Raw genomic sequence first — 144,179 nt, forward strand, 5'->3', positions numbered from 1 at the left:
GGGCCTACTTGGTTTGGGGCTGGACCTGATAATTTTTAAAGCTACCCGGCTAATTCTCATAGCTCTGGAAAATACATGTTCTGTCCTAAGGCAGGTGCTTCTGAAAAGAGGTGTCTCCACAAAGAAAGAGTTTTCTTACATATTATCTGTCTTCAGACAATTTGGTTCCAAAGATTACACTTAAGGTCTGTTTGTTCTTAAAGAGCAGGTTTCTAGGGAGAAAAATTAGAAAGAAGTTATTTTTGAAGGAAATCTTGGTACTTAGTTTTTTCCCTCACATCCTTATAATACCCTCGGCATATATCATCCCTTTATTTACGTCCTTCCATCTCTCCGAGAGCTAATTCCCAACTCCTACTCTGTTAACCCTCATCCAGCAACGAGCTTATGTCTGCCATTCTGAGTGGGCTTTAACATCCTTGCATATGTTCAATTCTTCAAAACCTGTTGGAATTCAATGAAAGACCAGGAAACATAGGAATCGTGCCAGGAGACAGTGTGGTGAGTGGGGGAGGATCTTTCCCCCAAGGGATTGAAGGTATTTTAGGATCAGACTATGTATATACATATGTACCCATTTAAGCACGTAATACATATATGTGCTCTGGATGTGTATTTATGTGTATAGTAGCTTCTCTTTTGTGTTACAAGAGTGTGGAAAAGGACAGTGAGACAGTGTGCCTCTCTCTTTCCCTGTCCTGTGTATTGCTTAGGGTCAGACAGGGATCTTGAATTATTTTGTAGCCTTAGCCTTGCCCAGTGGCTTGCACACTAGAGCTCAGCGAAGGTGTATGAAATGAATGCATGTTAAAAGGAGGAAAGAGAGAAAGGAGAAAGAGAGGGATAAAGATGCACTTAAGATGGTATTCATATGACATGGCAAAGAATAAATAGTTTTGATGTTTTCAGTTGTGTATGGGTAGGTCACGACGGTGAGGAAACAGAGACCGGCCCTTGGGGTTGCATGATAAAGACTATCTCTGGAAGACTATGACCTGGGATCCTTCATATCTCCTAAGAAGCCTGATCTTTTCACATGGGAGGTGCAGAAGGGGTGGATAATGGGTGGAGAATAGAAATCTAGATCCAAAATAGTTTCACTGGTTGAAGAAATAGCTTTTTGGTCTCCCCCGATTGGGGAATCTGTATTTCTAGATGTCTTCTTTCTAAGATTGCCTAGAAACAGGGTGGAATCTGCTGGTTTGTAGGGAAAAAAAAAAAGCCTCATGAGCAGTGGGATTTCAAGGGATCCTTCGATTCTTGCTTCTAAGAATTAAGAAACATTTGGGGCCTGCATTGTGGGGAGAGAAAAGGAAAATGAGAAGAACCACAATTCAATTAATTTTTCCCTTGGTTATCTGTCCTTTTTAAAAAAAGATTTCATTTATTTGAGAGAGAGGGGAAGAGAGAGAGAGAGAATCTGAAGCAGACTCCATGCTGAGCACAGAGCTTCATGCGGGGCTTGATCACATGACCATGAGATCAAGACCTGAGCTGAAACCAATTCAGTCGCTTAACTGATTGAGCCACCCACGCACCTGTTATCTGTCTTTTCATATTTTACTTTTTCTTTTTCTCATTCTCTTGCTGTCCCTCATGTGTTACATTAACTGGATAGATTATATTTCTTAATGAAACACTGAGGCTGGTTGCAGAGTTAAAGTTATCTGCAATTTTATATCTTCTTATGTTTTATTATCATAATTTTATGTTTTTTATATTTGTTTTCTAATTTGACTTCTTTCTTCTTTGAACCATAATTAATATATGTGCATGTGGGTGGGTGAGAGTATATGGATAGATATATATATATGTGTGTGTGTGTGTGTATATTTTTTACATGTATATTTTTTATCCCAGAGTATTGCAAATATTCTTTCTGAAAAAGGCACCATGTTTTCCTTCCGTGAGGTCATGAATGAACATTTTGTATTCATGTTAAGAAATGCTTCTTCCTCACAATTAAATATTAAAAGTCACCTGTGCTGGTTATCCTATGACTGCCTTTCCAGGCCATTCTCTCCCGGTGGGGGGCGGGGGGGCTGGTTGCAAGCACTGCTCTCTGCTTCCTTGTTGGTCTCTATCAGAATTTCTTAACAGTGGTGGAGCAGAGGACAGTGGGGTCTGTATGTTTCTTTGCCCGGCTCCCTCCTGGGGAGCGGTTGCAGGTTGGCTGTGGCCCTCTAGCAAAGCTGAGGGCTCTATGTGGTGAGTGGTTCTTTGCATTCACCTCTCTCTGGATGCTGGTAACCATTCCTTCCTCTCGCCTCCCTGGGCTCACAGTGTAACCAGCTCTCTGCTGTTATTACTGGCCCTGGTGCTCGCCATTGCTGAGCAATTTCCCAACCCATATTTTTGTAAAGTGTCCTTTAATGAAACTCTTCTGAGCCTTCAAGCTTGAGTGCATCATCTGCTTGGTTTGTGACCCTGCCTGATACTTTACCTTATGATATTTATCCCAGGCCCACACTAAGAGGTCAAGGTAGAGAGGACGAAGTGCCCTTTTTCATTCTTGGTATGTTTGGGGAGAAATCTGTTTCTTGCCTTTGGTCTTTCCTCTTCCTTTTTCTCCAGGGAGGATTTTATATTTTTAGTTCCTCTTAAACTTGTCCCAACTGAGAGTGTTTAAATATCAACAGATTTCCAAGGACACAGAGAATATCAGGGAATGTGTGTATTCTCAGACCTATCCTGGTGTGAGCTTCATGATATTATAGGAGGATGGATTGAGATCTGAGGGTCCTGGCTTTATCTGGAAAGTAGACGTAGGTAAGTTATTCCTGCTCTGCTGTGTTTTCTCTGAGACTATAAAGGTATCTGGAATTCCAGGGGGGGGGGTAGAAAAAACTTTTCCATTTGATTAGGTTACTGAAAGCAATTTCTTATCATTTATTATAAATGGGCTCAAAATAATGATTTTGCTAATTCTTTCTTTTAATTTGTATATGTCTTTCATTTGCTTTCCATCCCTTACTTAGAATAAATTGCATGCCTGCATATCATCCTAGTAAAGAAGTTCAGTTTTTTTTCTTTCTGTGAGCCCTGTTACATTGCCTTTATCCACCTTTAAGGAAAAAAAAAAATAGAATAAAATCATTAAGTACAAATTTTAAGATTTTTCTTTAATGGAATTCAAATACTTTATTCATACATTGTATCATCATTTTATTTGAACACTTAAAATTATCTATAGAGAAAGCATAGGAATAAATGCTACTTTTTAATCTACTGTGAGAGATCTGTTACACGTCGACAGATTAAAAAAAATAGGGACTATTCTATAAACCTCCCGTCATCAAATAAGTGACACATTTGAGTCAATCATTTTAAGAGGTTACCGGTCCACTGATGAAACCATTTGAAGAAAATGTGCTGTTTGATGTTACAGAAGCCAAAAGCTGAATAAATGTGTCATCTGTTTTTCATTTTAATTCACTATTTCAGAAGTATTTACTGTGTATTAAAAAATCTTTTTACCCTTTCAAATCTTTTGGACAACCTGGAAAAATTCAGAACAGTTTCACATATATCTATAAAAGCACACTCTCAGCTAAGTTATCTTGTTCATATGTGATATTAATAACATATATACGAACTTTTTAACTTGTGTAAGAAAACCATCATCTCATTGTGTAGATGTGGCTTTTTAAACACAACCCACAAAACAATAGAAAAGATAAGGAATTTTAAGTTCAGAACAAAAATTAATTTGAAGTTTTTTTTTTCCTTTTTTAAACTGTACCTTATAAATCAAACTGAGAAGTATTTCTAGGTTGGAATGAGAATGTCGGGAAGTCTGTTACCTCTAAAAAATAAAAATATTTTGAAAGGAGAAGCTCTGCTTCAAGAAACTGGATTACATTGTACTGCTGCGGCCCATGAGAAAATGTTGCTCAATTAAGAGATGCTCCTAATTCCGTTCTCTCCCCAACCCCTATCCTTCCCTTGCAATTAACACCCAATTACTATTTTTCTTTCCCTCATTTTTTTTTAAACCTCTCTCTTGACCACAGTTGCTTTTAAAAAAAGATCCCTCTCTTGTCTCCAGATGCTCTTCTCTCTCCTCTGCTGTGTGGCCTCTCACCCCGGGCCACTCCCTTGAGCCCCGGTCCATCCTGCCCCACCTCTTGACAATGCTAATTTCCTCTCCTCGTTTGGCTACTAAATCTTAACCTCTGCCATAAACAGGCTACTTGTGATGCCTCTGGGTATCCATAATGCATAGCCGAAAACACTCTAAATGCCACCATCCCTTAATTCACTGATTCTAGCCAGGAGTTGGGGGGGGGGGGTTGTGTGTGTGTGGGGAAATATCAATGGTTTCCTTTAAAGCTATTGTCTTCTACTGGTTTTCATTAAAGGGACAGGAGAGTTCAACGTAAAAGCAATAATAATCCTCAGGTTTTCCTGACTTGGTCTCTGGCAGTGAGTGTTTTTACCCAGCCACGTCCTGGCAGTGAGGATGCTACGTGGTGAGGGAAAGGAAGTGGCGGGGGGGGGTGTTGGGAGTCCCTACATGGGATCCTGTAATTTCTAGAAAAGCAATAGTCCTGCAAACAGGAGATGTGATTACATGGGCCCAATGAACAGTTCAAAGTATTGGGGAGAACTTATGGTAGGCTGCATGTTTCTCATTCTTTAATGAGTAAATGACCCATCTGAGCGCAGGAGCGCATATCAGAAGCACATGGCGAGGAAGAAGCTCCGTGGTGGTGGATCTGATCAAAGTTTTTCCAAACTGCCTCCAAGTATTTGATGAAGAAGATTAACATGGAGACAATTTACCAAACAAATACAGCATAAAGAGCCAAGAGACCTTCTAAGGGACTTCAAGGCTCCAGCTTGCCCACATAAAGAATATCATTAAACAGAAAGAAAACAAAGGCAAGAGTAAATATCTAGAGTGCCGGGGCCCTAGAGTAACCGAGCGGCCGCTGGATGATTTTTCTGCACTATTTTTAATATCTGCACCAGAAGATGTTTTCAGGTTTTGCAAGCAAACAAAGCCATGCGTTTGACCTGAGTTCTAACTGTGCGCCTCTCTTAAGTGTCCTGAAAGATGTCTGGACCAGAATTGGTTAATTAGCGCTTTGTGTTGCACTGTGTTACATATGACCTAACCAGAGATAAAAAGGTTTAAAGGTCTCTTGTAACCCTGCAATGCCATTTGTAACACAAAAATAACCCCCTTTCATTACTAGCATGCCACTGTAGCACGCAGGTTATTTTTTCCCTTCGCTGCAATAAGGGCAGCTTTCGCATCAGAAGAATTCTTGGCAAATTAATGCGCTACCTCTTGGGCTAATTAAATTAGAAAGGATCAAAAATACAGAGCGGCTTTTGTGGTGGACACAATGTCGTGCTTCATGCATCTTGCTCAGACAGGAATTTCTGCCATTTAGCCCCCTTTTGCCTCTAGCAGTGTTCTGGACTCTCGAACACAGTCAAGTTCCTAATTTGCCTCAATGAGAGAGAATTATTAACTGATAATAAGAAAAGGAGCATTCACAGCTCCAGGCTGGGCTGTGTGGAAAAGGGTGATCTACCCAGCACCTGAAGCGCATGCAATTTTTATTAATTCCTGCCTAAAACAATGCATTCAGGAGTAAAATTGCTGTGCAGATGACAAAAACAATTACGCCTTTGATTCATTCATTCTAAAAATGTGAACTACTTTAGCTCAAATATAACCAGATTAAACAACTAAAGCGGCTGCTCACCTCCCTTTAAATCCAGTTTGGATTGCAGCGAGTGTGTTTTATGTCGAGAAGTTGCCACCGCCACTTAAACTGATTGTTCCTATTGAAATCGCTGAGTGCACAAGTGATTTTGACAATAATTAATATTGTTCTCTCTATATTGTGGTTCTTTGTTTGGAAGATGACACTGATGATGGTGTTGCTATCTTTACGGGCATTAATCCCAGAAAGAGAGATGTAGGCTCCTGCCATCAATCCTCGCATGACTATGTGCTTCTGTAGACTTTCGTCATTTGCGGCTGCTTAGAGAGTCTTTTGTTTGCAGGTCTGGCTCTCTGGCTCTGAGGTATCATGGAGCTTTGATCAAAACAAGATACCTCCGTTTCTACTTGCTGCAGCATCACTAATGGCCCATGGCTTCCCAGATATTATTTCGCAACGGCGAGAGTTTCTTCTGCTGTGCTTTTGTGGGTGACTCTACAACCGTGAACTTTGTTGCCTTGCAGCTTCCACATGCCCACTGTTGACAGAGCGTGGCCTCACCTACATACGTAACAAAGTCAAATTGAGTGCATTTCTTTGTAGATGAGTAACGAATGTAGGTGTGTTTGTAAAAAAAAAAAAGAAGAAGAAGAAGAAGAAGAAGAAGAAGAAGAAGAAGAAGAAGAAGAAGAAGAAGAAGAAGATGATGATTGGTAAAAGGTGTTGGCCAGTGGTGCCATGATCATACTTATTTTTAGATAGATCATTGACTTGGTCATGATTTTTGTTGGTTAAAACAGTTTGTCAAAATGAAAAACAATCTCGTGATGCTGCTGTTTTGTATGTGTGTTTATTCAGTTTTTAGTTTCCTTCCAACGTAATAGAAATTAGTGATTGCATTTGGATATTCTGTTAGGATCTTTGACTTTTTAAGAGATTTTCATAGTCTGTGCAAATGCATGACTTCAGTCTGCTTCAGTACTTCCATGGCGAATTACTGTCTTTATGATAAAAAAAAGTCCCTTTCCTGTGTGTAGCCTGGACTAGTCCCCAGTTAGCTGGTGAGACATTCAAGGGCCATGAGTAATATATGCAATGTGTTAAACCAATGATTTCTCTGAAAGCCAGAGAACATTCTAATGGCATTTTCAAAATTTCTTGTTTGAATCCTAAAATACAGTAGACATCCAATTTGTTCTATTTGAATCTGTCACCTTCCCTGTTTTGTTTTGCTTTCATCATTCTTTGGGTTCTACGAAATTGTTTTGAGCTAGAATTATCTATTTTGATCTCATCAGTCATTTAACCATGTAGCAGTAACCTTAGAAAAGTGAACTGCATTCACTCTATGTAATCTATACTTCCCCTTTCAATACTTACCTCATGCACTACCTACAGAATTTTTCTTGGATTATTCCATACCACACTCATAGCATAATCTCTTTAGCCTTCCTAGAATGTAATTCATGGATAGTGAGATTTGTGATTGTTAGGTGCTAAAGAGTCTTGGTCTGGCCTCTGCAATTTTCATACACAATCTTTTTAATTACTTGAGGATTGATATCACATAGTACGTTTTCTTTTATTGCTCATAGCATATACGTTGGCATACTGTAAGTACTCAATAGATTTTTTGTTTTGCCAGTTGATTTCTTTGATGGCTACCAGGGACCAGTTCTACTAGGAATGTTAAATGTTTGTGTGGAAAGAAAAAAAAAAAAGATGTGTAGAGAGTCTTACCTGATATAGCTATGAACAAGTTTCTAAAGTCAGTATGTAAGAGTAAAATTGTATTGGACAGAATTTTACCTTCAGAATCTTTCCTTAGGAGGCTGTTATTTCGGAGACCAATAGAATAGATCGTTGTGTTTTTGTTTTGGTTTGGTTTCTTGCTTGAACATAAATAAAGTAGCTGACTTGTATTTAGGAGCTACGTTGTAGAAAATAATGGTTATCTGAGTTACCCTCAGTGCTAGAAGCGGTTTAATATATAAAAGGCACATGACAAGCAGAATTGACTAGAGGAAGAGTGGCTTTATGTGTCTTATTTCATGCTCATTCTATGGAAATAGTTGGCAGAAATGCCTTGATGCAGAAATAGATTTTTTCTCTGCTTATTTATCTCTTCAGCCAATTTACGTTCAATTGTGATCACATAGCTAAATATACATTATAATGTGGCCCCACTGTGTAATTTTTCTCTTACTCCAGAAAAATGCTCCCTGCCAGATTTTGAAGATGTGTTCAGTGCATGGGCCTGGCTTATAGATGTAGTCTTGGGGCTCTTCTTTTAATGTCGCGTTTACTGTACACTCTTTGGTCTTCATCACCACTAATGTCCTATGGTCAGGCTACATTTGATGTGTGATTCTTCATATGAAAAGTCTGTCACTCCCCTAAATCCCAGTGTTGTCAAGGAAAGTACAGTTTAGGAAGATAAGTATCTGACACATCAGAAAAATGACGACAACAGCAACAACAACAAAACATCATTGAACTTTCTCACCATCTTCAAGGAGAACTGTAGGGTTTGCTCATTGTTCTCAAAGATTAATGAAGAAAACAAAACAAAAAACCTAAAACAGGTATGAACTCAACTTCTTTGCTTCATGTTGGACTTTCAAACTTGGCTGTTAATATTTGTTTTAAGTCTCACAAGAAGCTGGCATCCTAAAAGTTTAAAAAAATGCAGGGAGGGAGGGGTCAAACCTCCTTCCCAGCAGGTCCCTTATATTCAGAAAAGAGACTTTGTCAGGTGTTGAATCTGCAGCATTTTTATGGCAGTCTTTACCTTGAAGATTATTTCCCCAAATTCAGGGCTGGCTAATGCATACAATGACACTGAAGTTGACAAATAATCTCTGGACAAACTATTGAGGTTTTTTTTTTTTTTTAATAAAGGGATTTTTCTAATCAAACATGTCTTAAGATGGTTGAAACGTATCAACAACTTCTCATCTTCACATAGTGATTGCATGTGAAACACATAACACTTTTATATGTACACACTTCTAACAATGGAATGTACATTCTTTCATAAACTTTAACATGAGGTAGGTGGACTGGGTGAAAGATGCCATTTCTCCCCCTAAATGACAGTTGTAACATTTTAAAGTACTTCTGTGATCTATTCTTGATCTTCCCTACTTTTAAGCTCTTACTTTCCCTGAATGTATATATTGGACCCAGAGAAACAGAACATGCCTATTTTCTTCCCAGTATATGAGAGTGCCGTGTTTGAAAATATCATCTGTATGTGCTTTATTTTTATTTCAACCATACGTGCTTTTATAAGTATTTGAAAAGAAAATATTTTAAAGATTTGAAATAGGAAGAAGGGAATATATGTGAGTTACAGCAGCCCCAGGGTAACAGTATCTTACACACTAATGATTCATATGGAGTTTATGTGTCTATTTATGCTATCATTTATTTGGGGGAGGGGTGGCTAGAAAAAGAAAGCTGTGTATAGTGTATTCCTAAATACCAGTGGTTTCTGGAAAAAAAAAAAAAAAAACAACCCAACCTGAACATTATCCTTATTTAATTAGGAGCAATCATTACATAATTATTCACATTAATTCCATTTCTTAAAACAGTCTTACACTTATCGGCACTTCCTCTTTCCCCCCTCTTTGTTCTAAAAGAAAGGAGGAGTGTTCTTTATTATTTGAAAGGTAAAAGGGAAAAGGTTTATTTTCTGATGAAACATATACAAAAATAACCACATCTGATGTGGCTCCTGGGGTCACACGGTGTCTGGTTATATGCTCGATCCTGGACTTTTCTGTAATTATTCCACACTCAAGTAGGTAAAGGTAACTTTAAAGAAGCCAGAATACTTGAACTCAGATATTTCTCATAAATATAGAATTTAAACCATCAGAATCTAGTTTCCGACATGGAGAGAATGAGCATCTAAGAGAGCTGTATGTGATGATATAAAAGTAAAATTACGAAGGGAGCACTGGTAGTGAAGCCTAAACTGTTATAAATGTGTGAGGAGTGGCATGAGTGGATGAAAACTACTAAATATTTTTATCTAGATTATTTATTCACATAGTTTACTCAGCAAAATAGTCTCTGAGAGATGCTATGCAAAATAAGGCAGTCGTCTTTACCTCTGTATATCTTAGCAAAGCCCAGAAAATGATTAGATTAGCAGGTACATAGATTAATTTTCACCATTATCACAAATATGAAAGAAAGGACAGATGAGTTTGTACAAATTTTCAGAGGTCACCCTTTTTTGGGGTGTGTGAATGTGAACTACCTAAAGGACCAAAAGGAGCAAAAGTTGGGGGAAATTAATTGAAAAATTATTAGTTCTTACAGTGCAGGGGCAAGAATAAATTAAAGCAGATGCACATTGGAAAGTTTCCTTTCCACTTTTACCCACATATCCATTTCTTTGCCTTTTACAATTAAATAAAAAAGAAGGAGAAAACTATTTCCAGGTGTCTTCACTCAGTCTCTCAGTTTCAGAAATATCAGTCTATGACTTTACTACTGACAGGGGACAGAGGAGGAGAATATCATCTCTTCTGATCCTCTGTTACAAATATAGTTACAAAATGGTGTAAAATAGTTCCTTTGAGTTCCAGATTTGCAACTACAAAAAATTGGGTATTTCTTTCTTTTTCTCTTTGCTTGAAAATCAAGTCCACCCTGTCTCAACCACATAAATAGAACAATTTTCCTCTGTGAACTGCTTGATGAGGCTGTGGCCAGATTCATATAAATGTCATAAAAACAGAGTACAGAATGGATTATTTTATGATTAAGATCTGTATGGATCTTTGTATGAATGCAACGTGCTTTGGCAGGGCTCTGCTGCACGCACACTAGTTTTAGTGTGTGTGGTGGAAAAAATGGCCTGCCATACTGTCACTTTAATGTCTTTCTGAAAAGGAACAAAAATCACTGGGCTCCACCAAAGGTTACAGCAATCATACAAAGGTTTGGTCTGCTAACCAGTACAGCGTGTGTTCTATTTCTCATTGTGATAATAAGGAGAGTACGATTCAATAAAATGCCACAATATTTCTCAACACTTTGTCTTTAAATGACATATTGACATCTCATTGTAATAGCAAGGTGAAGCTTTCCTGTTCTCTAATTTATGTAATAAGATCCAATTTTCTTTCCATATTCTGATTGTGTCAATGAGCTGAATTCTTTCTTTTTGTGTGTGTGTCTTTCTCTCTTCAGTTTGGATATTTGGGAGAGAGAGAGGCTTCATTCAGCTTTATTTATTTATTTATTTATTTATTTATTTTGAGACATCAGACAAGCTGCTATCAGCACATGGATGCCAAGATGGTCTGTTAATGAAGAATTGTGGTTTAAGAATTTCAACCAAAGGATTAATGTATTAAAGTGAATAATAGCATCAAGGCAGTAGCAAAGATGATGATCAGAGTTGGTGAAAGAAAGATTATTGATCATCTGGCTCTATCAGTCACAAACAGGGAGGAGGAAAACAAAAGAGAGGAAAAGGAGATTAAAGAAACGAAATATAGTTTAGTAATGCCAGTTGATTCTGTTACTAATTATAAATCTTTGGCAAGAAGCCTTTGGTTAGACAGTGACACTCCACTTATCTGGTGGTCAGATTTCCAACAATCTTTACCACCCAGAACACAGTGGAGTTCCTGGAATTGTACCTCTCAAAGCTTTGACTACGTAAGAGCAACTTTAATTTGCTGGAGATGTTCTGCTATCTCCTGGAAAGTTTATTGAATTAATTTTGTGCATAAATTCAAGATTGATTATTTACTATACTTGGATGTCTGGATTTTTTTTAAGCCACTGTAAGTTTTCCCCAGGTTATCTAGAAAGGTGGCATTCGGGCCAGAGGGTGGGGTGGTAGAAAACCATTGGGAAGGAGGAAGGATGCGCAGTTGAGCAGGCTATAACAGAAATATACATGAATAACCATTGTTTCATAGAAAACAAGTACTATAAAAGAGGAACTACTAAATTTTCTTGACTATTTGGAAGAAAAAAAGAGAGCTGTTAACTGTGGAGCCTAAGGAAGTCTTCATGAAGAAAGGAATTGGTATTGTGCCTATTGAGATATATAATATTGGAAAAAGGCTGGAAGATGGGCATTGAGGAAAGCATAGGGTAATAAGGGGAAAGCAGGGTTATCTGGAATCACTAGTGAAGTGCTGAGACTAGCTCAATTTGGTTGAAGTATAAGGTGATCTATGAGAGTTGTAGAAAATGAGTTGAAATGACAGATAAGCACCAGGCTATGGAGAGTTTTGAATACCAAACTAAGGCATTGGTATTGATAACCTCCAGGCAGTAGCAAGGATGGTGATCAGAGTCGGTTAAAGGGAGGTTATTGATCATCTGGCTCTATCAGTCATAAACAGGAAGGAGGAAAACGAGTTGTCATTGTCGGCAGTTGGGGCTAATTAATGTGTTTGGTCAGGGATGATGCATCAGAGTTAGGCTGTAGGAAGGGGGATGTCCAGGAAGGTACCGAGACTTTTGGCTTGTTTGACTCTGTAAAGTGGTGGTCTCGTTACTGAAATGGAAAACACGAGAGGATAAGCATATTGGGAGACTGGAGGCATTGGCATATTTTGTGTGGAAATGTATGCTTTTGCTCATGAGCATCCATCAGATGGCTAGCCTGCTGTGGAGGAGCAAAAGAGGAGGAGGCTGAAGAGAGATGTGAAGTCAGGAAGCAAAAGAAAATGCAATTCAAAGGTAGATATTATAGTTCAAAGATTGGATGGAGGTTTTAAGAGATCCAAGGTAAAGAACGAAAGAATGAGGAATAAGGACAGATGCTTAGAATCCATAGTAGTGGGAGAACAGTAGTGGAAGAGTCCTAGAAGTTGCAGTACATGACCATAAGAAAGGAGGACTGTCGTAGACTCTGGTATCGTGGGAAATGGATGGGGTGGTAGAGGAAGGGGAAAGAACCAACAGACACAGAGTATTAACAATATGTCAGATCTGGATATACCCCATATCATTTAATTTTTTCTGGCATCTATTAGAGATCTACCCTTACACGTGTGTTACCAAGGAAGAAATTAAGGTTGGGTAACTTGCCCAGGGGGCAAACAGCTGTGCTCAGTCCTGTTCAACTCCAAAGTCTGTACTTTTGCCCTGTTCAATGCTGCAACAGGTTAACGCATTAGAAGAGGAGAAAAGAGTGTTTTATTTGTGACCTTCAGTAGAGCTGTGAGTGTGAAGACAAATTTTTAAAGGGTTAGAAGTGGGCGAGGGATTCAATTTAGTTCATGTACCGTCTACTAGGCACCTGCTGCATAATGAGGAACTGTTCTAGCTACTGAAGATAGAGAGATATAGGACCTAGTCCTTACTCTCAGGGAACTTAGTGTCTGGAAGAGGCAAAAACAGCCATCTAGATTATCTTTATATCATGTGGCATCTGCTCTGAGAACAGTTTATCCTTTCAAAACTCAAGATGAAAGCTTGATTTAAAAAGTAAAATGAGAAAAAAAAAGAAAAGTGAAATAAAGTTTTCTTTTTCTTTTTAAGATAATGTACATGTGCAGATGTTTGTAGACTGACTGAAAGACCTAGTGGTGAAGAGGTTATTGAAGATATTAAAGCAAGAGTAGATCAGAGAGGAATGGGGACTGAGGACATAAGAAGTGGGGTTAGTGGCTATAGTTGTCTTGAGAAACAAAAGGGATGGTCCAATGTTATCCAGGGACATATTAAACAGATGCCCATTACTATCTTATACCTATAATGGGGAAAGAACTAGGCTTGAGAACATTAACTTAAAAAATTCTGTATGTGATTAATGTTTGTTAGGCAGGCTACCCTGCCACCTTTGACTGCCTTTGGCTCTCCATTTGCAGAGGGCATAACCTCTGGGCAGTGAAGATCAAGGTAGAGAAAGGCTTTTTCATATATTTTGCACCCAGAAAGTAGAAAACAAACACTTGTATCCAGGGCAGATAGAAGAGTCTGAAAATCATTAGGTCAGTGGCAAATTGTGGCTTATTTTCAAACAAAAGGCTGACACACAGATCCACAAATTGTATGGAAAAAAAAAATCCATGTTGTTTAGTCATCATTGTTCTAATTTTAAGAAGTAAATGATTTCAGTACGTTACAGTCCGGTGATTAGAGGGTATAAAAGCTGTGTCCAGAACAAGTACTTGTCTTCCTCATCAGAGACTTCTCAGAGGAAAAAACAAATTTTGTGTTCCTGTACTAGAGCAACTTTGGTAGATTGATATGCCATCTCATTGTTTAAGGGCTGTGGGCAATAATCAGAAGTCTTGTCTGCATAGTGTTCTCTTTTAGCTCTTTTCCTTTCTAAATGGCATTGTGCTTTCCCCATTCACTTATGTATCTACAGTTTTTCTTTAGGATTGAGGCCCTGGCAATAACGATGTAACTTCCCCCTCTCTCTCTTGTCTTTATTATTATTTTTGATATATTACCATTTCTTATGAGCATCTCTACTTTTGAAAAAAGTTTTAATGAAGTGTTTTGCCAGAACAATAAATGCTATTAGACGCTTAGAGAGATAGGTGTGAGACTCGGTTGTACCCCAGTATTACTAAAAAGAGAGAAAGAGTGATTTGCATTTGCTAATTTTTGACACATCAAGTCTTCAGTAACTTCTGCTTCCCATTGGCACACATTTTTATTAGTTCAAATCTAGTAACAATGTAAAGATGTGTAAACAGTTTATTGTTAATCATATAATAATAGTCATGTGCTCTGCAATACCAGTAATCACAGGATTGTCAATTTACTGGAAACAATAATAACTTGGCATTATTTAGAGCTATATTAAAGGGAGTAAGCTCTTGACTTGGTGAGCCTAGTTTAGTTGTTAACTCATACTGATACTCAGTGACTAAAGATTCATGCCTGGAATTGAGATTAAGAGCAGCCATAAATCAGGTGTCGAGCAAAATGTCCTCTATTTTGTAGGCAACATAACAGTTTCTTTGTCAACCCAATATTTTATGACAAGTGTAATGTTTAGTCATTAATGTCATCATCTCTCTTTACCACCAGTAGCATTTTAGCAAAATCGACCAATGCTATTAGGATTTGCTTCTGGACATATGGAGAAAAGAGATTAAGAGGCCAACACTGATTTTTAAAAGCAATAATAATCTAACAGTGAAATCCAAAAATAGCAGTGGCATTTTATGTTTTGAAAATGTAAGCTTTATAACCTCTGCTGTTTCCATCTCTGATAGGGTGAGACACTCTCCCCTGCCCCAGAGTGACCCACAACCCACATGTTATATCCTATGTCTTGAAACTCACATAATGATTTTGGCCTTTTTTACTGAATCACACAACTGTGGTCCATTCACATTTTATCCTGGTATTATAATGTTGTAATTCAATTCAACAGAGTGCTATAATAATCTATAATCTTTTACCATGTATGATAGTTTTCTTCATCTCTTTATCCTTGATTTCAGTGCTATTTATCTAAATTGGGGGATTTTTCTCTCTCCATTTTTTTCCACACAGTCTTCTCAAATTACTCCCTTTTTTCTGTTTTATTATTTCCCTCACCCCTGCTTGCTTACTTGCATTATGTTCTTTAATGCAATTTTATTTTATAACACCAAATATAATAATGCCATGTATTCTCACCAAGTGAGTCAACTCTCAAGGTATGGATTCAAGAGAATACTCATTAAAAAAAAAATCACATGCCTACTATTATGTTGGTTGCTGGTACTAATTTTTCTTACTCCCATTGTTCATAAGTACCAGTTGCTACATGAAGGCAAGTATCTTTAAGTAATGTATTTCTTTCCATAGGTTTTTTAGGTTGGAATTCTAAGAAATATTTCAGGTCCCTACGAAGAGGCTCTAGCCATGGGCTGTGGTGGATATGTCAGATTGAAGCCCAAGGGCATAGCCACATCGTTATGACAATAGTTTAAGTAGTTAAGAAGCTCAAGGACCAACAAGTGAGAATGTAATTCTCCATCAAGATTGCCAGCTGTTTTTAAGTGTTTGGAGACCAAGATGAAGACCACAAGAATCAGTGGCAGATTGTCAAAGCAATGATGCAGAAGCCTACCATTACCATTACGAGCCACAAGAGGTACAATTGTGTTTCCTGCGATGATGAAATCCTAGTTGAGCTCATTGAAAGCTGTGGTATAATTAGTTTGTGAACATTTCTAGGATCCAAAACTTTTTTTTTTTTTTAAGGAAAAGAATTATCTGAATATATAGCAAATGAAATAGTGTCTATATTTGTGAGTGAAAATGGGGATAGAAAATAATTTGCACAGTTCTCTTGCTGGCTCAAACATTCTTAATTAGATTTGTGAGTTATATAGTGGAATTGGTAACGGGGCATACTGTGAAAAAGAAATGTAGGAGACAGAAACCTTTGCTCCAAAATGTTTTACTTTAGAGCTAAATGTAGATATGTGTTTTTCTACTGGCAAAATTTAACAAGGCAGAAACATTTATCAGAATTCTTATTTTTAAATCTACCTCCATTCAAGGCAATTTTAAAGATTATGACAGTAATCTGAAACTTGAATTTTATGCAAATCTGTCTAAGCTTGGAATAGTTATGCTAATTCTGGAAGAAAGATATTATCACTTTTATTCATATTACTTTTAGTATCTTTTAGTGAATTAGATCTTTTTTATTAAATAACAAAAGTCTTACTTTCAAAATGACAAATAGAATCCTGGCTTAGGGTGGATGACTATTAAAATAACCCTTGCCTAAGCAACAAAATTATACATATTTTACTCTACCTTATACAATAATTTTTCTCCTAAAAAAGTCTTTCTGGACTCTACTAGAAGATTCAATGTATGGTTCCAACAGGAAGATTATATATAAGGCAGTAGATAGGGGTAAAGGTTTTGAAGTTGGAAAGAATAGTAGCTGGGCTCAAATACTAGCTCTTACATATACTAATAATACAACCATAGATAACAACTCTAGAGTCTTTTTGTCCCAGTAAAATATCTAATATCTTGGGTTATAGAGAATTATGTATGATAATACCTACAAATTTCTTAACGTACCATCTGACATTTAGTAAGGATTCAAGAAATAATGACTATCACAATTGGAATTATGGTGAATCTTGAGTTATTCTGTTTCCCTGTGACTCACACAAAGTCACTCCTGCCTCTTTTTAAAGATAGATTTACCATCGACTGAGGTCGAGGCAGTCTGGGATACCTCTATTGGAAGTGGTTGGTTCAATTTACTGCGAACGCTAAGATCTAAGATGGCTCTCATTGCACAGTGTTAGGTAATTATCTGCTAATTTCTATTGTGTAATTTTGTTTTCTCTAAGATATAGTCCTGTTTTATCTTTTTAAAAAAGCCTTCCTGAAGTTAGAGTTTACTATACTTTGGTGGCCAATGTTTACTGTACTGTGGAAAGCATTTTGTACATGGGGGAGGGACGTACTAGTCTACGTCTTTGAATATAAGTAAGGGGTTTGATATTTTCACCTGAGATACACAAGACCATCCTGTATAAACTTCTTATCTAGTAGATGATATAACTGGGGAGTAGTGGAGTGATATGATGTGATCAAATGACTAGAGCTATAATCGGAATCCAGGACTCTTGACTTTTGGTTCTGTAGCATATGGCTCCTCTCTACAATTCTTATTTTCTTAAGGATTATAGGAAACATCCATTTAAATGTGCCCATATAAAAATTTCTTACATTGAATGCTATTTCTAAATTGTAAATGGTATGTTTATTAGGCTATGTGAGATATTTCAGATACTATTCAGTTATTAGAAATAAGTATTTGACTCTGTAAATTCCTGTCAAAGAGAAGTCTAATGCTTAGTAATGAAAGTCTTCTTCACAACCTTGATGGTACTATCCGGGTTATTCCTGACTTCTCTTTCTCTTTTCACATCTTGTGATTTAAGTGATTCTTGGTTACTCAGTACTTAGGAAATGCTAAATGCCTTGCCATCAAGCATGGTTCCATCAGTATATTTGGAGGTGGCCCAAAACCCCAGCTCACTGTGAAAATTGCCATGACATCACTGCCCAGGCTCTATCTCCCTGGGATAAATAGTGAACTTCAGTTTCCATTGCTGCCTGTTTAGTGCCTGAAATGAATGGACACACATTTCTTATTCCTAGAGTTGAAAACCAATGGAAAAAAATACTTAAGTAGTCCACTGCTGAAAACAAGAGGTTTATACTTAGGGTGGATACACATTTCTTGGATTTTATTAGAGGTTATGCAACCATTTTTGGCTTCAGTTGTATCATTTGCTTTCATGTTAACATGAAATAAAAAAGATAGGGTGGAAGAAGTGGAAGATATAAATCAGTGTACCTGGCTATTTACATTGTGAGAATAGAACCGTGATTAATGTACTGAATGGTGTTATGTAAAACTAAACTATTGAAATCGCACAGATGATTTAAGTTGGATTAATATCCTGAAGCTGTATGTTTAGTGACTTATTAAGGGCATGAATTATTTTGACCATCTTAATGATTTACAAGGTTAGTAGCAGCTATGACAATAGAATGGGAAATTTTCTTAAGATGATAGAATATGAGATAAATGGTTTTAGTTCTAGCAAATTTGTATCAATAATTTTTTACTGTATTTCATGGGTGGGGGGAGAATTGTTTTGTATTAGTTGTGTTATTTAGACTATGTAGTCAGTGCCATGCAGGTTTCATATGGCACATGGCATTCTATAATCATGTGTCTCCCATTTCACCACCAACAAATCCACATAAAAGCCCCATAAATCACACAGAAAACTGTTCTGGGCAGTCTCACGGTGGCTGGGGTGTTATTCGTAATACTAAATGTTATGACTTGAAGCCCTTCAAAACCTTTTCTCTTCCAGGAAAAGGCATTGTCATACCTGTGATCGTCACATCAAATGCTAACAATATAATCTTCATAATCTATCAAGGTAAGCCTCCTGCATGTTTTATAGAAAAAGGAAATTGGGGCATGGAAAGCTTAAGCAAATCAGAAACTATCCTAGGCCAATCTGATGCCAAAACCTGTTCTTAGTCAATGCTCTAGATTCTCTGTGTTACAGGTGTCAAGCCTTCGCTCCCTTTGCATTTCAAAATCCTCCTATTTTATTGGTTCCCTTTATTCTCACTTCTAATTAGACCTCTGCGTAAGCTCCCATTCTTCATTCAGCTATCTGGTATTAGCTGGCCAATTTCTTACTTTTGAGCCTAGCTCTGACCTTATTGCTCTAAGGAGACCCAGAAACCTTATATTAGGGGTACCTTCTACTTGTGGGGTTGTTCCTGCTGTTTTGTTGATTTGGAGAGGGATATTGATCACTTTCCTAATCAATTTACACTTGGGAAGTCAGAATGACAAAGTAGCAAGAGCCAAGATACAGAGTAAGATCAAAGTAGATTCAAATCCTGGGCCCAGTGTTTGCTGCTTAATCACTTCAGGCAAATTTTTGTGCCTCACTGAGCCTTCCTTTCCTAGAAGATATGATTTCTAAAAAGATTTAGTGAAGGAATATATAACAAAATAATCTGGAAAATTAGTTTCTTTTCTACCTAATTGGTTCAAAGCAGTGGTATAATTCTATTCTTATTACTGCTTCAAATATCACCATCATTTATTATTTAATACTCATTCTACCTCTACATGCATGATCTGCGTTGTGGTGTGCTAGAACCGGGACTTTGTCAGAGCTTCTGAGGATATGAGAAATGTAAGTGCCACTAGGACCATGTCCAATATGATGGAAAAGTTTACTGTCCCCAGAAAATTCAATTATTTTCCTACATTCACCTCCCTCCATAAGTCAGGCAGGTTCATTTGACTATTTCTGGCCAATGGGTTGTGAGGGGGAAATAATGTGATTCTCTTCCAGATAAAATACATTTATGAGCAGGTATGTGGTCTTCATCTCTCTGGGAAGTAGATTGTTCTTTTTGACATCATTAAAGATAAAAGTAGCCCAAATCTCTGTGACATTGATTAGAAGCTACAGAACCCATAAAGGATCTACTATGAACAACACCAAACCCTTTTACTTATGTGGAGATTCTGTGGTGTGTTTGTTATTGCAGCTAACTTTACTAGTACTTTGGAGAAGTCTGTTTTTTTTTTCTTTTTTTAATACAGTAGGGTTATAGGTAGCTAGAAAATATTAAGAAGAATTGCAATGGATTACCCAAGTGATATAAGTAAACACTAATAGGAAAAGTCACTATTACCAGTAATAATGTGGTTCCATATAAAGAGAAAAAAAATTTTCTAACATTTTTTAAATGAAAATATAAACATATATTTTTTTCTTTTTTTCCCTAACATTTTTAAAGCCACTGTTTTATCGTACTGAATATTTTCTTATAGGATTTCCTATGGGATTGATTCAGTCCAGCCATGTTTGGTATTAAATTCTCCAATAAAAAGAAAACAAAATGAAACTAATTATATCATAGCAGGTCAAGTTAATACTTTGTCTAATCTAGGATTCACATCTCTTATATTGTCAAAAATAAATATTGTGAAACAAGAGTGGGAACTCTAGAACTGTTCACTACTGAATATCATCTATAACAACAATTGAATTTACAAAAAAAAATGATGTACCAAAGTTTCACAATTCAATCATTTCGCTTTTTGTAATGACAAAGTTAGAGTAATGACACAGCTACCCAATCAACATCACAGCGATTTCCCTATAACTGGTTGGATAGCTTATACAGATACTATGTCCAGCAGGACAGTTGAACTGGAATGCTTTAATATCTCAGACTTTCCTAAGTTATCTGCCCAAATATTGTATTTGATAGTGTGGAGACACAGATTAAGTTTTTATTTCATATTCTGTATGATTTGCTTTCGATTTTGTGGTTGATGAGTGGATGACATTTAAACTATAGATGAGATGTCTTATAGTTGATGAAGTTTTGGATTTAATTGGAAAGGTCAAAAAGATATTTCACATTATTCTTTAATTTTACATTTCTACGCCAAAAATTTTAATTATTGTTGTTTTGTTAATGATGGTATAATGAATGAGCAGGATAATGGCAGAATGGAGTATACCAGAATTACAGTTGAGCTGGAAGTCAGGAGTCCTGTGGTTTCCTCCTGGCTTTCTTACAAATGGATTTGGTTACCCGAGTGACCTTGGGCTGGTCACATAACTGTTCTGGGCTTTATTTTCTTTACCTGTAGACTGAAGATATTGATACTCTCTACGGTTAGACTCATAGGATCAATGTGCACACCAGATTAGCTAACTCTTGTGAAAAAGCTTAATGATATACACATGTTATATTTACATTTTTTAATAAAACTTGTGGACAAATAGATAAATAGGGAATCATTTATTTGGTGAGTCCATTCTCCTGGTCCTTTGTCTTCCAACTTCCACTAAATCTGTTCCAGTCTCCTCTTGCAGACGTTTCCTGACCTTTCACCCCATCCCCAAATCTTGACCAAATGCTCCTTATCTATGCTCCAGAGAACCCTCTGCGTAACTACATTATAGCACTTACTGCATTACATCGACAGGATATATGTCTGCTTGTCTCTTCTTCTAGACAGTGGAATTCTTGAGAGCTGTTGCAATGTAGTTTGTATTTTTGTATCTCTCAGTCCCAGGATAATGCTTGGCAACGTTGTCAATGCTCCTAAATGTTTACCAAACTGATCATAAAGCCTAGAGACACTATGATGACTACTATATTTTTAAACAAATATTCTCATTTAAAAATATCATTCTACTTGCCTCGTTGACAATTTATAATACATAGGATGTTGCAATTTCTAGTTGGAAACCTTTTAATTTCTTAATTAGCTTCCTACAATTTATGTTACACCTAGTAGAGAGCATTAAGAGGGTAATTATTTTTTTCTACTTCTAATATTACTAGGACTATTTTTTGCAAAACATGAAAATTCTTTGCAACTTTTTCCTTTTAAAGTTCTACCAAGCAGTTTATGGAATGGCAACCTGCCAAATGGTGATCCATTTTCTCAAAAACATCGTTTGAGACCATGCCAACCAGGCACACTGAGCTTATCTACTGCATCATAGTACAGTCACATAATTCGTGCAAAATTATGTTTGACATTAAATTATAAACCCTTAGTGTAATAATAAAAAAATAAATAACCCTAAAAGCAAATTAAAAATATGTTTTCACTGGAGCAGGTTATTAGCCCACTGGAAACTTGATCTGTAGTAGTCAATCCATGGGCATGCTTCCATTTCTGGAGGGGTTTGAAGTTTCTCTCTGTGCAGAGAAAAATCCCTAATTCATGAAAGGAAAATTAGCTAATAAAATAATTTTTTCCTCCTGAACTGCTCTGTTGATGAAAACATGTCCACTGCAATTTTAGAAATGAGTGACTTTTCAAATAAAGTAGTTTGTGTTGCCATAAACAGAAGGATGGTAAGGCCATTGACGTTCTTTGCCAAAGGAAAGAGTAGCCAGCTGTGTCCAGCTTTTTTTTTTTTTCTCTCTCTCTACTGCAGTATTCACATAAATAGTCTCTTCTTTGGGCTGTAGTAGGCCAAATGAAAGCCCATCAAAGAGAATCTGGATTCTCTCTGAATTTGTGCATTCTGAAGCTTCACTCAGAAAAGAAAAAAAAAAAAAAAAACACGTGCACACAAGAAGACCCATAAAAAATCTTAATATGTTGAAAAATACTTCTATTTTATGACACCTACCATTTCAACCTTTGTAATTTTGTCTGTCCCAGTTGTTTTTTTTCAGAGGTAGATGGGCTGAAAATTATAGATTAAGATTTTAGCGGTATGTAAATGGTGATTCCTAGCTTCTGATATATAAATCCAGGAGTTTGTGTTCTGGTTAAAGCACAGCTCTCTGCAGTGTGGGCTGCCCTTAAACTGGAATTAAATTGTTATGTAGGTACCTCCCATGATAAACCACAATAACAACTATGCAGTCACAACCAAGTGTATCTCCAACTTATTTATTTATGAGGTTTAATTTTAATTGGTTTTCATATAAGTATAATACTTACCCTTGCTTAGCTGTAGTTAAAAATTAGTATTGTTTTTCTTGTAGTTAAAATATATTTTCTCATCTGTATAAATGTTTATGAAAGATAACGTGTATTCCTTTATGAAAACATCAAAACGGGGTATGTTTTCTTTAATGTAATGAGAAGTAAAGCCCACAAATCAGACAGACTGCATCTGTAGGGAAGATACAAGACTGCATTTTACCCAAGATAACATTTCAAAATGATTGCCAGGTAACCCACAAAATTGAAATGTGTTCTGCTGCCAAATTCATTTTAGCATCGGGAATTAATTTTTCAATGTGTTTTTGGAAGTAAGAGGTGAATTAATTATTGCAGGCGCTATGATACCATTGGAAGTCTGATGCTAGAGTGTGATTCAGATGAACACGGAACCGATAATATAATTGAACTTAGCTCCTTTCTCTTTCAAGGGCTCTTTTACATGACAACACAATATTCACACTGCTCCTAGGGATACCTTTGGCACTTCTACAATTCTAATTTCTTTCCACGCTTGCACAGTTCATTGTTGATTCTTGGAACCCAAGCAGGATGGAGGGGAATGGAGCAGAGCTCGGTGTCCAACGGCCTTTCTCGAGTAAGCCCTGGGTCCCTGGTTAGTTCAGGGAGCATTTGCAAGTTTTCCAGAGAGAGCAACTTCTCTTCTTAGTGAGGAATCAAAGCTTTGCTAGCAATGTCAATGGGATTCATGAGTCTAGAGAGGTTGAAGGTGAATTCACCCATCAAGGCACTAGGATTGATCGTGCAGTCTCCTGGGAAAGCTGTACATTTAGGCCCATGATGGGTATGCACAATCACCTTGCAGGAGCAGAAGACAGATCAGGTGGTTTAAATTTTCCCAACAGACAGGTGTGGAATGCTGTCAAGTAATACATGTTTGCCCTTGATATTAGAGATCCAGAAGACTTTCAGCAGTTAAAAATAAGTCCCAGGCCTACAGATGGGAATGGAATGACAGTGGCTGAACAGGCAGCATCATCTGTCTCTACTGGCAGTTACTTTTCCTCTGTTTCTCCTTTCCCTCAGTCTTCTGGTGTATAATGTGTTTGTCTTTCTCTTTGTTTGTTTGTTTGTTTGTTTGTTTCTTTTTCTTTCTTTCTTTGTCAGTATATCATCTTTTGGAAGAGATCAGTCAGCATAGCATATTAACATTTTTCTGATAGTATTGGTTAAGAGGCTCCCATTTTTTTTCTTTCAAGAATAATGTGTATTAAAAAAACTTTAGATGGCAACGCAAAGATTGTTTGAAAAAAAAAAAAAAAGCAGTGGCTTAAGTACTGCAGATGGTTTTCTGGGACAACCGGCTTCGTCAGCTCCATCTACTCGGTCAAAGGCTCATTGGTTATGAGTTAGTGGCACTTATATTTGGCCTTTGAGTTTCAGATTGAACATCTCTTCTCTGACTAAATTTTATTACTATGTAATAAAATAAAATCCAAGGTACTTAAACTCTTTTTAATGAGGACTACCAAAACATTTTTAAAGTTATTCTGTGGCTCTCCCCTTCTCCTCTCCATATTTTAATGAGTTTTGCAGGGGGGAAAAAAAAAGAACATTTAGACCTTGTCTGTATAACATTAATATAGTGATGGAGGCATAAAAAATTTAGATCAGCAGTCATGTCAAATATGAAAGAAAACAACCAAGGTTTTCTCTTCTTTTTCCTGCTGAATCAATCAGATTAACTAGGTGTTTGTTCAGAATGAAGGCCATTAAAGCTGTTTTCACGTACACACTATTTCTCTTAGTTGTCCTTTTGTTTTTCTATCTTGACCATTTGTTTATTTTAGCCTTGGGTTTGGACCTCCATGTTCCCTTAAAGAAAACAACAAACAAACAAACCACAAACTGCCAATTCTAGTATTTTCTGAAGACTTTTTTCTTTTTTAAACTGGGGAATTGACATTTTAAACTATGAGACTCAGTTTATTAGCTAGAACACAAAGTTTGGGTTCTTTGCTGATACACCCAGTCAACTATTATATACATACATGGACATGCATCTACTCTGTTAAAGAGGACTGGAAGCAGCCAGTCTCTTGTTATTTCTGTTAAATATCATATTGACTACTTGACTACATGGTCATTCTGTTGTAGGCTTCCTCTCCACTATAAAAATAAAGTGGACAATTAAGGCAATATCATAGCTAAATCAGGTAAAATTACCTTAGCCGAGTTATTGAATCGAAAGGAAAAATTTTTTTAAATGATTCACTCTTAACGTTTCAGTAAGAAGCACTATGGGCTCTTCTTCAGGCATTCTGCATGCAGTTATTTGAAATTGCACTAATTTTGTATCAGATAAAGAAAATTACACATATCTTCCCAAACCAACACACACAGCAGAGCACACTGGCTATGTCTCCTGCTAGCATATGGTATTCATCATTAGCAGTAGCGGCAGCAGCCACCTCTTTTAGTTGACTGGTAGAAAATAGAGCTCCAACTCAAATCTCTGTCTGTTCACCATAGCTTTTTCCAGTTAAATTGGTACCACAATCTGTATGGTTTCATCACTCCATTGGCAGTTTAATATAAACATCTGTTTCCAGTCTTTTATATCCTATCTGAGATTTATTCAGTCCCTCTGACTTATCTGTCCTTCTCTCCTCCTCCATTTATTTCCCTTGACTTCCAAATGATGTTATATTTTCCAATATTTCCTTGATCTTTTGCTCAGATGTGTGCATCACTAAATGTATTTAATTAACCTGTTTTTTGTTGTTTTTTTTTTCTTGTGGAGCCAGGACTATTTGTTTATAATCTGTTCTCTCCCTGGGCATCCTGAAGCTGTTTACTCTCACGGCGCAATTTTCCTTGGAAATAAAATAACATGACTTCGGGTTTCAATGGTGGAGGAGATTATTTCATTGTGATCGGTGTCAAGATCAAACTGTGAAGAATTTCATTCAAGTTAAATGATTTTGTCTCTTCTCCTCCCATATTTGCATTTACTACTGTATCATGCAAAGATTTGAAAGTCCTACTGCTCAGGATTCATATTATTTTGCTTTCTCTTCTATTAAATTTCTAATGTCGGAAAGTAAGGGCATTTCCTGCGAGGTAATAATCTAGGGTAGAAGCAGAGACCCTGAATCAAAGACAGTAGAGTCTTTTAATTCAGCTATTGGTTAAATGTCAGGAAATGTCCGGCCCAGAGGTCATTATTGTTAAGTCAAATAGAAAGCTTTTATTTTCCTATCGCCTTTTGATTTTGGGAGCTGTTCATAAAGACTGATGCTGGGTAAGTCACTAACTACATGGTAATGGTGGAATTCTGTAAACAATTGGCAAGCAGAACTTTGTTCTTGTTGTCCCATTAAGCTGAATATGAGGTGTTAAATATAATGAAATGTGGTGAGTGAAGTGTTATTTTCCTATTGGTTACTGTAACAGTCATTAACAAGTAGGACACGACTAGTACGAAAATAGAATACTGTATCCATGACAACACAGAGTTCAGCTTTTCCATTTTCAGCAAATGGGGCAGCAATTACTTAATATTTTCTTGATTTATTAATTTCCTTATAAGTGGGAGTAACAAGGAGACTCTTGAACTGGGCAGTTAATAGCCCAAATTAGCTACAATTTTTAGTTACATCATTTATATAACCATTTACTCATTCATTCTTGCTAACATTTGTTGAGATTCTACTACATGGTAGACACTATGCAAACAGAAGTGAGTGAGCATAATTTCTGTCCACAAGGTATTCATGGCCTAATTAATGCAGTGGTTCTCAAAGTAAGGTCTCCGAATGAGCAGCATCAGCACCACTGGGAACTTGTGAGAAATGCAGGTTTTCTAGGCCTTTCCAAGACCTACTGAATTGCACATGCTGGAGTGAGGCCCAGTGATCTATGGTTTAACAAGCCCTCCAGGTGCTTCTGGTGTTCCCTAGCATTTGAGAACCACCAGGTGCATGGGGATATTGAAAACTTTTCAACTAATAATGTCTTACTTTATATCCAAAATGATTATAAAATAAGAAGATACTTCCATGTTAGAGAGTTATAATTGTATAGAAAGTCGAGGTTCTACAAATATTTACCCTTTTAGTTTATGGCCAAGAAGTACAGGCCATTGATTAGCTTCATGTGAGTGAGTCAAATCACAATGAAAATTTAAGATCTGACTGAAAATCTTATAAATTCCATGGGTCTTGCTACATCTCTTTTGTGAGCATATTGTTTCATGAATATTAAAAGACTATCTTTTAAGATAGAATTATATATTAATAGATGCTTGAAGGAAGTATTACCATTGTATATATAGTAAAATCCAGAGTCTACCACAATGCTCGACAGATAAATGTTCAACAAATGTCCAGCCCGTTCATGGATTTAAATCTTGAAAAAAATCACATCAGATTTCCACTTATTTCTTCTTTTGCAAAATGAAGGTGGAAGTAGGCATTATAGAATGCTCTCTCTCAGATCTTTCAATCTGAGTGTTTTGTTATTCTGTCATTGGAAGCCTATATTTATTAATACAAGCTTCCCCCATCCCTCTTGTATAAATGTATATATATAGACACACACGCAAAACATATATGTGCACATAGAATCAATTTTCCTGTCTATATTTCTCTATTACTTATTAAACCTTGATTCTTAGTATAATTACATCTGAGTTTTTCTCTATAATCACGGCCTTGAATCTTCGCCCACTCAGAGCTGCATGTGTGTTCTTCCAAGCCATTACTCTATACCCGGAACTGCCTTCTCTTGAACACGCCACAGGATACTTCACCCTTTTACTCTTAGGAGCCCATCTGTTCTGTGAAGCATTCCAATGACAATAACCACCTACCACTTTGTGCTGTTATACACTTATCTTTTCCCTTCCTTCCTCCTGTTGATCTTGAGTGTATTACTTAAGATGTGTACTTTTGTTCTTCCTTTGCTTTTAAATTATAACTGGTGACATGTGCTGTAAACTCACAAAAAAATGATATTTCACAGAGGGACATCCAACATTTCAGGTAGAAGAATTTATAACAATAGGACAGCCATACGAAGCAAGAGTTGCATGCAGGTGGGGTAATAGATCAGCCCAATGGTTTAGCATAGTGTCAAGTTATTTATAGTTCAGGTGTGAGCCCTGTGGGACCACTTACCTATCATCTGCTAGAGTTGAAAACTGTAGCTCTGTCATACACAGACATTTTGAAATGAGGATGATGGTATGGGCAGTGTGGTGGTGGTGGTGGGGATTGTACGGTGTGCAAACAGTGTACAAGCCATAGGACCTGGGTTTGGATTCCCTCACCACTATTCCGTTGCTCTGTAATCCTAAAGAAATGAAAGGATCTTTCTGCATCTATTTCCCCAAATTTAAAGTTATGAAAATAATCCTCACATTTTAGTATTGCTATGAGGTTGAAGTGAAATAACGCATATTTGGAAGAATGCATCACAGGGCCTGACATAAGCCAGTTCAACATATGTCTATATCTGTAATCCAAACTTCTATCAAGAAACAAAAACCTGCCTACCTCTCTCTCCATATGAATTGTACCTCAAGTCCTTGGTATCAACATGCGGAAGAATAAAGGCATCCCACCCTTTCCCTGTAGTCTACTGCTGAGTTCTATCACTGGGTGAATGGTGTTGCTATTCAGATAATATCCTAAGTCAGAATGTCTCTCATCTCTCACTTTGTATAGTTAACAAAGACTAAAAACAGATGGCTTTTACCTTCCGTCTTTACTCCTGCAATTAACTCCTTAAATACTCAAAGTAACTTGCTTGTATCGCAGTATAGTCTCTAAGGCAGCCTTTCAATTCCCAGTTTAGGATGTTCAATTCATTCTCCTTATGAACGGAGATCATACCAGGGAGATATTTTTTTTTTATTTTTGATTTATTTTAAAGATTTTATTTATTCATGAGAGACACACAGAGAGAGGCAGAGACACAGGCAGAGGGAGAAGCAGGATCCATTCCTCCATGCCCGATGCAGGACTTGATTCCAGGTCTCCAAGATCCCACCCTGGGTTTAAGGAGGCCCTAAACTGCTGAGCCACCCAGGCTGCTCTCAGGGAGATCTTTAAAACAAAACACTTGATCATGTTACTCTATTTCAAGTCAGTTAATGATTTCCTACAATCTTTTAGATAAAATTCAAATGTTTTAATGATGTAGCACTCTAAGCACTCTCTATTTTCAAGAATAAGTCTCCTTCTCCATTCACCCTGACCTCTCTCGTCACTACTCACATTTCTCTACAGTGACCTTGAATACATCACTTTTTGTCTCTCTTTAGGTTCTACCAAGAGCAGAGCTGCCTGAGGCAAGGGCTTGGTGGCAAAGAGTTTATTTGTGTGGTTAAATAAGGGAGCAGGAATAGAGAGGTAAGGTGTTTTTGTCAGGGTATGTCATTGAAGTGCCTATGTGGGCCACAGGGCTTCATTCCTTGAAACCTCTGAGAAGCCTATAATACTCCCAGAATTTTCAGGTGGACAAGAGGCTGAGTCATTCATCCACTGGTTGGGTGTGATACCCCAACACTTCAGCTGCATTTATGCAGAGGCTAAGTGACTTCTAGAAGTTTAGAAAGTCCCTGAATTGGGGAATGCTTGGGTGGGATGCTTACTGAATTTGTGCAGAACTGTGTATCATAGCTGCTGCTGGAATCACAGATGGGCCAGAGGAACATGACATAGGTCAACAAAGAGATAGCTTCCCTGTGGTCTGTTCTTATGTCTTTGCATGACTTATTACCATGTGCCTAAAATGTGTTCATTGCCTCTTCTTCTCCAAGTTCATATTGTTAACTCATACTGATGTATCAAGTTGCAGTTCCAGAGTCGGCCCTACCGGGGGCTTTCCCCTGGTCACAGATATTGTCCGAAAGTCTTTCTTTTTGATATCCACAGCATTCAGGGTCATGCTGCACTGTGCCCCATGGCACAAGAAATGGCACATATTGCTTTATTTCTGCCTCTAGAATAAAAGCACTTTGAAGGTGGGAAATGTATCTTGCTTGTCTTTGTTTCTATTTGAAGTACAGTGCCTGGATACTCTAGATTTTGCATCAGTATTTGTTGAATAAACAAAAGCATGAATGAACTGAAGAAATTGAATCCCCTAGACTAATCTTTATAAGTCATCATTTCTTATGTCATCTCATCAATAATCATCACTAACTGTACCCCACTGACACATTATGACTATATTCTTTTACTTGACTTTCCAGAGTTTCTATAATGTAATCCCAAGTTGCTTTTATCATCTGATTTCCCATTGCCCCCATTTATTAGTTTTTTACTCCAGACACACTGCTCGCTCACTGTCTTTTATACAGCCTGCTAGATCTCCACCCTCATGCCCTTGGGCATCCTAGTCTGTTTTTTAAATGCATGCCTGACTCTTACACATGTTTAGAGGCTGTGTTTAAACCTGTTTTCCTAAAAAGAAAAACTCTTCTTGACAATTAGTGCATGGTGGTCATTTTCTCTCCTTTGGATCTTTGCATTTTTTTGTGGTCTAATAATTACTAACAATGATACCTCACATATGTCATCTGCATGTACTGTATCTCCTCAATTAGATTTGATGTTTCTTGAGGTCAGATTCTCATCTTATATATACTTTGGGATGTGATTCTATTTCTTAGTATCTAATTCAGTGCCTGGAATGGGATATTGCATATAGTGCAAGCTCAATGCTATTTCTTAATTGGTAGGCAGACTATTCAGAGATTTACTTACATATCAGTCATTTCAAACACACTTGTGACTCTAGATAATCAGAATAGAATGGCATGCTACAAAAACAACAACAACAACAACAACAACAACAACAACAAAAACAGTAGCCTTGACCTGACTGATGGAGAAAAGCAGGTAGACATTTGCTCAAAACTTTGATGATAGAAAAAAAAAAACTTTGATGATAGGAAAGGAAAATATTATTTAGAAGTGTTCAGTAAAAGAGAACATAAAGAGGGATTACTTAACAAAGCAATCTGAGAATCTTTCCTAGAACAATGACACTTTACTGAATATAAAAATAACCAGAGAATGTAAGTTTATTTTTGAAAAAATTTAAAGCAGTTCTAAATTCCTCTTCTGAAATTTGCTTAACACATTTATTTGATTTTATAGGGTTTTAATGAGGGGAAGTGAGATGTGGTTAAATGGCCTCAAAACATGCTAGTTATTGATTATGGCTATTGCATTTTACAAATTATTAATATTTAAAACTTGGCATTTTAGTTTTGGAAGAACTAAAAACAAGTAGAGGGATTTTGTTTTGTTTTTTTTGTAAAGAACTGGGAGGGTAGGGGTTACAGGTGGGTAGGTATAGATTGCAAAGTAATACCTCTGTATACTCTCGATAAAAAAATATCACTACTATGTAGTATTTAATAAAAAAAATACTCAAATACTGAAAAACATCTTATTTGATTTGCATCCCTTTAAGGAGTAGAAGTGCAAATATGGATATAATATTGGCAATCTAACTTTTGACTCTTAGTATCATTAATATTAGACCAATTACAAACTATGGAAATTATACATGTTTAAATAGACAATGGTTAAATTAATCAATGAAGCCAAACTAAGAGACCATATTGAATGATAGGAAAATCATTTGTTAATATTTAATGAATTGACCAGACAGATCTTCATTTAAATTATATCTCATAAGCTTTAATTATAATTGAATTCTGACTTTTTCAGCACAATATGGTGTTCAGGTTAATTCTGTGGTTTTACCTGTTTTTCTTTTTTTTTTAAATAAGATAAACCCAAACAAAAGATTTGCTTATCATATGTTAGAAAAAGAAAAAAAGAAAGGATTAAAAAGAATCTCTCCCACCCTCACTTGGCTACCTTCCCTTTAATTCTTCCAACATTAATACAATGTTGCTGACTATGTTATGTTGTTACTAGGTTGTGTCAAATCAAGAGAATAATTGGACATTAAGATTCATCTCTGAATACATTAATTAGATGATTTCTTTATTTCTGTCTTAAGTTACTAACGATTTCCTCTCCATAACTAGGGAAGCTCTGTAAGAACTCATTATCCTTTTGGGACTCTATAGCTACTTTAAGATGATTTTTGGTGAATGTGGTCGTTCTGGTTACAGTAGACTCTACATTAAGTTCCAAAAACTAAAATTGTAAAAAGAAAGGGTACGGTTTACATTTAAAAGGTTTGCCCCTCAGGAGGTTATTTCTTTTCAGAGGGAATTTGTTCCACAACAATGGTACCTATAGAGAGTCATGAGGACCCCATGAATACTAATATGCTCATCAGGATAATCTTTGAAAAGTTGTATTTTCTCTGAGTGCTGAAATTCTACAAATCATGTGGAAGACATGGGCCATAATTCTCTTCAGCTCCGAGGTTGTGTGCCTTGTCACACTGGGAACTCATTATGAGCAGGTTCTTGGGCAGATTTGTCTCTGTGTTCCAAGTGCCTTGCCCAGTGCCCAGTGCAATAGCTACTGAATAAATGATTCCTTATTAGCTAATTCATAAAGTCATTTAACCTTCTCCAGTCTATGGATGCTAAACCAGAAATTATCTGAAGGCCTATCCAGTTGTAACATTCTATGAACTTCAAGCAGGCATCTTTCTATGGACAGTGACAATTTTTCAAAAAAGAAAAATTCAATAAAATGTCTCAAGGAATTTATTCCATCATAATAGATCAAATTGCTGTAATTTAATGGCATTTCCTGTGAGTCAAATTTGACTTTATTTTCTAAAAAGGTTTTATGTATTTATTTGGCAGAGAGAAAAAGAGAGCACAAGCAGGGGGAGTGGGAGAAGGAGAAGCAGGCTCCCCACTGAGCAGGGAGCCTGATGCAGGGCTTGACCCTAGGACTCCTGGATCATGACCTGAGTCCAATGCAGATGCTGAACTGACTGAGCCACCCAGGTGTCTCTCAAGTTTGACTTTAAAGTGATAAAAAAAAATTAATCAGATGTTTAACATTTCTTAGTAATCAATACATACAGTTGAAATTTATCAAATCTTAATCCCAGAGAAGGCTAGGCTGATGAGCTAACGGAGTTCAGAGCTGATAATGTGGGAGAGGAACTCTAAAGACAAATCCAGATCCCCTCACCATTTAGCCTAAGTGAGCCAGTTCTTTCGTAACTACTTTTTTTTTTCCTGCCACCTTTGGGTCACGTGCGCTGATGGCATCTCCCTCTTGACACAGTGGATGTAGTTGCACAAGTCTTTGCTATAAATTGAACTTGTGTAAATCAGATCACAGGATTCAATAAAGGATTCTTGAACTGCAGAACAGACTGTGTTCCAGATTATATGGGTAGAGCCAGATCTTGACCTCACACGTTTTATAATTTGGTGAGAGAAACATAGAAGCACATGGATGATGACAACATGAGACATGGTATCAAAGAGAGGAGGAAAAGATACATTCCTCCTAGGACTCGTTTGTAATGATGTGGGAAACCATGCCCTTTGAAATGCCCTGGAGTTCAACAATAAAAGGAAGCAGGTTATGAATACTCTTCAAAGTTCGTATGTTTTCAAATAACATACACTGACATTTTACCTGTCATAAGTTTGAGTTTGCTATATGCATACTTTTTTTCCCCTGTATAGTGGGTTTTGCCAAAGAGCTAAAAATCCAATGACTTAAATTTTTAATAAAATGGAAACTTGTACTGCTTGCACTTACTGTTGCCCATATAGAATTGTCCATGTTTGAAAGCTGCCAAATATGTTTTCAATTTTTATGTATTTATTATAGGTAAGGACAGAATAATGGATGTCTTTCAGTATCTCCTTGTAATTGATAAGTAAGGTCACTTTGTGTTGAGGGGATGTAACTGCTGCTTTTCTGTTAAAAGTAAGTTGCAATCTTATAGGTGTTGCAGTGAGTGGTTAGCAAGCAGAGACAGTTCCATTCACTTGATGATAATATTCCTCCACTGTTTTATTTTACCTTTTCAGTTCAGGTAATGAAAAAAAAAAAGAAAAAGAAAAAAACCTCAAGAGAGTAACTCCAACTCAAAAACCAACTGAAAGCAAGTTTAAATCTGGCCAGTGGATGGATTGTCTTGGCAAATACTATTGTCCACATGCCCTATTCTGGGCACTATGTAGGTGGAGGCAAGGAGCAAAATAAAGTCTCTGCGCTAAGAATGAATTTTCAGGTCTGTTAGGAAAGATATACATTAATCAAAAAAATCACACAATAAATATGTAATGATATATTTAGAAATTAGTAATAGCCCCAAAGCCATGAAATGGACTTGAGTTTTAGGGATACATGTGTGTATGCGGCTGGGTGTTGCCGCGTGGTCGTATTTGCATTGATAAAGTACTTTGCACTGTAACTGGTATTGCCCAACAGCAGATGTGAAAAGATCAGTCAGGAAGTCCAGAAAAGACAGCAATGCTAGTTTAAACTAACGTAATGGCAGTGATGACGAGAGATGTAGGCAGATGACCCAAGTATTACTTTAGGAAAGAATTCGAAAGAATTTAAGCATTAATATTTATCAAGTGACTACAATGTGCCAAATGCTCTTCTAGGTGCTAGGGACACGAAAATGAATATATTAAACAATGACAAAAAAAAGTCCCTTTCCTCAATAAGCTCTCTGTTTTGATATTTCTAAGTACGGTCAACTATGCATTCACATAAGAAAAGAATAATATAGAACAGCTAATGTCAGGTGATTTATAGTCACTATCATTTGACTTTGGTGCATATTAGAAAACTTTTACTCTTGGGGATTCTTTGAGATGCAATAGTAATAATGCATCTAGAAACCCTTTCACAGTATAAATATAACTATAAGGCATTATTAATTTTCTCTTCATAACTTCCTAGTTATATCTAGCTTAGGCTCATAAATGATTTTTGTTTCCTGAGTACACACAAGGTAGGGAGGTACCTTAGTTTCCATGGGCTGATAAAACACCATGGACTGGTGGCTAGGTGGTGTAAACAAATGACATTTATTCTTCACAATCCTGGAGCCTAAGAAGTCTGAAATCAAGATACTCCTAGATTCTGTTTGCAGGGGGGAAGTGGGCTCTTCTTGGTTTGCAAGGTGTCTCGGGTCTTCCCCTGGCAGAGAGTGCTCTGTCTCCTTTTCTCTTCCTATCATACACTAATCCCATCATGGTGGTTCTCTTGACTTCACCTGAAACCGAATTCCAAAGACCTCCATCTCTATCACATCAGGTGTTAGGGTTTCAATATACAAGTTTTGGGGAAACACAAACATTCCACCTATAACAGGAAGACTCCAGAGTGCTAACCAGTGACAAAATAATTTACACTGGAATTTGCTCCTGGTAACAAAGAAAGTGCCAAACAAACATTTGGATTGGAGACTAGCTTTTAGTGGTAGCACCACTGTGGTCCTCCCCCCCCCCCTCACAATTAGAATCAAACTGAAATTGATAGATTAGATTAGTTGATTGAGTCAACTCAATTAGAAGTAAATTAGAGAGATGCTATTTAATGCATTTGAATTCCCTGTTTTTCAAGCCATTAAATCTTTCTTTCTTAACTTTTAGTTATATACAAATTTAAACAAACAAACGTAGAGAGAATAGTGGTGGTAATGATTCCCCTATTTCTATTAGCACCTTCAACAATTATCAACATTTTAAAAAATATTTTATTTATTTGAGAGAGAGAGAGAGAGAGAGAGAGAGAGAAGCAGACTCCCCACTGAGCAGGAATCCTGCCCAAGGGCTCGATCCTGGAATCTGGAGATCATGACCTGAGCCCAAGGCAGACACTTAACGGACTGAGTCACTTGGGCGCCCCAATTATCAACATTTTAACAATTTGATTTCATCTATTCCTTGCTTTAAATTTTTTTTTTTTATTCAATGGGTTATTTGTAAGCAATTTTAAGCAACGTAAGTTTGAACAGTCGTGTCAGCTTTTTAAAATTCCCTAACAACTTTTCTTTTGTAAAGGTTTTATTTATTTATTTGACAACACAGGGGGAGTGATAGGCAGAGGGAGAAGCTGACTCTCTCTCCTCTGAGCAGGGAGCCCAATGCAGGCTCTCTCCATCCCGGGACCTTGGGATCATGACCTGAGCCCAAGGCAGATGGTTCACCCACAGCGTCACCCAAGCACCCGCTCCCCGCAGCAACTTTTCAATAATGATTTTACATTCATTGGTGATCACTGCCTCTGTTCATCATTTCTTCCAGGGTTGCAAACTTGTGATTTTTCAAATTCCATCATTCTTTCTGTATTTACTGTTGGAATTTTTCTAAAAGAAAAGCTTTCGTTAATTCTTTTGTTACCTTAAAGTTACGAACGGATAAATTCCTGATATTTTTCTCTACTATTCCTTTTAAAAAATAAATTTATGGTGTAAGAAGTTGGTGCTCTGACAGCCTCCAGGGTGATCCATTGAATCTTCTTTCTTTCCTTGAACAGTAGGGGAGCATCTCTGCACTATCAAGAAAAAAGTAGTGGGATAGAGTTGTGTTTTTTTCTTTCTATTATTTCACATTGCTAACAGATTATCAGGCGTTCATGCTTATTAAAGGAAAGTAGATGCATGTTGGGGTGAATGGAGAACCCAGCAACAGGCAGGACACAAGGAAGGCAAAAATCACCTGTGATTGTAGCACAAGACGAGAACAGGAGGAAGGGCAAGCAATGTTCCCTGTATCAGCAAAATCACAGAGCTGCATGTATGAATTCAGAAGTTTGAAAGCCGAGATTTCTGTTACTCAGGTGCACTTGGGAGCTCTTGATTCTCAAAATGGAAACCCAGAGCCTTTTCAGTATTGTTTTTCCTAAGATGTTTTATAAGGAAATGTCTGAGGCTGTGAGGAGTGATGCCAACTTAAAGTGCAAACCAACTTACCTCACAGCTGAGTGGGTGACCACCTCCCTCCAGTGAGTTCTCCCAATTGGTTCACCCAGTTTTAGAACATGAGTTTCCTCATCTCAAAAGCCCTCTCAAGCCCTGTGCAAACTGAAATGGTTGGTCACTCCAACTAAACGGAATCTTTTTACTTACAAAATATGTGCACCCTATGTTCAGTTTTATAATTGAGGGGGATAAATGTAATTTCCTTGGTTTGCTGGCCCGTCCTATTACTGTTCCCTTTCTTCTCCTTTGTGGCCAGTGGCATGTGCTTAGACAGGACTATGAAGGAAGGACTCTTCCATATTCAGAGACAGAGAGCAGGAGGTCACCAGGCCACATGGGGATCAAAACACTGCTGTTAGCGTTGCTAACACCTGCTTTCGGTTCATCTGAACAGAAGGCTTGGGAATAATGATGTCCACATAATTGTTTTTATATTAGTATTAGCTATATCTTGCTGGGAAAAATAACTGACAAATCCTTTTCTTTTAGCCTTGAAACTGAGTTGCCTGTGTTGCTAAAAGATACGCTAGTCAGTTCTCATTCCACTTGGCATATCCGTGGACTCTATGGTCCTGCACATATCTTTATCTTGGTAAATATTTCATTTTAGAATATTTTCGTACAATCGAGGGGTCCCAATTGACTAGAGGCAATGATTCTGACATATAAGAGGCTTTCTTTCCCTGTCTGTATACCTACCTATGGGATCAAAGTATCCTTCTCCAATCTCCCTCTACGTATTATCTAGTTACCATTTTCCTGGGTGCCTTTGTCCTATCTTGATGTGGTATAGCTGAACGGATATATTCTTCCATCCGTTGCAAGTAGCCAAGCACTGGATTTTATTCCCTTCAGATCAAACATATTCACAGATAGTATGAAGAGCATGATGTAGCTGCTTTTCAGAATTCCCACTTCATTGGCAAAGATTTTCAACAGTGGCTCTGATTAGGGACATTTTAGCAAAAGCCATGTGGGAAATATAGGAAATCTTTAGTGCCTTAAATGCAGATGATAGGAATTCAAGGTACAAAAAAATAAAAATAAAAATAAAAATAAAAATAAAAATAAGGAATTCAAGGTACAATCTAGAAAGGAAGATAATTAATGGCCACATGGGTAACTTTGGTTAGTATTTTACAAATAACTTTGGGGATGCAGACTCACAAAACGAAGCCTAAGTAAGACACAAATGATGATTTTTGAACATCAGCCAACAGGTAGGTCAGTAATTTGTCCAAGAGAATGAAGAGCTATTGCTGCTTTAGTTTGAGTCTTTGCGCTCATTTGCATTTCCTTTTTGACAGTACACGTGCAAACAGTGCCTTAAAAAAAAAAAAAAAAGTTAAGTCTCAAATTTGGACCAAGTAGATTTTAGATTCTTTTCCTCAAGAGCCATGCATGGGCAAGCAGCACAGCTCTGTGAACCTGGGTTTCCTCATCTTTAAATAGATAATGGGGATCACTGCTCAGTCTGTCTCACAGGCTCTTTATCAGAATCAAATGAGATCATGTAGGAAAAAGGTATTTTCAAGTAATACATCAACTAAGTATTAGTTATAATTATAGAACTATGACCTTCTAAGATTGGAGGGAAACTTTTTATTTGTTGATGTAGTTTTCATAAAAACCATGACAAATTAAAAAAAGTACTCAAGAGCCTATTACACAATGACTGGCACATGATAGACATCAACAAATCTATTATTTCTAATTTGATGGATTCCATCTTCATGTGTATTTCCTTCCAGGAGGAAAATAATCCAGAATTGTCTCATTCTTTCCCTTATTTGGACTTCAATTCTGGCTAGGGTTCTCAATGCTCTATCTACAGATATTCTCTTCCTTTGCACTGAACTATTTTGGGAGAGGAAACAGACCTTGTTTATTTCTAATAATATAAATTTTACAGCATAAAATATAATGAAGCTACTGTTTTTACTGTTTTAAACATTTTCCCAAGGAAAAATTTTTATCCTGGATTAAAGTAGATGTCTAAATTGATTGACTCTTACCCTAAAGTCACTGAAATAACATTTTAATGCCACTTTCAAAATATAAATTTTGATGTGGTTTTTGAAAGGTGAAATAATAAAAGTTTGAAGCTAAAAACAAATGAAAGAATATAATGTGTTACCACCAAAAATACAGATACACACGTTCCATTCTTTTTTAAATTTAAATAATGGCTGTTGAAGTGCATCAACAGTATATTTTTGTCAGGTTTTACTATGTACAGATGATAATTACCCGGTATTTCAAAACGGCCATTTAGGGCTTTCAGATCTGGATCTTTAAATGTGCTATAGGAGCTTCCAGTCACATTTGTTTTATTTAGGTCTTATGGCATCAGAGGGAAGCAGACCACTTTCTCTTGTGACAAAGAGAGAACCCAGGAAGGGATAGTTTTTTTTTTTTTTTTTTTTTTTTTGCACTCACAGGTGATCGGGTTTGTATAAAGAACACAGTGGATAATGGCTGGCTTGTCTTCTGAACAGATGGTGATGGTCCTGTTGCTAGGATAAGGCCTCAAGAATTTAGTTTTTAATTCCATATTATGTGCTTCAGAGCCATGACCGTCCCTAGGTTTCCTGAGGCAAAAATACAAAGAAAACAAAACAAAACAAAAAACAACCCACAAAAAAAATGCACACAGAAAGAGCAGCAGAGAAAAAGAGAGAGGGGGGAGAGGGTATCAGAGGAGAGAGCAAAGACTGGATCCAGGTCAATATAGGCTTTGGGGAAAATGTCTGCTCAGCTGTCTGCAATCACCTGGGTTTGAAAGGCAGGCAGGAAGGAAGATTGGTTTGGCGGAAGAACTGGGCCTTTGATGTCTTCAATACCACAGAGAAAAATACCCATTTCTTCCCATTAGAAGTCTGTTGACTTTCCTAATTAAGATAAACATGTTTCTGAAGGAGTTAGCTCTTACAGCATGGCATTTATAAAACAGCTATATATACACACAAGAATGTTTGCCAAGAATTTTGGCTGATGGTGGTCTTATGAAGCATTTTATAGAAATATTTTAAAATAGTTGTCGCATGTAAAAGTGAGCGACTTTCATTCCCTCCAGTCAATTAAATATCTAATTTCAACTCCAGGAGATAATAACTGAAGTATTTTTTTTTTTTTTATAAATGAATGAACAGTTAGAAAACTGTTAAACACATAGCCCCGAAGCATGAAAAATACATTCGTTTAACAGCTTTATTCTTTTATCGTTAATTTACTTCAGAGAATTTCCACTAGTGTAATTTTCAATGAAATACTGTTATTTTGAAGTCTCTTTTATTGAATATAAGAGCGATGTATGTGATTATAGGCCAACAGTCTCAAGGCCTTTTGGGATGTGGCTCTGTGTTGGCACAGGGTTACCTGCCCGGGCTGTCAGGTCTTCTGTCCAAATTAATCACTTCAATCCATCATCCACTATGTTGTATGTCCTCCCTCCCTGCACCCCTCCCAGGAGCTGATGTTAATTACTTGCCTCAGAACTATCGGATGCAGCTTTAATAATCCAATCATTGAATTTCTATGGTTCCTAGGAATAATGTGACTGATGGCTTTGTATCCAAGGCTTCCATGTCTCTTGTGTCTCACTGTCAAATGTTAGCTTATGTTTGCTGAGTCCCTTACCCTTTGGTTTCAACTAAGATCAAGTACCTGCTAGTGCTGGGACATCTATTCCTCACTCAAAATTGTTATGGGAATGCACCATGGAAAGCAGCCACTGAAGCCTGGATTAGTCAGGCTGGGAGCATAAATCACGAACTGTTATTGTGTTTTAACAGCTGTCAATCACACTCAGGTTTTAATTGGTTGGTTTGGAGGCAAATGATACTATAGGCTTTTTCCCTTCCGCGCCTTCTCTAACCTATGCATTCATGACCCTGTCATGCTGCCTCTCCTGTCACACCACCCAGTGTTTTAGAGGCTCTTCATATAAAATGGCCTAATATTTGTGTTTTTTAGATCCCTGTTCTCATCAAGATTACCTGTTTGGTATTATATATACTCCCGCCGGGCCTTTAAGTAAGGGCCTATCTGTATGGTCTGATTGATTTAATTCAAGGTAAGGTGTTAATGACTTATTAATGGCTTTTTAGATAATACCCTTGCTTTCTGGTAAAGATTTTTAATGATGCGCAAAAATAATGACGAGTGATTAGAATTCTAAAGGCTACAGGAGAAATGGTAATAAGACACGGGGAATGGGACAGATATTTTTGGCAGATATGCTCTTTAGTATTTCTCAACGCATGTCATGTAGACTGCTGCCTTTTCGACCAGAAGTCTGACCAGCCCTGTTTTAGGGAATTTTTGCCATATTCAACTAACTGCGTGTGTCTGGAGATGTGATAGACACTATAATCTGGCTCTTTATTTCTACTGGCTAAGACATGCTATAAAGTCTATCCTCCAAAAAAGCAGACTTCATTTAAATAACCGATTGTTTTGGAAGTGCCCAATTACTGAACTATTCATTTGGCCAAAATTTCCTTTAAAAAATTATTTCCAAACTTATTTGCATGCCGATGCAGGAATATTTTAGCTCAGACTAATTTATTTCAAGATTTGTACTACAGGCGTTGGATCTTTCCAGAACACATGTCCTTATATATTTTGCATTCATTAAGGAAATGCATGAATCAGTTTCACCTGATTGTTCAAGTCACAAGTGAATTGGATATATACCTCTGCTGTTTGTTATGGTTTCTGATTTTAATATTACAGAAACAAAGACACTGATATCTAATTTTATATATAGAAAAAAAAACCACATAAGTATTTTCAAATAAAATCCTGTACTTAAGTGTCCTTTAAATTTAAATGTTTTTTTTTTTTTTATTTTGGGATATTTTGCCCCTTAAGTATTTCACTTTGTTATTTCCCATACTTCATGGGTGTTTGTTTATATCTGTATATGCTTTAATGCAGACAGCTAGATTTTGAAAAAAAAACTTCATATTTCAGAGTTCCCAGATCACCAGAAAGCTGACTTTTAACAACTGTGAAGTCTTGTTGAGTATGACCTCCAATCTCCCCCTACCCTTTAAAATATAGAGAGTTCACGCTGGCAGCAGACTTTAAAATGCTGATTTATGACTACTCCCACTTAACACTTTCAGGATTTGAATGACCACTAAGGCAGCTTTGTAACCAAAAAGGAAAAGTGAAAGGTCATGGCTGTGGCTACGGAAATCATGTTGGGTTTTGTGGGACCAGTTACTTCTTGTTAAGACATTTTGATTGGCCAAGCTTATCAATGAGCATCAAGGGAAGGATTTGTAAAGAGATCTGTGGGGAAGAGGAAAATATTAAGGCTACAGAAAATAACCATGTGTTTTTTTTTAAACCTTGTTTCTCTACATGTACCCTCTTTATTTCTTGATTTTAATGAAGTGTATATATTTTCTGACAGCCACAAAAACTATGAGATACAGAGAGAAATACCATTGCTATTATTGGATGATTTCCTATCAGAACACATCAGGGGGTCTGGGTATTTACAATGAAATTCAGTAATTGTACTTATTGCTTGGTGGGTAAGTCATACAGAAGGGAACAAACCGTGAAAACTGTGCCTGTTATTTTTTGGTGAGCACGTTATCAATCTGTTTAAGTAAACTTTGGTATTACCCAGAAGACTGTTCTCTGCTTATTATATTGCTAACACTGTGTTCAAATTGTGGGAATGTTCTGTCTTAAATGAACTCACTGCGTGCATTTTTTTGTAGAAATCTCGAAACAGAGGGTGGTTTCATTATACACCACAGCTATGGATGTTTTACATACAGCCAAGTGAGTTAAAGACAAAAGTTTTCCTAGCATTATTTGTTTTGTCCTAGATCACTACAGTTTAATGAAAGGATATAAATTTATGTACAGATATGAAAGTGTACAGGCTATGAATTGGTTTTGCATATTTTTAAAGATTTATTTATTTGAGAGAGACAGAGAGTGTGTGCATGAGTGCAGTGGGTAGGGGCAGATGGAGAGGTAGAGAGTCCCAAGCAGACTTCAAGATGAGCATGGGGCTGGACAGAGGGCTGAATCTCGGAACCCTGAGATCACTACCCAAGTGGAAGCCGAGAGTCAGACACCCAGGCACCCCAGCTAGTCCTGTATGGTTTTATATCTGAGTGTAACAACTATCCTGGTCCTTTATAGCTTGGCAGTCCCTAAGAAGTTTAACATGGTATCTTACATAGAATAAAATAACTGATCAATATGATGGATAATATATTAAATCTAAGTATGGCGCAGTTCTGTTTCAAGTGCAAATTTAGCAAAGATGTTTGGGAAGAATTTGGGATAAAAATAAAAGTAAGAAGTCCATTGGAAAAGTTAGGATTTTATTCCAAATCAAAATTCTTCTGATTCAAAGGATGTGGATTAACTGGAAGGAAAGGATGACAGAAGGGATGACAGAGATAAGAGAAAGGAATATGTTGCCTTTAGCACTTGCAACTTATTGACTTCATAGTTATAGATAAGAATATAGGATTTGAGAGTCATTGGGGGGCATAGCGCACTAAAGTAAAACTTTTACGATTATGACTAAGAAAACTAGCTCCTGTGAGCATTTGAGGCTACACCTTGAAGTTATGAAAATGACGGAATAGTTCTTCCTAGAGTGCTTAACCAAACCGGCAATTGCTTGCAGGGTACATGGAGAATCTGGCTCAATACAATAGAGATAACTGAGCCATATCGGTATGTTATCCAAACTATATGTTCTCTACTATTTTCAGATTATAGAGATTGATTCATACTCCATCATTTTATTGCTTTTATTTTTTTCTGGAGAAAGGGGAGATAGTTGTATATATTATGGAATATATATATGTATATATATACATATATATATTAATATTCTGCATGTAAGAATAGAAAGATCATTCTTAATGCTTTAAGAGGTTGGATTATTTTGATTTTAGTGCCTGCAGATTATTCTTTGTGACATTCTATTCTATTTCAATGAATGCTTTTGCTCTTTGCTCTGTGTTTAATACTATAAAGATAAAGATGAGACAACTGGCAAAATAGAGAAGAAATAATACACACATACACACACATACCTTTTAGAAAAATATGCTTAAGATCATAAAGTTTTATCCATGATGGTGCAAGGGCTGGCTTACTCAAACAAAATCCAGCCTCTTTTCATCATCTTTCTCTAAGCTTTAGATTTTGACTATGAAAATTATGATATTTGGTAACTCATTGAAGAATACCCAAAGGGACTCTTTAAGTTGGTACATTTTGCAGAGAGCAAAGGTGGAGAGAATTAAGAAAGAAATAACATTCAACATGTAGCTATTTGCCAGCCTCTGTGCTAAGTACTTTGAAATGACTTTATTTTTTCATCTATTCTTTACAAGAGCTTTCCGACATAGCTATCATGACCCTGATTCTTCATATAAAAAGACTGACTCAGAGAGATTAAAAAACTTTCCCACGTTCATAAGTGGCAGGAACCACAACTGTTTTTCCCCCTCACTACTCTCTCCTCAGTACCTAGTAGTTGGCGGTTCCTTGATACTCGTGTATGTTTCATTTGATATTGACTCCAGTTCCAAAGCCTGTGCTTTCCTCATTATTATTATTCACACTCTGAAAGAAACTATATGCAATTATTAAAAGGTGCTAAGCTTGACTGTGCATTATTTAGAGTTTGCTTTATATATTTGTATACTTCAGTTAACGAGTAAGGTTTTGGTGATAGTCATAAGCCAGTTACTAGAAAACAGGAGAAATCCTTACCAGAAATTGTCTCTGTGGCTCATATCCAAGTCCTGTTCCATCTGTTCAAATAAATTATTATCCAAGGGTCGGCTGCCCCTCAATACCATTTGATCAAAAGAATCTGGTCAGCAGATCAGAAAATTTTTTTTGGCTGGCTGCTTTGACCCACAGTCTCCAATTTCTTCCCAGCTTCCTCCCCACTACCCAATATAGATGTCAGCTTCTTAGACTTCCCTAAGAAGAAACCTGGCCACCCAGTTTTTCTCCATATTCTAGGATCTCTTGTATACAGAGTTTCTTCATTTTGCCCCCTGTCCATTAGTTTCTAAGTTTCTTGCAGACAGGCACCATATCTGCATGTTTTACTACTTAATTAGCTGCATCTAACACAGCACCCAGTCTGCAGTATTTACTTAATAGCTATTTTTCAGATAAATGAATAAGTGCCTTGCTCAAGAGCTGCTGTTTACTACTGGAAGGTACCAAGTGTGCCCCATTACTTCTCTTAAACTTATCAATTTTGTGTTATCCCTCTGACCACATTTGTTGGTTTACTGGGGCAACCATAACAAAATACCACAGATAGAATGGCTTAAACAACAAAATTTACTTTTTCACAGTTCTAGGGAATTGAAGTCTGAGATCAAGAAGATGTCAGGGTTGGTTTCTCTTGAGGTCTCTCTCCCTGGCTTGAAGATCTCCACTTTCTCACTATGTCCTCATATAGTTGTCTCTCAGGCCCCATGTTGTCTGTGTCCTAATTTCCTCTTATAAAAAGCAAAATAATATTGGACTAGCACCCATATCAATTCATTTTACCATAATTATCTTTGTAAAAAGCCTATTTCTAAATACAGCCACATTCTGAGACACTGAGTGCTCTTCTCAACATGCCTGCATATTTTCTCTAGAAAAATATTTCAAAGTAATAATACTTTGTGCATATAAATGCTCATGAAAATCTCTAGGTCTATAATGGAGAGGTTATGTAGACTTTCCTACTTTTAAGTAAGACAAAAATAGTTTAGGTTGTGTGTTGCCTGAAAGATATTCCACAGATCACTCATAAAGTCCTTTCTCTACTTTTTTTCCCCCTATATTTGAGTAAGGACATTCCAACCAAGGACTATTATATGAGCAAGAACTACATTTCAATAGGGCTTATTTGTTTAACAGTCTGCCTTACCTAATTAAAACAGAAATTAGTATTTTGAAGAATACTGGCATCACATCAAAAACTTAAAATATGGGCCATTAGTTTTAATGGTTGGTCTGCAGAAAGCAATGAACCGAATATTGGGTTATAGAAAGATATTGGGGATCAATGTTATGTAATGCCTAAACATTTGGTAAAATGATTGTCTGCAACAACCTGGAAGGCAGACATACTGAGCCAGCTAGTTTAGGAGAAGTGGTTAGGAAGAGCAAGAATGTTTATGTGTTGCTCTTTGTTCTATTTAACATTATATTACAAGGTTGAGATGAGATCAGGAAAGAATAGGCTAATTTGTAAGTATAAATGACCTCCTAGGAATGTAAGGCTGCTTTTTTACTACAGAGAGTAGGCAAAAAGGCTGAAAAAGACTTTGATAGTAAAAGTCCCAATAATTGCTTCCCATTTTAAAAAACGGACTTACCATTATAGCAAAGATAAAATTAAGAGGCTTGGGAATTCTACTTCTAGTATGGCAGTATAAGGAGCTTCTTATATCTTCACCCTGGCAAAACTGAGGAAAATTTTTATAAAGTGAAAGTCTCTGAAAATGACACTATGGACATACAGCAAATGAAGCAATATTTATTCAAGAAAATATATTAAAATCGGTGAGAATATGTGTTCTTTGAACCAAGATCCACACCTTCCCTTTGCTTCTTCACTCTCCCTGAGACTGCTATAGCCAAGAGTACAGGGCAGCAACAGAAGGTTCCCACTCTGGGGAGAATGGACTTCCTTCTACTGATTAGTTGGATAGCTATCTTCCTGAGCAGGGCAGGACATTAGCATTCGTCATCTGCTCCAGTTAGCTGTTGGTGAGGTTAAGTTCTGGGCAAGCATGGCTAAATAGATCCCTTTCTGTCCAGCTGCCACTCGTGGGATGGAGGCTTTACCTTGAGTGTGGTGCTGCTGAGAACATAGGGGCCCTGATCACCTTGTCCAAGTTCATGTGGTGGGAAGTTCTGCAATGAAAGAGATAATAAGCTAAAAAGACCTGAGGCTGCTGCCCCCTACATCTCTACTGGGTGCTACCTTACTAAAGTGATTTTATTTAGAGAGAAACATATCACTGCCCTCTCTGTTCCAGCCATGGCTCAGAGACTTTTCTTAGGGGTGCATGTGGGGGGAGAAGAAGCAAGCCATGAAAGAGACATCTTCAAATTTTATCTCCAATACATTGACCTTCTTTTTGCAGCAGAGTGTGGAGAGATTCAGGCTTGAGGGCACTCTTGAGATGAGTAGAAGTTGTGGTGAAAGGAGATTGATAGATTCCTTGGAGATGTAGTCTAAATTGTGAGCTGGCTAGTTTTCTGGAGAGAAATAGGGACAGAGACAGCTGGAAAGAGCCCTCCTGGGTGTCAGAACAAATCTCAAACACTGACCTAGGAACTGTCTCTTCAAAAGAGTCTGAACTTCATTGTGTTAGTCTGTGAAGCAATTTATCCCGAGAGCATTGTTGAAAACAGTAGAGCAATCAGACAGCAATTAGTGGAGCTGAAGAGTGTGATCAGGGAAAAAACAGTCAAACAGAGCTCTGCCAAAAACTACTGTCATCTCAAGGCATCCCAAGGGCACATCCAAGCTGTTCCCCTTGAGGAACAACAACAGGGGCTTCACACTATGGGGGAGTTGACCTTCCTGAAATAATCCAGACAGTCCCTAAACAACTTAGCAAATAAATAACAAGACCTGAAGGAGGAAGACTATACCCAGATTTGCTACATCAGCTAAAATGTAAGTTTCCAAAAATAAAAAAGAGACATGTCAAGAAAGTATAACCCATATGCAAAAGAGAAAGAAAAAAGCAGGGAGCAGAATTATCTATGAAAACAACTAGATATTGAATTTAACAGACAAAGATTTCAAAATAGCCATTATAAATATGTTCAGATTTAAGAATTAAAGCAACCACAATTAAAAATTTAAAAGAAGGCTATGATGACAATGCATCAAATATGGTCATAAAAAAGATAGAAAAAATATATGAACCAAATGAAAATTAGGGAGTTGAAATATAATAACTGAATAAAAATATTTACTAGAGAGAGGGGCTCAGTTGTAGATTTGAAAATGGTGGAAGAAACAACCTAAAAATTACAAAATAATAGAGATTATGCAATTCAAAGAACAGAAAGGACCCACTTCATGGGAGGACCAGGAAAGAGGAGAGAGAGAAAGTAGCAGAAAAAATAGCCCAAGAAATAACAACTAAAAATTTCCAAAATTTATTGACAAACATTATCCTGCACATCCAGGGAGCTCAATGAACTCTAGTGAAGAAAAGCACAAAGAAATCTGTAAATAGACACACATGGTAAAGTGCTGGAATGCAAAGACAAAAAAAAAAAAACCCTCTTGAAAGCTACAAGCGAAAAATGACTCATTACTTAAAAGGGAACCCCAATAAGATTTACACTTGAGTTTTCATCAGAAACAATGGAGGCCAGAAGGCAATAGAATAACATATTCTAAATGCTCAAAGAAAAACATTGTCAACCCAGGATCCTATATCCAGCAAACCTATCTTTCAAAAATAAAAGCAAAATAAAGACACCTCCAGATAAATAAAACTCAGAATATTTATTGCTAGAAGAGGTGACTTATAAGATATACTAAAAGGATTTATTCAGGCTGAAAGCAAGTGACTCTAGATAATAATAGAATTTAAACAAAATAAAACAAAAAAACCCCACAGGTATAGGAAATGATATAATTTTAGTAGACTGTACAAATCCATATTTATTCTCATTTTTTTCTCTTAACTGATTGAAAAAAATTGTATAAAGCCATATGTATATAATGTGTTGTTGGGCCTGTAACATATAGAAATGTAATATATTTGTCAATAATAGCACAAGGAGGTGGGTGGGAGCAAAGCTGTATTGGGCTAAGGAAATGAATCCAGATGGTAACTTGAATTCACAGGAACAAATGACAACAACTAGAAATAGCAAGATTAATATAACAAAATCTATAAATGCTTCTTACTCTCTTTTCTCCATTTAGGTTCTTTGAAGAACATAAAATTTTATAAATACAATGTATTATTTGGTTTATAACATTTATAGATGTAATATGTACAACAATAATGCCCCCCAAAAGGGGACTATAGAGCTATATAGGAGTAGCATTTCTGTATCTTACTGAAATTAATTTAGTATAAAATTGAAGCTATTTCTGCTAAGTAAAGAGATATATAGCAATTCCTAGAGCAACCACTAAGGAAATCACTAAAAACAAAAGTAAAAAAAATCATTAAGGATATTAAAAATGTTACAGTAGGAAATGTTCACTTAGTGCAAAAGAAGTAGAAACAGAAAAATAGAGGAACAAACAACATGAAAAATAGAGATAAAAAATTAAATGGCAGACATAAATTCAATTATATAATAATATACTCAATATGAATAGATTAGACAATCTAATTAAAAGGTAGAACTTGTCAGACTAACTGCAAAAACAAGACCAACTATGTGCTATCTGCAGGAGACACACTTTAAATGCAAAGATACATATAGATTGAAAGTATAGGAGCATAAAAGATATATATGATACAAACAGTATTATTCTGATACCAGAGCCAAAGATATCACAATAGAATTATAGAGTAATATTTCCTAGATATGGATTAAAAAAATCATCAACAAAATATTAGCAAATTGAATCCAGTAATACATAAAATAATTGTACCATGAGCAAGTGGGACTTATTCCAGGAACACAAGGTTGATTTAACATCTGAAAATCAATGAATGTAATACACCATTTCAATAGAATAAGGAAAACAAAAAAGCCCCACATGATCATCACAATAGATTCAGAAAAATGCATTTGACAAAATTTAGCCTCTTTCATGATAAAAACACTAAACAAACTAGGAATAAAATGGAATTTCATTAACCAGTTAAATAAAGGGTAACTATGAAAAACCCACAGCTAATATCATACTTAATAGTATGATTAAGATCGGGAACAAGACAAGGATATCTACTCTTGTACTTTTTTTTTTCAACATTGTATAGCAATTATAGCCAAGGACAATTATGCAAGAATAATAAATAGTACATATCCATATTGGAAAGAAAGAAGTAAACTGTCTATTTACAGATGACATAATCTAGTATATAGGATACTTTAAGGAATCCAATAAAACTATAAAATATTTTTTAAAACGATTTTGTTTGAGAAAGAGACAGCGAGAGAGAGAGAGAGAGAGAGAGAGAGAGAGAGAGAGAGCACAAGCAGGGAGAGGGGCAGAAGGAGAAGCAGGCTCCCTGATGAGCAGGGAGCCCAAATTGGAGCTCAATTCCAGGACCCTGAGATCATGACTTGAGCTATGGGTGGATGCTTATCCCAGTGAACCATTTCCAAGCACTTTCCCCATTTTTTTCTCTTAAAGATCTTTTTTTTTCGAGAGGGAGCAAGAGAAAGTATAAAACATTGTTTAAAGACATTAAAGAAAATCCAAATAAATGGAAGAACACACATATTCTTGCATTGGAAGATTTAATACTGTTAAAAAGGCAACACCCCAAATTAATCTACAGATGAAATGAAATCTCTGAGTCCCAGCTGACTTTTTTGTAGGAATTCACAAGGTGGTCCTAAAATTCATGTGGAACTGTAAGAGACCTGGAATAACCAAAAACAATTTTTAAAGGAAAGAACAAATTTGGGGGACTCACACTTCCCAATTTTGATATACTACTAAGCAAGAGAAATCAAGACAATATAGTACTGGTATCACAATAAGCATAAAGATTTATGGAGTAAAATTGAAATCCCAGAAATATGTATTTATAATCATCTGATTCCTGAAAATTGTGTCCATTTGATGGATGAAAGAATAGTTTTTCAACAAATGGTGCATTGGACAACTGGATAGCCATATGCAAAACAATGAAATTGGATCTTAACTTCACACTATATACAAAAATTAACATAAAATAAATCAAAGACTTAAATGTTCATGCTAAAACCATAAAACTTTCAGAAGAGGGATGCCTGGGTGGCACAGTGGTTGAGCATCTGCCTTATGCTCAGGACGTGATCCTGGGGTCCTGGGATCAAGTCCCCCATTGGCTTCCTGTGGGGAGCCTGCTTCTCCCTCTGCCTGTGTCTCTGCCTCTCTCTCTGTCTCTCATGAATAAATAAATAAAATCTTAAAAAAAACCCTCTTAGATAAAAACATGGCAAAAAATCATAATGATCTCAGATTTGACAATGAGTTTTTAGATATTGCACCAAAAAGCATGAATGACTACAAAAATAATAAATTCAACTAATCAAAATTGACATTCAAGAAAGTTTAAAGAGAAACCACAGAATAGGAAAAATATTTGCAAATCGTATATATGATAAGCAACTTGTATCTAAAATACATTAAGGACTCTTTCAACTCTATGATGAAGCAACCCAATTGGAAAATGGTTAAAGGAGTCAAATAGATATTTCTCCAAAGAAGATATACAAATGGTAAGTAAACATTTGAAAAATGCTTGATATCTTTAGTGATCAGAAGATCAAAATCAGTTTTGACTTGTTTTACTTTTTTATAAAGATTTTATTTATTTATTCATGAGAGACACAGAGGGAGAGGCCCAGACACAGGCAGAGGGAGGAACAGGCTCCATGCAGGGAGCCCGACATGGGACTCAATCCTGGGTTTCCAGGATCACACCCTGGGCTGAAAGCAGCACTAAACCTCTGAGTCACCTGGGCTGCCCGATTTTGATTTCAAAACCGCAATGAGATACCACTTCACACTCTTGAGAAAGGCTACAATGAAAAAGTCAGATAATAAAAAGTGTTGACGAAGATGTGCAGAAAATGAAAATCCTCATGCATCGCTGTTGGTAATGTAAATTGGTACTGCCACTTTGGAAAAAAGCCTGTAAGTTCCTCAGATGATTAAACATAGAGTTACCATATGACCCAATATTCCACTTCAAAAGAAATGAAAACATATGTCCACAGAAAGAGTTGGACATAAGTTTTCTGATAGCATTATTTATAATAGCCAAAAGTTAGAAATAGTTAAAATATTCATGAACTGATAAATAGAAAAGCTAAATGTGGCACATCCATTTCCAATGCAATATTATTTAACCATATAAAGGAAGGAATGAAGTACTGACACATACTTCAACATGTGCGTGACCCTTAAAAACATTATGGTAAGTGAAAGAAGCCAGTCACAAAAGATCACCTATTTTATGACCCCATTTTTATGAAATATCCTGAAGAGGTCAGATCTAGAGATGGAAAGTCATAGTTTGCTGAGAATAGGAGGGCTGGAGGAGTAGATATGTGGTAGCTAAGGGGAATGAAGTTTCTTTATGAGGTGATAAAAATTCTCTAAGATTGTCATGAGGTTGCACATATTTGTAAATATGCTAAAAACCATTGCATTGTACTCTTTAAATAAGTGAATCGTATGGTACATGAGTTAAATCTCAAAATAACTAAGTGGCTAAACTTTCCATTGGAGCCTATTGTTTTGTTTTAGAAGACCCAGAGCAACTGTCATTCGGTTGAGAGAAAGGCATGAGAGCAAGAGAAAGCAAATAAGTTGATAAACCAACAAAAAATTTAAATCAATAAAAGAGGCCAAAGTCTTAAATCTGAAAAAAGAATTCAGTCGGTTGTTACTGACTCCTGTAACTGACTGGAAACAAACAAATTAGAAGCCAACTAAGAATTTGAGGGAATTGTATTGCTGGTAAAACATTTCCAGCCTTTCGAAACTCTGTGATTATAAAACAGCCATCAGTTCCCCAAATTTACAGTAGTAGGTAATGGACAGTGATGATTTTTTTTTTTTTTAATTTTTTTAAATTTTTTTTAAGACAGTGATGATTTTAATCTCTGAAAGTAAGTACATTTTTAAGTGCTCATTTCAGATATGGTCATGTAGGATAATGGGCAAGGAAAAATATCCCGGTGGGTGCAGCTAGAGCGTGAAACAGTGGACACTGCAACTTCTCCTAGAGAGTTGAATCAAATTCTTGGAATTGATCTAACTCTCATAAATTGTGGCTTTACTATATATGCCCACTAGGGTTTCATTATTGCTATGGCTCTTTGATTATTGTGTGTCTACCATTTTCCTCTCTTCACCCTTGAAGTCTCTATTGGAGTTACCTCATTTGCAATCTACTATTGATGTAGAGACACTTCTAAGAGGAAGAGCTTTTCTTCTTTGTTTACAGCTCACAGGATCACAGAAAAACACCTCACATTTGTATAGAGAGTAATGCAATCACTCAATGGCCAATGGACTTGAGCTGGATGTATGAAGTATATTGTTTCTTTTCAGCATATCAGTGATTATTGAATATTTGATGTGTAGGAAGAAGGGTCAACGTGACTATGGTGATTGGAAGGGTAAAAAAATGTCAGAAACCACGAGAAAGAGAAAGAAAGAAAGAAAGAAAGAAAGAAAGAAAGAAAGAAAGAAAGAAAGAAAGAAAGAAAACAAGCCATAGTATTTTCTTCATGACCATATAGTTACATTTTTTAGCCCCTGTTATATTTGTGATCATGTGACAATGTCTAACCAATAGAATGTGAGTAAAAGACGTGCCTCCAATCCAGGTCCAGCTCATTAAAAATCACTGCAAGCACTTTTTCCATTCTTTTTGCCCTTGCCTTCTGGCTAGAAGGGAGACAATCCCCATGTTGACCTGAGAAGCCATGTGTTGAATATTGCAGAACCTCCATCAGCCTTGGTCTTTGAGCAACTATACAGAGGAGGGACCCATCAGCATTTTTCCTCCCAGTGCCACTATTTAACAAAAACTCTCTTGATTTTGTGCCATTATACATTTCCAGTCTTCTTCTTTTTTTTTTTTTTTTAAAGCAATTAGCCTCCCCTGACTAATATAACTCTCATCATTGAATGCCTTCCCTGTACCTGCTGAGTTTAATAAATTGTGCTCACTGGGTATTCTTTTTTTTTTTTTTTCATTGATTCATGCACGCTCTATGTGGTGGTTTCAATGACTACTCAGACAACTTACATTCTATTCAAGGTGTTTTTTCCCTTCTTGGGTTTTATGTCTTTCTTCTTGTATTTGATCTTATTGGTAGTTTTTTCCATGTAATTTTTAGTTGTATGTGTGCTATATCTGAAATTTAATTTTAAATAAACTAAGAAACATGAGGAATTTTCTAAGGAGGTAGATCAAAGGGAATGAATATAGACTGGCTAAACATGTAACATGGCTATTCTACTTGTCTTCCCTACTCCATATATTTGAAAGTTAAGGTTCTTCAAGGAGGAAATCTATTTTTGGGGGTGCATTCGTTCTTCGTGTGTGAAAGGGTCTGTAGTTGTCAACCTGGATTTTTAGACTTTTTAAAAAAGTTAACTTGGAATGTCATCCAGTAAATTTGATAAATAACTGCAGAATCATTTGAGAATAAGACCAAACAGTTTGGATTGACCATTATTAAGTAGCCTATATAGAGCTTTAATTTGGTTCCTGTATCATCTTGGTAGTTAGCTTTAACATTTCTTTCATTCTTCCCACCTTGCATGTTGAAAATAATCTAGAAAGTAGCATATTAAAGAACCTGGAGTGTTGCTCATTTAAATAATTTATTTTTCAATCAGGGACATCAGTTTGATGATTAATACACTGCATTCATTTTCTCCTTTTAAGAAACCTGGAACAAACAGGCTTGCACGGTGTATATATAATTCATTTAGGTGTTGAAGTCTGAGCCTACATTTGTAAGAGAAAATTTCAAACGAGCCATAATTAATATGTCACTTCAGGAGGAGCAGTGGGATGAGGGGGTGGAAGTAAATGGATCTACCTGATGTTCGTGTAGTGCATGTGAGGAAAGGCGAAATTAAAGTTAATGCACAAAGAAAAGACCAGCTTTGCAAGCTTATTTCTTTGAGCTCGTGCCAAAGTAAATAGGTATATCTATGGATATCTCCTTCTGGAGGTGTGGAAAGTGTAGGTTAAGTGTGATGGACTGCAGCACATTTCACGAGAGGAAGTTTGAAGAGTGCATTAATCTGGGAGGCCAATCTTGTTTTTCTCAGCTCCACTGCCATTTGCTGCGTGAAATGTAAAAAGCCATTTAGCATTTCCAGCTCTCAGTTTCTCTTTTGAATGAAGAGAACCAACAGCTGTCCCCTTTTTACCTTGCCTATGAATATGAAGCTATATATTGAAGGCAGAGATGTGGTGCAAACATGCATTGTATTATATGCCCATATCTGTGCCACTGTCGTGAGAATGTGGTATTTCCACAGAGGCAAAAAGGCTCTCTGGGAGTCCTTTCAGACTTGTCTTCCAAGTGCTTCCCGTGAAATTTGGTGAATTCAGTTCTTTTCCACATACATAGGATGGGAAAAGACTTCCACTTTGTCACTGCGGTAAAACTTGGTTGGGTGTCCCCAAAGAGAAAGACCACTTTTTTTGGCTTCTGGTTGATTTCAGGACTATCACTAAAGGATTGTGAGTAAAGGGTCTTCTTTTCTTGTCTTGGCTCTGCAGGATTGCCCCAGAGGTTTCTTTCCTATTCAAAGCTATTACTGAGTCATTGGCCTGGCAAGTCATCCAAAAAGGAAAAAAAAAAAAAAGTATGAGTCTTTTCAGAATACTATTTGTTTCCTTTTGGCAAAGGCTACCTCTCACTGATTCCAGAATCTAATTGCCATGGCTTTACACATAATGTTAGAACTTTGAGGTGAAAGAGATTGGAACTAAGAATTGGAAGCCTTACTATTCCTGATGATCAAGTCCTTATGGAGGGTTGTGCCCAGTTGAGGTACCTGTTTTCAAAAGATAATTGGGAGAGCAGTGGGCCTTGGGGGAGAGAGCAGGTATTGAGAGGAGCTGACATATCCTTTCAGGGACATTTGCAAATGAAGATGTTTAGCCTGGGAGTGAGATGCTTTATGGGATCCATGGTGGCACAGTGATAGTGTAATGTTCCAGAGAAGAAAAACAACAAAACCAAAAAAAAAAAAAAAAAGATGATGCAAAACAACACAGAACCAGTGCATATAGATTATAAAGGTAGGATTTGGTTGAATATAATTGAAATAACCGTTCTAACATCTGGTGTTGCTAAATCATGGTAGCAAGGTCCATGTCACTGAAATTATTCTAGCTGATATTAATAGTTCATTTTTTAAATAAGTTGGAAACATTGGGAAAGAAGTTTAATTCCTTGAATTTCAATGTATAGACTAAAATTGATGGTGTAGACTCTGGAACAGAGGGAACAGAATTCCATTCTGGGCCCCATCATTTACTAGTTGGATGTCTTTGGATAATTAGTATATTTAAGCTTAATTTTCTTACCTATAAAATGCAAATGTTCATAATACTTACCAGATAGGGTTGCTATGAATATTAAATATGGTAACGCACTAAGAGCATTTAGTATACAATCCTGGATTACAAGAAGTGATCAATAAAGAGCAGCCATTTATTTTTTATTTTTAATTGTTAGCATATGATTTTCAACCTAAAGAATTGTGCATTATGAAAAAAATATTGCAATATATTTTTCCTGAGGAGGAATATCTTAATATAACAAATACTTTGATTTTTTCATAGTTAGATACATTGCAAAAGTGCTTATTAATAAATCATGAAGGGATCCCTGGGTGGCGCAGCGGTTTGGCGCCTGCCTTTGGCCCAGGGCGCGATCCTGGAGACCCGGGATCGAATCCCACATCAGGCTCCCGGTGCATGGAGCCTGCTTCTCCCTCCGCCTGTGTCTCTGCCTCTCTCTCTCTCTCTGTGACTATCATAAATAAATAAAAAATTAAAAAAAAATTTAATAAATCATGAAATTTTGAGTCGTCTTAACAAGTAACCAACATGCTGTTAGGACCATGCTGCATTCTTTGTGTAGAAAGTCCAGCAGTTAGCCCTTCCTAAAAAAAGAAAAAAAAAAAAAAAAAAGGACACTTACAAATAAATGCTAGGGATGAGCAAAAAGGAGACTATCTGGGGGAAAATCAAATCACTTTGCTCCCTCTTTGTAATATGTCAGGAATTTGTATGTAAATTGAGACTTCCTTTACCCTATACTTCAAGTTTTTCTCTGCAGGAAAGTCTATTTTATGACAGTGGATTGTTAGGAATTCATGTTGTCAGTTACCTGCCCAACATTAACAAGTCACTGAAAGTTTGAGGAAGAACCAAAATGAGCATAGGGTTTTTGTTACTGTTACTGGTGTTGCAGAGGTTGAAAATCCCACCTTGTCAAAGATTAGAACAAGAAGATAGAGATTTCAGACAAAAAAAAAAAATCTGGGTAAATTCACAATAGCCTTAAGTGTTTAATGAATTTAATGCCATTTAGCTTGCATTCACATAAACAGGCTTAATTTTATAGGAGTTTGCAATTGGTGATATAGGAGTTGCAATTTCTGTGAACTTCTTGAAAACGCTTTCTGTGTTATACGCTACTCTCCTCTCCTTTCATAAATTTTGGTGTTACAAAACTGTTAGTCATAAAAAGGCATTTATAGTTCAATATAATTTTCCTGCTTTTTCTTTTATTTTCTTTAAAAATGCAGTTTTAAAAGTAATAAAACCCTTCCTTCTGTAAATCTTCAATCTTTTTTTTCCTAAGGGAAGATTAATTTGTAAATATGCTAATGGATTTGTATAATATTAAACTTTCCCAAGAAAAATTACATTACTTCATATGAACGAACACATCTATCTTATTCAATTTATAAACGAATGGCTGAAAAGCCGAAAACTGTTTCCTACTATGTGTCTTATAACTAAAATGACTGCAGGCACAGCCACAAACTTGGCATTTCACAGCAAATTTATTGGATGAAAAATTTTTTTAGCCCCTTTATTGGGTTTTCCTCATTTAGCTGTATTTGAATTCTAGCTAATAAAATGCAATTCTGCTTACAAAAAGGTGAAAGAAGTAAACATACCACTCAAAATAGAAGCGATTTCTAAACAGGAAGTAGACCAAAAAGAACAAATGCTTAGTTTAAAAGTGATACCAGTGATAGGGATGCTGTGATGGAGACGTTCCCACAGCTAACTTTCATTACAACGGAAGGGTAACTTCTTAGGTTAGGCAAGGAGCTAACGACCTGGTGGTTCAGTGAGGCAGTTAGTGTGGATTTACTCTGATATTATGTGGGAGAAACCTAACCTCTCCTCATCTTGGCTGTTTCTCTATCACTCATTTGCACCAGCTGGATATTTCCATTGTGTACTACCTGGAGTCAGGCAAAAATGCAGTAGGGTCTTTCCAGTATCCTGGGACGACCTGGAAGTGACCGTTGTCTGTTGTCCCTAGGCATTACCCTAAATTCTGAGGTGAAATTTGTATTATTTAGGCATTTCTCTCTGAGGGACCCGGTGTGAGCTGCCTGGACTCATAATGGAAATAAACAGGGGGAGAAGGGACTCTAATTTGAGAATTATCACTAATAGTTCCATAAATAGATCTAAAATGAACTTCTTGGAATTCTGATAATTCTCCCCAGTAATTAGATACTCTGTTTTCATAAAGGATCTGTACTAGCAACTTGAAAGAATCCTAATTCAAGTGAAGAGTACAGTGAAGGGCAGTTGTGGTGGCGATCTTATTTCCTACGATTTCCCAGAACGGTACATTTAGGAGGGTCTTGGGCAATGTGAAGAGAAATGGGACCTGGTTATCAGTCCCCACAAGAGTAAGAAAATAGTTACAGAAAATAGTTTATAATAAGGTGGTAATTCAAATTATTTTGTTCTTAAATTACTTTCTGTATTTTTGTTGTTGTTGTTGCCCTTCATTATGGGATTTTGGGGCAAGTGATTTATATCCTTTTTGCATATATTTTGATAATGGGACCAACTGACTGCCTCAGCATTGAATTTGCCAAGTTGTTTGATTGCTTCTGATTGAAACCCAATTTACAATGGTTTAAGCTGGATGGTGGGTTGGAAGGAAGAATCTGATGGACTGGAAAACCAAAAAGTCCACAAATAGAGTTAGAATCAGATGTTGCTATGTAACGGAGCTCATACTATGCCACTAAGGATTTGTCTCTTCCCATCTCTCAGCTCTGCTCCCTTTTTAGGGGCTTTATTGTCAGTCAGTTTCCCTCCATGGCCACCAGCTAGTCCAGCCATACGTTGAGTTTCTCTTTCACCAGAGTCATAACAAATGCTAGGACTCACTGTGATTCTGGATCTGGATCGTGTGCCCACACTTGGTGCTGGGGTGTGAACATCGGCCCCACCCAATCCTCAAAGACTGGGAGTGGGAGAAAGGTGATTCCTTGGGGGAAATTCGGATGACAGTTCTAGAAGCAAGAGTTATATGTGATATGCAGTCGGAAAGAACAGGCTACCACCACCGTGAAATGAAGAGGCACAGCACAATGAATAGCTAGGAAAATGACCCAAGAGGCCAAGATCACAGCAGGGGGCATTTTGCTCCCTCATTAAAAGGACCCTGGGAATTCTTGTGGGAACCTTGCCATTCGAAGTGATACAGTTGATTGAAATGTTGTCCATATGGGTATAGATGTGGCTGGAAAAAAAAAAAAAGTATCCTTGGCTTATGAGCAGTTGTGTAATGTTATCTGTAAGTTTTATTTCTTCCAACTAGAATGCAATTTCTCCAAAAGCAGGCACTTATTGTACTTCTCTAAGAATACAGTGCAGTGCTGGACACAAAGCAAACACTCACTATATACTTCTGATGGATTCATTTCAGCTGTTTGCAATGCTTATCACACTAAAGGATTTCCCAGGATTTTTCTCAAAAGCCCATCCTCTCTGAGAGCTGCGTTTGTTTCCCATCTTTCCCTATCACTTGAGTAGTCTGAGTATGTCCTTTTAACGTGCCTCTGGGTTTCTGTGCTTCTTGTCACACCACCAACGCTCTGTCTGGCAGGAGCTTGGACCACGGCTGCTGTCTCTCTTCCATCCTGAAGGGCCGTGCTGTGCTGTGCTATGCTACGGCTGCATGCTGCTTTCCTGATCCGCTTTGCATAACTGCCTGGAAGAAAGTATTTTATGGATAATCCACAAGAGGGAAATTGATTGAACATTATTTTGCTTTAGCATATTTTATGGGTGAAATCCATTTAGGATGCCATTGCAGTGAAATTCTACATAGAGCAAGCATTTGGTCAACTAGTTTTAGAGCATATTTGGTGCGTTGTAATTAGAAAACAAGCAAGTAGTTAGGACAGTGTCTTTAAAAACACAGGATTTTAGTGTTCTGTAAGAGTTCTTGATTCCGTTTATGGAAGGGGCCTTTAGAGATAATATAGTCCAGGAATAGAAAATAGATTCATCTTGTGTGCCAAATTTGATCAGTTGGTGGTGGTTGCCTGGAGTGCTGCGTTAAGAAAGAATTTATGGCTAAGTCCATACTTAGTGGGAAAATGTGCCGGCATGGTTTTTTTTTTTTTTTAATGTCTACCACGGTTAAAGAAGGGGCTAGTAGCACCATATGTACCGCATTTTTGCCGACTCAACCCAGTCTCCCATTTTACAAAACCAGTTAGTAGAGAAATTAGTCCAAGATCCCACTTCTAGTTAATAACAGAGCCCAGTCTTTTTAGCTCAGTCTTTCAATATTTGCTCAAAGGCTATTTTCATATGGATTAAATGAGATAGGCCTGCAAAGCTGTCAGCATAGACTCTGATATACCATCGAACCTCAGAAACCATTCGAATTAAAATATGCGTTCCTTTATTAACCAAGGAATCAGCAAATATTTCTTGACTGTGTACTATGTGCTAGGTAAACAGGTGCTTGGCACAGTTGATGAGCATGATTTCTCAATTTATGCCTCAGAGGTTGATCTTTTTTCTTTCAGAAGGAAGGAACTGGGTTGTGTCAAGATTCATCTCTGCCATGTTGGCTTTGCTTTCTTTACCTACCGTTCTGGTTTTCTCTCTAAACACTGAAGTCTACTGCCTATGCATAGACGAGGAAGCAGTACATATTCTTTCCATGACTGTGCTCCTGTGTATATTATCCACTTAGAAAAGTACTACCTTTTGGATTCTATGATAAATCTCATGAAAGTGGAATTATATTTAAGGGAATTAGCAGCATGTTATGGACCTGGTTTTCAATAACAGGTGTCTAACGTGTGCATGCGACATGCAAAATATGCTGATGCAAATGGATGATTGCATGTGCAAAAATATGCAGATTAATGTGCAAACAGATGTTCAAATAATTTCCTATTATTGCATGCCATTACCTCTTTTGAAAGCACAACTGCATATTTTGTATATGGACATATTTGCATTGTTTGTATTTCATATGTGCAATTGTACACATCTTTTCAAGGCTTTCTCTCCATCGTGTCCTTAACTGGGAAGGCTTAACCTTCCAATGCATTTTCAGTTCCCTGACGCAGTTCTCTGTGGGAAGGGGGAAAAACTATGACTTACCCTTAGAAAGCTCAATATCACCAGAAGATAAATGCTAATTTTTATCTGTCTCTCTTTGTTAGAAACATGGTCCTTTCCTATCAATACAGCTTTTGATGTCAGTGTAATAAAATGTAAAATCTGTGCAGATTCTCAAACTGTCAAAACAACAGTATGCACTTAACGAAACTTATCTAGCTCTTTTAAGTGTTTAATTTTTTTTTGTTTTGTTGGTTTACTTACGTCTCCATTCACACAGTGTTATCAAAGAACCCTATGAAATATATTCTTGATTTTAGGTAAGAAAACCTTGGCTTATGGTGAGCTCCTTTAGGGATTTTTTTTTTTTCTGGACAAGTTTAGCTATCAGATCAATAAATGGAAAGTAAAATATAGTTAGAAGCTCATTTTTATACCAACCATTTTAGATGATTTGTTCCGAGTTGCCATATTTTATTACTATGTTGGTTAAGTCCATTTCTAACTAGAAGTTCATATATATTATTGGAAAACTGAAATTGAAAAAGCTTGGTATCATTCTGTATTAGTTGTATCTAACATCGCATTTTGATATACTGCAAAATATACATTTCTAAAATAATATTTCACCCTATCACCATTCCTTTAAGCTGAATGTTGGCATCATTCGGTTCAAAAATCTCCATATATTACTCTATTAAAATGCTATTGTCTTCTGGCTTCCTTGTTTTCAAAGACCTCCCAAAGAAACATTGGAACGCATGCGTACACGGAATGCCCCTCCCTGCAAATCAAGACAGTGATATATTTAAATGGAATTTAAATACAAAATAACTGTGTGTGTGTGGGGGGGGTTGGTAGGGAGGGAAGAAGTCAACACTGATAGAGAATTGCTTCTAAGTTATATAAAGATAAAATTATGGTGAATCGTCTATTTTTAATCCAACTGGCAACTCTTAAAGTACGAAATCCCTTATATTGCAGCAATTAAAAAAAAGGGAGGGCCTTTAGCAAAGTTATTATTACTCTAAATGTAGAGCTTATATTGGAAAATAATATTTGAGTTACAGTATCTCCTATGTAATCTCTAAAGAAAACATATATGTTTCAGTGCTAAAACCTGAAGCAGGGAGAAGATGAGTTAAATGTTTCTTCTCTTCCTTTGAGGCCCCCTCCCCTTCCATGCTACTTATTAGGAGTTCCGAAGCATTAAATCTAGAGGTCCATCAGCTCACATCTTCCAGCCCTGCCTGTCTGTGGACAGGACCCTGTCTGTCTGTTTCCTCTATTGCACTATTTTGTTTGTACTACTGTAATCATTTTGCTGGCCCAGATCTGTGTGGGTGTGCTGGCAGCTTTACAACAAAGTTACATGGGAACAGAGTTAAGGTTGAATATTTATTAGAAGAAGCCATCTGGCGTCAGGCTGTCTGTACAGGGGGGCTGGCTTCTCTAGTAGGCTCTCCTCTTTCTCTAGAGCTCTTCCTCCCTTTCTCTCTCCTGGGCTCTCTCCCCCCTGCCCTTCATTTCTCAGTCCTGAAAAAGTTGAATGTGCTTCCCTAACCCATTTATTTTGTCCTTTGCATTTATGTTCTTTTTTTTTTTTTAAAGTCGCCAGATCTGTGTGTGTGTGTGTGTGTGTGTGTGTGTTTAAATGTTTCTCTTTTCTTGGAGGCAGCTCCTTGCTGGTTTCCACAATGACAGTGCCCACAGAGGGTCGCCAGTAGAAGGCAGCAGGACAGCCACAATGGAACAGCCGCTTCCTATGTGGGCTTACAAGTTGCCTTAAACTTCCATTTCCTGTTGCTGCCTTTCTTTCTTACCTCCAGTGGGCAAACTAACATAAAAGCACCTCTCTTTGGAGCTGGGCTGCTCTCCACATAAGCACTTAGATACGTTCTTAGTGAGTAAGTAGTTCCCCCAGCCTTTCACCATCCTGCTCCACCTGGGTGACTCTCAATTGCTCGCTGAATCGTCTTCGAGATGTTTAGTTTTCTCATCTCTCACTTTTGCCTCAGTCAGTTGCTCCTTTCCCTTTCTGCAAATGTCCCTCTTTTCTTCCCTTTCTCATTGTTGTAGCTTCAAGTCCCTCTCCCTGTGTGTCGCCCAGCTCCCCACCCCAACTCAAGGGCTCTGCTGAGAGTCTCCCCCAGCTCATGTCGTTTGTCCTGTAGCTAGAAGTGTGTTGCACAAAATGCTACTCTATGATCACCAGCCTGATCAAAGGATGCTCCATTTTAAAATACACGCGGCATGTAACGGATGAAGCCAGTGGGAAGGAATCTCGTGAGCCAATGATCACCATGGCACTTGAAAATCCGTTCAGACGTGGCAACAAGTATTTTGTGAATGCAAAGGGGTCCTGTCATTCCTGCTTTGCTTCTTGTGGGATGACAGCCAATTTCTGGGCTAGCCTCAGTTAAATCCCCACATGTTAACTTTCTCCCCCCGACCCTGCAAAGCGGGGAACTGCCTGGGAAGAGCTACCGTGGTGACATTGCACCATTGGCAGGGAGGCTTTCTCTAAGGGCTGGCCAACCCATAACAGTGCATTTACCCTGGGATTGGAAGGGTGGCGATTTGTTTGCTCAATTCCCTAATTATCCAGAGTACAGGAGTTATCACAGGAATCAGATGGGAGAAATTAAAAGATCAGTGCAGCATTTTAAACCTCCAGTGCAGATGGGCTATTAGGAATCTAAGGAGTTCAACAAGCCTGAATCAAAGTCAGCTTAATAACCACTGTCTCTGCTCCATCATAGGCCTGGATTTCTTTTTTCTTTCTGATCATGATTTTTCATCATTTTCTCAGGTGGGATATGGACCAGCCAGTCACTTTAGTAGAGAGCCCTCATTTCAGGCAGCTTCAAATGCCTCATCATTTCTGAACGAGTTTCAGCTCCAGGAGATTTCAGTGCTGGAGGAATTGCAATAAGCTATGAAACCTTATCCCTTCTCAAGACTCTTCCAAGTCACTGGGGAACTCTGGCTTCCACGGGTAATGGTAATCGCTCTATTCACTTATAGAAGGGAAGGTACCACCTCGGGGGTCACATGACAATACGAGAGAGGTTAAACCAACTTCCAGCTGAGGTTTTACAGATACGTTTGGGATCTTGGAATGATATTACCATATTATTGTGCTTTTACTCTTGTTTCTTTTGGCTCAGGGCTGAGGGAACAGTCTTGTGTAATAGATTTACCCAGGGAAAGCTTCACCTGATCTGAGTGAGACTGGGCTCTAATGTCATCCCATTTTGGTTTAACATATAAGAAATGTCTCAGAGAGAAATGTTGTTGGCATTCTGAGACTTGTATTTATCTTTAATTTTTGAAAGACTTATCCAGGAAAAGAATCCAACACAGTATCTCAGGGGAGATGAGCATGGTTTGAGAGTAATAGCTATTAAAAATAAGAGAGGAGCTCAGGGAGATGACTGGTCATTCGATGCTTTTTTTTTTTTTTCCTTTCAGAAACCTGCCAAATAAGAGTTACCTGATTCATAGACCACTGGGGTATCTAATTGTGCCAATTTTTAAGAACTTTTGCATTCACCTATGTTTTCCTGCAAAGATTTAATTGGATCAGGAAATAGCTTTAACCCTAATGGTCACCCTAATAATCAAGATTTAATTATGGAATAATCCCTGACAAATCATAATGTAACAATATCCTATTTTTTAAAAATTATATACCCTCTCCTTAAAAAAAGAAAAAAAAAGCAATGGGTAAGGAATATAACACCTGCTAAAATTGCTTTCTGTATAGCAGGTTTCCAAGACATCTTTAAACAACAGATTATCTGTTGTTAAAGACCAGGTATGATTCTTTTTTTTCTGAAGGATTTACAGAGGAGACAAACAAATTATATTGCTAACAGAAATACATGAATACAATAATGACCAAAAAGTGAGTTTTCTGCTTGTAAATGCTTGAATTTGTACCTCAGTATTTGAGTGTTTGTCATATGCAAGACACTGCGTCAGGTGCTGTGGTGTATTCTAAGGAAATTTAATGCAATTTTTGTTCTTTGAGGACCTTACAGTATAGATTGGAAGAAAGGCATTTTCATGAATAATAGCCACTAGAAGTCAGTAATTGCCTTAAGAGTGATTATGGCAATACTCAACCACTGGGCCACCCAGGAGCCAATGGGGATAGCCAGGGAGGGCTGCACTGTAATGGTTATGTTGTGCTGGTCCTTTAGGACAGGTGTTATTGGTTTCAGAAAGGGTAACTCATACATAGAAAGTGGCCCATGTCAAAGCATAGAAACTCTGTACAGCAGTAGAGATAAAAAGAAGGTGAGGACCAGACTGAAAAGACTCTTGAATGCCAAGGTAAAGAACATTTACTTTAAGAGATAGTTGGAAGCCATCAGGGGAGGACTGATAAAAATCACAGCAGTGCTGTCAAAAGATAAATTTGGCCTCGTGTTGTGCAGCAGTAGAAGAAGTTAAGGCTATGACCAGGTTATCATTCCTACGGAAGAAGACCAAGTTACATGAAGGTAAGGGTAGTTAAATCAAAGTTGAAAAGAATGAAAAAAAGGAAATGAAATGCCACTTAAAAGACAAGCAAAGCAAAAAGGTTGATACGTCTTGGGCTACTAATTGAGTGAGGAGGAACAAGATAAAGATGTAGTCTAAGATTCTGAGCTTGGTGTACATAAAATCGTGAGAAAGTAAAATAGAAATTGGGAAGTCATGTCGGGAAATACATTTTAAGGGCAGGGTGAATATTTTGATTTTAGACGTGTTGAACTTGAGATGTCTGAAGAACATCCACGTAGCAACCTCTAGCATGCAGCTGAAAAGAAGGGGAGACATGGTTCAAGGGGAAATTGAAAACTGGAAATTTACCAGTTATATGCATAGATGCGATAACTGAATATATGAAATTGGATGACACTTTCAAGGAAAAGAGTGTAGAAAGAAGAGAACAAGGTTCCGGATGATATATTGAGGAAAGCATCTACTTAAAGAGCAGGAAGAGAAAGAAAAAGCAATGAAGTATTGATGAGAAGACTATCAGAAGAAAACCAAAAATCAGACAATGTAGACAGAGCAAGGATTATGGCAAGGATGGAGAAAACTGAATTTGGAATAGACTTGCCAGTAATCTGAGATAGAGCTGGGTCAGTAAATATATTGGAGTGGGAAACATTTTGAAAAAGATATATGGGTGGCAACAAAATGAGAAAAGAAATCCTGACTGCTTTTTTTCAAGAAATTTGCCAGGAAGGGAAAATAAAGGCTAACTCAAAGGAATAGGAGGACGTAATTTTTAAATAGGAGAGATCCGAGCTCCTTGGTGGGCTAAGGAAAGATAAAAATGCCAGAGAAAGGAGATCGTGATGGAGCAAAGTCTGAAAGGTGTCTTTGAGGCCCTCTCATATTTTTTAGGTGAAAATAACATACTCTTTCCTTATTACTATTCTATTGAATTTAAAAATGAATAATATTTCTTTTAACGTTAAAGCTAGTACTTGCTTATTATAAGCAATAGAGAAAACATACAAAGGAAAAGAAAGTCAACCTGTAATGTGCCATCCAGCGACAACCTCTCTTAACCTCTGTTGCGTATCACACAGTTGTCATTGTACTATGGGCAGCTTTCACTCCCATCAGTCACCCTTGAGGCCCTTCACATTTTTAGAAAGTTGACTTTGCCTAAAGAGTATACAGGCAACTATATGGAGATATCAAAATTCATGTAATATTTTTTTATTGTTGGCTTTTTGTGTGTCTAAAATGTCGGTATTAAAACTATAATAAATATCTTTTATAGGCACATTCCTGCTCATCATTGCTCATCTCTTTAGGGTTGACTTGATAAAGGTAATCCGTACAATAGAAATGAAAATATTTTAAAACTTTTGATGTTAACTTCCCAACTGCTAAACATAGTTCCTTACAATGAGCTCACAAAATACTCGTTGAGTAGATAGACGAATGATCAAATAAAATGGCACACGTACCAATTTACTCTCTAAACAATAGCGAGTTTGACTTAACCATAACAAACATGGGATCTTCTATTACTCTTATTTCATTCTAATTTTGACAAGCAGAGAGGGTATCGTACAGTCCCTTTTCCTTTGTCATGAGTAAGGTTATACATTATTTCTCACACACTTGTTAGCACTTTGTACTCTCTTGTTACTTGATTGTCCCTGTAATTTGGTCTTAGATTTTGCTTATTGGTGTGAGTGAGGGATTCACATACTAGGACCACAGCTAATCTGTATAAAATATTTTTACAGCTTATTTTCTTGACTTTTGTGTTATTTGATATGAGACAGTTGCTATAAGAACTTAAAAAATATTTTGTGGCCAATTTTATTGATGGGAAAAATATATAATTTAGTTTAAAAAGCCCTAGATAGTGAAGTAATTATTAAATTGTATTTTTCTCCACTGGCAGGTTAGGTCCTTTCTTGTATCCTATTGTTTACATATGGATTATGGTTTGCTCCTGAGATTTCTGTTCTTTTCCATTTCCTGTCTGTTGATTTAGGGGATAGTTCCATGTTATTTTAATTATCATACTTCTATAATACCTCTTAAGATCTAGTGGGAAAAGTTTCCCATCATATTTTGCATTTTTAAAAATTTTAATTTCATTCCCATGTTATCTATCCTTTCAGATGCATTTTTGAATTTTATTTTAGGTACCAAACAAATCACATTGGGATTTTGTTCTGAATTTAGGACATTCTAACTATTATAATATCCTAGAAAGGTGGCTATTTTTCAGTTTATTGCAGACTTTTATATCCTTTGGCAAAATTTGATTGTTTTCTTTATGTAGGTCTCATGTTTTTCATGGTGAGTTTTTTCCTATGTGTTTTATATTTCTGTACTAATTATAAATAAAATCTTTTTTTATCTCTTAAGTGGTTATTAAATAATATAGAAACACTATAAACTTTTGTAAATTTATTTGTCCTTGACCTCTCAGCTTAAGATCTTTACTAATCATAATTTTAAATGGATTCCTCTGAATTTGCCAAGTGTACGATCTGCAAATAGGGATAAATATTACTTCTCAATTGTAATACTTCTGTCACTTGTCTATTTTACTTATGTATTCCATATTATATTCACACTCAAACTCTGAGGAGGTTTTATATGTTTTATACACACATACATTCATTCCTACACACATAGACGTTTATATATAGAGACATATATATATACATGATAGACATATATATATATATCTATATGTATATGTCTATCATATAGACATATATATATATATATCAAAAAAATCATCCACAAGCATGAGGGCCACATGTTTCAACTGTAAACGTGCAGAAACTAGCATTTTGCTTGCCAGAAAGATTATTATGTGCTAAGCATAGTATTAAATGTTTAATCTGCCATTTCTCATTTCATCTTCATACTAGTACATGATGAAGTTATTACTCATTTTATAGATGAGCAAATCGTATGCCAGAGAGATTAAGAAAGTTTCCTACAATGATGGAAGAGGTATTAGAAGCCACCTCTGTGGTCAGCTGGCTGGCTCAGTCCATTAAGCAGCTGAGTTCAGCTCAAGTCATGATCTTGGGGTCCTGGGGTCAAGCCCCATGTAGGGCTACCCACTCAGCAGGGAGTCTGCTTGTCCCTCTCCCTCCACTCATTTTCTCTCTTTCTCTCTCAAGTAAATTAATAAAATCTTAAACAACAAACCCTCTGGCTTCAAACCACTGTAGTACGTACAGTGTACCTAGTACATGTTTGTTTACTGACCTCGTAAGCAACTGCTTGATGAATGCACGATTGAATGAAGAGAAGATGTAGGGCTAGATGAATAAAAAGCACAAGAGACAGAATGGATTTTAAGAAATGTTTTATGCTTTTCCCTTTAAAACTGGAGACATGGAGTCCAGAAAAAAAAGATGACATGAAGAGTTTTGAGGTAGAGGAAATGGAATTTAGGGCACATATCTTATGGGTTTATTCTTCTCAGGAAAGGAACATCTAGAATCCCAGTAAGGAGAATGAAGTAAATTGAAGGGGTTGGAAGATTTAAGACAGGGGATATAGAATAGCTACTGTGGTTCCTGGCAGCACAGAAGAGACGAATGGGAGTATTTCTGAGTAGCAGAGGATCTGGGATAGGTGGTAGGATGTCGTTCCGCTCATGGGATTGGTTGTTGGTGCTTTGTTATTGAAACAGAAATCACATGTTGACCAAGGAGCTAGGCAAAGGCTCATTGATACTACAGAAGTAGGTAATATGAAATATGAAATATCCTATGTTATATACCCCTGCTTCTAACACCTATGCTTTGTCCCGTTTTAAGTACTGAGTATTTTTCTGTCCTTTTTCTTTTTAGGAAGAGGGGAAAATTTCCCAAATGTACTGTATCTTACATATAATAAAACTCTCTCTGTGTGTGTGTGTGTGTGCATACACACATATACACATATATACATATATATGTATGTGTATATATATATATATATATGTGGTTTTATATACATCCGTAGATATTTAACATCTATTTTTAGAATGTGGCTTTCAACTTTTACAATTTTCAGGGGAAAATAACCCATAATTCCTCCTTATAGTCAATGTGATAGCTCAATCATTGGCTAATTGCTTTTCCTTTCAATAAGATTATTACTTATTGAATGTCAGTCATTACTTAACATTTCTGTCGATTATTTAGGTTAGATTATAGTCCAGTAAACATGGAAAACACATTAAAATTAAAGACTAGTATAAAATTTTACTGCTAACAGTTTACATTTTTATAATAGTGATAGTCTAAAACACCTATTATCTCAATAATTAGTATAAATATCTCTAGCTTCCTATTCAGGCTTTTTATGCCAATACACACCCACACGATTCCAGTTTTTTCCTGTTAATGGCAGACTATTCTGTACCACAAACAACTGGAGGGGTAAAAGAAACTTCAAGTTAAGAAAGGTCAGGGCAGAATGACATTGATTTTATGGAGTGGCACCATACAGACCATCGAAAGAACAGAAGCCACATGCCCAAAGACACAACGGCGGACTAAAGAATTAGAGGTCAGAAAATATGGATGCAGACTGTACTTCTGATGTTTCTGAGAGCAGAGCATAGCAACTATGTAGAAAACTCTGGAAATGTGTTAATTAAATGAATTAGCCAATTATTCCATTTTTCCATTTCATATATGCCTAGGGGAGACGGTTCAGAAACTGTCAGCATGATGACTGGCCAATGGTCAGCTGGGTAAGCTACCATGAGCTGCAGCTGGGAAATCTACCAATCAATTCTTTCTTGTTTCAGCAGATTTAAATATATCAATCAAGAGTGTGACCAGGAGTTTCAGTCCTCAATTCAGAAAAGAGATTATCATTTGCTTCTTAGTTTCACTGGAATGTTGCCCATATGCTCACTTCTAATGCATGTACACATGTTATCCAAAACATCCATGTTATAATTTTTTGGGGGGTAACTAGCATTCTATTTTACTGTATTCCTTTTATAAAAATTCACTAGTACTGCCAAAAAAGGCATGTTAAAGATATGATGCATGCATTAGAGGGATTTAAGTTGATTCCTCAGCTACTCAGAGAAAAAAAAAAAAAAAGAAAAAATCTCAGCTGTTTAAATCAGGCAGAGTTAGACCTAGTTTACGAATTAGTACATCATTTAAACCAAACCACTTTTGGTGCTTTTTACTTGGTCAAACAAAATATTTTTGTTTCTCTTGACTTTCTCTTCTCAGCTCTAATTCCTTCAGGCTGTTGTGAGTTCACCAAGAATAAAAACAACTTGCTTTAGCAGAGATTTCAGAAAAAGAATTAACAGTCACTTTAATATCTAATAATAAAAAAGTTCAATTTTTTATAATGATATTATATATAATTAAAATGATTTGACAAAAATCTTTTTTTTTTTTGATTTGACAAAAATCTAAATAATACATACTGAAGAATTTATAGATTTAAAATGAGTTTTAGCATTAAGTTTAGGGAACTAACTTGGTATTTATATCACGTATTCTGTATGAATTACATTTAAGTTCATTTTTTCACAAAATACTAAGACTGTATTTAATACATTTTAGACACCTTGCTATTTTAGATTTATGCTCAGAAATTATGAACTTTTACCATTTCCTTTGAGGCTACCTTACTTCCACTTAGAAACATTATAAATTATCAATTATTTGGAAGTAATAATTTAAGAAAAGAGCCTTTTTATAGAGTTACAAGTAGTTAAGTAAAAATGTGTTACCTTTGGTTTTGGTTAATATTAAATGGACTTAACTTTTTGATATTGAATGCCGGATTTTGTAATATTTATATAATGAGAGTACATTTATTTTATGCCAATGACTTCCCTCATTTTTGAAAATATGGTGTTACATTTTAGCAATATTACAATTTTATTACTCTGTAATGAGAGGAAAAGTAAGTTCTTTAATTGCTTTCAAGAGAATATGGGTTTTTGTCTGTTAGGATCATATATAACAAAAGAAAAAGAAGGGAACAGGGCTTTTTTTGACCTTAAATTTGAAAATAAATAGGGTACCACCTATCAGCAAGGAAATCTTGGTGGTTCAAAATGTAGTCCACAAATAATACTATGACATGTTTGTGGACTTTAGTATTTAATGTGTCCTCCGGTTGGACTCCGCAGGCTGTTTTTACTTTTGGCTTTTACATTCCACAGAAGTTCTAAAAAATCCGCAGGGACAGTGCTAATTAATTTATAATGTTATTTTTGTGTTTCTGAACAAGGGTACCTCGGTAATTAAGTGAAAAATTTATGATGAATATAAAGCAATGCAAATTCATTTGTTTGCCTGAAAGCTACCTGTTATTTATTTAGATTGCTCTTTGGGAAGACTTTTTAAATTGAATCATATCATGAGGGGGAGTGGTATTTAGAACAGAGATGGGCAGGATACTAGGGATTGATGTGTTAGAATATATTATGTTATGTTAAAGTCAGACAAAGCTATGGTAGTCATAAAAACTTGGAGCAAATTGATAAGGAAGTTCTTAGTTTCCCCTGAGGAAGAAAATAAACTATAGTGAGAGTAGATCAATAATATATTGTGAAAAGGAAGATGTATAACTCAAATATGCTGTATCGTGTTCAATTGAGCCCCCGATTTAAAATCTCATATGTGTATGTGATGACAGAAGCACGGAGAAGTCATAGTCCTGTGTGCTGTTTTTATAATAAATGTTACAACCATTTTTATTTACACAACATATACTTAATCTGAATTTATCTCAGTCTATATTAAATGAAAAGACTGCTTTACTTTTAATGCCAGCAACTAAACTACGCTTATTCCCCCAGAGAAGACTAATACGGTTTATGGTGTAGCCTGTGCAAATAAAATATCTTCATACTCACAGGTAGGGGATGGAAACATTTATTTTCCTTAGGAACAAGGCCATATTATTCTCATCTTCAAATAGCAATAGCTTCAAATGAACACCCACAAACCTTACAAATTTAGCTAACGCCACTCTCCTAGTCTTTTGCATGATCATGATCATCAAAGTTATGGCTGAAATATCACAAAAAAAACCCCGCAAAACTTTGATGTGAAGCTGGAGGAAGAAAACGATGTTCTAGCCAATGGCTTGTCTCTTTTCAAAGAAAAATCTTCTTGTGAAGCTGCCATGCAGGAAAGGCACTGGTTATACTGACTACATTATTCTTTGGTAAAGGGTTGTGAAGATTCATTTTATGTGTTTATTCGCACCAAGCTAAGTGACACCTGATATTGGAGATTGTATACTCACAGACAGGAGCACAGTGTTAGAGACCACACGTTCACAGATAAGAATTATGGCCAACATTTATCACAAATATTATATCTCAGGCACTATTCCTTCCCACAGTCCTCTGGGTAAGTACTTCTATTTTGCCAATTGGGCAAATCCAGGCAAAGCGTGGTGAAGCACAATCCCCGAAATCAAATCACTTGTAAAAGAAGAACCTAAATTTGAATTCAAGCAATTTGACTCTAGAGCTCTTTATTTGTCCTAAGATTGCATTAAAAAAAAAATTCTGTTTCAGGGCTATGCCAAAACAACGTGAAAGAATAAATGTTAATCTAAGGCCTGCACTGTCCCGGATGATAGCCACCAGTCACATGTAGCTATTTAAATTTAAGTGTGAATTAATTACAGTTGACCCTGGAACCCCGTGGGGGTTAAGGGCACTAACCCCTGACCTTTCTCAGGCTCTGGTTTTAGTTTTTCCACTCGAATCCTTTTCCTTCCTTGTCTGCTTGGCAAACTCTTCTTCTGCTTGAAGGCCCACCTTGAATGTGACCTTCCTTTAGAGTCAGATTTACTGCATCTTTGTGTGTTTTATTTACACTCTATGCATAGCATCTCTGCCAAGTTTTGCATCGCTTTTGACGTAGTTATTTAATTAAAGTTGACTTGTCTTCCCGGTCAGACTGTGTGGAGCTCAGAGACCATAATGACTAGCAGAAAGTAGGCGTTCGATTATTATTCAGTTGCGCTGAAATAGGAATAAAAGATAGGTAACTGAGACTTGAAACCTGAAGGTTGAAGATGAAGGTTGATGATGATTCCTGTTGCTGACTTTTCCTTTTTCCTTGATGCTCATTACCTCTCTCATTGCCTTTTAGTGCAATAACCCTCCCTGAGGGTTCTGTTCTTAATCTCCCTTTGTGTTTTGTTTTTAGTGCCACACAAGATAACCCAGAGACCACAGGCTTGTCTGAGTTCAAAGCCCGCGTTTGTAACCACCAAACTCCACCACCGTATCTCTAGCTGCCACCACTTGATTTGAACTTGGTGGGGGCTGACCTATTCTGAGTCTGTTCACCAGCCTATCAGCCTGGCACATTGAGGGGTGAACGCTAGTGATTAAGATGAGGTTACGCTGTGGTTCCGTAGCCACTGCTCATTTGTCTTCTGTTTTCTCCCTTGAGGTCTTGCCTTACCAAAGTCATTTTGTCTAACTTGATGGTAACCTTGCGTCATAAAAATGACATCGTACATCTGAAGTACTGTCCCGTGTAGGTGAGGTGCCAGGCTGAGTTTGTAATGCTGAGAAAAGGAAACAAGATAAGGGTACTGAAAAAAAAATCTACACAAAAAAGATCTTAGAGTCTAGTTCACTGAGAAGGCATTTTTACAGAAGGAAATTTCTGGGAACATTTTACAGTGTTAGGGAAGAACAATCATGAAGTTTTTTTGGGGGAGGAGGGTGGCAAGTAGAGATGAATAAGCTAAACCACCTCATTTCTTTGGGGGTAATTTGCTATTGTTAGGTTTTTCTTTTTACTTTGTCCTTGTTGCTCTTCTCCCTTCAGATATAGCTAAAGAGAAACTTGAGCATCTTGATGCAAAGCTGGTACTAGGTTCACAATTCAGCAGCTTTGAGCACCAATCTCTAGTCCAAGGACTTGGGGGAGGAGGTTACCAAGATGAATAAAATTTGATTCCTGGTCTGGCTAAACGTACAGCCTCTGTGGGTACAGTCCTTCCCCTGAATCTTAAACCAAAAATCGTGACGGTATGCATGTAGCTCAAATAAAATCAACATTTATTCTTCAACTTTAGTCCTTACCATATGCTCAACTTTTAAAGAGGAGGATGCATTGTGGGGGTGTGGCTAAAATAATTAGAAACAGGACTTAATACTGGTAAGGGCCCTCACCAGAGAGGTGAACGTTGCTGACGTGGAAAGCCATGCCTCCGAATACTCCACTTCTCTCTCTCTTTTTCTGAGTAGGATATTCTTGCCAGCACCCCACAGGTTTAGATTTAGGGAGCAGGTATAAAGATGACTATGAATTTGGGGATGACAGTTTTATATGTGTAATGCTCCAAAAAAGCTTTCATTCACTTGCTTTATTCTTATAGATATGAACGTCTGTCAGTTTTCAATTAGTTGATGAGCAAATCTCTGCCAAGTGGGCCAAAGTTCACGGTGTACTGTGATGTCGTCTAACCAGACCTCCTAGATTGTGCCCACCATGGGCAAAGGTGCCCAGTATCACAGGAGCCAGAGCAGCAAGACAGCACTGTGTGTTCTGAGAGAGGTTGCAGCCTGCTTTACATTCAGAAAATGAAGCTTTGCACTTGGGGTTTTGGGAGAAAAAAAAAAAAAAAGATGTGAAGGAAACAAAACAGAATGAAATGGAAGCAAAATGTTGGCAAAACTCAAATTGCATTGGATTTATACTTATTGGATTTTTGAAGTAAGCTGACAAGAAAAATTACCTTCATTGCAAATCACTGAAGGGCTTTTCTATAGAATAAACACACTCACAGAGAAGAGCTAATTCAAAGGAAGCTTCAGTATGTTAATATAATAATTAAGCAGTAAGGCACAACAGGCAGCCCATTTCGGAGGAGCTCAGCACGCCTCAGGTGGGGTATAAGGTACAAGGCTGAAGGCTAAATGACTTTAACCACCTGAGATTGGCTATAATCATCTTAAAATATGATACGAGATGAATATTGCCCTCATTGGAAGGTATTTACTTATGCAAATAAGGAGAAGGAACCAAATTCTCTGTATTTTGTGGGCAGTCTTTAAGAGTTGAGTTATTGGAATCAGCCTCCAAACTTGGAAACTTCAATACTTCTAATTGGAGCCTGCATTTTCCCATGTTCTTGGTGGTCTTTTCTCCTTTTCTGAGTGTCTCATCTTTTCATCCTTTTATTTGAACCGTCCTGTGGCCAAATTATTTCTGTTTGGAAAACTTGTGTACTCTCTTTGGCTTATTAGTTATGTCTGTGTGTGTTTAAGGTGGTTTTGCTAAAGGAGCTCATCAGCCTTGTACCTGGATAGCTTCATTTACCACGAAGCAGATCAGAATGCTACGGTGCACGGGAGGCCTCTGGGATCTTGTGGAAATGTGCATTCTGATCCTGCAGGTCTGGAGGAAAGCCCTAGGTCCTGTATCTCTGAAGATTACAATATAAATGGCAACCTCTATTAGGTCTTTCAAATATCAGAGAGCCATGTGATGATAGGAAAATAAAGGCTATAAGATAGGGAGTTAAAAAAGACCAAGGTTTTCAAACAGTTGACACTCTTTTTCTGGTTGCTGATAATTGATCTGATAAGGAAGAAATGACAGACCATGAACCATGAACTTGCTGGGGATTATAGATAAACAGATTAGTCTTTTTTGAGTCTGGGTGATATAGCTAAAGACAAGAGAATTCCATTTTGATATAAATGTCACAAGGAAATCTCAAGGCAGTGACATATTATTGCTTTGGGGCTTTGTTAGCAGTTCAAGTTTAGTCCAGGTAACTGGTGACTAGAAATAGATCGAGAGGAAGGAGGTGAAGACTGGGTTTAACTGAATAGGCCGAACGGTTTTCCACAGACACTTGATACTTTCCTTCTGTGTTTTGGCATTCTATTATGTTTGTGGATTTCTTTGGGCCCTAAAGGTAATGTGAACATGAATTCCATAAATCCGTAGTAAATGAAACTGGTGAGAAAAATAAGACAAATGCTATTTTCTTGAACTCTCTCTAAATGAAAACAAATGATGTTTTTGTTCGTCTGTTTATTTTGTCTTGTTTTTGTTTTTCCAAACAAGAAGTGTCTGGGTGGGGAAGTGCTTGCAAGTATCCCGAGCATTCAATGTAAAACAGCCTCAACTTCCAGCTTCTCTTTTGCTGCCACGTTTTCATCCTGAACGGTTAGCCTTAATGATGGCCGGTCAACCTCAAGTTCTAAGAAAGAATGGTTCTTTTCCGAAATGGGTTAAAAATGTCACTGGCTTGTGATTTCAAGTTCGCCCCCAACCTCAGCTGTATTTCCTTAAAGCATCAACCACAGTCTGAGAAGTTGAAGAAAAGCATGGGCTTTCATGCTTGCTAATGGCCTCTCGGATAGATTTCTTGGTGCTGGTGTCTGTTCTTCATTCTTTTCATATCCTTGACCTGGTTGGGTTCTTCATGATATCTCATTTGGGTTAGTCCTTACGAGTAATATGAAACCCCAAGAGTGTTGTTGTTACTATAGTCTACAAGAATGCTACTCCCCTAGAGTCGTCCAGTACACAGCCTGTGCAGCCTTGCACAAGGGCACTCTGCTCACGGGCGACTTTACCTTTCCATGAGTGACCCTTGCCCAACTGTCCTAAGGCGGTTCTCACAAAGCTCTTAAAGCTCAGTGCTTAATTAGCTCCCATTTCCCTCAGGCCAAACACCTTAACGTGGGAGAAAACTCGAGTCCAAACTACCTCTGCAGTTCCATCTCCTGTCACCCTACCTAAGCTCAGGGCACTACTTGTCTCACTTGGCCCACACTTGTTCTTATACACCTCCTTTTGCGTGTCATTCCTTCTGTCTAGAATTTTACTCAGATGTTTCTTCCTCTAGGAGCCTTCTCTAATGCTATTGGACCAAATTAATTCCCTACTTCCATTTTGTTGGCCCTGCTGTAACTTTGTTTATATGTGTATTTTGCCAATTTTGATGAATTTAATTAAATTTGTAGCTATGATCCCTATGAAATGGTTCTATTGTCAATTTCTTATCTTTGTAACCCTGCACAGCTTTGACATCTGATTTCTCAGGGTTAACTGGGTAGTTGGGCTAGTAGGGCTGGGATGCCTCTATTTATTTGATACTTCTGCCTATGACATCTCTTCCTACTGCATGCCAGGCTGCAGAGTGCAGCTCTCATAGGGAGAGGACAAAGAAGAAGGTGTGGGAAGGCTCTGATCCTCACCAACGGCCCCCTGAAACCTCTCACATCCTCAAGTGTCACTTGACATGGTACATACTAGATAATCATCATTGATTGCTGTCAAAGCAATACCAATGTTAACATTTGCTGAAGAAAAGTTCTTAATACCAGGTGTTGAGTATTTCCACTCATAATCTTCTTTAATTCTCATCCAGCCCAGAAGTAGATGTCTTGTGAGGCTAATGAAATTTGTTTTCAGAGCTATGCTCTTACAAGAGTTCCTTCCAAAGAAAGCCCTGTTTTAAAATTGCTTGTTAAGAAATGTATAGTCTCTTTCAGATTCTAAGTAAACATTCTTTTCATACCTAATATTGGTGTGTGTGTGTGTGTGTGTGTTATTTTTTAAGAAAGTCCTCCAAATGGTAGAAGCCTCAAGACCCACAGAACCTAGACCTGCCTTGCCTTGCCCTTATATTGTAAAACATTGTCGTAACATCAAAAAATACATTCAGATACTTTAACTACAGAAAATACAGGGTCATATTGCCAAGTTAATGAAAAATTATACTTTTAAATTGGTCTGTTCTGTCACCAAAAAAAAAAAAAAAAAAAAACCAAAAAAATAACCCACAAAACTAAAGATACTAAGATGTACGCTGTGAATAAGTGGCAACGCAATGACCTAAGAAAGTCCAAAATGATCACAAGTAATCCCTTCTGTAATCCTCATCTTACTGGGCCCACCTTCATTTGAGAAAGGGAACCGAGTGAAAACTAGCAAGGAGCCAGTCACCAGGAGGGCGAAAAAATGTGAATGCTCATGTCATTAGGGTTTTAGTTAGTAAGTGTATTTAAGTCGTATATAAGAACTAAAGATCAGAGAAGTTAACTTGTCAAGATTCACATAGCTACTAGTGATTGAGCTAGGTTCCAAACTGAACTTGTTCTCTGTTTGCTGATTGATTTTAATACTTAAGACAAAATTGAGGAGAGAACATAATTATTGACTTCCTTCCAATCCCTTCTGCTTCTCTTTCTGGAATCCCTTTATCCTAACCCTTCCCTCATGGCCTCAGGGAGAAGTGAGGTCCCCAGGACACCATGATGGAGGGATTGACACCTGTCCTAAGTCTTTCTAATTCCCACGACCCACTTTGAGATTGCCATTCAAACTTTAGAATTGGGCTTGCTCATTTATTTGTTTACTGTTATGGGTATGTCAAATTCTAAAACTTCTTGCAAAATAAGTCTTTGACTTACACATTGCCACTTTATCTCTTACCTCCCTTGTGTCTTTGGAGAACCCAGACTAAATAGAGATTTCTCTGACCTGGGCTTTGGAAACTGGCCAGTTCTCACCCAAATACACACGGCTCTCTAACATTTTCCTGGGAATCCCTAGTCTGGCAGGGGCTGGCAGCGTTCATCTTTGGCAAGTCCTGTGAGCCAGACTAGGCTCACACCATCATAGAGAAGGGTTTTACCAGGAGTACCTTTTTAGGTGATGTCTTTTTTTTCTGAACCATCAATTAAGGAACAGCTGCAAATGAAAGGAAATATTCCAAATCAACATTGTCTGGAAAATATAAGATATATATCTACACAGAATCATTTTTTTCCTAGTAAACATTCATCAGTTCGAATCTTAAAAAGTTGTCTTTTGATAGAAATCTTCCTCAAATGTATCAATATTTTTTTATTTTCTTTCATGAGGTACACTGCAGAGACTAACAATTTCTTAATGACTTGGGGTCAGCACAGCAAACATATTTATCTTATTCAGCACTAACTTAGAAATTCTCTCACTGTAGGGCATCTCTGTGTTAATGCAGAATAAAATAATTGTTATTCATATTTATTGTAGTGATGTTCATACTTAGTGTAGTGATTGAAGTCCTTATGGGAAATGACTCCGGATTGCTCTGCAACCAATTGTGATCGTTGCGTGTCATTTCTCAATCTTTTCTCTCCTTGTAACGCCGTTAATTGTTATTTCTTGCTTTTCTCAGTGAGCCTGCCTTTAACAAAGGTTATTCCCCTCTCTCTAGAACAGTGGATCTCAACAGGGGCAATTTCCCCCCCCGGGGGGGGTTATTTGGCAATGTATGGTGACATTTTTAATTGTCACAGTTTACAGAGGGATGCTACTGGCATCTAGTGAGTAGAGGTCAGATTACTAAACCTCTCACAGTACACAGGCTGGACCTTCTCTTTTTTTTTTTTTTTTTTTTTTTTTTTTTTTTTTTTTTTAACTTTTATTGGTGTTTAATTTACCAACATACAGAAAAACACCCAGTGCTCATCCCGTCAAGTGTCCACCTCAGTGCCCGTCACCCATTCCCCTCCAACACCCGCCCTCCTCCCCTTCCACCACCCCTAGTTCGTTTCCCCGAGTTAGGAGTCTTTATGTTCTGTCTCCCTTCCTGATATTTCCCAACATTTCTTTTCCCTTCCTTTATATTCCCTTTCACTATTATTCATATTCCCCAAATGAATGAGAACATACACTGTTTGTCCTTCTCCGATTGACTTATTTCACTCAGCATAATACCCTCCAGTTCCATCCACGTTGAAGCAAATGGTGGGTATTTGTCGTTTCTAATTGCTGAGTAATATTCCATTGTATACATAAACCACATCTTCTTTATCCATTCATCTTTCGATGGACACCGAGGCTCCTTCCACAGTTTGGCTATTGTGGCCATTGCTGATAGAAACATCGGGGTGCAGGTGTCCCGACGTTTCATTGCATCTGAGTCTTTGGGGTAAATCCCCAACAGTGCAATTGCTGGGTCGTAGGGCAGGTCTATTTTTAACTCTTTGAGGAACCTCCACACAGTTTTCCAGAGTGGCTGCACCAGTTCACCTTCCCACCAACAGTGTAAGAGGGTTCCCTTTTCTCCGCATCCTCTCCAACATTTGTTGTTTCCTGCCTTGTTAATTTTCCCCATTCTCACTGGTGTGAGGTGGTATCTCATTGTGGTTTTGATTTGTATTTCCCTGATGGCAAGTGATGCAGAGCATTTTCTCATGTGCATGTTGGCCATGTCCATGTCTTCCTCTGTGAGATTTCTCTTCATGTCTTTTGCCCATTTCATGATTGGATTGTTTGTTTCTTTGGTGTTGAGTTTAATAAGTTCTTTATAGATTTTGGAAACTAGCCCTTTATCTGATATGTCATTTGCGAATATCTTCTCCCATTCTGTAGGTTGTCTTTTAGTTTTGCTGACTGTATCCTTTGCTGTGCAAAAGCTTCTTATCTTGATGAAGTCCCAATAGTTCATTTTTGCTTTTGTTTCTTTTGCCTTCGTGGATGTATCTTGCAAGAAGTTACTGTGGCCAAGTTCAAAAAGGGTGTTGCCTGTGTTCTCCTCTAGGATTTTGATGGAATCTTGTCTCACATTTAGATCTCTCATCCATTTTGAGTTTATCTTGGTGTATGGTGAAAGAGAGTGGTCCAGTTTCATTCTTCTGCATGTGGATGTCCAATTTTCCCAGCACCATTTATTGAAGAGACTGTCTTTCTTCCAATGGATAGTCTTTCCTCCTTTATCGAATATTAGATGGCCGTACATTTCAGGGTCCACTTCTGGGTTCTCTATTCTGTTCCATTGATCTATGTGTCTGTTTTTGTGCCAGTACCACACTGTCTTGATGACCACAGCTTTGTAATACAACCTGAAATCTGGCATTGTGATGCCCCCAGCTAAGGTTTTCTTTTTTAAAATTCCCCTGGCTATTCGGGGTCTTTTCTGATTCCACACAAATCTTAAAATAATTTGTTCTAACTCTCTGAAGAAAGTCCATGGTATTTTGATAGGGATTGCATTAAACGTATAAATTGCCCTGGGTAACATTGACATTTTTACAATATTAATTCTGCCAATCCATGAGCATGGAATATTTTTCCATCTCTTTGTGTCTTCCTCAATTTCTTTCAGAAGTGTTCTATAGTTTTTAGGGTATAGATCTTTTACCTCTTTGGTTAGGTTTATTCCTAGGTATCTTATGCTTTTGGGTGCAATTGTAAATGGGATTGACTCCTTAATTTCTCTTTCTTCAGTCTCATTGTTAGTGTATAGAAATGCCATTGATTTCTGGGCATTGATTTTGTATCCTGCCACGCTACCAAATTGCTGTATGAGTTCTAGCAATCTGGGGGTGGAGGCTTTTGGGTTTTCTATGTAGAGTATCATGTCATCGGCGAAGAGGGAGAGTTTGACTTCTTCTTTGCCAATTTGAATGCCTTTAATGTCTTTTTGTTGTCTGATTGCTGAGGCGAGGACTTCCAGAACTATGTTGAACAGCAGTGGTGAGAGTGGACATCCCTGTCTTGTTCCTGATCTTAGGGGAAAGGCTCCCAGTGCTTCCCCATTGAGAATGATATTTGCTGTGGGCTTTTCGTAGATGGCTTTTAAGATGTCGAGGAAAGTTCCCTCTATCCCAACACTCTGAAGGGTTTTGATCAGGAATGGATGCTGTATTTTGTCAAATGCTTTCTCTGCATCTAATGAGAGTATCATATGGTTCTTGGTTTTTCTCTTGCTGATATGATGAATCACATTGATGGTTTTACGAGTGTTGAACCAGCCTTGTGTCCCAGGGATAAATCCTACTTGGTCATGGTGAATAATTTTCTTAATGTGTTGTTGGATCCTATTGGCTAGTATCTTGTTGAGAATTTTTGCATCCATGTTCATCAGGGATATTGGTCTGTAATTCTCCTTTTTGGTGGGGTCTTTGTCTGGTTTCGGAATTAAGGTGATGCTGGCCTCATAGAACGAATTTGGAAGTACTCCATCTCTTTCTATCTTTCCAAACAGCTTTAGTAGAATAGGTATGATTTCTTCTTTAAACGTTTGATAGAATTCCCCTGGGAAGCCATCTGGCCCTGGACTCTTGTGTCTTGGGAGGTTTTTGATGACTGCTTCAATTTCCTCCCTGGTTATTGGCCTGTTCAGGTTTTCTATTTCTTCCTGCTCCAGTTTTGGTAGTTTGTGGCTTTCCAGGAATGCGTCCATTTCTTCTAGATTTCCTAATTTATTGGCATACAGCTGTTCATAATATGTTTTTAAAATCGTTTGTATTTCCTTGGTGTTGGTAGTGATGTCCCCTTTCTCATTCATGATTTTATTAATTTGAGTCTTCTCTCTCTTCTTTTTAATAAGGTTGGCTAATGGTTTATCTATCTTATTAATTCTTTCAAAGAACCAACTCCTGGTTCTGTTGATCTGTTCCACAGTTCTTTTGGTCTCGATATCATTGAGTTCTGCTCGAATTTTAATTAACTCTCTTCTTCTGCTGGGGGTGGGGTCTATTTGTTGCTTTTTCTCTAGTTCCTTTATGTGTAAGGTGAGCTTTTGAATTTGAGATCTTTCCAGTTTTTGAATGTATGCTTGTATTGCGATGTATTTCCCCCTCAGGACTGCTTTTGCTGCATCCCAAAGATTTTGAACGGTTGTATCTTCATTTTCATTAGTTTCCATGAATCTTTTTAATTCTTCCTTAATTTCCTGGTTGACCTTTTCATCTTTTAGCAGGATGGTCCTTAACCTCCACGTGTTTGTGGTCCTTCCATATTTCTTGTTGTGATTAAGTTCTAATTTCAAGGCATTATGGTCTGAGAATATACAGGGGACTATCCCGATCTTTTGGTATCGGTTCAGACCCGATTTGTGACCCAGTATGTGGTCTATTCTGGAGAAAGTTCCATGTGCACTTGAGAAGAATGTGTATTCAGTTGAGTTTGGATGTAAAGTTCTGTAGATATCTGTGAAATCCATCTGGTCCAGTGTATCATTTAAAGCTCTCGTTTCTTTGGAGATGTTGTGCTTAGAAGACCTATCCAGGGTAGAAAGAGCTAGATTGAAGTCACCAAGTATAAGTGTATTATTATCAAGGTATTTCTTGAGTTTGGTTATTAATTGGTTTAAATATTTGGCAGCTGCCACATTCGGGGCATATATATTGAGGATTGTTAAGTCCTCTTGTTGGATAGATCCTTTGAGTATGAGATAGTGTCCCTCTTCATCTCTCACTATAGTCTTCGGGGTAAATTTTAATTTATCTGATATAAGGATGGCAACCCCTGCTTTCTTTTGAGGACCATTTGAATGGTAAATGGTTCTCCAACCTTTTATTTTCAGGTTGTAGGTGTCCTTCTGTCTAAAATGAGTCTCTTGTAGACAGCAAATAGATGGGTCCTGCTTTTTTATCCAGTCTGAAACCCTGCGCCTTTTGATGGGGTCATTAAGCCCGTTCACATTCAGAGTTACTATTGATAGATATGAGTTTAGTGTCATCATATCTATTCAGTCCTTGTTTTTGTGGATTGTTCCACTGAACTTCTTCTTAAAGGGGAATTTTAAGAGTCCCCCTTAAAATTTCTTGCAGAGCTGGTTTGGAGGTTACATATTCTTTCAGTTCCTGCCTGTCTTGGAAGCTCTTTATCTCTCCTTCCATTTTGAATGAAAGCCTTGCGGGGTAAAGTATTCTTGGTTGCATGTTCTTTTCATTTAGGACCCTGAATATATCCTGCCAGCCCTTTCTGGCCTGCCAGGTCTCTGTGGAGAGGTCTGCTGTTACCCTAATATTCCTCCCCATAAAAGTCAGGGACTTTTTTTCTCTTGCTGCTTTAAGGATCTTCTCCTTATCTTTGGAATTTGCAAGCTTCACTATTAAATGTCGAGGTGTTGAACGGTTTTTGTTGATTTTAGGGGGGGATCTCTCTATTTCCTGGATCTGAATGCCTGTTTCCCTTCCCAGATTAGGAAAGTTTTCAGCTAGGATTTGTTCAAATACATATTCTGGCCCTCTGTCCCTTTCCGCGCCCTCGGGAACCCCAATTAAACGTAGGTTTTTCTTCCTCAGGCTATCATTTATTTCCCTTAATCTATCCTCATGGTCTTTTAATTGCCTGTCTCTTTTTTCCTCAGTTTCCCTCTTTGCCATCAACTTGTCTTCTATGTCACTCACTCATTCTTCCACCTCGTCAAGCCTCGTCGTTAGGACTTCTAGCTTGGATTGCATCTCATTTAATTGATTTTTAATTTCTGCCTGATTAGATCTAAATTCTGCAGTCATGAAGTCTCTTGAGTCCTTTATGGTTTTTTCTAGAGCCACCAGTAGCTGTAAAATAGTGCTTCTGAATTGGCTTTCTGACATTGAATTGTAATCCGTATTTTGTAACTCTGTGGGAGAGTGGGCTGTTTCTGATTCTTTTTTTTGAGGGGTTTTCCTTCTAGTCATTTTGCTCAGTGCAGAGTGGCCAAAAACAAGTTGTATTGGGAAAAGGAGAAAAAGAGAGAGAAGGAAAGAAAAGAGAAAAAGAAAAGAGAGAAAGAAGAAAAAAAAGGGAAAAAGAGAAGAAAAAGAAAGAAAAAGAAAGAAAGGAGAAAAAAGAAAAAAGGGGGGGTGGGGGAAGCAATCAGAAATCAAGAAGAAAGAGAGAAAAAAAAAGCACAAAACAAAACAAAACAAAAAAAAAACAAAAAAAAAACAAAAAACAAAAAAAACCACCGGGGAGTATCTTCCGATTCTGTGTAGTTTAAGTCCCTTGACTTCCCTTGGAACTGGTCCGTCTCGCTGGTCTTCTGGGGGAGGGGCCTGCTGTGCTGATTCTCAGGTGTTGGCACTTGGGGGAGCTGCTCTGCCCCTGCCTGGTGCAGGGCTCGGTGGGGGTTGTTGACCCCGTGAGGCCCCGGGAGGAAGCCCCAGTGGCGGGGGCAGCTCTGGGACCCTGGATCCAGCCCCCGCAGTAGCTCCGGGGCTCTCCTTCTGCAGGGCCTGGGCGCTCCGGGGCGGGGCCGCTGATCTGCTCAGTTCCAGGCAGGAGCGTCCTCGCTGTCCTGGGCCCTCCCGGCCTCTGCCTGTCCCGGGGGAGGCCGGATCCTGGGCTGTGTCCCGGCGCCCTGTGCTCCGGGGCCTGCGCTGTTGGATTCGCGCTCCCGGCGGTGCAGCCCCCTCCGCGGAGCCGCCGCCCGAGCCTCTCCGAGCTGTTCCCGGAGCCGCGCAGCCCCCTCCGCGCGGAGCTTCTTCCTCTGCGCGAGCCGCCGCCGCTGAGCTGTTCCCGGAGCCGCGCAGCCCCCTCCGCGGAGCCGCCGCCCGAGCCCCTCCGAGCTGTTCCCGGAGCCGCGCCGCCCCCTCCGCGGAGCTTCTTCCTCCGCCCGAGCCGCCGCCGCTGAGCTGCTCCCGGAGCCCCGCAGCCCCCTCCGCGGAGCCGCCGCCCGAGCCCCTCCGAGCTGCTCCGGGTCCCGCCGAGCGCTGCAGCCCTTAGGGAGCTCGGCGCACTCTCCGGGGCGCAGTTCCTCTGCTACTGTCCCCGGGAGCCCGAGGGCATCCCCGCCTTTCTGGGGATCCTGCTCCAATTCCCGGGGAGCCCCTTTCCGCGGGGAAGGTCGGTGCAGCTCCTGCTCCTCCGGGACGGGGCTCTCCTGTCCTGGGGACACTCGCCCCGGCCTCAGCCCGGCTCCTCGGGGCCCCTCCCCCTTGGAGGCCTTTTGTTCCTTTATCTCTTTTTCCCCGTCTTCCTACCTTGATAGAAGCGCGAACTCTTCTCACTGTAGCGTTCCAGCTGGTCTCTCTTTAAATCTCAGGCCGAATTCGTAGGTTTTCAGGATGATTGGATGGTTTTCTAGGTAATTTGCTGAGGACAGGTGACCTGGAGACCCTACTCCTCCGCCATCTTGCCCCTCCCCCCCGATGGCTGGACCTTCTCAACAAAGAATTACCTGGGTCAAAGTGTCAACAGTGGCCAGGTTTAGAAACACTGTTCTAGGATTGTAGAAAAAGGGAAAAGCTCTAAAGGAGGAGCTGGGAACTTTGTCTAAAGTGTGTAAAAAAAAAAAAAGTGTGTGTGTATTGGTTCATGGTCATTGGTAAGGTCAGGGGCCAGTTTCACTTATTTCTCAAAAACAAAACTGTTCTCATGGATGGAGATCCCTTGACCTCCAGCTGGTTGAGACATTAGTATTTGACTCTAAAATCAGGTCTTCAACACCTGTGTGCACACAGAAACTATTTTCCTTTAAGGAAGATTGGCTTGTGATTTTTTTTTTTTCTCTTCTGTAGTTATTTGGTTCAATGCTGTTGCCACATTAAATGCTTTTCACTTGGTATAAATACTGTGGTATGTAGTATGTTTCTAAGCAATTTTAAATTTCTGTTTAAAAAGGACTTTTATGTTAATTGTATAAATCATATGCTAATTGTTTAAGCCATTTTTGTGTGATTTGATAATATCGGGAAACTTGGTGACTAACAAGGCCTTTCACCCCTGCTTTTTTTTAAACCACATTCTTTGGGGAGACTTGATTTTGACCAACAAAAAGGTAAAATGTCTAGAGTGACATAGTTCTTTTTGAAGGAGATACTATTGAAAGCCAGTTGATTAAATGTAATCTTCTACTTCTTTGCACCTTCTTGTTGGTTTTCCAATAGTTAGAGGTCATTGACCCCACAAGGAATCTTAATGCTAAAGCTTGGGGCTGCATGAACTCTACAAAGTGCACAAATTCTGACCTTGTCACTAAATGGGCTCGAAATAGGAAATTAATTCTTTCAATCTTAGAGTGAAGACTAGTTATATTTTCTGAATGCCCATCTCATCTCAGTGAAAGCTTATTCTGCTTTTCTAGGTTGGAGAGTATTTATTTATTTTTATTTTTTTAAAATATTTTATTTATTTATTCATGAGAGACACAGAGAGAGTGGGAGGCAGAGACACAGGCAGAGGGAGAAGCAGGCTCCATGCAGGGAGCTCGACATGGGACTCGATCCCGGGACTCCAGGATCACGCCCTGGGCTGAAGGCAGGCGCTAAACCACTGAGCCACCCAGGGTTCCCCCCCCCCCCTTTTAAAATATTTTATTTATTCATGAGAGACACACACAGAGAGAGAGAGGCAGAGACACAGGCAGAGAGAGAGGAGAGTATTTGTTTAAATGATTTTACATGGAGCTGTAAAATCTTTCTATACCGATATTTAGCATATACCTTACTATATACATATATATAAATACACATCTCTCTATATAATACATCAGATAGGGAAGTACTTTTTTTGCAATGCATATTTGGCTAATTGACTTGAATCCCTTGCATTTTCCAATTATGTACATTTATTTAGTGCATAAAAAGTGTAACAATTAATATTGAGGTGTAAATGAGTATGCTTGTTCTACCACTGTTTTATTCAAATGCGATGTGTCAAAATCAATTTGATATGAAATGCAGAGTGATAGATGAGAGTGATAGATCTAAGGTATGTACAGTACATTATGGAATTTTGTCAATCGCCCAGCAGCAGTTGAAAAGAAAGAGTATAATATGATCTTTAATACAAGAGTTTCTTGGTGCACATGAAATGGATCAGATATCATAAATCAGAGTTATACATACATTTAGAGAGAACAGTTAACCTGACAACTGTGACTTTTGTGTAATATTTATATTACTTTTTTGTTTGCATACGGAGTAAACAAATTTAAAAGTAGAAATAATACAATAGACTTCAAATAATTTCTCAGTGCCTTCATTAGTGCTTTTAATTTGATATTTTACCATCATGTTTTCTAGTTTTTGTTTTTCCTTGAAAGCTATTTGATTTTGCTCATGTTTAAAATTTTAAAGGCTGTCTTCAGTGTTTCTGTATATTGCTTTTTGTCACTTTTAAATGAAAAGTATTCTTTGTGTGCCTATTATAATATTTGTAACTTTAAATAAGAAAGAAATTAGTTTTTGTTTCTCAAGGTCACAGAAATTATACAATTTAACATAATCATTTCATTGCTGAGTCTTATAAGAAATAAGCAAAAGTAAGTGTAGAAGATTGTTCAGTACGTTATGTCAAATTACAATTGCATATTAATATTTTTAACTTGGAAATTATAAAGGTTTTACTTGAAAAGAAGACAGTCATTTTTGTACATTGAATGGATTTCTAAAGGTGAACTTGGAAGAAAGATTAAAGGAAGATGGAAATAACTGATGATCCTTTTATAAGTTTTTGGAGAAAAAATATGCAGGCACTATCTTATGAAAGTTTTTTCTTAGAAACTGTACTTTATCTGAAATATTACTGTCATATGAAACCCTTAATTCCATTGAAGTGTTCATATGTATAAACTATATACATAGTTTTCTTTAGTTGGAGGAGCAAATCTATTTTGAATAATTTTTTTATACTTTACATATTTTTGTATAAATTTTCTTAGAAGTCATAAATGAAGCATTCTTTTTTTCTAGAACAAAGCTCTAATAAAACTAGCTAAATTAAGATTATTTTGTAAATTAAATATCTTTCTAAGTACCAAAATACAAAGAGCTAATGGTTTGTTGTTGTTTAAAATTTATTTGAGAGAGAGAAAGAGAGAGAAAGAGAGAGAGAGAGAGAGAGAGAGAGAGAGAATCCCACGTAGACTCCCTGCTGAGAGCAGACTCCCCATTGAGACTGCAGCCCAGATGCTGGATTTGATGCTGGGCTCCATCCCATGAATCTAAGACCATGAGCTGATACAAAATCAAGAGCCGGGGGCTTAACCCCCTGAGCATCCCAAGTGCCCCCAAAGTGCTGATGTTTTAATGTGAGTCACAGCTACAGTAATCATTTTGCTTTTATATTCCCTTTTCCTGACATATATCTCTTTAACCACAGTTTTTATCCAGAAATAAGCAGTTGTTTCCATTAACTCTCTACTCTCACCAAGAAAGATATATGTAATTTTAACATAGCTAGAATATGAAATTATATGAATTTATATATGAAATTATAATGTGTTTTCCATGAATGAGTTTCTGCATCTATTCATTCAGTGATTTAAACTTTCCTGTTTTCTTCTTACACCTAAATTACACGTCAGATATATAGAGGGAAAGACTCAATCTCTTTTCATTGTTCCTCTCAGTGCTTTGAGACGCAGATGATCTGTGACAAGTTCTGAGCCTGGTGGTTTCCATGCAGGGCTTATCGAAAGTTTAAGAATCAGCCTAAAAAGTACAAATTTAGATGCCCCTATTCACTACAGCTGTAAACTCAACCGTAAAGGGAGTGTATTGCACATCTAGAAAAATCTGCTCTGAGCTTCCCTAAGATGATGCTGAAGTAAGGCATTGTGAATTCCAAAATGAATTAATGGAGAACAACACTGGAGATCAAATGTATATGTGTGTGTATCACAGCTAACATGGCAACTGGAACACAGAGCCTTTTTTTTTTTTTTTTCTCACACTCTGCCAGCCATAGCTTAAACTTCCCATAGAGGATGGGGATTAACAGCCTGTCTCCTTTGGGGTGGGGGGAGTATGAGTCAAATAAAATGTAGAATCTGCAAATGGAGCTCTGAAATGATGTAGTTAATGTTACATATGTAGTCTATTATGGTAACTGAGAACATGTGTGTCATAATGTTGGGCAAACCGATTCTAAAAATGGGAGAGAGGAGAACAAAAACTGACCCCCAAATTCTGCTCAAATCACATGATCCAAACAAGATGCGCTGTTAGGAAAGATTTAATAGAATACAATTCTCTCCTGTCCACCATGCCTGTCCCTTCTCTTTGCTGCCTTTACACATTTTCCCTCTTTATTTTTTAGATATACTTTTCATCTATCATTTTGGATGACTAGTTTCCCTATTATACTGGAGAGCCTATTATACTAGGCTTCTCTGAACCCATCGATAGTTTTAAAATACCATGAACTTGAAATATTTCCCAAGAAAAAAATAATGAAAACCCTCTGACATAAGGACCTGAGAGGATACAGGAGACTGGAAGACATCAAGACTGCTGGACGTTGGGAGACGCTGTGCATTTGGCACCTTGATCACTTACATCATTGGTTAAAACCACGGATGCTGTGTGTGCTCAGGTGTTCCTAGCCCTATCTGGAATGAGTCACTCAAAAGGGAATACATGGGGAATGGGGAATTAGTACAAATGTGGAAATGGTAGTTCAATCCCAGTCTAAAGAGTTAGTAAGTGCAGAGTAGGAAATCAGTGGTTGGAAATTAGAGCACATGAAAGAATTAGACTGAGTATCAAGCAAAAGAGAGAGTTGGTAAATGTGAGGGGTAATGTGAAGATAGTGCACATGTAGGGCACTGGGGCCCTGATGTAATGCAGTTATTTTGAAACTCAGCCGAATTTAGTGACCTTTGGGGGGTTTCATATTACTTTTTTCTTTTCCTCTCACTAATTTGATGACTTTCATTCATTTAGCCTTATGTTGTCCTCAACTTGTTACTCAGTTTAAGATGTGAACATGACTTAATACAATATACTATAAAAATTTGTCATTCAAGGATGCTTGGATAGCTCAATTGGTTAAGTGTCCACCTATTGATTTCGGCTCAGGTCATGATCTCAGGGTTGTGAGCTCAAGCTCTGTGTTGGGCTCCACACTGGGTGGGGAATCTGTTTAAGATTCTCTCTCTCCCTCTCCTTCTGCCCCTCCCCTCTATCTCTCAAAAAAAAAAAACTAATTTGTCATTTAAATGCTTATTGATGCTGTTGCAAGCTCCTGTGCTTTAACCTGAGCTGTGGGAACCCCTCCTCTAGTAACTTCCTGAGGATTCTAGAACACCGGCTCATCAGCAGATGTTTTTAAATCAAGGGGAGGGGGAGTACAGTCAGGAATCAGTTTATAGATGGAAAATTCAATGGAGGATGAGCCCATGACATTCTGGGTTGTACACCCTATCAAATACTGCTGAGGAAGATGGGGAAGATAGGTAGACCACCACCCTGCCTTCCTTCCTCCTCATTCTTCTACCCCAATAGCTCTAGCAGACATGGAAATTTACAGGATAAATGCCAGATAATACTTGTCAAAGGGAAAAAAATAGAATTTCTAACTCTAAATCCACATGGTTACTATTGCTTGCCAATCGTGTCTCTAAAATGTCTTTACAACATTCTTTCTCTCTCTCATTCTTGTAGCTAAGTGCTGGCCTCTTTAACTTCCCACTTGTCATTTACATTGCCTCTTGCTGCTATGGTGGTAATCCCTGTTCTTCCCTTCTTTAGCCTCTTCTCATTTTCATTCCTTTTGTGAACATCTGCCAATTTAATATTCCCAACGAAACTCACCTACAGTGTACAATGACCTGTCCCTTCTCAACAGTTTTAAGGATTTTACCAGATATTAGCCAAATATTCCTAACTTGACACTCAATGCCCTCATGTAATATGGCTCTACTTTATTTACAAGCTTATCTCCAAATGATTACCTTTAGGCTCCCTTGTTGTAGTCAAATGGCCTCATTACTGTTCTGACTCAAGCCATTGTTTCCCACTCTCCAGTCTTTGCTGTCACGGGGCCTGGATCTGTATGAGCCTGCTTGCCCATTGTTATGTTCAGTGGTGCCATGCTGGCCCAAGACCCTATACTCCAAGAAGTTTTCTCTGTTCGTTTCACTTAGGTCATCACTTATGATATTTTTATATATGTACGTGTTTTGTGGCACACCAATTTCGCTCTTATAGTATAGTTCTCACATACAGCTATATTTGAATCTGTATTTTTATCACATCTATCTATATCTGATGTGTCTTTCTTGGCTGTATTATTCAACCCATATTCCTTACATGCACGGTCTGGGTAAGATTTACCTTTATATTTCTATTGCTCCTGGCACATGACTTGATGCATGAAAACCTTCAAATATCTGTTGAGTGAATTAATAAATATGCTTAAGAGTTTTAACACTTGTGTATCTTAAATGATGCACATGGGTTTTGAAGATGGTTCTAGTTGCTTTTTTTTTTTTTTTTTACAAGCTTTGTCACTTGCCCATAGCTTTTGGTCATTTATGTCTTTATTTCAAAAGACAGTATCTGGAAAGACACTTGGAAATTCTACATTTTAATTGTTCCCAAAATTGAGTCAGCTAGTCATATCATATCAATTATACGAAAGTTTATTTTTTTTCATAGAAAATAAGACACTGAAGAGAACTCTGGAGAAGATTTCACAACTCTGTTTAGTAATCTAGAATTATGGAGTCTCATAAAAATTATGTCGTTAGTTGCCAAAGGGTAAATTAATTTATTATTCCTAGTTGTGTGTAATAAGAGAAACAACTGATCATTTTGATATTATGCAGACAAAAGAAAATTGGAAAAGTTAAGAAAATATCCATACTATTGTGGTCATATAAGATATGTGTATTAGTAGGTACTCAAGACACATTTGGATTGATGAATTTGCCTTGAATTAGCTGATTCAAAACCATTCTTCCCTACTAATATGAATTAAGATTGTAAATGTCAATTATTTTTATAAATAGTAACCATTTTGCCTTATTGAAAATACATTTGGGTTTATGCTTGCCAAAATAGATGTTTAAAAAATGTTTTAAAAATTAGGCAATGATATTTTTCATGTAAATAGATGCCAGATAACTGATTTGGCCAATTTTGTGATTTATTTCACAGTTTACAAGATATTTTCACTTACATTTTTTCATTTAATTTTCGAAGTAACCCTATGAGATGGGTAGAATTAATTAATTTTACACATGAGAAAAACAAATTATAACAAATTTAAGTTTTGAATACCCATAGCTAGCTAGGTAAAGAGATATACCTTTGGATTCGAGGCCAGTGTCTTTCAAAACACCGTTCACTTCATAGCAGTATACTATATATTCTCAATAGATATTTGTTAGGGAGTATTATTCAAGGCTAAGTGTAGTTTTTATAATATGAGTATATCTGGCATAAAATTGTATTTGATGAGTGACTATCAGTAGATTAAATTTATGTAATAATAATTATGTAGAATAGGATTTTTAAAATAAAATATTGAATTACATAAGGTTTTATCTTTGCCAAAGTCTTATATTATTCTGCATGACATACCTTGAATGATTCAGATACAGGTCCCCTCTGGACCCAATGGACTCTCTAGATCTTTTCACTTTCTAATATAGAGAATGTGTTATTGAGATAATAGTTAGCATTCTTATATGCATATGATTGATAAATTCATGAATTTTCTGAGAGATAATTTTGAAATTGTTTTTAAATGTTGGGTAGCACTGGATTACTAAATGGTTCCTTATTTACTGTCAATTATGGGATAATTATTTACTAATGGTCATATCTGAATGCTTCCCTTACTTTTATGTATACATTTCTTTTTATAATAGCAATGAAAACACTCCAGGCCACACATTTCAGCGTGATTATTATACCTCACAGGTGGTTAAATCTATTTTAACTGCCTTTATCTCTGGATTCCGTAGCTCACCCACAGTTTTGACCACAATAACTTTTAAATTAAAGGGTTTTATTGAATTTTAATTAAGGAAAACGCTAATACTGGTACTCTAAATTTAGCGAACTTGAAAGACATTTGAGTTTTAGAAAAATAAATAAAAAGGTGTCTGAAGGGTAGCATAGAATATAGGTCACAAATTGGACAATTATTTTAAAACATTGGTTGAATTTCTAGTATGTTTCACGAGCTGGACTCTGAGTACTCTAAATGTGGTTGTTATGACAATAATTTTTTTTGTCTATTAATGTCAAGAAAAAAGTTTTTTAGTGTTTTAGATTTCATATATATAAAATGGAAATAACTGAGTGAATTTTAAGCATATGCACTATTTTATAGTTTTTTTAAATAGCATTTTACTACTAATGGACATACATACTTTCTCTATGTTTAGAAATACATCTCATTCATTAAGGTGATGACAACTTTTTAGCCCTAAAGGTATTAGCATTTTCAATTTTTAAGCTTTTTTTCCCCAATACAATTTTCTAAATCCACCATATTGATAGTTATATTTTTATTATCTGTAGATTGAAATCTTATGTAGTAGTAGTAAGTCTAGTGTAATTTAGTAGTAGTGAATTTGCATTTTATCCAACATAAAATATTCTACACATTTTTGAAAAATATTATGTTTAAGAGATATACCATTTTATTAACATTCAGTGTTTTGTTTCCTTGTTCCCAGTGACTCACCAAAATACAGGGCTTTTCAATGGGGTTTAATATACTGAACCTTGCAGCTGTGGAAAATATATTTCAGAACTGTCTTTCTTTTTCTTTGATGGGGGTGGTTAGATGTAGCATGGCATGAAGGTTATACTGGAATCAGGCAAACCTGGGTTCTGCTCGGGGCCCAGCATTACTCTGTGCCTAACAAAGTAATATAACCTCCCAAGCCTAAGCGTTCTCGTCTGCAGATTGGAGAGATTTAATGACAACTACTTTATTGGGTTGTTATGAAGATGAATTTGAATTATAAATGTAAAATAATTAGCATATTTTCTGGAACACACTATGCATTTAGGGATGTTGCTGCTGTCATCATTGTTATCATTACTGTTCTTATTGTTATAAACCCCCTAACCCTTACTATTCCTCTACGGTAAGGATTGACATATATATCATTATTCACTGAGATTGTGTGTCCATGGTGTGTTAAAAAGCACATGAAAAAAATGAACAGTTCAGTAACTTAAATTCATTGACCTTCATTAGTGTTTCTGTTGCTAAGCCCTATTCAAGGTTGCTTGGATATAGCAACACAAGTTGGAACATTTACATAATCCAGTAAGTTACAATTCATTCAAAATTTTAAAGCATGTGCCATATGATAATTTTAGGAAAGAACAACAGTGCATCTAAAATTACTCTAGCAGTAGAAGACTGAAGTCTCTTTGGAGAACATTGGAGGGTACTTACTCAAAAGAACCTAAACAGCCTATAGGATGCTCTTCCTTCATTGAATTGATCTATTTCTCAAGTGGCTATTGGTCAAGTATTTTAAAATGCATCAAGTTGATCTAAATTAGAGTGTGCCTCCTTATATACCTAGCTTGCTCATGAGACTGGAGGTGTCAGATAGGTCTCAAATGAAAGTTCTACATATATTGAAGTGGCCTATGTAGAAATACTAGATGTATGTAGAAATATGTAGAAATACTAGATGTATTTCTGGACCAATCTAACCTCATTTTGCAGTCAAGCAAAGAGTGTTTCTTGTGACAATAATGTCACATGACAATAGTGTTCTTGGGACAATAATGATGTGCTTGAAAAAGAGTTGTTTGGGGTCTACAAAATGCCTTGGCCAGGGAGGTCAGATCTTCTCTGTGTAGCTACACTCATGTACCTTCACTGAAAGGGCAGAGGGGAAGACAGAGTCCAGCATTTAGGGAACACATTTACTTGGTGAATTAGGAAGAGTGACAGACATCAGAGTGAGTTACCCACGGAGAAATTGGAATCCTCATACACCACTGGTAGGAATGTAAAACTGGGCAGCCACTTTGGAAAAACAGTCTGGTAGTTTCTTAAAAAGTAAACATAGAGTTGCCATATGACCCCACTATTGGGTATACCAAGGAGTGGCATATACTCGCGAGGAGCTTGTCCATGCAAACGCTTGTACGTAAATGTTCACAGCAGCATTATTCATGATAGCCAGAAAATGGCAACAACATAAATGTCCATCCTCTGAGCATGAATAAATAAAATATGATAAATCCATACAGTGGAATATTATTCAGGAAGAAAAAGAAAGAAAAGGATGAAGTATATTTACATGTCATCCCATGGATAAGCCTTAAAAACGGTATTCTAAGAGAAAGAAGCCAAGAACAAAAAAGCCACATAATGCACAGTTCAATTAATTTGAAATATTCAGAATAAGAAAACCTATAGGCACAGAAAGTAGATTAGAAGTTGCCTATAGCTACAAGTGGGGGGAGGTGGTAGGAAATGGGGAATTACTCCTGATGAGTCCGGGGCTGCTTTTGGGGATGATAAAAATGTCCAAAAAGTGATTGCAGTGCTGGTCGCACAACTCTGAATACACTAAAAAAAAATATTAAACTGCACGCTTTAAATGGGTAAATTGCATATGCGAATCATATGTCAATAATGCTGTTGTGTAAAAAGGAGTGAGCTGCAAATCCTGCCTGTGTCTCCCACAGATATTCATGCTCAGTTTCATAAACCAGACTATCATGAGGATTTTCAGGTTTCAAGTTTAAAGTAGTTGAAACACGTTTTCAACAACGGTATTCATTGAAATGCATCAAAGTATAAGTGCACTCCCCGAAGAAATACTTTAACTCATGAGCTTAAATAATAACCAAATTTAATTCATTCCAGGTACATTCTCATTAAAGAAACTGCTGGCCAAAATGTTGAAATAAACATTTAGCTACTAAGCGAACAAATTAAACTCCTTTATGATTTAATTGCACCAGTGAGTATTTCTTTCTGGAATGTGTTTCTGCTTTGATACATTTCAATACACATCATGAATTATGTTGAATGATGGCATTTCAGCATGTGTGTGAGTATGTATATACATATGTATTTTCAAACAGCATTTAAAATGTTATTTAAAATATATATGCATGTGTACATGCGAACATTCCAATTTCAACGTTTATGTGTATGTATACAATACAGAAAGACATATTCCCATAAGTCCCGTGCAATGTAGTCATATTGTGGGGTATGTATTTGCCAACTACTTGCAAGCATTAGCAGAAATATTCACTCTCTGCTTTCTCTCCTTTCCACTCCATATATATACATATGTGAATGTACAAATATTTGATAATGTTTATTTATCACGTGATAGACCCACAGTATTTATAGGTGGCTATTTTGATCATCATGCATATTTTGAACCACTGGAGCTATTTCGAGGAATTTTTAGTGCTTTGAAAATATACAGCATTTCACTTGTAGATGCACACAGATTCATGGCAGTGATTATAGAAGAGGAATGACTATAAAAGATACAACAAAACAGAATCCGGCCCAAATCTTTTCCTACTCTTTTAAATCTCAGTGCAATGCTTTTCAGTTCATTGCTTCTTTCTCACGGAATTCTTTTACAGTGTTAAGGTCAAAATTAAGACTTCTTCCTCTTGGGATCCCTGGGTGGCGCAGCGGTTTGGCGCCTGCCTTTGGCCCAGGGCGCGATCCTGGAGACCCGGGATCGAATCCCACATCAGGCTCCCGGTGCATGGAGCCTGCTTCTCCCTCCGCCTGTGTCTCTGCCTCTCTCTCTCTCTCTCTCTGTGACTATCATAAATAAATAAAAAATTAAAAAAATTTAAAAAAAAAAAAAAAAAAAAAGACTTCTTCCTCTTAACCTGTGGATCATCTGATGAGAAATGAAAACTTTCCCCTGTGTAAGAGAAATAATTTTAAAAGTCTCTGAAATTAAAAAAATATATATATTATTAAAGAAATATATATATATTTCTTTGTGGGTGCATACATGCGTGTGCATACACACCAAGAGAAATATGTATGATTTCTCTAGTTGCAAATAAATGTATATTTCCAGAGTTGCAAATCCGTGTTCATATCCTTTACCCCTCTTGCACATATTGTGACATCCCCCTTCCTCTGCCACTCGTGAACACTCAGACATATTATTATAATTACTCGCTCCGCCACAAAACATGTGTATGCATCTCTTTCCTGTACCTTTACGGGGGACACATGACTATAAATAAAATACACGATGGAAATGTAGTAGCCGGGTGGCATTTTTAGTAGCATTTAATCAGAAATGAGATGGAAGCCCTCCTTCTGCCTAATGGGAGTTTTGTGTTCATTTTGGGAACTTATTGCTACATAGACCAAAAAGGAACAAAATCTAGACTGGAAAGACTAGAATCTGCCTTCTCAGGGTGGGCTGCACAGAATGTCTGTCTGAGCAGACGCCGAGCTGAGAAGCCACAGGGTTGCCCCAAAGGAGGGACATTGTCTTTAGGGCCAAATGATTCCCAGAATGTCTTAGAAGAAACCTGACCTTGATACACCATGGCAAACTTGGTGAAATGTGAGCACTACGATGAATAAGAAATTTCCTGTAAGTAACAACAAATGATAACAAGACCAGTGCATATTAGCGAAGGTCAAGAGTAACGGGAGGCTCGTATGGGATCAGCAGCAATTGAACAGGTGGAAGCAGGGGTGTCCAGCCTGAAACAGGAGTGAGTCTTTCAGCAGTCATGCCAAAAAAATCCAGGCAACTGCTCAGAGATTGTATAAAATCATGATATAGAGAGTTGTGGATATTTTTGTGGTTCCGTGGAGTTATTTCAATCATTTTCATTAACTATGCTGTTATCTTCATGAAGTGCTGACAACTCTGGCAGATTGATATCTGACCTTAACTGGGCCAGATGTGATTACTCCTTATCAAGTTTTGGGTCTTCAGAGTAAACAACTGGAAAGCATGATATTGTCCAACATCAAGTTGCACCATTTGTGTAGAACATCTTTCCTCTTTGTCTTTTATCGGTAAACTACTGCTCATTTGCAAAGGCTTGAGTGAAATGCCACTTCCTCCGTGCAATCTTCCTAGATGGTGCACCTGAATTAAACTGTCTTCCATCGTGAACCCATAACTCTGTATATATAGGTTCCTTGTTATCTGTAATGTTGTAACGTTATTCATAGATTTTCTTTTTTTGGAGGTGAGATTCTTTAGGGAAGGGGCTTCATATTATTTAATTTGATATGCAGAGGCCTTAGCACAGTGCCTGAATGTGGTACACAGACATGGAACCAGTAAATGATACCTGTTGATTGTCTGGTTTAACGCCCAATGAGAAACTTCCTAGATTTACTCAATGTCATTCATTTAGTGTAGCTAATATTTGCTTCTCCATCACTTCTGGGTTTTACTTAGGATACGAGATGAGAACATACCACATAAAAATCTGGTGAGTCATCCAATTAGAATTCTTGGTATCTTAAACTAATGATGTTGGAACTCCCCTTCACTTCATCATGGGTCTCAGAGAATTACACATCTGTCCCTTGTGACCTTTCCTGTTTCTTAGTTTTCTTCATTCACAGGAAGAATTCTATAATGTCTTAAAGTCAGGCATATTTGGAGACATTTTTAACTCATGCTAATCCTTTCGTAGCCCACCCTTCATGAGACTGTCAGCCAGATAGCGCACACCTGGCACCTTCTCCAGAAATTGTCCTTCACTCATCCGCCCTCTTCCACATTCCTGTAGCTTAGTCATGAAAAGCTAGTCTGGGGAAAAACACTTCGACTAAGAAAGCTCTTTTCAGAAATTTGGGTTTGGAACCTCAGGTGGTTGGACCAGGTTCTCTACCGTCATTAAAATAGGCCATATGGTGTAAGAAACTGAGGAGAGCAGAGAAACAGAGAAGTGAACATGTGTGCAGAGAGGAGAGGTGATCAAGAAAGATCAAGAAATACAGAGGCCTGCTCCTTGTGAGCCCTTGATTGAATCTTTTCCCAGAGACAAGCCACACTTTTAGCCTTGAGTTTCACAAGACGGTCTAGTATCTTTATTATAAACTTTTTTTCTTTTTGTTTTTGTTTCTGTTTTTTTTTTTTTTTTTGTAAAAGGTAATTGGATTTGGGCTTCTGACAGCTGAGCGTGGTGTCCTAATTTACTTGCATGTGATGTAATGAAGTGGTTGGCAAATGATAGTGTTTTTCCTTTACAATCTACCCTGCATTTATATCCTGTTTTCTATGGGTGCTTTCTTTTTTAAAAAATTTTATTTATTTATTTATGAGAGACACAGAGAGAGGCTCCCTGCAGGGAGCCCGATGTGGGTCTCCATTCCAGGACCCTGGGATCATGACGTGAGCCAAAGGCAGGTGCCCAACCACTGAGCCGTCCATGTGCCTCTCTACGGGTGCTTTCTTAATGTAGACATTCACAAGCTCCCCACGTATCCAGTCGTGACTTCTCAGTACTCCTGACCACCTGTCACAGTACAGAATATTTAGACTTTGTGACCAATGTACAGAAGCAGGTGGATCTAGCTGACACGTTTCAGCAGGTGATAGCATTATATCAATGCTAAAGGGTGGAAAATACATACATATGTAGATACGTATGTGTGTGCCTGTGTGTATCCTCTTTATTTAGGCTAAGAGAAGTGGCAGTTAGGATGACTAGTAACATCCTCCCTATGGCATACACTATGGAAGTGTTAGCTCACAGAGCAGGAGATGTTATTTAGCCTTAAGGGAGGTAGAAAAAAAAAATGAAGCCACTGAGGTGTGGACACGATAAAGAAAGTGGAATATGACAGGGATGGAGCAGAAGTTTAAAATCACACAAATGACGAGTTGAGCAGAAGTTGACATGTGTATGCTAGAGAGGAGTGGCCCTTGGACTAAAGCAGAAACGGTTGAAGTGTTTTACCTGGCACTGTGGTATGTGGAGGATTGGAAATGTCTTTGTATTTCCTGTTACAAGTACACAACTATGATCATTTGTCAGCTAGCTTTTGGTGATTTAATTTATTTGCTTAATATCAGTTTAGTTGAGTGTCTGTTGTATATGGGGCCCTGCTTTCCAGTGGTGTGGAAACAGGCACTGTCCTCACTCCTGTGGGGCTCACAGTCTAGGAGGGTGACAATAAACAGGTACCTCACACATTATGATGGCTGCTATGAGCCCCTTTCTTGAATCTTCCGTGTCAAAAAGCCATCCACCTTTTCCTTTTGGAGTCAAGTACTTTTAGGCCAGAGAGTAAATATTTTACTTGTAAACAAAGTCAGATACCAGTTCATAAAGTTCAAGGAACTGCTTCTAAAATAAGGCACATCATTTTTTTTTTTTAACCTGGTAAACCAAATAACTATCCATGCATTCTCTGCTTTTGAATGATCTGGGTTGCAGAGAAGTGACATGTGAGCACATGGGATTGATCCGGCCTGGCTAACAATGAAAGGGCCAGGAACTACGCTGGCCATTTCCTAGATGTTTAGGCAGGTCATCAATATCAGAAGAAAAGGCCATTGTGTCCGTCAGGACTGACCATTGTAAAACACCTATGTTAGAAAGTTCTGGAATGCGTTCATGTAAAGTCTTACTGCTCGATATTCTTAAAAAGGAGTAATGGGTCCATGCATGCATTTTTCTTCCAACCTTAGGGATTTCAGAAATCAGACATAACATGCCCATTTCTCTCATTGTCTGAGGCTCACCCACACTTTGGGCTCTAGGACAGCCCTGCAGCTCCTCATCTAGATCCATCTGAATGGACTGTGTCCCATAAGATGTCTTCTCTTCACAAGCTAAAAATTACTTTAAGTGCTGAATCAGTAGTGGGTAAAATGCCAGAGCATAATGATGCAATTACATGTGAAAGACAACAGATCTGCTCGGAGTCACTACAAGAGTTTTGAAAGCAAGGCAGCCGGTGTGCTCCAATAATTAAATAATCAATATGACCTGGATGAGGAGCACGGAGCGAGAGCCAGATGTGGGAATAGATGTTCCTGATCCCCAAAGGCAGATCAGATAGAATACAAGAAGATAAAACAGAAGCAGCCAAAAAACCACCAAAGTCCTTGCTTGTTGGTGAAGATAGACTGCAATAGTTTTATGTTGTGTGAGTCTACACGCAACCTGGATTTGTCCAGAAAACTTTAATTTGATATGAATTATATGGTCCTGCATCATTTGTCTGTGCCTACTAATTACCACCTCAGAAGCACTTTTTCAGTGCTTTGTAATTATTTCTAAATCAGAAATTGAGTGTCATGACACAGGCTTTCATTTATCATACGCATAGCCTCACTGTGTGTTCAGCCTAAACAGAGACTAATTTCCCACAATTATCTAGCCATTTAACCAGTCAGCAAATGTGTGTTGAGTGCCCAGAGTAAGGGACAGGAACCAAGAAGAATATTATTTTGTGTCATATAAAAATTATATGAAACTCAAATTTCGGTGTCCACAAATAAAGCTTTATTGGAACACAGCCACACCCATTTACTTATATACTGTCTATCACTGTTTTTCCCTTAGATAGCAGGCTTTAGTAGTTGCCACCAGATACTGTACAACTCTAAAGGCCTAAAATATTTATTATCTGGCCCATTATAGGAAAAAAAAATTGTTGACCATGGCTTGGAGTACACCCAGAACAATATGCCCCCATCTGGGGATGCAGAGACAAACATGAGAAGCCCTGCACCTCAGAGGTTTGCAGGCTAGTGCTCAGAGAGGAGGGAGCCCAGAGAGCTGGGAGGTACCCAGGAGGCATCGACTGGAAGAATCATGGGAAAAGTGCAGGATCAGAGGACATCTCTCAAAGATGCGCGATGCATCAATATCCATTTGGTAATGAATTTGTTGGTTTCCCAGAAAAAAAAAAAAAAGTCTTTTTAACTTCTCTGCCAGTACCTTTGGTCATGTTTTAGTGGCGTTTTAATGCCTTCGTGGATTAGTGAGTTAATACATGGCTTTTATATGTGCATTGAACATGCTTTTGTTCCCACTGGGCCACTGTTTAAGACCTTTTAATATTGACATCCACAGGAAGTAAGAGCAACGGAAGGCTTGTTCTGATGCATTTCAATCTACGTGAGGTGGTTCATTTTGAATAAAAATTGAACCAGACCAATCATGATAATAATCAGAAGGATGTCAATAGTATGGGCCACGTCAGCCCTAGTGGCATGAATACTTAACTTGGGCAACCAACATAAAAAGGCTTTCAAAACACTTGTGGTCCTGTTCATGTCCTAGTATAGAGCAGTGGTTGTAAAAGTGACCTTTGGGGTCAAACAGACCTGGATCCTAGTTCCTACTTGTTCATTACTCGTCTTTTGTGTGTTCATTGACCACACTCAGTCCCCAACACATAATTCCTTCATCTGTAGAGACAATGGTTATCTGGGTTTCACAGGACTGTCGGGAAGTAGGCGTGTAGGGAGGTCAACACAGTGCCTGGCAGGTAGTAACATTTAGCATATGGTGGCAGCTGTGTATCAATAAATATTGCCAGTATAAAACAAAAGTCAAAAAGGTAAATAGAATATCAAGAGCATTTGTCTATCCTAATCTCCAGTGACCCAAAAAAGGACATCCTGCATAAGATACACTAATGTGCAGTTTTCCTAAACACCTGGCTGATTATAGGAACCATTTACACATTTAAAAAAATGCAGATATTTATCTTTCTTCTGATTTTTTCAAAACCTTGGCTATGGATCTGGGAATTTGCATTGAAAACAACAGACAGACAGACACTTCCCCAGGTGTGAAAACCACTAACATCTTTCAAAAAGCTAGGTTGTAAATCCTCTCAAAAAAAAAAAAAATATATATATATATATAAAACTTGTCCTTCAGAGCAGAACATAATTTTGAAAAATGTGGGAAATGTATAATCTGAGCAGAGTAAGTCAAAGTATTTATGGGAAGTCAACATTTCAGAAAATAGAAAGTTTTGTGGTTCATATATGTAATTTATATAAGGCAAGCCTCCCAGTGTATATTCTGTATCGTTTTTCTTCTGATTAAAACCAGAATTAGCCTTCCGATATATTACAATTTGGTTTCTTTTCAATTAAAATAATCATTTCTTTTTACTTTTCTCATAAGTGTTATGTTTTCCCTTCATCAAAGCATTGCCTTTTATTCTACTTTAGACACAAGCCCCCACGTTTCATAGACATGAGCTAAGAACAGTCTTATTGAGAGGAGAGAAACATTTAGAATAATAGGAGTTGTTACACGCACAGTAACAAATGAAATACATCTTTTGTAAATAACTCCCACCAGAAATCTTATATTTCCAGGCATCTATGCATATACCTTCATATAACAACTTTTGCGTTCGTAAAACATTCATTGAAGGCAGCTCTGCAGTTTTATAGAAAAACAACGTGCCAGGGATGCAAGAATCTTGCCAGTTCTGTGAAAAATGACACCAATTAAAGCTTAAATTGCTTGTTTTCTCATAAGGTACATATTTTCATAACTTTGAAATCAAATAATTGCTGCTTTTATATTAAATACAATAAAACAAAAAGGATGCTAGTTTAGAGGAACTGCTACAAGCATTTTAATATAATTTTCCCACCATTTAAAGTCACAAAATATGGAAAACAAGTCAAGTATGCAAAGTTCCAAGGAGATAGAGAAACTCCTTCAGATTATTACATCATTTGTCTTTTGTGTCAGGAAATGTGTATATGATTTCATTGTTTGATTAAATGCCAAAAAAAGGCACATTGCTCTTATCTAACTGATTACAGATTTTATTCATATGAAAAAGTATTTGTTAATGCTTTACCATTAGATTTTTTTTAAGTTCTAAACATGTATTTCCAAAAAAAATAATCTTCTAACTTCCCAGGCTTTATTTCTTTATTTTACATTAACAATACATGGTACTCAAATTTCCCAAAGTAAAAGCCAGTCCCTAATGATTTCATATCTGCGAACCAGGCAAACAGTTCCTTTCTGACTGGGCAGAGTGAGTGTGTGTGTGCAAGTTCTCAACTGTATCATATCAATTTTCAAAAACATTAGGGAAAACACTTTTAACGTGTTGAGATATCTAAAATAAAAGGTTTGGGATATGTGTCTCTGGGGCATTACAAATCAGAGAGGAAAATGCAATTTAGAATCCGATTCAAGTATTATAATATATTTCATTTAAATCCCTTTATGTTATAATTCATTAATGTAAGGCTGCAATTAAGTGGATGAGGTCTAATTTTCTTAACATAAAGCACTGATTAATAAATTTGCGATATTTACTTAAAAACTTGTAAAAGTGCTGTCACGTTGATGCTCCCATTTTATCTGGGGGTGCCTGAGTGACAGCTATGGTTTCAAAGAGAGATACCGTGTGCTTTTCATGGTATAAACTAGCTGTCTGCATTAATAATAAGCTTGTGTTGAAGCCAATTTGAGGCTACATCGAGGGATTTCAAGGTCATTTGCCAATGGCCTGGCCTCCATTAACTTCTTCAGTAAAAGTCCCAATGATCCTTATTTTGGCCTTGAGTGTGGGTTATCAAAATCATCCCTCTTAATATTTCCACATAAATAGCTTGTTTCCTTAAATAGTCATTATATTCAGTGGGGACAGTTTCTGAAAGCTTCTCAGTTCAATAGAAAAATGCATTTGGAAAAGTCTGTTATTTTAAAATATATCTATATTTGGAAAAAGAAGACTTTAAGAATGCTTTGAATATTTAATTAGAAGACATTAAAGACAGCTAAATGTTCCCCTTGTCATGGGGAGCATGAAGTGATATAAAACAGTGAGATTTCCAAAATATTGGAACTGTCAGTTTGCTAAGACAAGTAAGAAAGTAGGGTAAATAATTATGCTATGTTCACATACATATGTTGATTTAAAAAAAAAAAGTCTTTTAATTGCTTAGCATATTAAATTAAAAAATTGATATTAACATTTTGAGCTTCCTCTTTTACATTGCTCTTTTGGAATAATCTACCCCTCCTCCCCCCGTTGTTATTTACATTAAAATCTGTAAACAATGAAGCACTTTAACAAAGAGGGCTTGGAAGAGATTGGTGAGGACTAAAGAGAAATCGATCTTATTTATTGTGTTATTTAAACCTGAGTTACATTACACCATCTTACATTTAAGAGGCAGCCTGCTAATGCAAGCAAGGGTGTCTCCTGCAACGAGACAAAGATTAATGCCATGTGTACTGATGATGCTCCACCACAATTCAGAATTCTGTGGCGCCATGACGCCCCTGTTTTATATGGTGGTTTGCCAAGAGAAAATTACTTAAACCAATTGTGAATGCATTCCTCTTTTACTTTTTATACAACCACATTTATGTAAGTAAATAGTATAATGAATATTTTTGAAATGATCCATCATTCTGAATTCACCTAGTTTGTATAAAATGCAACGTACGGTTTTTTTCTCTTGCAAGCAAGACTTTCACATGGGAATGTTCAATTTTTCCCCCTATGAAAAAGATTTCTCAGAGACAACCAACCACAACTGGAATAGATTCCTTTAAACATATTGTAATGTGAGAATTTTCTTCAGCTGGAGGGTGTTTTATTCTTTAAATTGAAAGCCGTTGTTCCTCAGAACTAGTGTGACGATGTAATGCATGATGTGCTAGTCACTCTTTATATGCAGAAATTGATATGCTTAAGATATGTATTAAATATTGAAATGCTAGGTGACATATGAAACTCCTTCAGTGTTTTAAGTTGGTGTGCTCAATAGCAGGGTTACCTGTTCCAGATACATGTGGGAATTGCAAATTGCTTACGGGACTCCACATTAAGGACTATCTCTGTCTTCTAGAGTCAGTCTAACTCGTTGGTTAAAGATGACGAATTTAGCAACCAGTAATTTGGGGGCAGGGATATGTATCATAAAACCATCACTTCTCACATCCAACAATTAGCCCAATTTATTCATGAACAGCACAAAAAGACAGTGAATGTTGAAACTAAAACTTACTTCATTTCTCCTTAGAGAGCACTTCCTTCCAAAACAGAACTGAGATCATTTATAGAAGGCTTTGGTAAAACAGTTTTCTGGATTTGTTCATTATATTTTTCCAAGGGGTGCTTAAGTTTAATCAGCCAATGGAAATGTACATATGTAGGCAAACACACACATACGTTTCTTAAATAAGGATTTTGCTTATTACTATTTTTAATAAATGTGTTAATATATCAACATCTTGAACAAGAATTTCATTTCTGATGCTTTATATTTCTGACCCGAAAAAACACAATGTTTTTTTGTTTGTTTTTGTTTTTTAGTTTTGTTTTTTTGTTTTGTTTTGTTTTTCTTTTTCTTTTTTTGTTGTTTTTTTTTTTTGGTTTTTTTTTTTGCTTTTCCCTTTTTCTCTTGAATGAGTCTGCTTATGACACTTATTACTCAGGCTTATTATCTATAGAATGAATAACAGTATCTCATTTATAGGATGTTTTAAGGATTAAGTAAGACCTTTTGTATAAAGGACCTCACATACTGCTTGACGCATAATAAGCAGTCCATGACGTTTGTTCTTTCCCCCAGGTGCTTCTCATCACTCACCCTCTGTTCTAGATACGTGAATGAGGGCGAGATGACTTCAGATTGTCATTTTGAGCCAAACAGATCATGTAACTCGTCTCATGGGACATGGCCAAGCTACTTGGTATCTGAGGCGCCTTGTGCTCACAATTTTGTCACAGAGGGAGACTAGCAATTCATTAACTCACTAAGTATTTAAAGGGTGCCACTCTTCCAGGAGCTGGCGACTCAGTGATGTGCATCTAAACCTTGTTTAGGGCTTTTATTCTTCTGTTTCTCCATGTTTAATCAATTTCCCATTCCATGTTCACCAAATTTCTTTTGACTTACTTCACACTTTTTTTTGCTTTCAACCTAACCAGAGGTTGTACTGGTGCATGTGGGTTCACATGAGGATCCAACACTATGGAAAAGGGCTTGGGAGTATGCGGGACATTTGATTTTCAGTGCTGGGTGCTATCAACCCATCAGAGTAAATCTCAGAACTTTTGTCTTCTAAGAACTTCTTATCTGGGGACATAAGTGAAAGAAGCACAAAGTTCTAATGCAGTTTCAAGCCTATTTTATTCCTTCCAGAAATGATATGGCTCATACCTCTTGGAAATCCAAGTTGGTCTTCTGTAGAACTACATTTGTGTAAGGATAAAAACTTGGTTCTCACGAAAGGGTCAAGCATATGTGAGAAACCAATAAGTATATATCAAGAGCAAAACCGAGATGTTTAGCTTGTACTATCTCCCATAGGCTCAACACAGGGGACTCAGACATATGAATCCTTTGTTTTCACTTAGCTTGAAAACTTGGTGACTCCTGACATAGTTAATCCTAATGTCTCACATTCTGTAGGTATTAATTTATGTGACTGTGACTAGGCTAGAATTTTTTAAAAAAATATTTATTTATTCATGAGAGACACATAGAGAGAGGGAGAGACACAGGCAGAGGGAGAAGCAGGCTTCTCAGAGGGAGCCCGATGTGGGACTCCATCCCTAGACCTGGAATCACGCCCTGAGCTGAAAGCTCAACCACTGAGCCACCCAGGCATTCCCTAGGCTAGAGTTTTTATTGCATGGTGACTTCTTATTTATCTTGGTATCTCCTATCTTCTAGCAAAATGACTGGTACATGGTAGTAAAGGAGGTGGAATCAGAGTTAAATAGGACCAACTGAGACAGACCTCCTCAATGCTGTTGAATGCCGGTCCTTTGCCGTAGTCGTTCACTGTGCATGTATTATTTGTTTTCATCAATCTAGCCTTGCAAAATGAGGTTTAGATTGATCAAGGAATAATATTTGTGACCACACAAGATTCTTTTAGAAGTTCCAGAGGAATCATACTAATAGGAAGGTCTCAGCTGTTCCCAACTAGATCTCCTAAATGTGACACAGTTTATTGGGTGTGAGAGACTTCTGAGTGAGCTCATTATCAACGTTCACTCCCTCTGTCCGTCATGGGCAGTAAACATCCCAGAGCAGTCACAAGTGGCACAGACCCTCAGAACATGAATCCCATCTTTTTTTAGCTCCATTGCCATGCTTTATTCTCAGTGTCTGTCTTTCTCTCTCAGCTGCCTGGATACAATTTATTTGGCAACCTTTGTGCCAGAAAAGGTATGCAAAGTTGATTTAGGACAAGGGTTTTTCTAGAACTGAAATCTGCATATGTAAGTATGCTTGCTTTCAAAGTCTTTGAAACATTTACATTTTATTCATTAGCAGTTTAGAATATACGACTGTTTAGAGGAATAGCCTTTAGAAGTTTCCCAATTGTGCCATGGGTTTTGTAAACATGAATTTCCCAAGATTTGCAAGGTCATGGGTTTGATCTGTGACCCTGATGTCATGATAAGTTTGGCAACTTTTCCATGCCCATTCCTTGGATCTCTCCCTTTGCTCATGTATAACCACTTCAGGGTTGGCTCATCAGCTGTGCACAGCTCTGCCTCTTTCCTGTGAGAGTAAACATTTTGTCAAATAAAAATAGTTTTATGACTAGGGTTTCCTTGGACAGAGTTAAAATAAAAGCTTTCCCCTTATATAATTAAAGCAGAGACATCCGTAGACATGTTCTAAATCCTTAAAATGTTCAATCCTTCCACAGTCCCCATGTGCCCCTTGGAGCCAAAGCCATCTTAATTATGTATTCTAGGTGGAAGGCAAAAGACCAAATCCCTCCTCACGTGGACTTCAAAGTCTTTCAAATCTCATCGACATCTCCTCGGTTTTTCTTTCATTTAATATTAAGTGTTCCATCATGATCCTTAAAATTTCTATTGATGCACCAATTTTTATTTGAAGAAATAGAAATTGGCTGAATGAGTCAATGATCGAGATGACTTCTCCCTAGTGCCCAAGTCCCTCTGTGGGAGTGAAGCACTTCATGTTAAGAACAATTTTTTGCTCATTGCCATAGTCAAAGGCTATTTCTAGGGAGCCTAAAAGACCTAGATTTAGTGTAATCACGTAGTATGTGCAACAGTTCTTATATACATAATCCAATTAACATAGTATCCGAGGCAGCCTCTAGAAATTAACCATCAAAAATGGGTTATGAATAATCACAAAAGTATAGTTGTGGATGTGTGTATTTGTGTGGATGAAGAAAAAGAGGGAATAGGGAGTTATTGATAAGTGGTCATGTCAAGTACTATGTCATTGTTGAGAGCCTACTATGTCCCAGACAGTTGTGGTCAGGAGAGATGTGGTAACACAGCCATGATTCCTAATCTCTTGGAATCTGGAATAGAGGTGGGTGAGAGACAATAAACTCTAAATAAAGATACATTCGGATCCTGATAAATGTTAGAAGAAAACAAAATAGAACAATGACAAAGACAGCAAGGGACTTCTCTTATACAGAAAAAGACTCTCTAAAATTATGCGTTGGAGCCAATCATGTGAAGGAAAATGGAAAAAAGCTCTTCGGAAGATAAAACACTAAGCACCAAGACTTGAGGGGTAGGAATGTATTAGAGCATAGTCATTTGGGATGGGGTTGTGCAGAAATTCGTGTTTTTTTGTTGTTGTCGTCATTGTTGTTGCTGCTGCTTCAATCTGGCTCAGCTACATCTTTGACCTTCCCTGGCTCTAGTATCTGTCAGAGTCCTGGCGGAAAAATGATGGTTCACTTGAACTGAGTAATTCAGAAGGATTTAATAAGGGGATGGTTTGCAAACCTGTGGGCAGTATTTAGTGAAAGAAACAAGGATTGATGTAGTACCGAGTCACCAGAAGAAGAGGGAGCCTTACAACGTAGACTACTAGAAAGAGAGGTTACGGAGCTTAGCAAGGTGCTTAAGTGGGGAGCGCTGCCCACTGGATCTGTGAAGCCATGTCTGCAATAGGGGAACACAGTCCATCCTCAGTCATCTGGAAGGTAGAGTGGAGGAATAAATGTCTTAGCTTTATTCTCCTCTCCTCCTTAGATGGATTCTGCTGGTAAACCAGAAGCTGGAGGGCAAAGGTGATTTGTTGATGTCATCCACACTGGTCACTTCCCAAGGTACAGAGCAGGGTTGAAAAGGGGGAGGGTAGAAATAGGAGGGGCTTAAGAAGGCATATGAGTAAAGCTCTATTTCCAGTTTCTTCCACAGTGCCAGGCCTGATCCAGTTGAGGGTCTTCCAGAGCACAGAATCTGAGGGGGGCATCTTAGGAACTCACCATACGTTTGGATGCCTCTGACATTGGGTAGACCACATGATAACCTAGTGGTCAGGAAGTGTTCGTGTTTTCCCCTAAATAACTGTGTTGCTGGGTGACTTAAGTGAAGAATTATGCCTCGTGAGCAGAGCAGGCGGCTTCTTTTACGGTCACTCTCTACCAGGAACTAAATGCCCCTCTAATCTTTATGTTTCTAATTTGAGGAATGAAGACTTGAGAAGCTGGAAACCATAGGGTAGTGAAGTATTATGTGTAACCTTTTTCTTGTTCGTTTCTTATTTGAAATAGACTTTAAGTTTTAGAAAAACAAACTGGCATTGTTTTCGTCTCCAATTTTATTTTTTAATTATTATTATTATTTATTTTTTTAGAGAGAAAGAGAATGCACGAATATTGGGGGTGGAAAGAGGGAGAGGGAGTCCCAAGCAGACTCCATATCTAACATGGTGCCTGGTGTGGGGCTGGATCCCACAACTCTGAGATCATGACCTGAGCTAAAACCAAGAGTCAGATGCCTAACTGACTGTGCTACTTAGGCACACCAACAATTCTATTTTTTTTAAAGATTTATTTATTTATTTTAGAGAGAGAGAAAGAAAGGGGAGGAGGGGCAGAGGGAGAGAGAGAGAGAATCTCAAGCAGACTCCCTGCTGAGCTCAGAGCCTAATGCATGGCTTGATCTCCCTACCCTGAGACCATGACCTGAGCTGAAATCAAGAGTTGGACACTTAACTGACTGAGACATCCAGGCACCTCACCAGTTCCATTTTTGATTGAGGTGCACAGGTAGCTGCATTCACTAACTATTCAGCAATAAATATGCAGAGAAAGAGTGTATTAGTTTGTGAGGGCTGCCATAACAACCCACCCCACACTGGTTGGCTTAAACAACAGAAATTTATTTTCTCATGATTGTGGAGGCTGGAAACCCAAGATCAAGTTGTTGGCAAGATGCTGGTGAGGTTTCTCTTCTTTGGCTTGAAGATAGCACCTTCTCACTGTATCCTCACATGTGTGAGAGAAAGAAACCACTGGTGTCTCTTCTTCTTATGACCCCAGTTCTATCAGACTGGGGCTTCCTCTTCGTGACATCATTTAAGCTTAATTATCTACCTTAAGACCTTATCTTCAAATGTAGTCACATCAGGCAGTAGGGCTTCAATATATACATTTGCAGGGGGCCAAAATTCAGTTCATGACAATGCTCTGGGACAACTGTTGAAACATTTCAAGTTGTCTGGCATCTGAGAGGGAAAGTGTTTGGGGCCATCCAACCATAGTTGCTGAAATCCAGAGGCAGGGATGGGAGGTAAGGAATGAAAAAAAGAATCCTCTCTGTACCAGCACTTCCCCTATACTGTTGTCCCAGAGGAATGGTTCCTAATTCATGAGCCGGTCACTGAAGAGCAGGAGTCCTTCCTCTACCCCTTCCACCTCCTCACCTGTCCACATTCTAAGTCTTGAAAGTTATTATTTAACTTTGGTTTGCTGTGAATAATGGAGCATAGAAAATAAACATTTATTTTTTTTTTTAAATTTTATTTATTTTTATGATAGGCACACAGTGAGAGAGAGAGAGAGAAGCAGAGACATAGGCAGAGGGAGAAGCAGGCTCCATGCACCGGGAGCCCGACGCGGGACCCGATCCCGGGTCTCCAGGATCGCGCCCCGGGCCAAAGGCAGGCGCCAAACCGCTGCGCCACCCAGGGATCCCAAGGAGCATAGAAAATAGTCATGCTTTTGCTACTTTTTCATATCTGGCTGTATTCACTTAGCCACACAGCTATAGCCTAAGCAAGCTACCGCTAAATCCTGGTGATCTTAGTGCACTGGGGAAGTTTAAAAACAACAACAACAACAACAACAACAACAAACCACTAACTACAAAAAAAAGACTGGAGTCAGTTTGTGTCAGCAAGAAATATGAATGCCTGTCAAGAATAGGTTCCTAATAGGGCCGTGAAGTGATTACAGTTAACAGTTCAAGGTCCTGCTTCTGGGGCATGTCAGATGGTATTATAACTGGCTCAACATGGTTCCTGAGTTTTGGTATGAGTAGGCACTCGTTTTCAGTGTGTATTGCAAGTAGGATGCAAATCGTTCCACCAAACTGTGGTTAAGGTGTGTCTTTCCTCACACTGGTCAGGGAACAGTGGTGGCCTGGAGAGAACACAGTAGATGGTCTGATGTGCTGGAGAATGACCAACAGTGGCTTTCTTGGGGGAAGTTATCTAGTTCTATGGTGTAAATATTTCAAGGTGCTCCCGTCATGCCACTGGTTTCAGGGCTGGGAAGAGATGTGCATAATCAGCTCTGGCCCGTGGTCCAAGCCAGCTCCAGCATACCACTGGCAGTAGGTGGGATCAGGAGGCAGAGCACTCGGGTCAGGGTGACATCTAATCATTGGAGGTGGAAGCACGGCGTGAACAACCTGTGGAGCATATTCAGAGAAGCTTCATCTTATATAGAATTTTGCTGATTACTACTCAGTTAATACATTTGATGAAAGCCAATTTTGAGCAAATGAGGACAGTTAATACATTTGATGAAAGCCAATTTTGAGCAAATGAGGACAGAAGAATTTTCTAAAGTTATTAACGTGGACCAAAAAGAAAGGCACAAACCGTGAGATGTGAAAGCTGAGAAACAGTGAAAGGATTCAGACTAGTTTGGCCAAAACATTTTCTTTCTTTTCTTTCTTTTTTTTTTCTTTTTTTTCTTTCTTTTCTTTTCTTTTCTTTTCTTTTCTGTTCTTTTCTGTTCTTTTCTTTTCTTCTTTTCTTTTCTTTTTTTTCTTTTCTTTTTTTTCCTTATTTTTCTTTTGCTTTTTCTATTCTTTCTTTTCTTTTTTCTTCTTTCTTTTTCCTTTCTTTAACTCTTAAATAAGATAAAATTATTTATTTTATTTATCTATATCTATGTCTATAGAGAAAAAAACAGGGGGATGAGCAGAAGGAGACAGAGAGAGAGAATCTCAAGCAGACTTCCCACTGAGCACAGAGTCTGAAGTGGCACTTGATCCCAGGACCCTGAGATCATGACCTGAGCTGAAATCAAAAGTCAGACATTTATCCAACTGAGCCACCGAGGCATGCCTCCCTCCTCCCAATTTTTCTTGATCACAAAATATTTTGTTTACAGGAGAGGGAAAGGGGAAGTATTTATTTATGTATTTATGTATTTATGTATTTATTTATTTATGTATGTATGTATGTATGTATGTATTTATTTATTTATTTATTTATTTATTTATTTATTTATTTATAATTTGCTTTGTTCTTGAGAACAGACAATGGGATCAGAATATATTATCTGTCCTTTATGTAAGTATTTCCAGCAACCTATATACCTTTTTCATCATTAATCATTTTCATTACTAACCATTCTGGGCAAATCATATTTTTTTTTCTAAAATTAGTGTCCCCCTGGGTGTTTGTGCATAAAGCTTCTCTGATTAAATTGGCCCCATCTGCCCATTAGAGTTAAGATTCTAAAGCAAAACCAAAGGCACTCCCCCTTCCCAGGTTCCTTATTTAAAAATAATTTTTTCTTGTCAGAAATGTAAGTCACACATTGTATCTAAAAGTTCTAGCCTCTGTGTTACAAAAACCCAGAGGGAGGAAGAGGTCATCATTTTCTGTTTTGCCATGACCTTTTAGATGCTATTGATAGAGAAGCTGGGATACAAGGGTGATAGTTCAGAATAAGAAGAGATCCTACCCTTCTTTGCTTCTTCTGGAGCTCAGGTGCCCTTGCCAAGACTCTGCCGTGTGCTCTGCTACGTGGACTGGCTTCGGTGATGGGCATGATGCATTTGCCTCTGCCACAATTCCTCATGACACCTGCTCTTGCTTCTATCCTTCTGGCAGATGACAGTGTGCCATTTGGAATAATGATTTTTCTACATATTCTTCCAATTTAGTTTTAAATAACAAGGCTCAAATCAATAAAGTAGAGTTTCATAGATGGTAATAAACTTGTTCTAACTTGTACCCTATAAATTCCAAGACCTTCTAGGATGCTGTATAGAGTATCTCCATATGCCTGATTACTCAGAATTTCTTATATTAAAATAGATATACATCTGTGGTTCTTAAATATATAACAAATTAAGTAAAATGAACATTTATAATGTTTTTACAGGTTATGGAGTATTTTCAAATAAGATTATTTGATCCAAACAGTAACTTGGTGACTTTGACAGGAATTATTTCATTAATCCCATTTGTTAATTAGAAAATTAAATTTCAGAATGATTAAGTAATTTTTCCAAGGTTATATGGTTGGTAAGAAAGAGAATAGAAACTTGAGTTTGTATCTTCTGACTCTAAACCACTATCATCCTTGTTCTTTTAAAAATATACCAGGGCTTAACATACTTAACTTGAAAGAACACTCAGATTTTTTTTTTCTGCATTTCATTTTAAAATCTTATTCCTTGTGTTTATAGTCCTTTGATATTCCAGTATATATATCTTTCTGCTTGAAAAAAAAAAAAGGAGATTACTCATTGTTTTCTCAAAAACGTCTGCTTGGGGTTTGGCACCAGTTGACATTATGTAAGAAAACAATTCTCCCTAAGGTTTAAAATTGTATAGAAACTTTAAGAATATTGAAATGTTTATTTACTTCATAGATAGAAGTCTTCTCCATTTCAACAGTATAAAATAACTTATGTATGATATATTTTTAGTGCTTTAATCCTCCCTCTCTCCCCCCCCTTCTTTCCTTTCTTCTCCTTCTCCTCTTCCTTCTTCTTCTTTGAAGAATATTGATGCATTTTGAATTTACCTGGTGCTTGGAGTGTATGACATATAGATCCAGTATGATGATTTAGATCACTCTCCAGGTATCTGAGCAGCATTTATGGAGTAGCTTACTTTGATCCACCTATTTGAGATGCCCTCTTTATCAGAAGTTTTATTTCTGTATATAATAGGTCTAATTTTGGTTTACTACAATATTTTACTACTTTGTTAGTATTCATGTGATACTAACACACGTTTTCCATCATTGAGGATTTAGAATACATTTTAATATATTGTACAGCTAATTTATCTTTGTTGAATTCTGTATCAGAGTTTTCCTGGATATTCTTTTATGTTTATTTTTTCATATGGATATTATAGTTAGCTTGTCTATTTCTTCAAAAAAGAAGAAAAACAAAACAAAACAAAACAAAAAAAAAAAAGAAGAAAAACAGTATCGAACAAAAGAAACAAAAAAACCACAAAACACCCAGTTGTTATTTTGAAGAAGGTTATATGTAAAATATATGAGTTAACTTAAGGCAAATTGGTGTCGTTATGATGTTGGGTCTTCAGTCCAAGGAAATGGTATGTCTTTTCTATTAGGTCAGATTTCCTTTTTTTACATTCAGTAACAATTATAAGATTTCTTCATATGAATCTTGCACATTTTTTGGTTATGCCTAGGTATGTCTTTAACTTTCATTTTAATTCTCTTTTTTATTTTGTTGGTCAGTACATTTCATACAATGCTAATCATAGTGGTGATATCAGGCATTCTTGTTTTGTTCCCCTATGTAGTATATTCACTAGAATACATAAGTATGATACTTGATTGGGAGAAGAAATAGATATATTCTTATCATGTTAAAGTATACTTTTTTTTTAAATTTTTATTTATTTATTTATGATAGTCACAGAGAGAGAGAGAGGCAGAGACATAGGCAGAGGGAGAAGCAGGCTCCATGCACCGGGAGCCCTACGTGGGATTCGATCCCGGGTCTCCAGGATCGCGCCCTGGGCCAAAGGCAGGCGCTAAACCGCTGCGCCACCCAGGGATCCCTTAAAGTATACTTTTATTCCTGTTTTATTTTAGAAGCCAAAATCAAATTAATAGATTTGACACAAATTTTTTTTTAAATTTGTGTATGGCCAAAAACAATATATAAAAGTCAAGAGATAAGACTCTGGGAAAAGTACTCAAAACTCACACTGTGGGAAAAAGGCTAATGCCATAAACATATTCTAGAGCTTAAAAGTTCTCATCATAAGAAAAAAACATGTAACTATGTGCAGAGATGGATGATAACTGGACTTATTGTTGTGATCATTTCTCAATATATATATTCATTGCATTATGTTGTACACCTGCAACAAATATAATGTTACATGTCAATTATATTTCAATTAAAAATATTCTAGAAATCAATGATTTAAAAATGCCAGCAAGGGGCACCTGGGTGGCTCAGTGGTTGGGCATCTGTCTTTGGCTCAAGTCATGACCCTGGGGTACTGGAATCAACTCCCATATCGGGCTCTCTGCATGGAGCCTGTTTCTCCCTCTGCCTGTGTCCCTGCCTCTCTCTCTGTGTCTCTCATGAATAAATAAATAAAATCATAAAAAAATGCCAACAACTTATATGTGGACAGAAGTTGTGAAAATGAAACATACCTTTGGTTCTTAAATATATGAAAAAATGCTCATAACACAACAAGAGAAAAACTAATTAAACTGTATCAAGGACCACAGTGTTTCACTTTTAGTTTGGCCAAAGTTGGTAAGTTTGCTGGTGAGGCTTCAGGGAAGTGAAAGCTATGATGCTATAGAATGCTATTTATCTATATGTATTAAAATTATAAATGTAGACACCTAGTTCATCAATTTCACTTCTGGAATTTTTTTCTACATATATATATTTGCATAGATGCAAAATGATATAGGCAACAGATTACTCATTGCTATATTATTTGTAATAGTAAAAGGAAACAAGTGTCTATGTTAATTGTCTAGGCTAAATAATTAAATTAACTGTGGTACACCTATGCAATAGAATACTACACAGCTCTAAAAAGAAATGAGAAACTTCTGCACTTACATGGAGAATATCAAGGTTCACAGCATTGTGCTTAGTGTGCTGTGTTTTGCTTATAAGGAGAAGAAATGAGAATATGTGTATATTTGTGCTTATAAATGCATAACAAAGCTGTAAAGAAATAACCAGAAATTAATTACAATGATTACCTTTGCGGGCAGTGGTGTGCAACTAAACAGAGGTGAACTGAGAATGGAAGTTTCACTGTATGCTTTTCAAATTGTTGACCCATCTGACCGTGTTATCTATTTACAATTATGTTTATAAAGACATCTATCTTGCTGAGTTTATTTCTGAGAATGCAGGTTCAGTGTATACACTAAACCTGGGTGTATCATAGGCTCTTTGGCTACATCAAAGCTTAGAGAAATATAAAGAAAATAACCTAGGGCTGATGATTGAAGTTCTTCAGAAGAGGGCAAATAAAGGAAAACCTGGCATTAGATGTCATGGGAAATTATTAAAACTAGAATTGGGGATTTTCCATTTTTAAGAGTCTCTGAAAAAAATCCAACCAAATTTAGATTATTTTCTCCTGTCAATTTTAATTTAATGTCAAATAATGTGGTGTGTTTTTGTTTTGTGTCAAGGAATTTTAATAAATTCTTAAATAATACTCAAACTTTTCGCTTTGTTTTGAAGAACCTTACCTGTCTTAAGAGAATGTAAAGAAGAAGGTAGTCAAGATACTTTTCGTTGGGTTTCTGGATGTGTTCTCCAAAGCAGAGTTCCTATAAGAGCAGGGGAAGTGTTCAGTTGCCCCATTCCCACTTCATCCATGGAATTCCTGTGAGAGTGCCAGTCCGTGGCAAGAGAATGCCTCCAAAGGACACAGGGCCTGAGGGAGGACCCTGGGTTCAACAGCAGTTCTGGGGCTTGTTCTGATGTGCTAATCCTGTGACTGCTTCTTGGCTTTGTCCATAGCCTTGGCTCTGACTCTTGGCTTGGAGCTTGGGCCTTGGCTTGGTTAACTCTGTGACTTCTGGTTCTGAACACTGGCCGTGACCCCAGAATAAATAGTTGCAACAACCTCATTAGAACTCCTGGTTTGTGGTTCTATCCTGGTTTCCTGGCCCTAGGCTACTTCTTTAATGCCAGCTCACAGACTTGAGACTTTGTCCAGAGCTGTATGGGAAAGAAGTTTAGTAAACTGTGAAGGTCTATACAAATACAAGAGATTAATAAAATTATTTTGATCCAGCCTTTTGACAAAGACATCAATAAGGAATGCAAGTGTATGGTGAAATGGTGAAAATGGCCAAAGCCTTTGGTGATCGTTATCAAGAACTGGACTAGAGATCTTTTACTTCTGGATCTATCCTAGAAATGATTGCCTTAATATATACACAGTGTATTCATTCCATTAAGGAAAAAAATCTTATTTCTAAAGGTGGCTTACCATGCTTGCTTTGCTCCTGTGTTTCAGACTCATATAGCCCTACTACACCCCCCATGATGATTCACCCTAGGTAACTCAAACGGAATTAAACCCAACCTACAATTAAACCCAACCTATTTCTCCCCTCAAGCTTCTGCACTCCTGCTCCTTTCTCTGATCCTCCAGCTCAAAAAACGGTACCAGCATCTACTAATTGACCAAGTCAGAGACCTTGATATGAGCCTCACGTATCCCATCCTTATCCCTAACAATAAATACATTCATCCCTTTCAATTTCTTCTATTGCAAGCCAATATCACTCTTAAAGGGTAAATGGCAACAGACTTCTGGCTATCTCCCTGTCTCCAATCCTGTCCCTACTGTAGTATTATATGGCATAGTGAGTGGTATTTTGAAAATATACATCTGATCATGTCACTGTCCACCACTGGGATGACTAGTCCTTTGCCTCCATTGCCAGTAATGTAATTTTGCCTAATCTCTTACATTTGAGCATAAGTGTTAAAACCTCCAGCAGATTATCCTCAAGACTTAGCTCATTTAGGATCCATGTAGTTGCTTCTTCTGGTTTTCTTTCATGAACTCTATTTATGATGCCAAAGAGCTGATCACACTGTGATATCATTGCCATGTTACTTGTCTATCTTCTCCAAAGACTATAAGACATGTAAGGGTAGAAGCAATGTATATTTTAATTATCATATTCTTAGTTCCTAACATGAACCAGGGTATAATTAGGTATTTGATAATTATATGTGAAAGAATTGGGTGAATAAATGTGTGAACTTTTAAAATGAAATGGAAAATAATTCAGTTACTAAAACAAGGAAGATACCTGTTTAGTTCTTAAGAATGGTCAACTGAATTAGAGACATGTAGCTAAAGAACAAAAAAGGGGTAAAATGCAATAATCAACAAATATAAAAACAGAGAGATATAGAGTTGTCTAGTTCTACTCTAGGTGAGTAGAAAAGAAAATGATATACAAAGAGCAGATTGTGCCATCTGACTATATTCTCCAAGACACTTGAAAAAAAGAGAGGTGAGAGAAAGAAGAAGCAGACATCGGGACACCTGGGTGGGTGGTGCAGTGGTTGAGTGCACCACTGATCTGCTCAGGGCCTGATCCCAGGATCCAGGATCCAGTCTCACAGTGGGCTCCCTGTGGGGAGCCTGCTTGTCTCTCTGCCTATGTCTCTGCCTCTCTCTCTCTGTGTGTCTCTTGAATAAATAAATAAATAAATATTAAAAGAAGAAGAAGAAGAAGAAGAAGAAGAAGAAGAAGAAGAAGAAGAAGACGACGACGACAATGACATCAACATGCAAAGCAAATAGGTTTCCTAGCAGCTCTGTTGTAGGAAAGAAGGTATGATGGATATCCTTGATTCTTTTTATTGCTGTAATTCTTTGGAGCTCTGATGGGCAAGAGTTAACATTTTATTTATTGAAGTTTTGCAGTAATAGGCATCAATGGGGCATTACCTTTTGGCACTTGCCCCGCAGGTTAGATGCAATTAGGTCATGCACAGGATGTTCCGCGACTCTAGGCTAGCCCTCTAATAGTGGAGATTTTACTGTCAAATAAATGTGAGTTTGCATTAAGCTACTGAGCCCAGCATTTTGAAACTAAGCTTGGGAGTACTGGCAAGAAGTATTCCAAAGGCTGCAAAATTCCATTGATTTTGCCTTATTATGATTTGTCTTTATCTGGTTAAAAAAAATCCCTGTACATGAACTGGATATTGCTTATCCATTTGCAATGTTATTATTGTATTACATATTTACTATTACATGGGGAATTAATTTTTTCTTCTCAGGATCCTTGAGCAAAGACAATAGAAGTCCCAGACAGTCTTAACTCTACCTCAAGCTGTGGAGCAGTCACAGTAGTTATCAGGGATTCGGAAATACAATCCTAGTATAAACATAGCTTTTCTAAACTTCATTTCACCTACTATTCTCTGTTTTTCTGTTCATGAGGAAGATGCTAATTCTATTCTAAGGAAATAATGGAAACAACTGTTTATATCTCCATCTACCAAAGTCTTCTCAATAACAAAAATTTTCTTACTCCCTTATCCAGTTTTGTCATGTGTCTACATCTAGAGTTGTCCTTATCGGTATTACATTATTTAATGAGATGCAAATATTGAGACTATTTCCACTAAGAACTTTGGGGAAAGGCAGTATCATTATTAGTAAGCTTGTATTAAAAACTATTTTTCAGTCTCTGACTCCTGCACTAGCCTGCTTCAGCCAGGGTTCCTCCACTTGGGCACAATTGTCGTTCTGGGCTGGATAATTGATTGTTGTAGGGGTTGTCCTGTGCATTGTAAGTTGTTTAACAACATTCCTTGCCTCTTCCCACTAGATGCCAGGAGCACCCCCACCTCAATTGTGACAACCAAAACTATGTCCAGACATTGCCAAACATCCCCTAAGGAGACAAAACTGACCCTGACTGGAACCACCGCTCTAGGGCTTGTGGCTTGTTTTTTTGTTGTTTACCCAAACTTTACACAGTCCAGGCTATGTGGTTGCTGTTCAAACATTTTTTCAAATGAAGACATAAAACTCTTCTGTCCTCCCTTGTGTTTTAAATAGGTGTCACCAGGAAAAAGAAAAAAACAAAAAAAAGCTTTAGGTGCTGTAACTGTGTACTCAACACTGTTTTAGGTATTGCGATTGACCCAAAAGAACCACACAACTTGGTTTCTGGGCTAAAGAAGTTTTTAATCAAGTTGGAGAGAGAAGACTAATACTCAAAGTATACTAGACTAACAGAAGACGGAATATATTGGCAATGGACCAAAAGGCAGAGTGGTCACATTCCAAAGTGGGTGGCACAAGCCATGGTGATATTATCGATCTTTTGATTTGATGTTCTCTTGAAGGTTCTTTGACCTATTTTGACATGTGGGCAGTGGTCTATTAAGTCAAAGCTTTCTGCTATGATATATAATAACAAAGAGAACAGTAAGAAAATATTCTGTTTAAACAAACCAGATCACTTTTACATGTGACGGCCAAGCCATGCTGGGGAGGAGGCGCAGAGCCTGGTTGTGTTAGTAACTGAGTGGTAACTGAAGAAGACAAATCTAACCAGGCATGGCAAGCCCATGGCTGACATGTGAGCCTGTACATTTAGAACGAGGGCACATTAATGGGGATCATACCATGTTTTTCCGCTAACCTCAGGCCTTAGCTATTTAATGATTATAAAACTTTCCTAACATTTACAAGTTTTTAAACACATTTATTTTCTTTTATTCTGCACAATTCCTACTACCATCAAAATGATTTGGGTCATGTGTTTTTGTGTTATCTAAACAGCGTTCAAAACCAAAGGAAATAAGATCCTTTCTTCCCTTTTAACCATTGAAATCCTGGTTGGATGGTTTATACCAAATTTTAATCTCCTGAAAGTCTTACTGTGATTGATAGTGGATCCTTGAGGTATAAAATGTGGTCTGTTATTGTAATATCAATTTTATATTTAAAAATACTTCCAAACTAAACAACCTGACAAATTCCAGAAATCTCATACATTAACTGCTTGCCTGTGCTATTTGAGCAACTACAATTACCACCAACAAATACTGGTATAACCAGTGAGATTGGGTGGTGGTTTGTTATCATAGCATTGCCTAGACTACCCTGTTTGATACAAAATCCAAATTCCCAATTTGATTGAGGAATTTGAGGGACGTGGAAATCACAGCGCTTGCTTGTGGTCTCAGATGAGGTAGAGTCGATTCCAGAATCAGTTATCTGTTGCCTGGAGTAGTATATTCTTTCCACTACACCAGTGATTTCCCAAATTTGAAATGTGTATCACTACGAGGTGATTTTAGGTGTGATGTGAATATTACCTTAAATGCTAATGGAGAGAAAATTGAGTTAAATTCTCATCCATTCCTTTTGATTACAGAAAAAAAAAAAAAAAAAACTTCTCTCTTTGGTGCTACTATGTCTTTAACCGTTTGTTTTTAACTCCTGTCTAGCAATTGCAAATATCCTTTTTGAAAACAAACCAGTGAACCAGACCTGAGTCCTGATTGCTAAGCCATTCTAGGTGGTCACCATTTCTAGATGGAATTTAGTATGATTTTTTTGGTTTCATTGAGGCAAATTTTAGAGTGACTTCCTTTATATAAGATACGACTCTGGTTTTCCATTGTCATAGTTATATGAAATTAACTTTTAGAATCTGTTCGTTTAAGAATCAATATTTAAAGAAAACATTAAGTAAATAACAAGATGGGTGATGTGTGGATATGGAAACATTTGTGAAAATAATACACAGTGGTTTGTGGTTTTGAAGTAAACATGAGAGGGCAGGTAAAAATAACCGAAGTTGGGGAAACAAATTTTACCATGTTGAAGAACCAGTTTTATTTCTTCTTTTTTTTGTTAAAAAAAAAAGAAGAAAGAAAAGAAAGAAAGAAAGAAATTTTAAAGAATTAAATATTTATTTATCCTATTAATTTCTATACAATTGTGTTAGCAAAACACCCTTCTTTAGCATCTACTGAAAAATTCTGGTAAGCTCTGAAGAGGGCAAAAATGCACAGCTTCTCATAATTAAAGGCTGAAATTCACAGAGAACTAGAAAAAAATTTATATTTCTCTGGATATAAAGAAAAAAGAAAACATCAGCAATTTTTTTGACCTTCCATGACCTCATTTGAACTTTGTCCATGCTTTCAAATTTAATAATCTACTTGAATAACGCTTGCATAAACTGATTTCAAAAGTATTTTCTATGAACTATGGGGATTTCTGACTACAGGTACCTTTCCTATTCTTGCGTTCTTTAATTTGAAGTCTCTGAATATTGTTTTCAGTTGACATTTCTTTTGTATGCATGTAAATGAAATTTATTTTGTCTCAATTAGATAGCATCTTTCTTTTTGTCAACCTGGTCAGGGAGAGGGACGGGCAGATGCTTTCTGTTTAAATTAGTAAATATATTTTCAGGGAAAATGGAAGAAACAGTGGTTAGGGTAGAAGAAAGAGAAAGGATGACTTTCATCTTTTCAGTATAGTGGAGAATGGCTAAATTAAAATAGGTAACATAAAAGGAGGAGCAGGTTTTGAAAGAGTATACTACGTATGGGTTTGAACAATGATTCACATATTGGAGGTTTCAATAAGTGGTTAATTCTCAGGCAGTCCCTTCTACAGATCTGTGTTTAAATAGGCAAAATAACCAGAATGTGCACTGTATGTCAAGATCTAGCTATCCGTTTCACTTACAGCCAGCAGAGAAGCAAAATATCAGTCTACGTTAATCAACTTTCAAAAGAATTTTAAAATTAAGGCATAGCAGATTTTGATAGTATGTAGAATGGTGGGAACTTAACATCACCTATTTTCTTATTAGATCCATAGCTGGGGTGTAATTTATTAAATACATATGTGTGCATATTAATTTTGAGGTCTCAAGGGCTAAACTCCATTTAAAACCACAGTGACCTTACAGTGTCTTTGTTTTATCTTATAATTTCTACACTTTACCCCTGCTACCTTAGCAGTCAAAGACTACACGGTGGTAGTGGTATATTGCAATGATTCTTCTGGCTTTTTCACCAAACAATATTTCATTGCATCTAATTATATTAAATGTAGTTGGAGAAAGATCTCTTGGATATATGACTGAATATCTGTTGCTTTTATGGAGTTTAAAATCTAGATAAAATAGATTTTATTTAGGGTGTAAGAGTCAAATCCAAGATGTGCTGGGATAATCCTGTATTGATTAGGCTGAGATTTATGTCATAGTTTCTCATTCATTCTGTTGGAATATGGTGGAGGCAAATCGGCTGTTACACTCCTTTTGAAAACCTGAATTTGTTCCAATGTGATTAATATATTAGGGAATAATTTGCATAATGCAAATTTTGCTCTTGCTTATGCACAATTTTGTCTATGAGAAATACAAGGTGAGTAAACATAGAAAACCACAAGCAGTAGAATCAAGATGCTTAGGAATACACAGAATGCACACTGACACACACACACACACACACACACACACACACACACACACCTCACACATCTACCGGCCACCTCATTCGCTTCATGTGGTGAGAGCCACACCCTTCCACAACTAGTATTACTCTCTTCTCTCTCATTTCATGTAGCCCTTCCTCCCAGTAAGACATGAGCTAAACTCTTCTGAGACTTACTTCCACAAGCAAACTTCAGGTCTTTTCCAAGGTAAATTGATGATTTGCTATAGTTTTCATGCATTTCTTAACTGTTTATCATGTGTAAAACTATGCTACCATTTTTATTAGATTTCTATGAGTCCCTGATAGACTCTGGGTGTTGTGTGCCCCAATGCCATTTTCCTCATAAGCCTGTTGTTTTATTGCATGATTTTGCATATATCTCAATTTAGCAGAACTCACTGTATGCATGTCTGTTTATTTTGGTCTAATGTCAATAGCAGTAGCACCAATGATGTTAAATCTGTGATACAGTGGAGGCTAAATGAGAGCTAAACACTGTAGCAATAGTCACTATTTTATTCTAGTATAGAAATAGTTAGAATTTTAACCTCTTATAGAAAGAATTCAAATGTCTCTGTAACTTTTGTAATGTTCGTATCTTTTGCAAGGAGCCGTTGTTTCTCAAATACATAGTCAATTATCTCATCCAGGAAGGATAAAGTCTTGGATAATCAGCAAGTTCTCAGTTTAACTGGACCAATTATTGTCACTTCTTATATTATCCTTTCAGCAATAAAGGGAATAGAGAATGAGGTTCAGTTTCCCAACTCATTCATTTATTCATATTTTTGGCAAGTATTTTTTAAGTAACTACTATGTATCATGCCCTGTATCCACACATGCTGGATATTGTGATAAGAGATACCAAACTTTTGCCCTCATAGAGCTTCATATTTACCATGAACGTGGTAAATGCGCAATCACAAGTGCAATCAAAGATGGTTAGCGGTAGATTTCTTGTGTCTTCATTTTTGGAGTGAGTTTGTGGGTGGTAGTCCTTCAGGATCAACTTCTAGTTTCAAATGGACCCTGACAAACTAGATTTAGATAGTTGTTCTCTTAGAAGGGCATGCCCAAGACAAGTATTTGAAGAAAATGTTCTCAAAAAGAATTGCTTGCCCCTGGAATGATCAACAGCCCTGAGCAGGCCATGTTGTAGATGTGTGGCCTAGCGCTATGGACCCAGGGCATGTGGTAGAAAACTGCAAAAAGGACTTGTTTGGCTTCCTAGTGGTTTCTAAATTGAATTAACCAACCAAACATTTCAACTATTCACCGCCAGTTGGAAACGTTAACTGTTCACATTAAACTTAAAATTTTTGACAGCGTTTTAGTTCCTAATACAAATTTCGTTGAGCTCATTTAGTCCTAAAGGGAGGGGGTTAACTGATTTCATTTCTTCTAAATATAAACTTGCTTTCTTAGTCGGATTATCCAGGAGCTTTCTTGGTTCTCCTGGCTCCTCTTTTCTTCCCAATTTCCTTTTGTTCTGCAGAGGGCTCCATGCCTCCGGTGAGGTTCTGAGCTACAATAGAGGAGGAAGGGGCCTCTGTGGTCTGTTTTGAGCACTACGAAAATGTATCGGACAAGTTTTACTTTCTTAGAGTGCTATATAGTGAATTTTTTTATGTCTCTAAGAAATGGAAACATTTTGTCTCATATAAAAAAGAAATATTTTTATACTGTGCTCCACTCACAGACCACATCAGAGGTATTCTAAGAATAGAATAGATCAAATATATTTTATGGAAATATAATGAGAAAAGGATGTGTTCCCAAAACTCACTCTGAACAAAGGAATGCAGCATAGTCAGAAATACTTTAATGCTCCTAACAATTTTCTCATGTGAAAGGCTGAGGAACAGCCCTGGTTTGAAGAAATCTCCCTCTTCTCCCCAGGCTCCCTGAACTTGAGATCAGAACTAGGAAATCTATACATTGCGAAAAAGAAAATGTATGGAAAAAGTGACTTGGGGCATTAACCAAAAAGGCATTTTTTTGAAAGGAGAAAACGTCAATATGAAACATTTTGTCATATTTCATTTCATTGATCATATATTTATTTTATGTATTCCAGAGTACTGAGGCTGAGAAGTAACTGAATTTCTGGGGATTCATATTAGATTTGTCAGTCTGAGTTTGAGGAAACTTATTGAGAAACCAAATATATTACAATCATTTGCTTTTATCATCTTGTTGTATCATGTGTACAAAGAATATTAAGACTAAGTACATTGAACATATACCTTTTGTGAAAACGCAAAATACATCCACGACTAAACTTATAGTCAAAGAATAACATTCTTCTTCCAATAATAACCTACAGGTGTTCGAGAAACGAAACTTCCCAGTTTTATTAAAGTCACCTGACTGGCAGTTATATTTTCTTCTGAGCATATTACATAATGCATTGTACCAATACGTTAGTTTGCTTTTTTAACTTTCCTAGCTGTTGCACTAATGCCTAAGTGTGATTTTCTTGCTTTTCCAAGATTGTGTGTTCCAGTTTATGTATTCGTATTTATTCTTCTGCTGGAGTCAATGTTGCCACCAAATGTCCGTATTGTCTTGCTGAGTTTATTTTGCTTGATAATTTTTCACTTCTCAGATATTCTAAATTGGGCAATAATAGTCAGCCCCCTTTCAACCCTACGTGGTGTTTTCTTAAAAAATATATGCATTCTCAACGGATTACTGTTTATTTACTGTATATACTATAGTACAGTCTGAAGGGACCACAGAGTCCCATGAAAGAAAAATCATCATAATATTTATGCATTAAACACACATATTCATGTACATATATCTATTTTTTGAAAAAACCAAAATGCATATGCTATCATGGCCCCCAAGGTAGCAATAACATATGCAGAGAAAATTTATGCAGTTCCAGGCTGTGAACAGGATTTCTAAGAGCTACTTCCAGAAAACATTACCCCCCTCCTTGTTCTTCAATCTGTCCACTTACTTCACTCTGAAGACCTCCTTCTCTCTCTAAATTGACTAGTGAGCTGGATAAGTTAGTCTATTCATTTAGGTTTGCTACTTGGTGACTTCTGAGGAGTAATGGAAACATTTTTAAGAAAGTGTGTTTGTGTGCGGGCACGTTTGTGTATTGTGTGTGTGTGTGGGTGCGTGCATGTTCTTTTGTATATTTTTTTTCCCTCATAAAGAATTCACAGTATGGATACACTGCTTAAATATAGGACATAGCTTTATTTTTAAAAAGCTGAATGGTGTATTGAGGTGCATTTTTGTCAACTTGAATTCCTCTAGTTATTTTCAACTAGGAAAACAAATAGAAACTATGTAACACTTAGAAATAATTTTAAGAAAAATTTCAAAAGATGTATTTTTAAAATCTCACCTTTAAAAATCTTCTGAATGAGAAAGGAAATCTTACTGCTTTCATTATATAACAAGACCTGCTCCAGGAGGATAAAAATGGTAAGAAGCAAGTCGTGCTCAGTCTTAAATGACATATATTCACAATGTTTGTGATATAGTGTTTAAAATATTATATCATGTACTAATATTACAGTGTGTAACATTTGTGTAATGTATCTTTTATATGTTCATTTATACTGTATATATTCCTATGTTATAAGCATATTATTAGTTTTAGCATAATATTAAAATATTATATAGTGTTATATGTTATTTAAAACATGCTAACTCCCCTAAAATTCTGTTATTTGGGGACTTTTTCCCTAAGTTCTGATGGACTGTAAGAGAATATCTGCATTAGAATAGGATAAAACAAAAATTAAATAGAATTTATGAAGACTTGAAATCTCATTCCACTTGTATTTTTTGTCTTTTGCCTCCATTTTTCCATAAACAAGTTGGGGGCATTGATTAAAGGATGGACATTCAAGATCCATTTTATTAAAGTTATGAATTAAAAAATAAAAATTTGATCATGGTGAGATTGCTCCTATTTTAATAGATATTAAATTAATGATATTAATTCTTAGTGATACTTTTAAAATAGAGTTACAGCCTGCCAATTTATACTTTCCATGCTTTGGTTCATTTTACATATAGATGTTTACCCAGTCTCGTTGGGTGATTCCCCTCAGAGTAAAACACTTATACCATGTGATGGCCCACCAGGCCTCCTGTGATCTGGCCCCCTGCTACTTCTCAGGCAGCCTCTCCTGCACTATCCCCTCTGACTTGCTCTACCTCAGCCACACTGGCCATGTGATTGCCCCTCCAAAATGCTGGGCAATCTCCATCCATCTTGACATAGGACATTCATTGACTATTTCCTTTGTCTAAAACATTCTTCCCCAGGTATCCATTCCATTGACCAACTTCCTTCCTTCCATTCTTTGATCAGATATCACCTCTTAATAGAGCCAGCCCTCATCACAGTACTAATGCTTCAACCTATCACCCCATCCTTTTCCCACTGGAAAAAGGACATAGCTTTATTTTTAAAAAGCTGAATGGTGTATTGAGGTGCATTTTTGTCAACTTGAATTCCTCTCGTTATTTTCAACTAGGAAAACAAATAGAAACTATGTAACTAGGGATCTGGAGTGCACTCCAGATCTACTTTCTTCTTTTCTTGTTTATTATATTTACTGTCTGCCATTCCTAAAATGATGCAAGCTACATGAGGCAGGTACCGTTGTCTACTTTAATTGTTCAACTTTTTTCTTTTCTTGTTTATTATATTTCCTGTCTGCCATTCCTAAAAGGATGCAAGCTACATGAAGCAGGTACCATTGTCTACTTTGCTTGCTGATGTGTCCAACTGCCCAGATTTGTGCCTGGTATGATATACTCAATCATGTTCATTGAATGAAGTAAATGAGTGAATGAATGAATAAAAAATACAAGATAGTTCTTTTCAGTGACTGCAGTGGCCCTCTCTCCTCATGGTAATTTCTTTTCTTTGAATATGCTCCAATTTATTGGCATTCCTATAAAAATATCATTCCACAGTTTTCTTGATACATGCTGATCAATTTGGAATACAAAAGAAAAACCTCTTTTATGATTTTGGGCACTAGACTGCTAGTGAGTTTGTTTGTTCGTGTACTCACAGGGAAATTGCAATTAATTAGAACACTGAAACATATCTTTATATGAGCTACTCTTATGTTTCATGCTCCCCCTTCCATGCTTGTGTTGCTGGTTCTCTAGATATCAATGTTGGAACTTGAATTTATTCATTTTACATTAGATTTTTTTATAGCTGATGCAGTTATTACAGGTTATGGAGATCTTCAGCTCCTCCATTCATTTAGTCATTGAGTAAATACCAATTAAATACCTACCTTGCACAAGGCATAGGTAAAATGATGGAGAGCAAGAAAATAATGATTTTAGCAGTTCTGTCGGAACTTACAATCTTGAGGAAGGGGAGGACATTAAAATATAATCATAATGCAAAATAGCAACTGTGATGGAAGTTTCTCCAACCATAAGAATATGTAGTAGGGGGTTTAATCTGTCTCTAAAATAGGACAATTGCTTTGGGCCCCGAAAGATGAGTTAACTAGTGAAAAAGGTGAAGGGAGAAGTTTCTGTGCAAAGGTGACAGTAGAGAAAGTTTCTGTGGCATATAGCAGCATAATGTGTACAAGGACTTGAGAGAAGAACAAAACATGTAAAGTCAAGGATGTGCAGGAAAATGGAGTGAGATAGGGTGCAGGTGGGTAGGGACCTGGTCCTGCAGGATCTTGAAAGCGGGGTTAATGAGTTTGTTGTCTTAGATGCTCTTACCCATCTGCCATTTAGAAGTCTTCAGAGGCAAAAGTTATTTTGTCTACTCTATCAAAAAGTGGTGTGGTGGTGTTTTAGTTTCCTTATTGAGCTTCGATATTCCATATAAGATTTATTTCAGTTAAGACACAATTACAGTCTTCAAGTATATGGACCCAAGGGAATAAGAAGATGGAGGTTGGGAAAAGTCTGGTAATAAACAGCTCTCCTTTATCTCCTCTGAGGATAGCACAGTGGGGAGTAGTTGTAAAATGCAGCAGAAAGTTGAGTAGAGCCAGGAAGCAGCACATTTTTTTTTCAACTTTTTCTGTCTTGGTTTATATTTACAGGGTCAGGAAGAAGCGTTGTTACAAACCTTCCATTTAAAATTGGATGTTCCCTTTCAAATTCAGAGTTTAAGCACCTTTTTGTTGTTTAAACTTTTCTCATCTTCAGTAAAAGGGCAGATATAGAGAATGTCAAGCAAATGACAAATACTAATTAGATATTAATTTAATTCAACTGAATGTACTTTTTCAATATCCCAGAGTACAAGTCTGGTAATAATTTCCTTATTTCAGTACATCTCTCCACCCCCACACATGCTTATTAGCAGGAAGTCTACTGTAGGGAGAGGCCTCCTCCTACCTTCTAAATTGTTCAAGAACCCCAGGGGCTTGGCTGATATAAAAATGGCATGCATTAGGTGTCCTGCTTCCCAAGGTTTTGCTGTTGTGTGGAAACACAACAATTTACCTGCCATTTAGGCCACATTTGTCAGGGACACTGTGAAGCTCACAGTGGTGCCACAGGGTGGGATTCGAGAGGAGTAGTTGTCTGACTTCACAAACATGTATATCCTCCATCATTGTTTCCTAGGGCAAAACTCCATACTGTAGGGGCCGGAACACCAAGAGCTCTCAGTTCTCCGTGGCTTGTCAGAATCAATTCTCCCCGAAATCCATGAGGCCCACTCATAGAGCTAGAACCACCAGCCTAGTTGTCTACCTTGTTCCTGGAGATGTCTGCATTGTGGTTATTGGCATTGCTTTCTCTAAACATTGGGCCCAGCCCTCTGTTCCCTGGTGCCATATTTCTTTATCTGTGAGTCTTCAGGAATGGGGCAGCAGGCTCTCCCAGTCAGAGGGTCCCTGAGGCTTGTCTGCCATTTATTCCACTTTCATACTAGTAGTCTACTGTCCTTAAGCCACCCCCCAAAAGCAAATACTTTCTTATATCTTTCCCAAGTATTTTCAAAATGAAATAGGGGTCCTTCAAATGACCTTGAAAAGCTTAAAATTCAATTTATGATGACATACTGAGGACTGGCCTGATAATTGGGAGTGTAGATACAGGTTTGGCTTGCTTATTTGAACAATGAAAAGGAAACAATTACTAATGAGAAATCAGGATGAATGAGGACAATCTATCTGATATGCATTGCTATATTTCTAGAGCCTGGAATGGAATCTGATTTCTTTTAAGTAGATGTTAATGACACACTTATGGACACAAAGTACCTCACCATGCATAAGGACTCATGCTTATTTCAGCTTAAGCCGAAATGCTTGGCTCAAAGTTTAAATTTAAAGCTATTTGATGGAGCTTTGGAAAAGGAAATAAATGGAGAAAGTATAAGGAGGGAGAGTAGGGTGAGAGATGGGGGTGAAGAGCTAGACTGGTTTTCAGAAGCAGATTGCAATAAAAACTTCACCTTTTAAAAATATTTAGTTCTCTATTTCAAATAAAGGGGAAAAGAAACTCTTCATGGTGACATAAAGCAAATAATTTTTTCTCAATTCTTCATATTCATATAAACATTCTCCTTACATATTTAGCACTCACACTAATATACTCAAAATATTCTCACATGTACTATATACTTAATTTGCATGTCTCCTATTAAAAGTATATACTTTAAGTAAATAAGATTAAAATTCAAAATAAAAAGGAAAATTTGGTAGAATGACTCTCAAAATGTTACTTTATTGTTCCTTCTATTAAAAACGAAACAATGAAATAAGGATAATCATCTATGTACTGCATAAATTTCATATATGTGATTTTATTACACAGAGTGTAAGTCTTAATTAGGTAATTTGTATCTTAACCTCCAAAAGAGACACTCTGGTCTGCTGGGTACATAAAAGAGGATGAAGAAACAAACCTACCTAATCATGTAATTATATACCATACCAACATATTGAGGACCTAATATAAACCACTAAGATTTCTCATGTAAAGGACTGAGTTCTCCAGTAGTACATTCTGGTAACTTTCTTTCCTTAAGGTGAAATCCATGCTAACTTACAGAATAAAGTGACAACGTACAAAAATGTGAATTCACTTATGTCTATCACATAAATTTAAATCCTATTATGTAATTAAGGTCAGTACAGATTGAATAAGAAGACATTATTTGTTTTTAAATTCAATATATGACTGGCATTCCTTTATCTCAGATCATTTGGCCTTTGTTTTAGTCCCGAAGCAATATTTAATGTCTATATTAGCTTTGAATTTCTTGTTATGCATTCTCATGGAACTCTGATCTCTATTTAAATTAATTTTATTTATTTATATAATTGATAATTCTCTGTTGAGAGAGCAGGTTTTGTTGGTGATTGGGGCATATGAACCTGAAAATCAAAATTTCTGATTTTCCTTTGCTTGAATAACGTCAACTTTAACTTCACTTCTGCATAATTCCTAGGGATTTCCTCTCCTCTAAATGATTCCCAAGAATAAACTGTGATGTTTTTCAGTAGGAAAAGAAACACAATTATGATGTTTGTCTTAGGAAATTCATAATGTGGAAACACAACAATTTACTGGCTTACAATTTAGGACTACCTCGAAATGAAATTGTGAAAATATAATAGCCATTTAACCCAGAACAGCAGAGGAAATTAAAAATTATATTAGACTATATAGTGTTTTTACTTGTGGGCAGCTGGGGAAAGAAGCATTCTAAATCTAGTAAGATATTTATTAAAAGGCTACTAGGAGGCCAAGAAAATAAGGTAGACAATCTTTAAAGATCCAAAGAATAATTCTAAAGAAATATTTATGGATATATGTTTGGATTGCATATACGTGGTTCACCAAAGCAACGAATCTATTTGGTTTGTTTAGTGCTATTCAGCACAGTGGTCAATCTGGCATTCTTCTTGTCTAAAGATGGTCAGGCAACCATGCTTGGTCCAAATACTTACTGTGTTTGGACTTTGAGGCAATCACAATTTTTAAGTCTCAAGTACCTATTTTTTATTTTCGAAAATTGAAATTAGAAACTCAAATCCAAACATTCTGGATTATCATTCAAAGAGTTTTTATTTAATATGCCTAAATAAGTTGTAACCATTTTGGTGGTAAAGTTTATATGTTATACACCTTTGGGACCCCTTAATAGCAGTAAATACTGTGGTTGAAAACATCTGCATTAAAGTAGATGAAGACAGACTTAACCTCTGACCCTGTTTCTTACTAGCTTTGGGATTATGGGCAAATTACTCAACCTCTCTAAGCCTTTAAGCCTGTAAAATGGGAATACTAGTAATATTGAGTTATAGGTAGGATTAAATGAGATAATAAACTTTTAGAACAGTACCTGGCATATTGTCAGTAGGAGATATTATTGGGAAAAATAGTAGTTTCTTTTTCCACCTCCTTAATAGAATACTATCTTCTGCTAGCTCTCCATAAATGTTTGGTTAAGTGGTGATTATACTTAATCAGGAAAATATAGAATTTGGGGCATAAGGCAAAAAAAGAGACTAGACTATGGTCATCACACTAAATTATTATATCCTCATCTCCTGGAAACACAATATATTTATAGAACATTATATAAGTATCATCCCTATATGGTTGATCCATTCAAGTTCATATCCTGTATCCTGTGTCCATTTTGAAGGACACACACATCCCTCCTGAGCCAGTTTGAACTTTACAGTGCTTTGGAGGCAACATGGAATTTTACTGACAATTTCATGGTAGAAGCAGGGCGGGGGCAGGGAGGGCGTTGGTGGTGGCTGTTGGACCGGCGATTTATATTTGACTGCACCAGGCAACATGTGAAAAAAAAAAAAAAAAAACATTGGACATCTCTGTTCTTCCCAGAAAAATAGATTCCTTGTGTTCCCTCAACACCAAACCCTCTTTCCTTCAAACCTACCCTCTTGTCATAAAAAATTCAGGGCCTTTTTCAGGTTCATATGCCCCAATCACCAACAAAACCTGCAATTAACTGAACCAACTATCCTTAGAATGCGGTTTTTAGATCATCTGTTGTTTTTCCAAATATACCCCCTTATGGATCTCACACTCCTTGTATGGATGCCTCATCCCAATAAGCACAGCAATGTAGACCTTCCACAGAGACTAAGAAGGTCTTCTTGGAGGTGATTCTGATATTAAGAAAATGGAAAAATTTTCCCTATCAATACTTATATAGGATATTCAATCTGATATTTAATATCAGATTAAATATCTAAATATTAGATAATTAATATTTAAATTATCTAATATTCATCAAGTGCTTACTCTGTGCAGAGCACCAGATAGGTAAAACGAGAGAACAGAAACAGGACTAGCAATGTCTGTGTAGAGATGGAGTAATACCTTAAGTAATACCAATAAAGGACAAATTTAAATAAATAGATCTTAGGCTGGTTTGTGGTTACAGAAGAAGGGCAAATTCATCTTAGTTGGGTGATTCCAGGAAACAATAATTTCAATTGTCTGAAATTTTATCTCTATCCTAAAGGAAAGATTGAATTTTGGTTTGTCAATATTAAGGTCAAAGTATATTGGAAGAACCATTGAGGGGAAAGAAATATTTGAGAAAAGTCTGTGAGATAAGAGAAGTCATGTCAAATGAGCCATAGGGATTTAAGTTTGCTGGTGGGATGGAGAAATGAGAGACAGTGTGATGAAAAGTAAATCTAGAGAAGAAGGCTTAGGATAAAATCAGGAAAGCTTAAGAAAAGTTAGTCATGAAAAGTCATAAAAATTTTTTGAATTGCTTTATGACAAGTGGGCTGGGGAAGAATTTGGGGTCAAGAATTGAGGTTATTAGTATAACAAAGCCATTTTTTCTGAATCATTATATTATTGAACTACATCTATGATTTCATTTAATTGACACAACAGCACTGTAGTATTTGCATTGTACCAAGGGAAAACTAAGATATAGAAAGGTAAAATAATTTGTTCAAGAACACACAGTAAGTGTCCAAGCTGTGGTTCATATTTGGGACTTTCTGATTCTAAGTCCTTGGTTTAATTTTTTTCTTTTAGTATATGGGAACTGCTGTTAATCAGGTGAAAGTAATGTGATTCTTCACTTGGCCAACTGAAATGAAAAGGGAGGTTGCTAGATTTAAGACATAGAGTAAAAGGAGATTCTGTGTTTTTTCCAAGATTGGCTGGGAATGGTGAGAGCAAGAGATCAGTGGACAGGAAGGGAGAAGGGAAAAGAAAAATGGCACCATTGTCATAAAGAGGGGGAAAATCTTGGCCAGAAACCCAAACCTGGAATGCATCCCTCGTAGAAGACAGTTGATGTGGTATGAAATGATCATATCATGAGACTCCATGAGAAGAATGCATGGAAGAAGGGAATTTATAAAAGAATGAGCCAGGAGGACAGCCAGGTAGGATGGGGCAAGAGGTTAGAGTGCAACAAGGAAGAAACTATGGATTATTTATGAAAACGGAAACAATGCAAAACACTGCAAGGCAGTCAAGTGCTTCCTCACTGGGCAATGCCAGGGAAAATCAGTCCATTTCTTGAAGGTGTAATATTTTCAAGATGCTGTTTTTTAAAAATGTTATTTAAAAAATTGATGTGGGAACAAACATGCCAACACGTGGAAAATGCTGAGTGTACGGCCAGGCGTTCAGTTCCTATTCAGTGAGGTCAGCCATCAGTACCATTATTATCAGCATCAGTATTATCTTCAACATCATCATGGTTGATAGGAGTTAAAGGACACACTTGGATTCAATGACTCATAAATTTTTGGTGACATTTAAGTAAGTAGTTTCTATCCTTTATGGGGCAGGAACAGATTACAGGCTGGGAGGTGTCAAAAAAAGTAGAGAAAGAAACCCTAAAGTATTTCTCAAAAACTTAGTCAATCTGAGAGGAGAGGGCTGTGACACCATGGCGATTAATCCAGGAGGGTTTTTCTAGAATTGAGCATTTGACTCTGAGAGGAAGAAGAGATAGGAATAACTGAGTGGAATACACTTTCAAATGGACATGCAAGAAGTGGTCCTTTTGAAGGGATGTCAACTTCAGCAATCTCATAACAAAATTATTTGATAATATGTTTTTTTTTTCCTGCACAGGTGGGATGAGTTACAGAAAGATTACAATGGGGTGTAGCCTCATTCAGTGATTCATTTGTACAGTTCAATTCCCAGCATGGAGATTATTTGTTGTTATTCCCAGTCGTGCAGTGACTACATTTTTTCCATTTTTTAAATATCAGTGATGCAGACGAGAGGCCTTAAGGAATGCAATTTAGACTCCTGATGGTCTACAAGGACATCACTGATTTGACTGTTCTGAGAGAGAGAGAGAGAGAAAGAGAGGAAGAAACATCTCATTTCTCCCCTTGTGCCAAAGGACATGAGAGTGAGTAAATCTTCACAGGGTATGAGATTGCAATAAAGATGTGTGCAAATTTAGATGGAAATTAGGCATGTTCCCAGGGCTCCTGGAAAATTGCCAGCATAGCTCTCAAGACATTGCCTTTATAGACTATGTATATATTTATTTCTTTGTAAATCCAGTCTATAGACTTTTCTGTTTATGATTGTTCCCAAGGACATTCTTTCTCCAAGCATTTCTCTAAGCAGATACTCACTCAAAGCCAGTTTTCAAACCATATCAAATGTAATCAGTGTTTTCTGTGAGATTCTCTCTCACCGATATTACTATTTTGTTTCTTACAATTTCTATTGTGCAATAATCATAGTAAAGATTTATCAGAGAATGCATAGGCATGTATGTGTGCACAGGGGAATATCTAAATGTGGGGGAATTAGCAGTATTAATTAGTTGCCAAACCCCTCAAACACATTTTAAATGTACCCTTGAAATATTTTTGTTTTATACTATAGTTTAATTCCTCAATGTCCTTTACATTCTAAGTCTCTAGAGCTTGAGTTGCTTCTGGAAAACACAATATGATAGTATAATTTGAAATGCAGTCTATTAATTGCTAAAATGATCAATGCTATTACTTTCAAAACACTTAACCATATCCGTCTCTTTTTCTTATGCTTTCACTTTACTAATGCAAAAAAAGCATATGTTAAAGTAAAGAATACTAAACCATTTTGAGTTAAAGAAGATTACGATGAATTATAGTTTCCCTAAAAGACACAAATACACTTAAATCAGTGACGTCCGTGATTTTTGGTGGTTTTCTATCTTTATACAAAATACTAAGTTTCTTTAAGGTAATGCAGTTCTCCATATAAAGATTTATTATCCAGAAAAAGATAAGTCATTCTGAGATTCAATAGTTACAAAAGCGGAGAATTAGTTTGGTTGTATTTAAACGCTCATGACTTTACTAAATACATGTAATGCATGAAGTATTGAGCCCACTTAATCTATAGCTCTTGTGTTCTTTGTTTTTCTATGATATTACTCAGGATGGAATCACTGGATACTACACAGTTATTTATTAATTTCTATTTTGTGTTTATTTTATGAAATATTTATTATTACCCTATTAATATTATAATAGCTTTTCATAAAATAAAATTGGTGCCCTCTGCATGCATATTTCTCTTTTCTGAATTTATAGCATATTTTAGAGATAGATAAAGCATCTTGGCTGGAGATTTGGAGAAAAGTCTATTTTTTAACCAGAGGTATCAAGTCTGGGTTGGAAATCAGGCTACTGGTTCTTCTTCTGGCTCTTAAGACCAGCCAAGGACCTCCGGCAAGGAGGGAAAACCATTCATAAGTGGGCAGGGGAATGTCTGTCTTGCGTCCTCTGTCTTAGAGGACTGCCTTTCTTTCAAGAGTTTATAAAAGTATTTTGAGTAATGTCAAGAGCATATATTTCTTTTTTACTCAAATAAGGAACATTTTATTATACCTTTCTATTATCCTCTTGGAATAATGCTGTTACTCTCAATATCCTTGAATTTTTTAAAATACAAATTATGTACAAATATCAGTTCCAGTTTCTGAAGTATTAGAGTTCTTTTGACTTCTCAAGGTTTCTGGTTTGAGGCTCATATAAGTTGAAGTGGTTATAAACTGGGCTTATATTTCATTATTTATGCTATTAGATTAAGCAAACAATTAATTACCCATTGTATGCAGTTTCAGGGCAGAAAATTCAAAGAGAAGTTTAATGATAAAATTTTTAAGTGGGTGCATTAGAACCTAACTTCAGTTCCCATTGTAGTGTAGTGGTTTGCCTTGCTGTGTATTTAATGGCATCTATAATGGTGGGCACATGGTAGGTCTTTTCAATCTCATATCTTCTATTTATGAATATTTTCTTGAAGATGCTTTCTTCCCCTGTTCTCCTTTTTTCCTAGAACTCCAATTATTTTCTATTTTTGAGAGATTTCTTCAACTTTATCTTATATACTTTTGTGTTTAATTTCTACTATCATATTTTTAATTTTCAAGAGCACTTTTTAATATGAATATTCCTTTTAAAAAATGTTCCTTTTTAATAGCTATGTATTATTGGTTCATGAATGCAGTATCTCCTATCTCTTTGAGAATATTGATTAAATTTTTTTTAAGTTTCTTTTGCATAAAATCTCAAGTGCTTCCACCTTTTTTCTCTGTTATTATTTCAGTCTCTCTTATGTTAGACTATCTCTTTAGATGCTCAGATATTTTTAATTATCTGCTCATATTTAAGAATATGATGCTAAAATGTTTCTAGAAAACTCTGAGCATGTGAATGGGATTTGTTGACTGTGGTTCCTTCTATTAGCTTATCTGGGACATTTCTTTGGGGAACACATTGTCAGAATCTTCAAGTCTTCTTCTGTGAGTTGGTATTTCTCAGAGAGATAACTTCTATTCTCTGGCATAGAGTGTATAAAAGTGATTGTCAGCATTTGAGGGAGCAGAAGACCTACCCAAAATGAGGAAAAAAGCAGTTGGTCATTTTACTCAAATCACCTTTCTTTCTCCTACTCATTCTAGGATTGTCTTCCTACTGTATTGCAAGTTATTTGTTGGCAGGACCCAAAGTTCAGAGCTAGATGGAAGAGTGGTTAAGAGCATGGAGCGCAGAGCCCGGCTTGAATCTTAGTTCTGTGATTGGCTAGCTGTGTGACATTTTTAATACCTTCATCATTTCCAAGACTCAATTCTCAGCACCTCCCAGGATTTCTTCAAACCTAAGAATTAACATTCTATAGGATTTTTTTTCTCAACAAGGAATTTTCTCTGTATATTTTATAATTTTTTACATCTTCTATACTTTTTGTTGTGTAAAAAAATCTAGACAATATTATAAACAAAACATTATTTACAAGTTAATCTTCCATTTTGATGTACCACAAATGTCCTTTTTCTTATTAATACTTGTGCCTAGCCATAATTTTTTAAATCTAAAATTTACATTTTTTCTCCCTCTATTGGCCATTGCTTCTAAACTCCTAATCATTGATGGATATTTTAATGAGTTTGCAAGGCCTTTATGAATTACTCATCTTTCCTTTTACTTTGGAAATGTTTTTCTTTGGGTTACACTTATCTGCTAGAATTTTTCTTTATTATTAGTGCATGGCCTATGTAATGAAGTTTTTTATATGGTTGATACTTACTCATTTTATTCTACCTTAACAACTCTGAGAACCCTTCTGAAGAATGGATGCATAGGAAGTGGTGTCTAGAATGCATATAAATTTTCGCTGTTCCATTCATCAGCAGTATGAAGTAGCAGTCATTAAAGTAGAACTGCAGTCTATGGGAAAGTGTTAGGTGTGGCCCGTCATTAATGGCGGCCCTATGATGTAGTGTCAAGTGTAGGGGAAGCTGTGTAGAGAGAATGTTTTGTCTCTGAGAAAGATTCAGGAATTGGTTACCATGCTCTGTTTCTATTGTAAGTAGGCCATGTTGAAAGAAGATAGCATAATGTAAAACATTTAAGAGCAGTCTGCTCAAGAATGAATTGAGACTGAGGAATTGCATCCACAATAGCACCAGTAAAAAGGCCCTTTTCATTTGAGTCGATGGGAGTTTGAAATATGTTAAGATAGAAATCTCCTTTTTTAATGGCAAGTTGGATACTAAAATATTATTTATTTCTTGATATTTCACAGCATGGTTTTCAGAACTTCTCTCCAAAGATGGCTAAGATGATCTGAATGTGACGTGGTCAGGGAAAGTTTTCTGAGGTTAAACTGATATTTAGAAATATCATTTCACCTTTACTTATTTACTTTTAAGCTTTTGCATGCTTTGTAAATAAAATTTTGGCATTTTCCCCCTAAGTGGCTCAAATTTACTTGCTAATTGATATGCAACACAAGATATTAGCTCTTTTTTACTCATGGCCTTAAATATGAAGATCTAGACTATATAGTGTGGATAATCTGGGCTCATCTTATCCGTGATTTAAAGACACTTGACTTTTCCAGAGAAAAAGCAATGATCATAGATTTGAAATATCTTTGTTTTCTGTTTGTTTTTTTCATGCTTGCCTAATACAGTCATACCTTTCCTAGCTTTTACAATTTTCCTGGTTATCAAGTGTGGTTTACTCTGAAAATCCTATCAATTGACTCATAAGCCAAAACACGTTAGAGTGATTTTGCATAAAAGAATGCAGAAAACTGTGGGGAACTATTGTCTGGTAAAAGGACAGTGTGCTCAGATCTGTGCTGCAGGTCCCTCGCCCATAGTACTCGGATATGATCTGCCCACTCAGTAAGTACTGGCTCTGGTGGTGTGTGCACATGCGACTGATGTTTGAATGCTCCCACTTACTGTGCTTGTGACAAGGAAGGGCTGCTGGACTCACAATGTGGTAGACACAGCAACTTTTCTTGCTTTTTTCTTTTTTAGATTCTAAGGAGCTTGTAAGAGTGACACGTTCTTATTTTATTTTTGTCCATCCTTTCATCTGTTTCTGCATGTCCATATACACATTCAAATATATGCATAGATACAGAGACACCTATCTATCTGTGCCTCTCTATTTTTATATACATGTAACCACAGACATGCTTTAAAAATTTATGTTGACTTTAAATATATATATAAAATATATCCTTTTTTTTTGGAGTTTACCCCACTCTCTTTTCCAAATCAACCTTTTTATCCCTCTTTTTTTCTTTTTTGCCAGGAGTTACCAATGTAAACAGCCTCCATATATTTCTCCCTTTTCATAGAACAAATATATATAAAGATATTTGCAAGTGTATAACATATAATAATGTAATTATATATTATATAATTGATATATAATATAAATATATGTATAATACATATTTTTATATAAATTACGTAATAATTGATATCATTGCATTTATTTTATAACAATGAAGTCACACTATGTTTACTTGTTCGTATAACATCTTATCAGAAATCCCTTCAAAAAAACTGGTACAGGGATGCCTGAGTGGCTCAGTGTTTGAGAGTCTGCCTTTGGCTAAGGTTATGATCCTGGGTTCCTGGGATCGAGTCTAACATTGGGCTCTCCACACGGAGCCTGCTTCTCCCTCTGCCTATGTCTCTGTCTCTCTCTGTGTCTCTCATGAATAAATAAGTAAAATCTTTAAAAAAAAAGACAGCTGGTACAGATCTAATTATTATTTTTTGATTTATTATTTATTTATTATTTTAGAGAGAGGAGGAGCAGAGGAAGTGGGAGAAAGAGCATCTCAAGCAGACTCCCCGCTGAGCATGGAGCCTGCCATGGGGCTTGATCTCACAACCCTGTGATATTGACCTGAGCCAAAATCAAGAGTAAGACACTTAACCAACTCAGCCACCTATGTACCCCGTAAGTAACATCTGCAGGCTTGTGATGTTCTGCTGGTGAATTCTGGTCTCCTCTGGAGCAGCAAAGGAGGCCTCTCCATTTTTAGTCTTCTCTGTAGCAGAAGTTTGGACTTGTAGTCTCAGTGGTATAGAGAACTAAGTTTAGCATCTCTTGGCTTCTCTTAGTTCTGGGCAAACAGCTTGCCATAACCAGTTCTTCTCCCTGTAGTACACAAATCTCTTATACCTGCAGAAGCAACGTGTCTGCTGGGCCCAGAAGCTCCTGGGCTCTGGAAAAGTAGTTTTATTACAATTAGAGAAAGATCACAACAAAGCTGGCATGACAGATACCTTCTTGATAGCTTCTCTCTCTAATCCTAACCCATATGATATGATTTTCAAGTGGTTTTGGTTTTGGCCACTATATATTGTTGTGTATATATTACTGAGTAAGATAGTCTACATTGCTGAGGTGTTCAAGGTTATAAAATTGAGATTATTTAAGTCTACCATAATAATTAATCGAAATATATTTTTTACCAACCCTTGAACCTGGAAAACTATAAATGTCACATATATATTCCATTGAACTGGAGAGAGTCCAAACACTTGAGAACTAAAACTGAAAACCTTAGGCTTTCTTTCAAATTTAACTTATATTTTGTCAAGCAATATGAATCTTTTTTGTGGTGGGGAGATGATTTTATTCTTCTTTTAGTCATCTACAAGAGCTTTTATTTTATTTTTTTTACTTTTTTATTTAAAGATTTTATTCATTCATGAGAGAGAAACACACACACTGAGAGAGAAAGAGAGAGAGAGAGAGAGAGAGAGAGAGAAGCAGGGTCCATGCAGGGAGCCCAATGAGGGACTTGATCTCAGGATTCCAGGATCATGCCCTGGGCTGAAGGCAGGTGCTTAATCACTGAGCCAACCAGGGATCACCTACAAGAGCTTTTAGTGAGTAGGCTTAAAGAAAAGAAAAAAAAAAAAAAAAAGAAAAGAAACAAAACGTCAAGTAACTTGTCAAGAACTTTGAGGAAATCAAGTGATTTAATGTTCATGAACCTATTACAAAATGACAAGGAACAATGAAGAAAAATTCAAATTTAACGAAGGTGAACTTCACTG

At 37.1% G+C, this 144,179-nt stretch overlaps 1 long non-coding RNA gene across 1 annotated transcript; it reads left to right on the forward strand.

Annotated features, from left to right (window-relative positions):
* Positions 1-2,098: 2,098 nt before the first annotated feature.
* Positions 2,099-63,909, forward strand: LOC121481806. The gene is made up of 5 exons (XR_005985424.1): positions 2,099-2,208; positions 2,640-2,769; positions 18,545-18,613; positions 40,549-40,648; positions 63,730-63,909. It is a non-coding gene; the product is annotated as an uncharacterized LOC121481806 (long non-coding RNA).
* The last annotated feature ends 80,270 nt before the right edge of the window (positions 63,910-144,179 follow it).

The sequence above is a fragment of the Vulpes lagopus genome, chromosome 24, assembly GCF_018345385.1.
Source record: "Vulpes lagopus strain Blue_001 chromosome 24, ASM1834538v1, whole genome shotgun sequence".
In the NCBI taxonomy this organism is placed as follows: Eukaryota; Metazoa; Chordata; class Mammalia; order Carnivora; family Canidae; genus Vulpes; species Vulpes lagopus.